We start from the raw sequence: 144,179 nt of genomic DNA, 5'->3' as shown, positions 1-144,179 counted from the left end.
CCTTTTTATTTCAAACATTCAATATTAAAGGTAAGAATATAGAGCATTCCGTTCTCATAAATTATTATACTAAAATATTAGACTCTTGCATCTGTAATAATTAATTTTTAAGATGAACTATTTCGTATATAACGATATTTCTATTATTTTTGAAATAATTATTTCAATTTTTCGAGTTATACAATTAATATAAATAAGTGTATATTCAAATGTGTATAAATTAAAATTTTAATATGTTCCATCTCTACATTCTTGAGTAATTATATAAATTATATATCCACATTTAATACGATTCGTTTGAGATAATTTTATAATTATTTATAAATTACAATAATACAACAATTAATTTTCAATAAATATTCATATAATAAAATTATGAGGCTTTTCATTAAATCATATAGAAATATTTTTTTTTTTTTTATAAATTAGATAATTACGATTAAATTTCAAAAAGAAAGGGTCTTATCATCAATATTCTTTTTTCTATTTAATGATTTATATTCAATTACATATCAAATTTAATATATTCTATGTTATAATTTTTAATAATAAACTTTAACGATATTTAATGTTAAAATAAAAAAAATAATAATAAATGTCTACGGCACTGAATTGAATCTTTCGATTTTTACAATCGGGGCTTCTTTAAATGGATAAAAATAATTCGATTATAAATTGAGAGTATTTGTAATTCCATCGTTTACACCCCTCTTCATATTAAACTGCATTTTAAACAAAGATTTTTATACATAGAGATACCATTATTACATAGCCAATATCAAATGTCAATTAATAATTAATAATTGAACATGATAGATGTCGTAATGAATGTATTATGACTTTTGCTACACACAAGCAATTCATCTCTTTATAGGTTAAGTAATTGAAAACTAATCAATTGAATTTTTTCTAGGTTTTTAATAAAAAAAATTATTTAAGGGTAGAAAATTAATGTCTTGGATCATCACTGTAACAGATATTTAATTTTATAGTTTTTAAGAAGCTGTTTTAAAAGAAACAATGGAAGCAAGAGAGATTGATATAAAACGTTTCATAATTGTTATTAGTTTTGTGTAAATTTTTAAATTTTTAATGAAAGAAATTTTTTATTTTATTATAATTCACTTTCAAGGATATTAATATAGGAAAAATTGTCTTATAGATGTAAGTAACAATTTGAAATATCATTATAACATATAAATATTATTGTTAGTTTATTAAATATAAAATATTTTGCAAATATAACTTTATCGTATTAGATGTTTAGATAATAATAAGCAAATATACATAATACGAGAAATATTGTATTGTAATCTTCAAAATAAAAATGAATTCTATTATTTGCGTAAGTAATTTATGTAGGTAATCATGCTGTACGCGAATGAAATATGAATATTTTCTTCACAAGTCTAATTTTGTCGTGAATTTTTTTCTTTTATTCAAAGAATTTTTATTATAAAAGATAATTTATAAATTAATATAAGCATACAGTGTAGACTTACGTTATTATATAAAAACTTGTTGAGTACTCGAATTACTAATATCGAAGTCTTCTAAACTCAATAGCATACTGGCTGAATTAATTGCATTAGTTTCATCGATATTGGGTACATATAAATTGTTAGCATTATGGTTTCCCATGGCACTAGACGCTGCACTGCTATAAGCACTAGATGTATTTTGTACGGATACAACATCAATAGTTTTTTGAAGCCATTTGGAGGACATAACTCCGGTCTCTGTCTCCGAAGATACATTAAATCTTATATTTCTATAATTCAATATAATTCTTAAATAAATCTTTATTGGTAAAAAGTTGCTTTTGTCGCAAAGTCCAAAATTATAATGAACAATTACCGAGACAGTAAGCGTTTGTAAAATGTTTCTGTCAAAATGTAAGCAAAATGTACACATTTAAAATAAGATACTCACTGCAAGTAGCTATTCTCGCTAGCCTCTTCGACTCGATTGTCACAATTATTTATTAGCACTATTTGTGATAATACAAGTTCAACTGTTTCCGATGAACTTTGTAGCATTTTTAAGGCATCTTCGTATCGAAAGTTAAGTAAACTTTGCCCATTGATAGCTACAATCCTGTCACCTACAAAGAAAGCATACATATATACATAAGATATGGCATTCGCCATTAATCATCATCATAAAACGTATGGATACTCTACAAAATCTTTATAACAATTTCTTAATATTCATTCGTGCATAGCCAGCCATCCTACTGCCCAACGTTATTCGAAAAACTTGATAAGAAATTCACAGCCAACATTCTCGTTCCGTCTATTCTCACATCCTCATCACATGGTTAAGTAGCGATGCTTTTTACCGACAGTATTAAACTAACCTTTGTTTACGTTGCCAGCCATATCGGCGGAGCCCCCGACTGATACTGCCTGAACATAAACGCCACCGTCGTTACCTTCTGTCACTTGCAAGCCTATACTACCTCCTTGTCCTCTTTCCAACTTGATCGTTCGCAACATTCGCTCTTCGTCGAACGACAGCTCATCCAGCCTTGCCATCAGTGACGTCGACATTGTCTCATCCGGTATTCGGAAGGTCTCTTCGCATGTTCGAATGTCTGCGTCTGATTGGTTTTTTAATTTTATAAATAAGGGGTGAAAAATTATGAAAGCAATGTGTCATAATGGTGTGATGATACCATAACTGACTAAATGCTATCGATTAAGCAAAAGGTTGTTAGGTTTAAAAATTATACTTTTTAGGTGTATTTTGCGCGGGTAATACTTACTAAGTACATAAGCTTCGGGTATCGGAGATTCAGTTGATTTTGCCGATGCCGAATGTATCGATTCCGTTTCCAAAGCATCGGCAGGATTAGTGTCCTTTTCTGTAAGGGTTGAATACGTCGTTTTACTGTCCACTTTAACATCCAAGTTGCACGGCTTATTCGAAGAATCATGATTTTCATTCTGTCGAATGGGATCGTAATTCGGTAAATTTGACGTTTTCACCTGAAATAAGTAACTTTATATAATTTTATATGCTTTCAATTGCGCTAATTATACTTGGTCATTAAAATTCTATAAGGTGAGATATTTTATAAATATTTTAAACAATAAAAATAAGTGTTAATAAGCTTCTCATTTGTAAATAGTATTAAAATAAAGTAGTTCAATACGTTTCGTTTTATATGATAATACATATTTAAAATACAATGAATAAAATCTAAAATAAAATACATACATGAACGAGAGTATATTTCCAACACGAACAAACTATTTCTTCTATGTTAAATATTATTATTGTTATTATTATCATTATCATTATTATTATTGTTATTATTATTGTTATTATTATTATTATCATTATCATTATCATCATCATCATCATTATTATTATTATTATTAAATTATTATTATTACATCATATACATAAAAACATATGCGAAAAATTATTTATTTACATAGATATGTACGTAGAGATATTTTATTTATTTTTCCTGTTGGTTGTGATGAGTCGAAGTATCATTACCAATTTTCTTTCAATTCATCTTTTCACTTTCATCGATACTCTTACATCCGTTCATATTTTAGAACAATACTAACGCGATTTGACGATACCGTGAATTCGTGACTTACGACAAGAACATCGCCAATATTTCCTTATGGCTTTCGAGAAAAATCAAACGATAAAAATTAACGAATTAGATGGCTTTTATTTATTGTGCACCCGTCAAATTATTACTAATATTTCTGTTTAGCAAGCGCGGTCGCCGTCTTCACCGTGTTCAATTTCACCGTTGACACAGCTCTTTTGGCAACAATCGAATTCGCAAATTCGATCTCGTAAAGCCGCCAAAGTATTTCAAATTTGTTAAGAAAATTGATCGAAGTCCACATTGTGTCCACATTGTAATGTAATTGTTTGTTTTTTTTTTTTTTTTTTTTTTTTTATAATATCCGAAATAATCTACTACCATATTTAATGGTCATATGATGGTAAAAAAAATCTTAGCTCTCGATCGATTCGTTCGATAAATTTAATTCAAATTTACAAACGCGCCATCGTGAATAGCGAAAATAACGTACAGCATTATTTATAATTATAATTATAAACTTTGTAATCGATGAGCTCTTGTAAGCATTCATATTCGTACGAAAAACTTGTTTAACTACTTCAACACTTATATTTAAACACTTACTTAACACTAATACATAAAATAATAAGCAATTGCCGAAATAAATTTTGTCGCATTTCTTTCTTCATAAAATGATAAAAATTAAATTTTATTATCGTGTTAAACAATTCATATGGGGGATATACATATATAAAGGATCGTCAACAATAATTTACTTTAACATGTATCTAACTGTGGAAATTGATTTCCTTTTGTTCGATTAAATCTTTCAAATGAGACAATTTAGACAATGTTTTAGACGTGAAATTCCAGTACATTCAATTAGCAAAGAAAATGCGTACTTTAATGGTCTAGAATAAGGATTTTATTTAGTTTAGAATGAAGGGGTTACAATATACGCTTGAGATGATTTGTTTTTATAATTAATCGTGCAAAATTCTGGTAATTTATTGACGTCACAGCATCACTATAAACAATACCTTGTTGCCATAAACATAATACAAATAAAATTCGATAGCCTCAATTATAAATAATTGGGCTGAAAAGCAATGACCTGTGCAATAAAACTTGCCGTTGATTGCCTGTCGATCATGTAATAATGGACATTAGGCATAGATATTTTATTTTTACGTCAACGACAATTCATCCCTGTAAAAAATATAATGAGAATGTCAAAAGAAAAAGGAAAAAAAACCAAAACAAAAAAAAAAAAAAAAACTATTTTTGCGCTAACGAGGGATCGGGGCAATCTATTTTTCTATTTGCGCAACGCGTGTCGACGTCTCCGTGTACACGCGAATGACTAAGTTTTTATAATCGAATACGCGTTCCATATTACTTCAACGACTAGTAACGCAAGAAAAATAATAAATACGAAAATAATGTACGGATTGCACTTATTAATATTTATAAAGCCACGTTTATTCGTATGCATTAAGGTACCGAATTAATATATATGAAATAGTTATTATGGATTTTTGCTGCAATTTTACCAACTTAAATATATTTCATTTAATTTTAATTAATCTTGCGCATTGAATATATCAAATAGTTTATTTTTAGTTTTAATTAAAATTAATATTATATCTATAAATAATAGATATATTATGTGGGTACGTATTTATAAGAGAGAACAATAATAATTTTATGATGTTGGATTAGGAGGATATCGATGTCCTTAAACCGACCGTCGTTAATTAACTCACCCACCATTTGTTTTGAATATTATATTGCAATGACTATAAAGTAAATAGAATTTTCGTATTTATCACATTCAAGAGTTATTTAAAATTAATGAAAATCAATGAAAAAATCACTTTTTAAACAATGCTTCTTTCGTCCTTTCCATTTGATCGGGCAAAAGTAAAAAAAAAAAAAAACATAACTATAAATAATAAACATTTGATAATTTTGCTTTACCAACCTTATTCAATGTCTTCTGAATTTCAATTTCCTTCCATTCCTCGGCAACATGTCCTGGCAATTTCGTTTTCTTCGGAAAGCTCGACTTATTAATAGCAGTATACAAATCCTCTGGATTTTCCATCTTTTCATTGAGCCGATCAATGTCATTCGTAGAATAGGGTTTGGGAATGGTATAAACATACTCCTCCTTCTCGCTTCCATAAGGAACACCGATATTTGCGTAATTGTACAGTCTGTCGTTCTTCGTATGCTCGTATGCATGAAAGGCATTAGTGCTAGGCGAGCCTAAGATTTTTCCGTTTATAATCAAAGCACGATCGGCCTCATCCTCGGTGTCACGTGACTCGCCTTCGGGCTCGAGTCGCGCGTTCACTTGTGCGTATAGCGCATTACTTTCATCCGCGTTGATCGATGAATCGATCGCTTTGCCGTTCGCGGACTTGTGACTCTCGGAAACTTTTAGGGGATTTTCATTCTCCTTGTTTTGCTCCTCCTCGAGACGCGTTCGATACTTTGATTTATATTCCTGATGCTTTTTCACGGAATCGGCTATAGATATTTTGGTTTTGGCACTTTCGGCTTTAGTTTTTAGTGGCGGTAGGTTTGGCTCTGCTGTCAGTGCTACACCGAAGTCTAAGAGAATAACAATATGTTACGTATTGTTACTTAATGGTCAAAATTAAGCTATTTAATTTCCATTTGTGACGATATTCATAATTTAAGTAATTTCGTACCCTTTACTAAGCCTTGGAGTGATGTCAGTTCTGAGCGAAGCTTCAGAAAAAATTGATGATGCAAAGATGTTAACTTAAAAGCGTAGTAGCTCCTACAATATAAATAAATTAGTATATCTTAGTGTATTATTATTATTATTATTATTATTTAATTAATTCATTATTATAAGATTATTTTGAAATATGAGAAACTTATGTATTGTTAAATTGATAATTTGATCAATTTTATTCAATAGAGAAAGATTATTTAAAGAAAAAAAGAAAAAAAGAAAAAAACAAAAAACACAAAAGCTCAATAAAACTCGAATGAATCTCATAGTATGTTGTTAAAATAACTTCGAACTTGCTCATAAAATCATAAAATTTCCAAGATTTTTATTAATATATCTAAGTAAAAAAAAAAAAAAAAAAAAAAAAAAAAAAAAAAAACAGAAATCAACGAATAACATTAAAATTTTAAACATTTAATTGATTTAGCAAATATACAAAATTTCGAGCAGTTATTATTCCTTTCGATATTTATCCATCTAATATTAATATATAATAATTATCTATCTAAATAAAAATGGTTTAATAATTACGTCATAATTCGCAACAATTATTTTTAAAATAAAACTAATGATAATTTTGCATTACAATCTTGTATATTACTGATTTTCATTACAATTTTTCTGATCAATTTGATCAATTTTCAATTATAATAATGTAAATTATGCATTTTCGGCTTTAATGAAATTAAAGAATAAATTGCTCGAATAAAGATTCAATCAAGTCCAATGCCATTAAATAAATAAATCTTAAGCAACCCAACAACAACGTACTTTCGGTGGTCCATTTTAAGTTTGAATTTGCATCGTTTGCCGCTGATCCGCGAATAAATCACCAAACAGTTCTTGCCGTAACTCAAAGTTTGAATGTCCTTCCACTGGAATTTCGCGAGCTCGAGCCTCTCCCGTAATCTGGCACCGCGCTCGAAGACCTTTAGTCCTTGCGAATGAATGGCCAGCCATACGTCACTCTCGTTCTTTTTGAATTTGCTCGTTTTACTCGGGCTTCTATTGTTATTGTTATTATTATTTTGAATCTCGATGCTTTTCCTCGGCGTGGAGCAGCTTTCGTGAGTGACGTTTGTTGGGCTCTTGGATAGCATTATCTTCTGCTCGTCGGTATAAGGACTGCGTTGGAGATTTTGCTCGTGGATGTTTGTTGAGGTATGAAAGTCGATCTTACCATAAATTGGATAATCGGAGAACTTGTCGATATCGTAGATATTCTCCGATTCGGCATAAAAAATCTGCTGACACGGCTGCTGCTCATTCTGAAAAATAATGCGCAAGTGTCAATGCGCAAGTGTCTGATGATACTCGAGTATAATTTCGTTCGAGATACCTTTCATTATGCTAATCAACATTTTACAAGAGATTGTTTATTATTACACGTTTTTTTTTAATGACTATCGAGCAAAAATAATTTCTCTGATAATCGATAATCAATGATGTTGTTTATCCGGATAGATAAGAAAGTGATGTATGTGTATTGTTAAAGCTTGAAGAAGATTACGGAGAGACGCTGTCAAATTAAGTTTTACCAACAGGACGATAACAATGTCATTTGTAAATTACAACCTTTTGCAGCAATCTTGCCGCTTTATAGGATCAATTAACGAGATTGTTTGATTGTTTTGATATTTAAGATCAATCAATAACGAGATTGTATCGAAGTATTAATACTCATTTAAGCGATACCGAGTAATACCGGCTAATAATGGGGGTGGTTGTAGGTAGAATGGAGCGATTGGGGAGGGGGATGGGGGTTGGGGGTTGAGGGGTGGGGGTTGGGGGGTGGGGGTTGGGGGGGGGTTTTAGGATAGTCGTACAAGGTAATTAAGTTTGCTCACCTGCAGATTTTGATCGGCGCACTTTTTTTGCCGGGCAACAAGCTTGCCGAGCTCCTTTGTGTCCACCGTGGCAATGTAATAGTGAGCCCCGTAATCGGTTAACGACTGGGCATGCACGACGAACATCTCCTCGGCTTTATTGGCGTCCAAGCCCCTGCGCTCGCGATGCGCTTGCTGCAGTCGTTTACGCAGCGCCTCGCCGCTGTCCGGCAACTGCGGATGTCGGTACTGTTGCTCCTCTGAATTCAGGATGAGAGACTCGGGAACGTAGTGCTCCAGCAGGAAGTAGTCGCCGCAGCCGTGCTCCTGTTTACCAGCGAAGTTAACAAAAAGTTGAAATACCACATAATTAGTCGACTCGACGAGGGCTCGCTGACGCATTGAGATATTGACATTCGTCATAACGTTATTGTCGCAAAGTCATACATTGACTTTCAATTTTTCATTAACATAAAAGTATGTAAGTGTAGCATTAAATTTCAGTGCGAGTTTCTATAAAAATAAATTTGAACGGTAACATACGAAGCCTTTTGAGTTACTCGATATTATTGCACTGATGGAATTGCAATTATTAAGTATACCGAGCATGTATCTTTAAAAAATGTGTGGCCATACTCTTAACTTATTACAATAAATATTATAACTGTAAGTAAAATTGCTATTGTTGTTGTTATTGCTGTCATATTGTGCCGTTAGCATTCTAATTAATATTATTCTTCAAAATATATATAAGATAATGGAAAATTATTTTAGTTTTATTGCTAATTATTTTGCCCTATATTTATTATAAATTGAACGAAAGTTAACTTGGAAATTAAATTAAAAATAAATAATCGCTAATTTAGAGGATAATTTGATCGTTTATCCTAAAAATATTAATAATAATTATGTAAATTGTTTTTTCGTCTTTCGAGCATCGAAAAATCTATTTGGCTTACATTATAAAATATCAATTGCTTTTAATAACTTACGATACGATATTTAATATTATAATATTCAGATATAATATTGTATTTGAAATAATTTTCCACGTTTATTTTTGCAATTCGCGTTATAGCAAATAATAAAATTTTTATTACAAACTTAGGATTAGTTCTAAGCTATGATAAAACTTTGTTCCTATCTATAGTAAATTCAATTGAACTCAGAATTTGATGTATTTGCGAAATAATTTTTATGGCTTGAATAATTTGAATTATTGATAAGAATACTTGGCACATTGCATTAAAATTACTTTTAATTAATGGTCAGTTAGATAATACATTTTCATTTCTTAAAATTTAATATTATTTTTAAAAGAAATTGCATATGCAATTATGCCTGTGCATTAAAATAAAAAATTATTTTATATATATATATATATATATATATATATATATATATTATAATTTATAAATTATCCCGTATATATAAATAACAGACATATCCGGTATGGTCTAGTGGCTAGGATACCTGGCTCTCACCCAGGAGGCTCGGGTTCGATTCCCGGTATCGGAAGTTTTTTTTAACCCACTTTATTTACTTTATGCATATTTGTATACATTATTTATACACACACATGCAAATATAATATTGGTTGGGGGGGGGGGTAGTAAAACAATAAAATAATGAATTATTTATTATTTTTACACTACATTCGATACTATTATGATAAATTATGATTTGTATGCTGCGTGGGGGTAGTGGAAGGGGAAGGGGTGTGTAATGTATTATTCAACGATATAAACTTTTTCTCTTTAGTTAGCATGAAAAGAGCAGCGAGCGTTTGCGCGCAATTAAGATTAATTTCTTATTCGTATTATGTATTTATTGTTATTATTATTTTTATTTTATTATTCTTATTCTTATTCTTATTCTTATTCTTATGTATTATTAAATAATTTTATGTTAAATCTAAAAAGCTGTAAAGTAAGGATGTAAAAATTCGTGGCTAACGATACCTCATCTAAGCAGCTATAATGGATGTCGTCGTCATTACTTACGTTGGCACTGTAATTGCCAAATTCGGCCTGGAGAGCGAGTCCAGTGAGATTAATCAGCTGCGTTAGAGGACAGATCAATTGCTGTTCTAATATGCAACGTCGAATTTGCAAATATAACAGATGCTTTGGAATCCAGCCTCTGTGTGAATAAATATATTTATTATTCTCAGTATTGATTAGCTCTGTAATATAGCTACTAATAAATTATTGTTGTTATCATTGGTTTTTTACATTGGTGTTGTAGGTAGCGGTGCAACACGAGCGAATAATTTCCGTGAAAATAGTCCATTATAAAGACATTTGTTCGCAAATATTTGTCATTTAAATTTTTTATTTCTATTTTACTTTATAGCTACAGAGTTAAGTATTATTAGAGAAACGATTAATTAGCAAACTACGTTGATTTATAATAAATATTGATGAATTAATATAGGATGGTACCTTATTCCTCGAAGGGACGGTAAGAAAAACCGGAGCCTCAGGTATAGCATAAAGCTCGTTGGAAGACCTAATAAACCTTTGTTCTTGCCACTATTTAGCCAACCGGCGGGTGCGACTTTATTTAATTTTGTATCGGAAGGAAGTATTGCAAAATCTCCAGCTAGCAAAGCTGCCAACCCTAGCGTGAAATTTTCTTCAATAACTTCCATTTGTACAATTGCCTGTAAATTTAATTTTTCGTTTTATTTATGATAATTCAATAAGATACTATTATATTGTTTAATTAGCCATGATATAAAGTTTTAAATGTCAAGTGCTTCTTATTAATTAAGATAAAATCGAAGTCACATTATTAACAGCAATTATTTCATATAAATCATTTAAACATTTTTTGCAATTCAATTTTATAAATGATAATATTTATGCCGATATCATCACACATATGTTGGTAAATTAAAATCTAATGATCAAATATAAAACTGTGGCATATAATGTTAATCATAATATCTGAATTATTTATTATTAATTTTGATATAATCGATAGCACGTCGGATATGAATATTTTTGTCAAAATAATTTTTAATTACTTCTTACCGCATTTATGATATAATAATCAAGCGAATAACATACTGATATCTACAAATTATTTTCTATATACTTATTTCGCCAAAAAGATGTTAAATTCAATTTCACGTACTTTAAATAAAATATATGTCTTTACTTGAAAAATTATTCCTTTTCTATTCGTAATTATATTTTTATTTTTTTTTTTTTTTTTTTTTTTTTTTTTTTTTTTTTAATAAAAATTATTATTGATTTAGTATTTATATTTTATAATTCAAAATTTTAGAGAAAATTTTTTTACTTTCTCCATCATTACCGTAAACTGTATGTACAAAGCGTAAGTATTTAGAGACGAATTTTAGTAATAAGATTAAGCTATTATAATTATGTCATTAATAGTCATGCTATTATTGATAAAAAAATTTTAAAACAATAAATAAAATTATCGTAGTAATGCTTACAATTTAATTTATTTAATTTATCGAACTGCCAATGTCGGAAATTAATTTGAAGAAAAAAGAAAAAAGAAAATAAAATAAAAAAATAAAAAAATAAATAAATAAAAGAAATCAAATAATTCGATGTGTAAAATACCATTTCAACTCAATCTAAATTCAATATTATGTAAGAAAATTACGTAAATGGTCAATCAATTTTCGTCAAAGGATATTAACTGTTCATTTTAAATATAAAAATTGAATCAAACTTTCATTTCTCTCTATTCAAGTTGAAAAAAATTAATCGTCTCCTATTATATTTATTAATGATAATGCTGCTTAATCGTCTTTATGCCCGTTGCGTGAGCTATCGTTGTGAAGTGCACTTACTTAATATAACTAAATTTTTATATATTGCATTGTCTAATGAATAATCACTTCACTTATTTTGTTTAATCAATACATATTGATATATATATATAGAAGTTATTATTAAACAGCGTTAAAGTAATTATTATTAATAATGACCACGAAATTGAGCAAAGGATTCAATATTTTCCCTAAACATTATAATATGAAAGCTGTCGCATTAAATCATTATCGCAACATGAATATAATAAACTTACGTGAAAGAGTTCACCAGCGGTAATCTTTTGCGGATCGCAGGTGACTTCGAGCCGCTGACCAGTCAGAAGAATTACTGTTAACCGGCCAATGTTGTTCACCTACGACAATTATTAATTTATTCATTTAAAATAATCTATTATGTCGTTATCGTATCAATATAAGTAGCTATGTGATAACAATAATTTGGATATTTTTCTTACGAATCAATAATTTTTATATACAATATCATATAATTTAATTGCGATAATTCTTTCTACAAATGCTCTCAGTAGAGTAGGATAGTATTGAAAAAAAAAAAAAAAAAAAAAAAAAAAAAAAAATAAAAATATAATTACGAATAGAAAATAGAAAATTATGGTGAGTTAAGTTTTTAATGTATATTAAATTTAAATAAAAGTGCATAAATATATATATATATATATATATATATATATATATATATATATGTGTGTACACACACATATGTATATACATATAATATAAAAATAATAAAAAATATATGCTTTCCTTTATTGTCTCGGTTATTGTGACATGAATTTATTTTGAAATATTTAAATAAAGCTTCATTTAATCTTCATATATTTTTATTATAAAAATATGAAAAAAGAAAAATTTGTTTTATTAACTAAGAATATTACATTATCTCTTATATTACTTTTGATAGCTGTGGTTAAGCTGTGGATAAGATGGTTTGTTTAAAAATAATGTAAAGCTCAATATTAAATAATAACGCAAAAACTAATGGATTCGATATATTTATGCACTTACTAAGTTATTTAAAATCATTTAGATAAATTGGTTTCTTGTTTAATATTGTTTAAAAATTTTCTAATTTCAAATTATAATAGTTAAGGAATGCATAAAATTTTGTAAATATTATTATAAGGTCTAATAATATTAAACAATTGTATAATTTATTGTAATGTACATATAAAAATAGATATCAAATGAGGTAATTCAATTGCTACTTAATCAGTATAATTTATATATACATTTTATAAATATTTGCTTATGATTTAAAAAAATACAAAAGTTATTTTATGCAATTTTCAGAGTAAATGACTAGGTTAAGAGTCTCCGAAAACATTATATTACAAGAATCCGGTATGGTCTAGTGGCTAGGATATCTGGCTTTCACCCAGAAGGCTCGGGTTCGATTCCCGGTACCGGAAGATTTTTTTTCCCCCCCCCGCCCCTCCATTTATCATTACTTTTTAGTTTATAGTTTCATTCAATTCAATGATTATAATTATTTTTAAAATATAATTTTTTTGTTTATTGAATTATTTTACTTTATAGCTTGATTTAACAAGGATTAGGTATTTTTATTTTATTTAGATTAATTTTTCAAAATATTTCTTAAAGATATTTTGTAAATATAATTAATAATTTGACCTTATAGTTAGTTTATTAAACAAGTAGTTATTATTTATTAATTTATTTATTTATTATTTTTTTTACATATATTTTTCTATTTTTTAAAATACATTTCAAATATAATTTTTAAAATATATGTCTTGAAAAACACAATTAGGCCGGCGTAATATATCGTAATTAAAAAATATCTTTAGAGTTAAAATTTGCATCATCAGGTCAATCGACACAATGTCGAAAATGTACTTAAATAATATATTGAGTATTGAATAAGGTAAATAGATATTAAAATAGATATTAATTTTTTTATACATTTATGGATTATTCTGGAAGATTGGTTAATTGTTGCATGTGGGTTGTATAGATAGATTACAGTCAGCATTGCTCAAGCCAGGCATTTTCACGGATATCGTAATTTTCATACGAGCTTGTAAAAAGAATATTTTATTGTTTAAGGATTTGTACGATGAATCGGTTTGATTGGCGATGCACGTGGGGCAGAACATAAGCGCCGGGGTGGCCATAAGGACCATTAGCCCTAACCATTAACCATTGGTATATTAGCATTGAATATCATAGCGCCTTACCTTGAAGTCGCCCACGGTCAATAGTTTTGCCGGCTGGTTGGCCCGCACGACGAATTCCGGTCCCACGCATTGCGTCTTATTGAAGGACTGAGCCGAGCCATTTACCGTTCGGTAAAGACGCGACGGAGCTCTCTGAACCGCCCGACCTCGTCGAGCTCTCGGTCCATTTTTCAAGTCCCTTCGAAGATGAAGAAGAGAAGAGGCGGAAGAAAGCCTTATTAATAATCGATTTTATGAATATAGTTAATCTATATAGCTAATCGAGTATAATGGTGGAGACGTATAGCGGGTAACCTCGTGGCTGTAATAACGTCTCTTGGAATCATTGGAATTGACATATATCTTGGGTCACGGGGACGAGGATGGGGATGATATTCGGTATTAAACATCGCAGTTCTAATTGTTGCGTATAAATTATATGTCGTACATGTTAGAGATCGCGTGGCATTAGCGTAATTACTTTCGGATAGCGTTTTATTTTTGGCGAATGCGCGTGTGGAATTAATATAGATGCAAATTATGCTGTATAAAGCGTACTTTGAACTTTTTTTTAACTACTTGTTTTATTATTTGTATTTTTACGTCATCCTTTGGTTGAAGAGTGTTAAACTTTTCTCGTAATTTTTCCAAAAAAAAAAGAAGTTAAACTTTTCTCGTAATTTTTCCAAAAAAAAAAGAAAAAAAAAAAAAAAAAAAAAAAAAAAAAAAAAAAAAAAAAAAGAAATACGGGGATAAAAAGGGAAAAAAGGGAAAAAAGGGAAAAAAGAAAAGTGTAATTCTAAAACTAGTTAAATGCCGCAAACGCCAATTGCGCATGAAATATTACGCCGTAACATTAACTAACTGCTAGGAGTTTAATTAAACCTTTCTCCTCGCTACGCGAACGTTCGTCTTTTTAAGGTTTTGCTTTTGTCACACATTTTCTGCGTTAAAATTCCGGGCAATTTTCCGTTTTTTATTTTTTTTTTTTTTTTTTTTTTATTTTTTTTTTTATGATTCTTACAGCTGCCAAATACAGAAAATGTAAGCTCGTCTCTACAACCCTTTTCTTTTTTTTTCTTTTCTTCGTTTTCCTTTTAAATATTTGTCGAAGAAAATTGACTTTACGCGAGCGGTTGTCAAGGTGTTATATATCGCATAAAGTGATGTATTTTGTTTTCAGAAACTTTCTTCGTTATCCTAAGTGATGTTTTATGAAAATTGAGAATCTCCGCGTCCTCTTAATGACGTTTAAACTCAAAATTAATATTTGCTACAATTATTGAAGATTTTTGTTTTGTTAAAATGGGAACAAAATTTTTGTCTCGTAGAAGTGGTTTTATTAGAATATACTTTAATAGTACACAGGAGCAAGTACATTTTAAGTCAAACGTGCAATGTAGATTGGATTAAATATATAAAATGTATAAATTTCCTATTATTCGGAGTTTATGCTATGTCGTGATGAAATATTCGTGTGAAATGAAATATCAATATATTTTTTAAATGAATATTAATTAAAACTTTTATTCGTATTATTATTTCTAATATTCAACATTGTTTCGATTCATAATGTAGTCATAAGAATTATAGTTATTATGATTATGAATAAAGGAGCAAAAGGAAAAAGTTTTTTTTTTTTAATGATTATTAAAATGATAGAAATTTTATATTTTTATTATAATTATTTTAAAGCCATGTAAAATGGATTTCTGCGTTTTTCTATAATTAGATTTTCATTTGTGATTCGATAATTTATTATTAAAACGAAAGAATTAGGTTTTTAATTATTTTGATTAAATATTACGACATTTTATCGCACATTATCGATGAATGTTTAATAACTTTGTAAAATAATTTATTACGCAAGACTAGTTATGACTTTTATTACGACCAAACAAATTATATTTTAAACAACATTTATTTTATAAAAGTTGGATAAAATTCAAATAAGCCATATATAGAGTCATATAGTGAGTAAATGCAAAAACCGTAGTAATTTAATAGTTTCTTTTTTTAAAAAGATTATTCATATAAAACAGTCGAATATCATTTCTGATAATTTTTAAAGATCCATATGCTATATAATATAGTTAATTTGTACCCTTATTGTGCGATTATCAATATTTTGGATAAAAATTTTGAAGTAGAAAGTTACTCTGTCATAACATTAATCATCGACTTATATATATATATATATATATATGCACACACGCACACACGCACACACACACACACACACACACACACACTTGTATGCATAAAATTTTGAGAAAATCAATAAATGTAATTTAAAATAAATATTACCTTCCAACTCTGCTGAAATATAAATCGACTATTTGTGGCTGTGGTATGGCAAAGTGTATTTTTTAATTTATACATTTATTATTATTATTATTATTATTATTATTATTGTAAATGGTCTTTTAATTTTCATGCTTTCTTATTTCAAATGAGACATTTTATATATTAATATTTATAGGCGGACTAACGAGATGCCGCGATGAAGAGAAATACATGAATTATTTAGTTCGATAAAACTACGATACTACGATTAGAAAAGTTTAATTATTTTATTTGTTTGTAAAGGTTTCGTGTCAGAGTCATGTATTGTAAACTTTGGTTGGCCGTGCACGCATGACTAGATATGTGCTAGAAATGACCATTTTTATTGTATAAATTGCGCCACTGCTTAATGCATTATAACATTATTAATGAAAACGAAAAATTCTAACACAATACCTAATATTACTAAGAAAATTCGTTATTTCTTCAAAGAAAAAATCCTGCTTTTTTAATTTTCTCTTAGGAATTTGTATATAATAAGTTTTAGAATACAAGGCTCATCTCAATGTCTTGGCGTTATTGGCTATTTTATAAATAAGTAAGTGAGAAAGAAGAGCCAGCGAACCTTAACAAATAACGGCAGGTTTGCCCTCCATTACTACTCCATTCGCATAACGATCACTACCGAATAATCGATAATTATCACACGTAGCAATACCCTACCTCTTTCCTCTTTATCAAACTTACCTCTTTCGTAAAAATAGTACTTTGATATCTCACCTTTGGGGCTTGACGTTAGCCCTGACTTGTGCGTCCAAGGCCGCCTGGGCTGCCGCCGCCTTTTTCAAGCTCGTTATTATACGTGGGGGCTTGGGGGGTGGTGGACCCCTTGGCACGTACGGAATCCTTCCCTCGGAATTCGCTTTTTGCTCCAATTGCTTTAACTTCTGTTGATTTTGCTCCCGTTGCCGGGTATCAATGTTAGCGTCTGCAGCAGCATTGTGCGCACGAGGCACAACGTTGTTACCGCATGTGTCCGGAAGCGGATTCGCAAAATCCCAAAGTTTTTGTTCCTGGCTGCAATGAGTCGAGGAAAATTGCGGACTCGAGTGCTGACGCTGCAGGGTAACGGGCCCGAGGTTGTTCTTCGTCGAGCTTCCATAGACGTTTTCCTAATTTGACAAACGCCGTTGCCAAAGAGAGCAAGAGCACAACATTTAATTTTCATGTCGAACGTATAACTCGAATTAAAGCACGAGTTTGCACTTTAGTGGCCAAGCTGTTTTTTTTTTTTTTTTTTTAAATTTTCGAATAATCTTGTTGACATTTAATAATCTCGAGAGCGTTAAACTTAAGTTGATAGCGGACGTGTCACTTGAGACATTCTGTTTTTCTAACGGATAAATCTAAATACACGAATCCTTAATAGGTGAGCTTTCAATTAACGTATTAATAAATAATCCACGATACCAATTATTTAAATATTGAATAATTAGCGCATTAATGTCGATATTATAAGATTTATAAAAATTTTTACATTGTTCAGAATAAGATGTATTTTGTATTATTAAACCGTGGCTCCGAGATTTGCTATTCCGACGTTATTGAAGATATTATTTTTCAACGAGAGCGTTGAAGGATGAACTCCGAAAAGTGATAAATAGCTTTTGAGCCTATTAAATTATTTTTACTCTCTTTATTTATAAAATACATTTCATCAAAATTTATCATTTTATCTCACTTTATAGAAATGATTATAGCAAAGATTAGAGAGAGAGAGAGAGAGAGAGAGAGAGAGAGAGAGAGAGAGAGAGTAAAGCCATCGATATTCAACGACGATTTCATGGAATATTTTGTATAAATTTACATTAAAATTCTAAATTATATGGATATTTGCATGTATGACGAGCTTATTAGCGTCGTGATATGTCAACATACACGCAAAGATTAGAGGATAATTGGCAAAGGATTAATTTGCAATGGCATGAAATGAAAATGTCAAAGAGCCATCCACTAAATGATTTCTCACCTGCATCTTGGCCATTGGTGTCTGTCCCGGACAAAGGTCACTGTCCAGGCGCGGGAGGCTCGACTGCGCCTCGGCTTTTCCGCAACGATTGCGCGCAATGGCCGCCGCTTGGTGAGCCACACGAGCTTCCGTTCGCTGGAATTGCCTCGTGGCCGCGTTAGCTTTGCTCACATCCTGAGAACTAAGGAACGGCTTCACTGGCATCGCGTAAATCGGCTCCCCGTAAAACGGATTCTTGGCGTTCCGTGCATCGGCTGCCGACACCGCAGCACTCATCGCTGCCAGATTGCTGCTGCTCCTCACCTGCGGTATCGTCGTGCCCGCACCTGCGAGATTAGCCATTTTTTTTATTTTTTATTTTTTATTTTACATCCTCTTGCCTTTTCTTATATCGGGCATTGCGCATGAGGGGGATACGAGGCGACTCGGGGGGGGGGGTTACTCGTTGTGCGGAGGCAGCGCCGGGCACTTTATTCGACGAATGGTACTGATTAGTCGCATCAAGGAAATATCTAGCAAAGCTCCTTTGGAAAATATATAAGTATGTTCCCTGTAGATTTATGCATCGCGTACTCGCGACGAACATTATCGGTACAGCATGGCGTTTACAATGACAGCAGCCATAATTGCAAAAAAACAAAAAAAACGATATACGCGTTTCATTGGCATTTGTTGTAATAAATTTGTAAATTTTGTACACTTATGACGAGCAATTTTGCAAACCTTATACATTGTATATTAAACATTAAACATAGCAAATACAAGTTCATTTTAATTATAATTACATGTAAATATTTACCTAGGCGTATTATTATAATTATGGAGAAAATTATAACGTAGATGAATGACAACGGTCTATATATATATATATATATATATACATGTCTAGGTACACGCGTACTTACGTACCTGTGATTATAGATAAATATTTTTATTGATCATAAAATGCCAATCTTTAATAAATGTGAGCGAATGAATATTATTTTCGTATTACACAGGGCATTATACAGTGTAATTATATACGTATTTACTCGTTTCATTATATTAAGTAATAATATATGCGTGAGAATAACACGACGTAAGTAAGACCGAAAATATGTAATATTTTACGTTAATATTAAAAGGAAATTGTAAAATTTCTTTATTTTAATGGGTTCGCAAATAATTAATCTTATAGTTTTAGTGCTCTCATAAGATTAAAATACCAGAGAAAATTGTATTCCGACTAGATTAAGTGGATGGAATGTTAATAATTTCAAGGACATTAAATTATTGTGTTAAATAATGTTTAAAGAGAAAAAAACGTTAATGTATTTTTCATATGCTGAATTTATTATAAACATATTACATTTGACATCTATCGCTTTTTTGCTACGTATTTGCTACGTATTTAATGCATTTTTCACGATTATTTGATTAGTATGAAATTTAAAAATTTTTCTCCATTCATCTTATGATAATATCGAACGTTGCTTGTTCAATAACAACGTTGAATAACAACAATTTATTTATTTTTATTTATTCGAATTATATCGATGTATTCATTCGGCTATTAAACGTCAACAAGAAACGAGCGATAGGAGGAAACGTAATAATTTCAGGTAAATAGCGAAAAGTTGCTGTGAAACTAAAACGAAACTGTTCATTATTGAAAAACCTTTTCATTTAATAATTCGTCGATTTTTTATTATGTAGCGTTTGACCATTTTTTTCCCCCTTGATATACGATAGTAAATTTTGTGTACTTGAAAAGCGTTAAATCTTGATCGAACTGCTAGTTTCTGGTTACCAGTCTACGCCATTCTTTCCAAAAGCATTATTTACAATTAATACGAACTCATCAATGATAAATTAATTACATGAATCCATCATGATTTATAAGCAAAGAATAAACTATTATTTAAAAATTGTAAATACATATTAAAAGTTAGTTATGAATGTGAGGAATATTGAGAAAAGAAATTATGTAATTAATTTACGTTCCTTTATAAGTCATAATTTTTACAAAAATTGAATTAAAATATTGTTTTTAAAAGGATGAACAATGACGTTTTTTTTTTTTTTTGATTTTTTTTTGTTTTTTGTTTTTTTTGTTTCGATTTTTAATAAAATGATTATCCAACGCGAACGCAATAATCGGCTGTTTGTCATAGAGTGCAATTACTTGTTACGAAAATGTCATAAAATGATCCGTTTCATTATAAAAAATAATATTATATAAAATTATATATAATATTAATAAAATATTAATTATTTTCAAAAATGGCATGCAATGATTTTTCATATTCTCGTGTTATTAACTATGTGTAATAAGAATGTATTGAGCTTGGAATTATGACGTAATAATAGAAGAAGAATACGAAATTATGGAGTAGGATAATTTTATATTATTTTCTTTTATTCATCGTTGATTTTAATTTTGTATTTTGGCTTTTTTTTTTGGTTTGTGTTTTTTTCTTCAAATATCAGATAATACGTCAATGCTAAAAGTCCAAGCACTTAATATCGACGTAAATATGAAAAAAAAAGCGTCCTATTACTCCTTACATCTAAAACATAAAATAATTCGCTAAGTAATACCTGTAATCCTCTTTAAAATTTTCTCCTCCTTTTCCCCTACATTGTTCGTCATTTTTGGTCGTTCTCTCTCGCTTTCCCTCATCATACATTCTCGCAAAAATGACGGGTGCGTCGGGATCGCGCATCGCACCGACACTGATAAGAGAAAACATCGCAAATATTCGAGACTCGGCATACCTCGTTCCATACAGCACTCGGGTTGGGAATTGGTGCGCACGTGCTGATGACGGGGATGAGGGTCTACGATGTAGCCGTAGCTGCCGTCGTCGACGTTTGTCCTAGAGCCATGTCTGCCATCTGAATTAGACATGCTGAGGAGGTTTGGCTGGGATCTCGAATTCCTCGATTGCACCCGAAAAACCATCCCCTTGCCTCGGTGCCTCGGCTGTTGCTGCTGTTGTGGCAGTTGCTGATGTTGAATCATCTGCTGCATAAACGGCGGCGGATTCTGCCGCGTCGGGACGGCATTCATTGCCACGGAATGTTGTTGCTGTTGTTGCTGTTGCTGCTGTTGCTGCTGTTGCTGCTGTTTCTGCTGTTGCTGCTGTTGCTGCTGATGCTGCTGAATTGGTATGGGTGGTAGTATTTTCGTCGGTTGAAGCACAGCGCGTTTTCTCGCTGCGTACTGGGTTGATCGAACTACCTCACGATACATGTCCATGACGATGTGCGTGAAGGGGCGTGACTGTAGCCTAGTTCTGCAGTACTCGGAAATTACCTGTAGGCACGGTTTGCGAGTGCGAACATTAATTATTAGGATTATTGAGCCAAAGTAGCGTAGTAAGTTTTACGTTTTTCAAATTAGTACAAAATCAAATGCACCATTATCGTTATCGTTTCATTTGATATACGTGTTTGCTTGTGTGTGCGCGCGTGTGCCTTCATGATGCTAATCGTATAGAAAAATTGATGCAAACATTTTTAATATTATGCCATATTTAATCGTGATACTTTCATGTTACTTTTATAAATTTTCTATCAATGCATATAAAGATTTCTATAAACGTAGGTAAAATTGATCGTGTCCCGGTTGGCACGTAATTTATTGAATATAGACAAATATAATAAAACGTCATTATTATATTATATCATGTACAATTTAATATATCGCTTATATGCCTGTTTGAATGTAAAAGTCGAAATATTCTATAACTTAATTATATCAATTATAGTATATATTGCAAATTAAGTGCTTTGATTAAATAATGTTTGCTTTAATTAAAAAAATTATATCGTTTTATAGGCTGTATGTGTACCAACGGGTACACATACGCATAAAAGTCGATCTGACAAATACAGCATTGGTGGAGGGGGAGGGGGTTTGTTTGTGAATAGACTTAAAATCACAATCATAATAATTATGTCATAATAATAATTTTACACCTTACCTTCATTATAACAAACAGAAAAATATTAATAAAATAACGATATTCGTTTTATTGTTAAGTGATAAATTAAGTCATTAATATAAAAGGTTAGCCCAAAGTTCTCACTAGATGTATAAAAATAATAATTAAATATGTATATCAGTGTCCATAAATGTTACCGTTACATTTCCCGTCCCATCTTTCGAGAACATTATATGAGATTATTTACACAATATAGTCGATGATAATACTAATACTGTGATTATTATTATTATTTAGTTTCTTCTTATATTCTGATTCTTCATCTTTAAAGAAACTCACTACTTTTATTTCACTAAAAACAATTAATAAAATGTCTTATATGTAGAATATGTGATTATAATTCTTTATATTGTATCAGGTATAGTTTGTTAATTAATTTTTAAGATTTCTTAAATACGATATATATATATATATATGTGGAAAAACTACTTGTAACTTTTAACATGGTTTTATCATACCTATATATATTCTTGGTCTATTTTGAAAATAATATTTACATATAGTTGGAGAAAAATATATATTTTGTATTTTATATAATATACGTTTATAGATGTATGTAGGTACAAAATATATTTATTATTTAATATGTTTAATTTATTTACTGTATTTAAAAGGTATTTCATTTATGGCTTTATTTAGCTGAGTAATTTAATTAGATTTCCTATTTTCAATAAAACTCTAATGTAAATAATTGTTTCATTTGATTTTAGAACATAATTATCAATTTGTACTATTTGTTTTCTAGGAATGTATTCAAATTTAAATTTAAAAGGTAATACAAATTAATTTGCTTAATTTTAATTTAAAGATAATCAGATCGATTAGAAATTTAATTTTCTTTCCTTTTATTCCCAGCGCGGCACTAGAATTTTCCATTTGATGTTAATAATATTTATGTGCTTTTAATCTGAAGTTAAAAAGTTTTTTAAAAACTTACTTTAGTAATGTTTATTGAATAACTATATGCAGCTCAGTTATATTATTTAGTTTATGATACCAATAACATATTTATATGTATTATTTATTTAATGACACATTATTATTTTAGCGATGATTACATGGTTAATATTTTTAAAGCATTAATAACGATGAGAGCATAAAAAAGTATAAAAACACAACCAGAATGGAAAGTAAAATAGAATGAATCAAACAAAGAACAATCTCACAGAGAAATAAATAATTCAAAAGATAAAATGTGAAAGTAGACTGAGAAAATTTTCAAAATAATGATAGATAGAGATAGGCTATGTAAATAAAGAAGGAAAGCGTGTAACCCTTAAATTCAATAGCTTATTGTTTCTTCAAATTGAACAGAAAATGTCACAACATATTATACAAAACGGGAATGAATGACCTTCTTTACCATAATTTTAGCCAAGATAATATATTATTTTATCTATCAGATTCTTGATTTCTTGCAATTAGTTATGCAATTGTAAAATTTACATAACAAAATTAACGAATTTATCTTAACTTTTATATGCACATGCTATTTCTGAAAAAATTAATAAAAATATTTGAATCATTAATATTAAATGAATACGTTCTGTCAGAGTTTCATTGATTACTAAAAAATTGTGAAAAGTAACATAGGATTTTAAAAAAATAACCGCAATTAAAATACATTCCATATAAACTAGAACTTAATGTTCGCTTAATTGGAAATTTACAATTTATTCGAACAAAGAGACTTTTAAAATGGATGGTCTTTTTTGAGGAAAATTATTAATTATAGGAGTAATTAAATAATGTATATGATAATGATTCTATGAAATTTTTAAAATTCAGAATAAAATTATAAAAAGCAATCACGAAAGAATAATGCTAAGTTATATTTAAAGAATGTAGAGTACAAACAAATGTTTTTGTTAAATTTTGAACTGCTAGATTTATTAAACAATTCAATCTTATAATTAAATATAAATCAAATCTTAAATTTCAATTTGAATATTAATGATCTTACTTAATATATTTTAAATAAATTGAATAATATGAATTAATTAATATTATGAAAAGTGATCAATTTTTGTAATTTAATTAAATGCCATAAACTTTTTTATAATATTTATTAAGGATATTTACAGTTTAACAAGGTTATATAAATATTTCTACTTTTAATCAACTTATTATTAACTTTTTCTTCACGAGTATTAAAAACGAATAAGTGAATATATAATTATTATATAATTATGATATATATTAAACAATCTGTGTAAAATATTGACAAGTGAAAAATAAATAAAAGTATTGTTTGTAACGAAATATTCAATAAGATCGATGTATATGCAATTTTTTTCTAATTTTTATTAATTTTGAGCGAGTCACAGCCAGAAAGTATTATAATTTATAATGTTGCGTACAATAAAAAATATCACATTTTCATCTTAGGTTAGAAGAATTATAATTTAAAATCTAATTCCATCTAATTTATTTATATCCATGGAATATTTGTTGAGAATGGTTTTGAGTGTTTACCACACTATTGCAAGTTCATACATCACCAAACATTTTACATATAAGCTATATTTAATGATATATAAAAAAACCTAACAAAAAAAAAAAAAAAAAAAAAAAAAAAAAAAAAAAAAAAAAAGATAGCGTATGCAATATTTTTAAAAATCATAATAACTATAGATAACGTACTTTAGAATTATGAAGTAGAAATAATGTTGTATTGACAAATTCAGTAAAATCTTCTATATTATATAAAAACTGTCTTTAAATGCTTTTTATATCGAGTTTTATCTCATTATTAAATCAATGCGCCTTTATTTGTAAATGGAAATTTATCAGCTTTATAATTTATGCATTATAAATGATTACTTATACTGCTTATAAAATAATATAATAATATATAATAATTAGTTTTTCTTTTTTCACAATAGAAACAACTGTGATACTAAAGCTTATGCCACATTATATTCTTATATATAATTTTAATGAAAAAAATCACAATAAATATTGTGTGAAAATATTAAAGAAGTCAGTTGCAGAAGACAACTATTGACAATTGTAAGTTACAACTGTTATTGAATAAAGGAATATTGAATGCATAGGCAATCATATGAATTTATTTTACAAGCTCTTTATTTCAGAATCAGTAACAATAACGATTAAATTTGATAAAAATGATCTTTTATTGATTAATTACATCATTCCAAAATCCTTGTCATGTAAAAATTTATTAGACTATTCAATGCTATATAATACCATTTTCATTTTCATTTCCTGAATATTGATTATAGATCCCATTATCATTTAAATATTTCATCCAATTTCTTTTACAACTTCTTGGTAAATTATTTCATTCATAATAAAAATCTAAAGAAATAGTTTTTTTTTTTCGACCTACGTCAATATAGCAGAAATAATTAGAATTCTTTATAACTTTTGTGAATCAGTATTGTAGTAGTACGTTGACACATACTCAAGTATTCGAGTTGCTATTTTAAAAAGAATTATTACAAAGATCATTGAGAGTGAAAAATAAACCAATTAGAACTTTCTTCAATCAGTAAGTACTATTTAGTTATAAATAAATATATTATTTATGCATTATAAATTTATATACTTTTGGCAATTTTATAATTGGAATACTATAGATGATCTTGTATTTATCAATATCTAATCGCAACAATAAATGTTTATGTAATTTATATTATAAAAAAGTTTTCAAAATATGGTCTTTACAATTAATTAAAGGAACATACTTATGAAAGTGTTAAGTCAGTAAATTAAATACCAATGGTACTGATAATATTTTGATGAGCTTTTATGTCTACTTGATTAAATCTTGCGTCTATTTAATTTAATCTTATGGGAATTAACTTGCACATCAATTACCACAGCACTTATTTAATAACTTTCGTTTTACGATAAGTCTTAACTATTTTATTATATGTAAAATTTCTGCATAAAGGCTTATAAAATATGGAAAATTAATCATAAAAAATTTCACTAATATATTTTCTTTGAGAAAATTTTTTTTCTTTCAAGCGGTTGAAAGTGATATTGTTAAAACAATTGGGTAAAGACGAAATCTTATTAGAAATTAATCTATCAATATATCAATATTTACACGTGAATTCAATTTTACAAAAATTAAAAAAAAAAAATTATATAAATTATGAAATAATCTACAGAAATTTATTGAATTCTTATATATATATATATATATATATATATATATATATATATATTTTTTTTTTTTTTCTTTTCTAGATTATTTACAAATATTTATAATACATAAAGATAAATATTTAAAAATTATTGAAAAACACTTTCGTGTAAATCGACTTTAAGAGAAATATCATGTATTTTACAAATTGTTTAAATATTCATCCGAATTTTTTGTATTCATAATATTTAGTGTGAAATCATTTAGCCGAATGAAAAAGTACCGCCGAAAATATAATTGTTGCAGAGAAGGAATTAAGTTAGTGGTACCTACAGGTTGTTAATAATTAAAAATTAGAATAGACATGACGAACGGCGTAAAATGAGAAAAAAGTGCTGGATCGACGTCTACCTACAGTAAACGAGATTATGTTTTCTTATTATTTGAAATAAAAAATAGGGATGTTATGTTTGCAATATGCTACAAGGCCAACGGAACGTGACACGTTGAACTGGGTATATCCAATGGCAGGTTATTTCATGATACCGAAAAAGATTAATGCTTCCTTCTTTTTCTACGATAAGCTTCTTATTCATGAATTCTCTTGGGCATAAGTATATGATTCTTTTTAAATAATTGACTTTTATTGGCTTTACTTCTTATGCTTTTTCTAACAAGTTTAGCTATTTTTTTTTTTTTTTTATTATTATATTGAAAGGCTTTATTTTGCTTTTACGATAATTGAAATTATTACTCAAACGGTCGAATGCATATTTTAAAAAGCAAATACTTTTCTACTTTCTGATATTACTAACGTATTTAACGGGAATAAACAAAAAAAAAAAAAAAAACAAAAACAAAAAAAAAACTATGTATAATATCAATTACTTACTTCATTATTAATTGTATAATAAGCAGCATAAATGTAATGTAACAGCAATCCTTTATTATGAATGTATTATAATTTTAAAACCGAAGAATGAATATTGAATTTTAAATCATTTGACTTTCAAATTTAAGCGTTAAAAGTAAATTGTGTATTTACTTTTAAAATTAAATTTTCATTTTTTCGTAAATGCTTATAAAGCAGAAAATTTAATTACATAAATGAACATTATTATCTTTTAGAATAAAATATAAAATTTTGAAACAAATGGAAGAAAAGTAAAATAATTTCACATAAGAAGTAGCATTTAATTAAATGTACTTGTGTTTTGTTAGAGACCCTTGTATATTCGCATATGACTAATCCGTAGATGTAATTAAATATATATATATATATATATATATATATATATATATATATATATATATATGTATGTATGTATATAATGCATTTAAAGATGCTACTGAGGTATCCAATAATTAAGTTTATTTAAAAAAAAAAAAAAAAATTTGAACATATATAACGAAATCGTAGCAAAGTTTTATAATTAATGTATATATACATAGGATGGCAAGTAAGGCTGGAGGAACATAGAACTAAAATTAAACAACTAAATGATCAGAATTTTACTCTTTATATTATAGTTGTATTTGTCTCTTTAGCGATCTGTCGAAGAGAGTTAATTAGTTATAAGAACGATGTTTTTGTATTTTACTATATAATCTATAAAATAATTAATATTGTTCATACGTCTATGCGATGTCTATGCGAGCGAAATGAAACTTGTAGAGTTGCGTCCAATGTCAATTCTCAATTATCTTTCACTCTACATCTACTCTACATATCCAGATTAAATGTATGATTATAATTATATAAATTTCAAATTTTAATGTATGCCATAATTGTTAAATAGATTTTTGTAATTTTAAATTTATTTTAAACATGGAACTAACAATTTTTTAAATTTATTATATTGTATATATTTTAATTTTGAAAAATAATTACTTATTCAATTATGTAAATTCATTTATAAATTGTTTTATAGATCTATTCTTGAGATACATAAATATGCGTATGTAGGTTTTTCTTCTTTGAAATAAATGCAAAATTGTTAGATAAAAATGTAAATAATTACTAATCGTCGAAAATATAAAATTTACAATTTTAAAATTTATATTATTATATATTTACCAAACTTTATCATTACAGAACTATTGAATTTTATAAATAATTTTTTAACGAATAAGTTTTTTTTAATTACTAAACGTCGAAAATATAAAATTTACAATTTTAAAATATATATTATTATATAAGCTAATAGAAAAAAATTACTATATTAATTGGTCAATCATATAAACAAAAAATTTCTAAAAATACTGTTATATTTGAGACTGAAATACAGAGAGAGAGAGAGAGAGAGAGAGAGAGAGAGAGAGAGTCTTGAAATCGTTATTTTATGACATTTGTATTTATCTATCAACCAAAATGGAGAATTTGTTACAGGATTAACAATATGCTTATGGATTAACAAAACTACACATGTGTTCTAAATTTTTCATGAAGATTGAGCTATTTATATGGTAGCGTATAACATGTTTGATATGACTATATTATTATTTATATGACACTGTAAGCACATTTACAAAAAGAAATTATTTAATTCAAGTAAACAAATTTTATAAAAATATATATATATATATATATATATATATATATATATATATATATATATATATATATATAGAGAGAGAGAGAGAGAGAGAGAGAAAGATTATACGAATTATTCGTTTTGTTTTATATTGAGATGCTTTATACGATGAGCAATATTACAATAATATTATAAAAATAAAATAACAATTTTTCTTGCATATTCTGACTTTAGAAATAATGGACTTATAATCATTCGCGTTTCATTCGTTTGATTTTATAATATAATTATAATATAATATTTCTATGGTACTTTAAATATTTAATTATTGGGTTTTGTACAGTTTATTTTTTATATATTTGATGAAAAGACAATTAAATATAATACCTATGCAAATGACAATTTATTAATTTATAAGTAATATTGATGGCTGCAAATCAATACGTAAATGTTATGAAATGAAGCGTTAATTTATTAAATAAATTAATAGGTAAATTAAACATATGCATCTTTAAGTATAATTGAACTACCATAAACAACGAAAGAAACGCTAAAACATCATCTACTTACATTAATATAAATGTGTTGGACCAATTTAATGAGAACCAGAAGAAAAGCAATTACATTATTATGCGCATTTGGATAACAAATATTCGCAATTGTTATCAATTAATAAATGAAAAGTTAAATAAATTTACAAATAATTTAATTATTTGTCTTAATGTTGTTTTGTAAATGAACATATGCAATGATACGTTTATTCTAAAGATATATATTAATATAAAATAATTTTTATTAAAAAAAAAAAAATTTATTTTATTAATATTATATTAGTACATTAGATAATTATATAGTTTATATATTAATATATATATTAATATACATTGAGATATATAAGAGTATGAACGATATTCAAAATATTATAAATTAAAAAGATTATATATTAAAGAGACGAATGTCTTTTCACTTCTCGAAATAATAAATATTTTAATGGGACTTGTGCACGAGGATGTTACCCTCCTTCTTCTTCGATTCTATGGTACTCTTTCTTATACCTTTTTACTTTCATTCGTTTACTCTCCTTCTCTTATTCTCGTTCAAACACTAACTTAATCGCTATTTTTTCTTTTCTGTCATAAAACTCATTCTCATTTTCTCTTTATCACTGGTATATTTTCAAAAATTTCCAATAATATTTGGACTTTTCGTTAATTACATATTAAATTACGCTTTTTAATGTCAATATACATATAAGTACATAATATATTTGTAGGTATTTGAAGGTATTCTTAGTTTATTTATAAGTTACAACATTACCAATTGATTATTTGCATTAATCATTTAATTAATCTAATTGCAAATACCGAAAGTGTCTCATTATGCAGGCTAACAGCGTTCGATAATTGAAGCGATTCTAATTTATTGAAAAGTAAGTTATATCATTGTGAAAGTATATAGACATGCAAATTGTCAAACTTTAATAATAGTTGGAAATGAAATTTTATTAAAATCAGTATATATCTGTCTATTAAATTTTATTCCACCTTAGAAGCTATTTTAAAACGTGGACATAATAATTTTATTGGCTATGGCTCCATATATATATTTTATATATATTTTTTTTTCTGACTATCGATATAGCGTCATTTATAATATATTATGATTAAAAGTACAAAGAAAGTTCGTAAAATTTTAAAAAAAAAAAAAAAAAAAAAATATAAATATGCCCTTTTTGAGGTGCAATATCTAAAAGCATTAAAACATTTTAACAAAATATTATAAAATAATATATATTATGAATAAAATTATCTACTTTCAAATACTTTATCATTACAGAACTATTGAATTTTATAAATAATTTTTTAACGAATAAGTTTTTTTTTAACTTCTATACTATAAAAACTTCATTTCCACTTATAAAATGAAAAGAGATTTACATTAATTTCAATAATTATAAAAATATTTCTATAAAAAGTAGATCGTAACATATTTCTAATAAAGTTAAAACTTGTGATAACATTAATAATACTAGGGGAGATTGATATCGAATAAACGTTTGCCACAATACATCGCGATTTAAAAGCTTCCAGTAGTAATTAAGAATTTTTAATTTGATATTAACTGTTTTAATAGATATAATATCTCGTGTTTTTTTTTTTCTTCTTTTCTTCTTTTCTAATTGAAAAACTGTACAAATATGAATCAATATATTAAAATTAATTTTTTTTTTTTTTTACGATGAGTCTCATTACATGTACAAGTACGTTAGTAGCCGTGTGTAGTTTAGGTCGAATTCCTTTATTATTTATATCCTATTTGTGAATGCTTAATAGATGTTTTTACAAAGGTTCGAATCGATAATCACGTTAATTCATTTGGTTTCTTATATTATATTCATGGATTGCTATCGCTTATGTTTTCTGCCCTCGAGGAAACAATTCACACACAATTCACAAGAAAATCACTTGCTTTGCACTGTCCTTGTGCGGTCAAAATTACAAAAACGAAATCACGTTCAATAATCAGATATAACAATTACAACAACTAATATTATGTATTTTTTACAAAATATATTTCAAGACGGAGATAATAAACAATGGATACAAAACAGATGGACAGAGATAATATAACAAAAGGCAGATAAATAGAAGCGCCAGTATTAAAAAAGAAATTAAATTAAGCTCAGTAGTAGTAGTAACAGAAATAACCGAATGCAACTGCTTATAGAAAAAGTTGGAAAACTGCACTTTTTCTCTATATTACAAAACTTTGCCAACGTAATGTTCACTTTTTACACTCAAGATTTTAATTTTACAAGCCTGCAATGCTTAGATTAAAGAGTTCGTTATTAATGCAGGACTTTTTGGCATTATTACTACGGGAGTGAGAAAAACATGAAAAATAGAGGAATATTTTCTTTAAAAAAAAAAAAAAAAAAAAAAAAAAAAAAAAAAAAAAAAAAAAAAAAAAAAAAAAAAAAAAAAAAAAAAAAACTTGGAAGTTTTCTCAGAAATATCTCCATCCTATTTAAGTTGGTGTCAAAGCTATAATTTTGATTTCTATTTTCTTGCTGTCTTACGCAATTTACGTCTCTCCTTACTCTTTGTGTGCCTTTCATTTGGTTATGTTATTTCTCACTTATTATACTTGTCTCTCGTCTCTCGTCTCTCGTCTCTCGTCTCTCGTCACTCGTCTCTCGTCTCTCGTATCTCGTCCCACACGCGCGCGCGCACTCTGTATGCGTAGAAAAGTTAAGAAAGCAGAAGTTTCAGTGAACATTTAATTAACGAACGTAGAAATTATTATTGGAATTAAATTATAGTGCAAACGGATAGCAAATAAAAGATGAATAAATGAACGATAAATGCCATATGGCTCGGAACGCTTGCAAATGAAAATTGCCAATTAATAAACAATAGTAATAAGTATTTGTTGGAACTTATCGCTCGAATAAAACGATCGCGCAATATCATAAAGTAAAATTTTCCTCCAAAATGGAAGGAATTAACGCCATGGAGAATTGCTCGGCAGATCGCCGCAACTTACAAAGGGTAGGAAGAGAGAAATGGTAGGAGCACGAGTCTAATTGGAAATGGCTGCCCCGAGGTCTGAAATTACGAGATACCGAATATGCTTGTGTATGCACGTATGTATACTCACGTCGAGGAGGTTCATAAGAGAGGCACGTCGACGTGGGTCGGGCTCGGTCATGGCTGCGAGGACCGACTGGAGGGCGGAAGACGGGGACACGGATACGGTGCCCGTCAGCGCTGTTACCCGGGGTGTCGTGTCCAGTAAAGCCCTCCCGAGCGAATACATCCACATCTGGAAAGCAAAGAAGGGAGAACGACGTTTAATTACCTTAACGCCGACGCTATTAAAATGCTCTTATTCTAATTTGCATGCCACCGCCAACTGGAGAAATTTATATTTCAACTGCCTCGACGTTGTTGTTCCAAATTCATTTTTACGCCACAGCTGCTTGCTCAGTCGAAATGTTTCTCCTCTCGATTTCTTTATTTATTTATTGTCGTGCACGTAGCACTTGACTTTTACAGACTTACACCCTATCCCGTAAAATCCTGAGTCGATATTATTTATTAGCGCACTCAATAGCGGCAACGTAGCTTTTGCATTTACTTCTTCCTTCATCGCTCTTTATCTATATCGTTACGTTTCATTTCTTAATATGAGTATAACACTCACACCGTGAAATGTATATCACATGCAGTAATCTATCGATCTTTTCCGATCTACGCTATTGTTTATATATGTCGCTGTAATTATTAAGAACGTAATTTCAAGAAGTGACTTTAGTAGGAGGAAAAGATATTCATTCCATTATTAAATTATAACTTTAACATATATTCCCATTATATTTATATTCATAATAAAGATGCGAAGTGAACTAAGTCATCGATCTTTTGGAACCTTAAATATTATAATTCAACTGTTTAATAAAACATCATACTTGTTTTATTCATCCGATGTATTTTGTTTTTGTTTTTGTTTTTGTTTCTTCAAGTATAAGTAACAATTTATCTAAATTAACAAAATTAAATTCTCTTCTCAAAGAAGGTTATAAATATTATTAAAAGCTTGATTGCTTTCCACATTCGGTTAGATAAATGATACCGCAAAATGTCTATTGTACTGATAACGTTATGGATTAGCTCCAACATTTGCCATAGAGGTTTAATTAGTCTTTAGTAGAAAATTAATAGATACAGTTTGCCTATACATTTATAATGATTATATGTTTAAATAACCAATAAATATTATATTCGATCTCTGTCACGCGCACACACACACGCGCGCGCGCGCGCGCGCGCAAACATTAAAATCATTTAACAAATTTTAACTTAAACATTTTGTGTTTTACCATTAAAGCATATTTTATCGTAAATATCAATATCTAAATTATAAAAATCTGCCTAAACTTGATACTATCTGTAATTAAAGTTTATATAAATCTAAGTTAGTAGTTAATCTAAGTTATCAGATAAGTAGGGTACCACCCCCTTAATTATATGATCGACTAATCAATGTGAAATTTTTATTACAGACTGCGATAACTTTCTACGTAGGCATTCTTTGAGGTATATTGAATAATTCAAAGGTTTTATACATCTATTGAATTTATGAAAAATATTTTGCAATAATTTTATGAATATTAAATTTTAAGTTTCTTTATAATGTTTCTCATGCAATTAAGTTTTGCGATGATTTGAAGGATCGTTTGTCGCTCAAGAGTGTTTGACATTTTACGATAAAGAATTCAAATAAATTTGTATTATACTTTAAATTTGATAGGATTAAGTAGAAAAATAATCAATATAACAATAAATGCTACATTTATGAATTCATTTAAAAAAAAAAAAAACATGTAATACGTAATTACTGTAAAGTCTTTTCAGCACAGAATCGTAAAAAAATGACCCAAAACAATTTAAAAATACTATCTCGTTAGGATTTAGTTGTAAAATTCTCAAAAAGATAAAATAAAAAATAATGAAAAAAAGGTTAAGTATTCATTGAAGAGGCAACTGTCATTCTCGGCAATAATTGCCAACGGATAATAAAAGTAAATGGGACAGTATAAGTTTGTAGATAGCTCTGGCTATAATCGATAATGGAATAAGTCATGCGTGACCGGATATCCGAGCAACTAACTGCTGCATCAAAGTGAGAACTCGTAGGTTCTGTCGCTAAACCTGCAGTTCTATTTTATCATACTAGTCAAGTCTTCGACTTCGACAAAGTTCTCCAAAGTCGTTCGTATCAATGCCAGTATTCCATCTCTATTTAGTCGATGATTGAATCCTCGCGAAAGAGGACAGAGGGGGAGCATGAAAAAGTTGATGTATGGATAAGAGTGGAAGGTAGGAAACCTTGTGAATTGGAAAATTTGAATTTAATAATCACATTTCTCGATTATTTTTTTCTCTCGTATTTTATCAATTATTTTTTAGCAAGTTTTTCTAGTGTTTTTTTTTTTATTTTTTTTATTTTTTATTCCTTTTTTTTATAGTCTCTTTGAATTAAGATTGTAAAAAATTTGAACATTATACGTTTAGATGTATTAGATTATTTATGAATTATATTTTTAATAAGTTTTTATACTTTATATATGGAAAAATGATATAATCATCATTTGACAAAGTAAGTAAAATTAGAAAATTAACGTCGCGTTATATCATTTAATCAAAGTATTATTGAAATTGTTGTTTTATAAATTTTATAAATTAATGATGAATTTGAAAATTTATTAAAGAAACTAAACGAACGAAATAAGCTTTCACAAAATATAATTGATAATATTTTTTTTTTATAATAAATTAATGATAAGATCAAATAACCTGTTAAAAATATACGAATAATACAGAAAAAAAGGATAAAAAAACTTTATTCAATAATTATGTAAATAAATTTTTCTAATTATGCATGATTAACGAAAATATATTAATTAAAATTGATTGTCTATGTATGTGAAAGGTAAAACTGAGAAATACATAAATATCATTTGATGATTACTCATGAACATTTGAACTTAGATGCCAAGTTAAAGTTAAAGCTTAGACGTGCAAAATTTTAAAGAAGAAGAAAAAAAATTCATCACTTCAACATATTATCGAAATTACACTAAAAATTAAATATGTACATTATTATTAAATATGTACAATTAAACGTAAATTATTATACCAAACGCGCTTGTACATTTCAATTTTTGTATGAATATTGTATACTAGAATATTATCAATTAACAATACACAAAAATTCTAAATATACTTAGATAAATGATCATAAATTCAACGATAAATGCTAATTAACGAGTATCGCTATTATAATTAAAGGTAATCGATAACGGATGTTTATAATTTAACGATAACAATTAACTTGTAAATAAAATAATCAAATATTTCTTTTGTTGGGTTACTATCATTGCATTAGCAGTCCAGTCTGTTATCGTAACTTTCGACTAAGGATTTCCCGCAGGCGTTACACGAAACGTGATTTCAGATTTATCGACGACGCGACTGAATGAGAGAAAGAGAGAATGAGAGAATGAGAGACAGAGTGGATAAGTGATGTATATATGAGGTAGGGGTAAAGGATGGGAGAAAGGTGGGAGAGATATGAACAAAGAAAGCTCAAATCGGTTGTGTTAAAGCTAGGCTCTAGAGATTTCAGTAGCACGTGAATATCAGTCGCTTGAGCGGGTACGTCGAACCTCCAGATGGATAGATAGATCTTTCGCTTTGCTTTTTTCGTCAGAGGACTCGTGACCCTATTTTCGTTTTTTTTTTCTTTTTTCTTTTCTTTTTTTTTTAATGCCTCACCTAGGTGTACGTGTGTCTCCGATGGATCTGCGATCCAATGGAAAACTGCCAGTCCGCCAGACGTGTGAATACCGAGATTATTCAAGCGAATTGTGATTTATATACCGTTTACTTTTCCCAACTAAAACCAAAAGGCAGTATTTTTTCATCCTTTCTTATTTGACACTCCGGTCTTAAGAGACGGATAAAATATGCATTTACAATAATCTTTATAAAGAAACTCCAATAATATCAATTTTAGATGATATAAATTTAAGGAGGGAGGGTGTGATATTGTGCATGCAGTAGTGAAAAGTTAAGGTTAGTTTAAATGTAAATTAATTTTTATACAAAGAACGTTAGGCATTAGTAATTCGTCAAATTACATGTATAATTTATGAATTAAAAAGAAAAAAAAGAAGTTTTAATACGTAAAGTCAATTTTAATTAATACTCTTAAAATACCACAGCGTACACGCGCGCACACGTACATATTATAAGTAATTCAGGGGCACATCTCACAAATAATTAAAAAATTAATATTTGTCACACAGTGCAATACTTGATTTATTTTCATAACATTGAAAGCTGTAATTTATCCTTACGCCAATAATTTATTCTTTAATATAAAATAAGAAAATATATATATATATATATATATATATATTAGATAATTGAAACCCCCTTGAGTGGAGCATTATAGAATCTGCTAACAACAACATAATTAACCATCAACATCAACATTGAATATATTAAATTTATCAACAACGATAATACAATGTCGATAATAACTTAATAATAGAATTTAACAATGCAAAAACGTAAGCTCGTCTTAAAATTAATACGTTGAGGTCTCAGTAGCCGCAGCAGAAAAGAAATTACGAATCCACCTAATGCCTCATCCCCTATTAGCCTGTCAACCCTTTCACTTTGTGTTCAAGTTAATATTTGTTCGTGTAGACGATGTACTACGACCAAAATTGCTTGCTTTTGTACAATATTTGCTTGTTAACAATATCTCATGAGTATAAATATTACGTTCATACTGAAATCAGTAATCAAGAATGCATTAAGTGCCAACGCAGCACATATTATAAATATAAGTGAAATTTCTTTGTTTTTTATTCTTATTACAAAAAAATTAAACAAATATATTTCTTTAACAAGATTATGTAAAGAGTATAAGTTATTTTTTAAATTGTCCATGTAATAAGTTGTATAAATTTTTATTAAAAAATTAAGACGAATATTGTCATCAATGTATCAATGATTAATTCGACTGTTTAATATAAAATCTATTTATAACAATGAATAAAATTAACTCTCTGCTCATCTTATAATTTTCATAACATAAATATCTCATGCTATTTTCACATTTTCCTCCTATTTATGTTTCCTTCGCATTATCGACTGTTTCTCAAAGCATGTATTTATAAGTTAAAAGAACGTAGGAAATAAGATTTTATAGATACGGATGGTTTTGAACTCATTATCGAATATAATGTCAAGCTGTTATGAGCTTCACCCAACACCATGTGGATTTTCCCTTTAATAAATGCGTTTACTATACAATAAATGATAACGAATTAGTACTTAACAACTGGAGCTCCAATAATCTAACTAAATTCTATCATATCTATTTAGTACCGTAGTAATGTTATTACATCGATTATATAAGATTCCCAATTTTCATGTCAACGCAAAAATAATTAAAATATTCTTTTAACATCTTTTATTTTTCATTTCATCTTTTATTCTTTAACAATCAATATATTACACGGATTTTTTTTTTTTTTTTTTTTTTTTTATTTTTTTACCTCAATCTATGCATTTTTATAACATTCTTAATACAAAATACCAAAATACAAAAGTCATTTACTGCCTTGTAAATAGGATTCATGGAAGACTGAATGTGGCTCAAGTGTAGCTACGAGTATTTGAAATTCCACTCTTGCTATTATTTTATTTTACATATTCTAAACGCCTTCCAATGGTTATAGCATTTAATCGAGCTCGCTACTTGCAAACCCCGCCTCTTTCTTTGGTTGAACTATTCCTTTGCCTAATTTGTCTCCACTTAAAACAAAAAAAAAAAAAAAAAAAAAAAAAAAAAAAATAAGAAAAACAAAAACAAAAAATAAGAAAAACAAAAAAAAAAAATCTAGGAATCTTATTCCATTTAGTCCTCTCAACTCATTGTCTATCGCGTCCATTTGCATTTATCGGCTATAAGCTATGCGACATTTTTCGTATCCTTATAACGAAATTTCTCTCTAAATTAAGTTGACTCGAATTCGATTTTAAGTCTGACGTACGTTGGTAGCAACAGCGTCTTATCCTCCTTCGAACGGCAAACCCTATTATTATTATTATTATTATTATTATTATTATTATTATTATTATTATTATTATTATTATTATTATTATTATTATTATCATTATCATTATTATTATTATTACAACTATTTTATGATAATAATTATATTGTTACTTTTGACAGTTATATAATGAATGTAATAATGCTAAGACTTACCGATAAATACATATTATTGGGAACTCTATTATATTCAATTTTCCAAACATGTATTTTTCTCATGCTTTGGTAACCTCATTTTATAATTCTATAATGTTTTTATTTTCCAAGTAATTTAAAAAGTCTTAGCTATTTCCCTTATTTTATTTTTGCTTTTCATTTTTCTACACAGCTGGAATTTTCGAGTTATAAGATATTAGGTCTCTACGGAATGTCCCTTTTTTCTTATTTCTAAGAATGATAAATAAAACTCTAGCCAACATTATATATGGATATTTAAGAAACACAAAGTGAAGGAATTTTATATTATAATTTAATAGATTGATTAACAAATATGAATATATTGAATTCTATTTAGACTATCTACAATCTGCATCTTATGAAAAATTAGTATATGATCTTTATTAAAATAATATCTTCATTTGAATTAATCAAAAATTTACTCAATGGCATTGTAATATATAATTATATTTAATTAATTACCTAAGATCAATAATAATTGTGTTCCAAAATATTGAGAAGGGCTTAATAGGCCAACCGACAAAACGAATAACAAAAGTCATAAAATGACCAAGTGGATTGTATAAAAGGGCTCTTTCTTTGGTCAATAACGAATTGTTTGAATGAAGTTGATCCTAAAATTTATTACTCACTCGGTATTACAAAATAACATTGGTTACATAAACAAAATCATGTAATTGTAATTCAAGCTACTCAAGAAACTTCAAAAGAGCTCGAGAGAAATATCATCTTGTAATGATATTTTATCAATTCAATATTATTATAACATATTATTACAAATAATATTTGTTAATTGTTCAATTCTGAATTACCGAATGCAATAGATTACGTAAATTATTTAATTACAAAATCATTATCATCAATGTGCGTGCTTATATTACCTAGGCATTACAAAAGTACGAAGATATGTTTAACGAGTTTAACCGAATGATATTTTCTTTATTTATCTTAATTTATTATCAGGTATTATAAATTTATTATTATTTAATGTGAATATTTTCCTTTGTAAATCAATAATCCGGGAATATGAATTAATAAATTATAAAATGAAGCATACGACACAATATATTTTAATGTAATTAAGATAATTCAATCACTTATATAAAAACGGAATAAATATTAATTAATCCCAATGAATTAATGATATTTTAATACAGATTTAATTTTTAATCTTGTTTAAAGCATTAATAATAAATAACTATTAAATTTAATATTTTCATTATGTTTATTTTATGCAATATCAACAACGAAGATTTGTATCTCTTCGTCGACTACAAGTATTAAAATTCCAATTTTAAATGGATTTTGATTCCACTGAAAGGAAGGAACATCACACTTTAATATGATTATTTTCAATTCAATAATTCAGTAAACAAAGTATAATAAATAATATAAAAAAATCATCTTTAATTGTACTTAAATAATTAACTTTTTTCACCAATTAATTACAAACTTAACCAATTATGAATTGTTGCATTATATGTAATTATATTTATATTTAAATTTATGAAGAAAAAAAGAAACATAAAATGATATTCATGCTAATTTAATAATTGAAATCTTTTTTGGTAAGACTGGTAAGATTTTTTTTTCATTATAAACCCTATTCAAAATGCGATGTTATTTCATAGAATTCAAGTAACTAATATTGCTCATATAAAACTAATAAATAGCTTAGAATGTTTATAATAAAAACATCGTAATATTGATAGAAGATAAATCTACTTATATAGAGATTATCTACAGATATCTTTCAGTTATTATATTTATTATAATTTTTCATGAGATTATTATCAAATAAAGAAATACTCATTGTACTACAAAAATATTAATATTTTATTTAAATATTTTGTTGTTTTTATCGATGAACAAATTAAAATTAAAGCATAAACATTTGGTTCGAGAGCTTTTGCAAATGCAAATTTGATTGTACATTAAGATAATATTTTTATATTATTTGTAATGACATAAAATAATTAAATAGAAGCAGTATTCGTGTTTTATAAATATTCAATAATTACGCAAATCGAAAGGTCTTGATTAATATAAATTTCTATGAATATTTTTTTTATTTATAAATTTTATTTACAGAATATATATGAATATTCTATTTACATGAATAGACTAATTCATTTTCAATGTATCGTATGTATAATTTAATGCAGAAATAAACGCGCGTAATTTTTCTTTGATTTTTAATAAATGAGTTCTTATAAAAGTACATTAATTCTCGTCAAACAAAACAATATGTTTATATGTTTATATGTTTTCCAAGAAATGTTGTGTTGCTAAAGCTCTATTTAACTCTTATTAGTGCAATGATCCCCCTTTTCAGTATTGAAAGCTAAATGAAAGCTGTCGAATAACCGTTTCTTCTTCTTATTGATCCATATCGTAATTAATCATTACATATCTTAGATAATTTTTCAAAAGATTGGCCTAATATCAATATTTCAATAATTCAATATTCCATTTGCCTAATATTAAAGGGGAATCAAAAATGTTCAAACATAACGTACGGTATTTATATAATACGAGGCTCACTTGCTCCATAACAAAACTTTTATGACATTATCAATTGTCGAATCAGCATTAGCTTTACAAAAATTAATAAACGTCCATTGGTTTTCGCCATAACTAAAAGTTAAACAATTTGTATACCCTTACCTTTTCCGAATCTGTGTCTGAATATACACGCCCAGGACGGTATTCAGGCGGTAGGTAGGCTCTGGCAGTATCCGGCGGCGCCTGCAGCAGCATCACCCGACCTCGTGGCGTCAGCTCAAGGGTGTGAGGTGTTACAACGGGCCCCGATCTCGAACCACCTACAACCCCTCCATCTGCAAATAGTCGAATAACAATGGTAAGCCAACCATTTCATAGATGGTCGTTGAGTTATTTGAAGCGTTCTCGATGCTCAGATACTTGCAAAGATTACGACTTAATGATAATGGGACGTCATTTGTTACTCCAATTATAATGATACGGCTATTAACATTAACATGGAATATCATACTCACTCTCTCTCTCTCTCTCTCTCTCTCTCTCTCTCTCTCTCTCTCTCTCTTGCACTATATATGTAGCTGTCTGTCTATCTATCTACCTATCCGTCTGCCCATCATTGCACGTATACAATAAATTAATTTAAAATTGATTACATTACCTGTATTCAATACTGAATGTATTCAATTAGTTAAACGTGTTCAGAAATCATCTGATAAGTTAGATAGACGGTGACGCAATTAAATTAATAAATAGAAAATATGGTCAAATTTATTGTTTATTAGTAGTTATATTTTTTTTAGCCTATAACTATCATATATCGTAATTCTAAATCATTACGTGATAGAATAAAATTTTTCGTCATATTTTTATACATTAAATTGAAATTAATCCTTACGATAGATTAAAATTACAAATTTTTTTTTTTTTTTTGTTTTTTTTTTAATGTTTTTTTTTTTTTTTGTTTTGTTTAATGAAAAATCTATGAACGTACGTTGTCTTACAGTATTCTGGTAAAAGTGAATAAACGGAGGTAAAATGGTTATAAATTTTTCTTCAAACATTTTCCTTCTATCAACGTGACAATTTTAAATTAACAATTGGGCCATTATTTTCCATTTAGAAATTTGCAAGCCAAAAGTAGAAAGTTTAATTTAAACGGCTGGTTGATTTTTCATTTGTCTCTCTTGTTTCGACTTTTCCGTACCATAAATGTAAGCTCGTGTGTTGAAGCGATAGTAACGTAATGGATGGACATTTATTTGTTAAATTTTCAACGAGGTTCGACGCACGGCTACCCTGTTTGAACTGTCCTGCTAACGGATACAAGAACCACTGAAAGTAATTATACTACGATGACGTGCCTGGCTTGATAAAATAAACGATTGGCTCTTATATCAGGACGAGCTTCGCGCGAGCAATCGAACCAATGCAAGAATCTAAATATTATTTTCCTCAACTTTTGTTAGTGCTTTCATTTGATTTTCGAACGTATTTTCACCACTACGAGCGCATATTCTCAATTAATATAGACTGCTCTACAACTCTACAACTGAACCTAATTAATTTAATTAACAATATAATGAAAATATTATTATAAACTAGATAACTGATATTAATCAATGTACATCTATTTATGCAAAACAATAATGAGGATTATTTTTTGCAAATCATATTGCAAATATGAAAAATGCACTCCTTATTACATAAGATTTGACTGCGAAAGTACAGCGATGAATACGTTATTATACTTGTTCGAAATACGGGATGTAAATTTTTAAATTTCATTTAATAATACAAAGATCAGCATAGAAAATCAATTTAGATAGTTTTATTGTCAATAGATAAATATTCCTTATCAAATATTAGTACATTGAAATATGGATAAAATAACGTAATCTACGTTATGATTAAACGATTAAATATTATGATTAAAAAAGGAATCGGTAATTAAAATTTAAATATCTAATGATTAGATTAAAGTAGCAATTATCACACACCAAGAATACTAGAGAGAGAAAAAAATTAATTATACCACACAAACAAGCTTTTTGCAAGAATATTTAATGTTTCAATAGTTTAGTAAAATGAAACATTTGATTTAAGGTTAACAGTTCTATATAATACAAAATTCTACTTTTATATTAATATTATAAATATTTTTATTTGACATTGCAAACAACGTATGCAGTATGCGTTGATTAAAAATGATTGATGTTATAAAAAATATAACTCCGAATATTTTGGTATAACTTCGTCTACGTATCAATATTACATTAATTAATAATGTAATTAATGTGTACAAAGTACACACAATTTCCTGTATAACAAACATTATGCACAAGATTTTTATGTTAATCAGGTATTAAATATCAAGTGATTATGTCAGATCGTAAATAATCTCATTAGAAAGTTTTACAGTCTTTTCTCAACAATAGTGAAAACATAAATTTTTTATATTACGTTCAATGAAATGCCGATTTCTATCATATTTTTTATTTTATAGAATTTTTTAATATCTTTATGTACATTGAAATATAGATAGATAATTATATAAATTTCCAAGTGAGACAGAAAATTTCTTTTAATTTTGTTAAAAACTTGATGAAATTTTAATTAATTGCACAAAATTTCAATAAATAATTTGTAATAAATGTACAAAATTACAAATTTTCTCTATGCTTTCAAAAGTTCTTTATATTTCATAATTAATAAAGCACAATATTTTAATCATCTACATATCTTAATTAGATATTAGATATTAGATATCTTAATTAGATATAATACTATATTGAAGTAAAATATTGCTCTCAAAATAAATCATTTGTTAAAAAAAAACGAAGCATATTTGTATTTAGATTGAAAATACGACAAATGTTCAAAATTACATTGCTTTATAATTCTCTATAAGCAAAGCATATTTATTTTTTTTTGTCTGAATATGTATATATATAATTAAACATAATTTAGACTACAATGTAATATATTTATTACTTCACTTGTTCTTATCGTAATCAGCTAATGAGATTTTATACATATTACGTGAAATTAATGACTTAGCATACATGTAAAAAAACTTAATTAAACTCATAAATTACACATTAGAGTTCAATAAAGAACATATTAAATATAACAAAAATTTTTTGAATTTATAACAATATTATTGAATGATATTTATAATGTTATAATGTTAGTTGTGTTTAATTTTGACTTTATTTACTGGAAACATTAAATAATATTAATTTAATTTCAATGAACAATATGACAATAATTTTCATAAAATATCAAAGCATATTAATAATCAAGTTCGAAAAATATTCACATTAAATTCACATTAAAATTAATATTTGTCAATTATAGTTTCAATAAATAATCAAACGTTATTACTATTTATCGAATAAATCAATTGAAATCTTCGACTTGTTTGATCACAGTATCACACTGTCAAAGCAAATTTTCATTCCGATGAAATTCCATATCATCGAGAAACTGATTGCCAGTGTAAAGTTTGTCGTCTCCGTAACTAAATCGTAAAATGACGTAAATTCAGCGAAGAGCTTGAATTTACATAACTTCTCGTCTGCCCTAAGCTGAAAGCCTCGTTTCACACTTCAGATAAAGGAGGAGAAATGGGGAACGCATTTCATTGTTCAGACCAATGGTAATCTCAAAATAATGAAACTCATAGACTATTTTTACACTCTCTTTCGTTTTTATTTATTTTTTTCTTTCTTTATTTTTTTCTTTCCTTTGTTCAGGTACAATTCGTCCTCGAGTTAATTCGACTTCTGTATTCTCTAGAGTAACATTTTCTCTATTATATACTTGTTTTCATTTTTCACGTTGAACTATTGAATTGTGAAGAGAATCGAGATGTAATTCGCATGCGAGAGCAATAAAAAATTATATACAATCAAACATTTTTATTGGCATTAAGATGGAAGCTATAAGAATCAAAATCTATGAAACAAAATCAACGGTACTACAATTCCTTATTTTTTGTTGCAATATGTGCTTGCGTGTACTACGTATCTTAGAGAGAAAAAAAAAAAACTACTGAAAAAGATCAATCAAAGAAATGAAGTTTTTCTCTTTATTTTCACTTATTATCTTTTTTCAAATTATTTCTAATTGCTAATAAATGAAAAGCACAATAAATGATTATACTATTTAGCGAATTTTATGTATCTGATGGAATTCATGCAAAGTATAATACTAAAATATCTAGAATTAGTAATCGAATGAATTTAAAAGTTTGCATTTTACGTAAATATATGTTAAGTATGAAATTGCGCAGTTTCTTTCATATCGTTTATTTCATATTTCGCATTTAAATTCTCCATAAGTTGCATTACTTAAAATTACTTATCTAATAATTAAATATTCACATACGTAGCATATATATAATAAAAAATTTATTATCAAACTAATTCTTAATTAACGAATTAATTTCTATTATTTCTTTAATATACTGATTTGAGCATAAATACACACGTTACAAGAAACTATGAAAATAAAGAAGTTTATAAGATAAATTTTTGTGGAAATATTTTTTTTTATTACAACGAAATTAAAATTAGCATTTCAATTAGTTTAATGTAATAACAACTTAAATCTCATTTTCAAGGTAGAATTTGATTATTATTTATTTATTTAATACATACTGTAAGTTCATAATTTTTTTTATTAATGTTGATATTCTATTGATAATTTATTGATTTTCTATCAAACAATTATAAATTTTAATTATCTTCATATTTTGCGCTAAATCGATTAATTTCTAATTTTAATAATTAATCACACAAATAATGATATTTTTTTTTAACTATTTTTAAATATTCCTACACCAATGAATAAATAAGGATGGATGCCTTTATATTTCACATATGTAAAGTAAAGATATACATACAGTAAAATATTTAATATTTTTTAAAGATCTCGTTGACTAATCGCAGCACTTGATGCGTGAAAATATAATGAATCTAGCCAATAAGAATTCTAATGAGAAATGTAATGGAAATGTAATATATGAAAGATTACCAGGAGGAAGGTGGGGGGCATGATTTATGCAGACAATAGCAGACTCGAAGAAGCGTCCGTGTGACTTAATAGGAGAAGTATGATGGAACACGCCAGGATTGCACGTACTTAGAATCTATATTCATTCGCGCATTTGGTTCTCCAAATTCTTTACTTTTACGAGATTGTCTATTTGCAGAGATATTCGCTACTCCTACTCGGATATTCCGACGAATTGCCCGGATGAAGATCTGTGCAGCTGGAATTCGAGGTCGAACGTTTGGCAGCTTTTACTTTGTATTACTGCGTTTTATCACTCACCCGTTTGTTCAAGTTTTTTTTTTCCAACTATATACGTTAGAAATTAAGACGTTAACGTTAAAACAAATATAATCAAGTATAAAAAACAGAGCTGTATATGTAAATATGGAACTCAATTCATTCCGACTTCACAATTTTATCGGTGATTCGATTTTTCCTCTACTTTAGCAATACAATTTTATATAATCGATTACATTTGTTTGTTGTTACTCCTTAATAGTTAGTTTAATAATTGATTCTCAACAATTTTCTATACATATAAAATGTATTAAAATAAGAACTAAATAGGATTATTATCGATTATATAATCAAAAATAATGATTGCGTGTTTTTTTACAATTACATTTATTTTTTCGTTTTATATAATTTTTTCAACCACGAGATTAGTATAATATGATGATTATGAGAAAAAATAACAATGGATGTAAATGTAACTGATTAGATTAATATGAGAATAAAAATTATAATAAATATATCACAGAATTTTAAGTAACGTTATAATGATAATATAAATACTAATAATATTTCAAATAACATAAAAGATTTAAAAATAAAAATATTCGGTAGAAATTATAATTGAAATATATTGTTAGTATCATTTTCCTTGTACTACGTTATATCGCATTTGATTTTTAAAGTAATCAAATATAAATACTGTTAGCTTTGAATAACAAATCAAGCATGTTGTTTTTTGTTGTATCATTAAACAGTAGGCGAAAATGTAATATTAATTTTATGTTAATGCATAGATATGTAATTGTTAAAATCAACACAATACACATTAAGAATTGCATAATATTCTAAATAGTAATATGTCTAAAAATTTTGAAAAAAAAACAAAAAAAAAATGTAATTTCTTCTTTTAGTTAATATTTACGTAAGAGAAATATTAATAATATTAGAGCACATATTGGAAGAATTATATCGCGATTAAGCCTATCACTATTGATTTTATGATAAACGATGTAATTAATGAAAATATGAGAAAGTAAGTTTAAATAGACATTAGGTATATTTGGTCTAAAAATTTTGAACTATAGTATTATTATTATTAGAACTACTATTAACAATGAATCTCCTTCAAGTTATTACATCTAATGTCGCAAATTCGCTGTACACTTCCGAAATTAATATCATTTATTTTTTTTTAATTTTTTGAATTTTTTTGTTATATGTGAGATTTAAAAATAATAAAAAAAATCGATAAATGTAATTATACTTATAAAATAAATACTTATGACTCTATTTTTCTTTTATATAATATTTATCACTTTATATTTTCTTAATATGACTTTCCAATCTAAATTTAATATCGAAAATATAATTATTTTTAATTTAATACTTCGATTGAATTCAAGATTTATTCTTAGAACACCTTAATCGACTTTATGGAATCCTGATAAATCTTAAATGTATCATTAGTAGAGTATCTGGACGAAAAGCAATGATCACCAATAAATAAAAAAACTTTCGCCTTAACATCTATTTTGCAAGAGAAATATAACAATTACATTTTTAATTCATCATTTTACAATAATAAACTCTTTACGCAACTTAAATATTCATTAGAAATTGGTAGTTCTGTTTTAAACAAACTAATATAAAGTTGTAAAGAGTATGTAAAAATATAAAAGTAGATTAATTGTATACGTTTACAAAATATGTTTGTGACAATGTATATAAACTGAAGGGATTGTATGAATAACTGAGTGGAAGCACTGTGCATTTACTCTGCGATGTATGTATTTTTAACAATTAATGGCAAGTCAACGGAGATCGACTAGTTGGTATTTAATATGCTTATAATTATTATTTATACTCATATTTCTATTGTACATCAATTCATATAATAAAGTAACTTTTTAATTCTTGAAAATTGAAATATTAGATTTGATATTAGGAGTATAAAGAAATTGTAGTTCGACAAAGACATTTAACGACTTGTTGCTAATAATATATCTACATAAACGGTTAAAAATCAATAGTTGAAATTAAAAAATTTAAACGATATATATATATATATATATATATATATATATATATATATATCTACACACACATGTACAAGTGATGCATCTTTAAATACTAAACCACTGTAAGTGAAATGTTAACACTCTTAGGACGCGCCGGAATAATTATTTGTAATCTTCCACAATATTTGAATTAATTTTTTTAATTAAAAAAATTCATTGAAGCGTATAGAAATAGAAGAAAAGTAGATTTTCAAGTTAGAACAAGGTACGCCAACTAAGAATAAAAGAATGAAATTTTCAATGAATAACATGAAAATTTTTGTAATTTCTATATTTTTTATCAATTATATATCAAGAGTAGTCATTTTTAAATATAAATAATATAATTTTTATAATTCACAAGAATGTATTAATTTATGATGAGTACGATTTTTAAAGATAAAAAAAAAAGTAATTAAATTATACTTTAGCGATTTTATTTTTTATAATACTCTGGAAATATAAATAGCAGTTCATTTTTTAATTATCTATATTATATTTTTTACTATCAAATATTTTGAATGTAGGTAAATAAATATAGCACATAAAAGTGTAAATGTGTTTGAATATTTCGAAAAATATGTAATTCGAATTTCTATTATCCTTTACAATATCTACAATTAAATTGTTTTATATTTCTTCATCATATTTAAATGCAATTATAATAATAACAATTATAACATTATTATATAAGAAATAATAAAATTAATGAAAATGGAACAAGGCTAGATAACATGAAAGGGATTAGTTTATGTTAAGATAATTAATAAAAGAAAACTTGAAATATAAATTTATTCCGACTGTCTGAATTTTAAAAAATAAATAACATAAATATTGTTCAGCTCTCTATGTGTAAGTGCAAGTGTATATACATATATATACGTGCGATTTGCGTGGAGTTTTGTATTCTACTAAGCCAAAGTTGAGAAAAATATTGAAATCGACATGATATTGGAAATTAAATTGCTACGTCGTTAGTTCAGCTTTTTATTCTATAGAATCATCGAAATTCACATTTATAATTAATTATATTACTGTATCAATCTTGTTGTACACTACGGCGATTTATAATGAAGAAATATTCTTAAGGAAGAAAGATTCTTATGATAACATATTATAGCATATTAATTGAAAATTATGGAAATAAATGTCAGAACAAAAAGTATCATAGTATTAGTATATTATGTATTTAAAATACATATATAAAAAATAAAAAAAAAAAACATCACCGGATAAACGATGTTAGGAAATTATATCTAAACAGAAATTATTATTTCCAGAACTATTGTAGAATATTAGGCTGAATAGGTATATACCTAAAAGATAAATAATATTTATTATAATAATGTACACCCTGTATCTCTGTTGAAATACTACGATTTATGCAATTTAAGTCCCACGCTTTATAAAATCCTACGCTTTACTTCATCTCTCACCTTTATCTCAGCATTTTTTTCTTATTCTCTCTTTCTCTCTATTAAAAATATACATGTACTGCTTAATTTCAGGCTTATTTCTATTCTTTTCTTTTTTTTCTTTTTATTTTTTTATATGTTTTTTATTTTTTACATGATTACTTAATAATTATTTTATAGATTTTGTTTAAATTATTTTAATATCATAAAATAATTTTTATCACAAGCATGTTGATGATAAATTTATGCATTATTTAGGATTGGTATTAATCAAGTAATAATGAAATATTAAATTTCCTTCTATCTTAACGCACACAATACAAAACGTATGTTAAAAAACTGTGTCAAAGCAATGAAATTATATTGTAAACGATTATATAAGATGTTCACTATAAAATATTTTAAACATATAATTATTGAAAGTAAAGAGTAGTTACAAAATAATGCAAGGAAAAATAAATGTAATACAGGTAAATATTTATGCAATTAAAATCAATATTTGTCAAAATTTATTGAACAGTGCGGAATAACACAAATAAATTTAAAAAAAAAATAAAAGTTTCCAGTCATATTCAAACAATTTTTGTACAATATTTATATTGATATGTATGCAAATAATGTTTTGCCAACATACATATTATTGAAAAAAATTGAATAATACAAAGCTAACAGACATTTATGTAGCTAAATGGAATTACAGAAAATTCTCCGTACTCTACTTCTCGTGTACTCTCTAATATCACAATACATCTTACATATTAAAAACACAATTTTCGTTAAGTTTATTAATTTTTACGTAAGTAAGCTTTATATTACATTAACTAAATATTTATTATTTTATAATTGCACATTTTAAAGAAATCTTTACACTTTTTTTTTTTATTTTCGATCTCCAATTTAAATTTATTGATAAAAATATATTTCTTATAAAATTTTTTCACTATTATTAGCAATACGCAATTCATTTTTTTCTAATTGGAACGTATAATTAGCCCTAAAATACGCATAAATTATGTATATATAAAATAAATATAAAAATAAATACATATACGTCTTGGAAAATTGCTTAGATTTTTTTAAATAAATATGATATTTAGAGATTTACACTGTTGTATATTTATATTGTAATGTTTTAAGTTCTTTGTCTACACGAGAAAAGATTTCATTGAATAAGATATCATCATATCCGGTATGGTCTAGTGGCTAGGATACCTGGCTTTCACCCAGGAGGCTCGGGTTCGATTCCCGGTACCGGAAATTTATTTTTTTTTTTTCTCCATTATTTTAAGCAAATGGATGGAAATGAAATATAAAAACAAATTTATCTTATTATTAAGATTATAAAACACTTAATCTTCAACTTGAATATTTAAAATTATATTTAAGAAAAATATCATCGCCTCAGATTAAGATAAAATAAATATTGTTATTGAAAAATAATTCATTTTATTGTTTTATTAACTTATTAAATAATTAATAAATACTATGTTACCTATTAATCACATAAATTGTCGAGAATTATATCCGAGTTTTCTTACTTGTATACTGAATTGAAAAAATATAATATTTGATTTTATTTACAAATTAGAAACGAAACTTTTCTATTTTTATGTATTTGGCATTGCAATTCAGAATCGAGTATAGAAATTAATGTATTGTATTTTAAAAATTTCAAAGCATTTTTTAATTTATTGTTATATTTTGTTACATGAGGTCATTACAAGACAAAAGTTTAGAGATTATGATACATTATAAATGCTAATTTGTTAGATTCATTATTATAAAATTTATATAGATTAAAAATATGAATATGTTAAATTGATAAAATATTATAATTAATGGATCTGCATAAATGAATTAGAATAAAATCAGAGAAATGCTATTTTTAGAAATTTAATAAACTATTTAATAATCTCGCCATAAGTTGATTATACAATTATTTCATGTAAACTAAATCTGAATAAAATGAATGTTTTCTATAGATACTGTAAATTTTAGAACAATTGCTAGTAATTGGCACTAAATGATATAAACAATATAAATATGATGAAAATGGCAACTAATTGGACGTAGTATTTAAAAATAATAGAATGTTAACAATAGTGTCAATAATTATTGTTAACATATTAAGTGCAATTTTTTTTTAAATAAAATTGATTTGAAAGTATCTGTGTCTTGATTGTAATTATTTTTTTTATTTAGAAATATTATATGTGTTCATGAATATTTCTTAAACATTTTTATAAATTTTAAAAGTCAATTAATTTTAATATGAAATTATATATATATATATATATATATATATATATATATATATGTGTGTGTGTGTGTATTTAAGGTTATTATTAATGGTAAATATAAATAACTTATGTATTTTTACAGTTTTACAAATAATATTTATTATTTCTATTGAATAGATGGAAATATTTTATGCTTGGGACGTGAAAGGACATTATTTCGTCTGTGGGTAAGTTAGTCATAAATTTGTATTAAATCTATAGCAGAATATAGCCTGATGACCTCTTGGGTTTTTTTTCCACATTTTTTTTATTTATTTATTTTTTTTTTTTATTTCAAATTAATGCTTTTATGACGCTTTTCATAAATATAAAGCACCATATATCGATACATTAGTACACATATCTGTCTTTTATGGTTATCTGATTCTGTGGAACTTATACGAAAATATGAAAGATTCATTTATATTTGGAATGAAATACTAATTCATTGTTATTATTAAAATTCAGAGAGTATTTTATGTATGTCGAAGTGAGTTTCCAGTAAACAGCAGAAGGGTTGCTCCATAAAAGTAATAATGCATGACACTGTTAATGTGCTATTTCGCTTCAAGTTTTCAAATTAAAAACAACAGTGGATGATTGTGATTTATTAAATTTACAAGATGACATTTACTTTACTGAATTTCGTATACGAATTAAGTATGATTTAAAATATAAAGCTGCATAAACTCAAATGAAAAGCCAATTTACATATGTAGATGTATATAAATTATTTATATATATATTTTTTTTAAATATATTCAAAAAATAGTTATGAAAAATTATTTATCTGTATTGAATACTTAATTAAAAAAAAAAAAAAAAAAAAAAAAAAAAAAAAAAAAACAATAATATCATTCAAAGAATTAAATATCCATTTACTTCTAAGTATATTATTACTCTTATCTATTTTCATTCGTTTAAAAGATTTTTTACATTTGAAATTATAATTTGTGCAAGAATTTGAAATTTTTCGTTTTAATAAAAATGTACTTAAAGTTGGTAATAATATAAATTATATAGGGACATTAGAGAGTAATACGATTAAGTTTTATTCATTATAATTTTACAAATTTTTAATTTTATTCATAAGAAATATAAATATAAATACATTCTTATCATTGAAATGCAAATAATAAAGTGGTTTTGATTTTTTAACTGCAACTGAACTAAAAATAGAATAAGCTATATAATAAAAATATGAAATGTGCATATTAAATAGAAATTTCATAAAAATTTGTAAAATTATACATTCTATAGCTGAAAAGGCCCAATAAGTTTCACTTAAACTGTCCTATAATTTGCCTTTAAAATATACTGAGTAATACCAAGCTGCATTACATTGATGTTATAAAATCCTTATATTATATTAATACACATAATGTAACCAATATGTTTCAATTGTACTTAATTATGTGTTAAAAATTTATTGTTATTTACATGAATGTTGCATTATCAAGGTAAGTAACTATACCTTATATATATATATATATATATATATATATATATATATATATATAAGTAAGAATACGAACTAATGTTCCTCATACTTTAATTAAAATATCACTCTAGTATACAATGACTTAATCAGTCAACGGGTACGTCAGGTGTGTTTTGTTACCAGAAATATCAGCCATTTAGGTAAATGACAACTAACGTACATGTTTATGTAATTCTAATTTTTACTTTAATAATAATTTAATATTTTTCATCCTATTTAGGAAAAAAGTAATTTTCTTATAAGATGGGCTATATGAAATACTCCACTCACAAATTAAGCGAATCAACGAAAAATAAATGAGTGCATTGATGTATTTTATTTTATTTAACAAATATTGTCTTGACAAAAAAAAAAAAAAAAAAAAAACAACAACAACAACAACAACAACAAAACTCAAATTATTTTATTTGATAGAATTACAAAATCACGTTTCATAAAATTATTATTTTATTCCGATCAAGTTGTAATACCACGTTTATTATTTTCCAATGTACAAACACGCAGTCTTCCTTTGATTATAATAAATAAAGAGCCGGAACAAAAATATTATGTTATATTAATATTAAGAGAAATACGTCCTGTCACGTACATCGGCTTTATATCAATTCCATACTCACGGTGAATTTGGATTTTCGGATAACTGCAGCAGCGTCGACTGCGTCACACTATCAATATTTACCATATACGTACTGCCATAGAGAATAAAGGTTTGCCTTGTACATCGGAGGCGTGAAAGGCCAATATATCAATATCATGCGCCTTTTCTATCCACTACCCTTGTGTTACTTCATGAATGCCCGCATACGTGCATGCGAGTCTATGTGCGAAATCAATTATCTGGTTAACTGGCAAAAGTTCTGCCAATGGTCAAATAAATTTTTTCGTTAATTTGACGCCACGTGCGAGGGGGAGGGGGGGGAATGGTTGATGAAATTAATCGGTCAATTTGGTTGAGAGCCTTTGGCTTTATACGACTAAATGTCCACCAACGCACCATCCTATCTCTAAATATCCGCCCGTGTATCCGCCTCGCCATATATGTGTGAGCTCGCGCGCGCGCGCGTCTGGTGTGTATTGACGCGCATAAATAACAAGGATAATAATAAGTACGAAGGGTGTGGAGTATTAATTATCCAAGAGTCTCGATTCTTCGGCCGTTCGCATTAATGAGTTTTGTTCAAGTAGCTCGATATATATATATATATATAAGTCCACTGCACAGATGTAGGAACGGCAATGCTTTAAAGCTTGACGTCACTCTAACCAAGCTGTCTCTTCAAGTTGCAGGCTGCACTCTAGTTGGAAAGTAACGACCTATTAAAACTTATCCCGCCTCTTTCACTGCAACTTAGCCACTTTCGATATGCCTGAATACTCTTATTCTAAAATCCTCATTTTTATTCTCTTAATCTCTTTTTAATGGATACTATTCTACTCGAATTGACTTTGGCCGATTTTACCTCGTACGCAAGGTAATTTACGATGATATCACCGCTATACCACTATACCACTATACTACTATATCTATACTTTCTTCCATTGGATTTTTATGATTTATGGTGTTGTTTGAAAATATAAATAATGGAAGAATCTCAAAACTTTTTAATTTATCAATTCATATGTCAATTTAAAGTGGGGAGGAGGAGGAGGAGGAGGAGGACGAGGAGGGGCGGGCGGATGAAAAGAAGAGAGAGATAATAAAGTCTTGTGTATTTTTATACTTTTTGAATTCAATCTTCCATTTGAAAAGTTTGTTTCTTAACTTTATATTATTAACATAAAGCTAGGAAAATTTAAACCCATATTTAAAACATCATTTTTTCAACTTTTAATTTTAATATAAAGATACGGGACTAAGTACATTTTTCTTCCAATAAGCAATAAATAAGTAACAAACTATGCTTTTCAATTATCCGAATTTATTAAATATATATGTCAGAAAAGTAAACATCGATAAATAAAAAAAAAGAAAAAAAGAGAGAGATATTTTACATAATCTTTATCAAACATATAAAAATGTTATTGGATACTATACAAACATTATTAGAGTCGTAATTCAATTATTATAAATATCGCAATTTTATGAAAAATGATGACAGAAACTAGAAAGCTAAAATAGTTGCATTTTCAACGTAGATCGAAGTATATAAAACTTCAACCAAATATTACAAATTACACACAAAAAATTTAATTCTATTATTATTCACATAAGTCATTCGTTATTGGCTCTTTTTTTTCTTTTTTTTTTGCCATTTTCTGTTTATGGATCTAAAAGAGGAGCGAGGGATTCAATATAATTGTAAGATTTAATCTTTTTTCAAACATAATCGTTTAAATCATATTAAACGATGGTAGATTGAGGTATGCTGTAGAACAAATAAATAAATTTTCAATTATTCATTATAATATCAATTTCATTATTTAATAATAGTAAATGTTTAACCTCGTTAACTATAAATATTGACGAATTTCACATAGAATTTTTACTTTATCGATAAATTACATATATATTAATAGAGATTATTCGTATAAAATTGAAAATATTGCCCAATTATTTGCTCGCTTATGTTGTTTGGTTATTTTATTTTATTTCAAGTTCCTGTGACATTTAAAATATTGTAAGATGAATGTACATTTTAATACTAGATGTTTATTATTGTTCGTAATTATGATTTCTACAGTATAATACTGCATTTAAACATGTATACCCATAAAATTCTAATCCCATATTGTTTATATAATTCGACAACATAAATAATTATAAATAAACTGCTAATAACTTACTTGATAAAAAGAGATCTTGGAGGGCCTGGGCAGCCTGGCATAAAAGAGCCCAAGTTTCTGGTGCTGCTAGTCCTGTTCCCCTTAGTGCAAGGACATCGCCCGCAACGACCCCTAAACCGGCGCCGCCAACGGTCTTCATTGGCATTCTGCAAGTATTTGAAATCCACCATTATAGATAAATGTTTTAATGGGAGATATATGGGATGAGATTCAGAATGAGCAATATTCATCATAAGATTACAGCATTTCTGGATTACCGAGTAATAATCCGTTGTTTCGTATTACTTTCCATGCTATTATACACGAGCGAGACAATAATTTAATAGAAATTTCGTATTTATTGAAAGACGTGGTTGAAAAATATCTAGGGTTTCGGATGATTTAGTCGGTTGAAATGAAAATTTAATTTTGTCGATAATGCTAGGTTATTACGAATAAAGTCAAATTTATTACGTAAATGTGTTGTTATAATCTATCTACTTGCAATTATCGAATTATTAAATTTAATTACAAATCACCTGCCAACAATGAATATGTAGATTTTATCCGTTTATTTATTATAAAGACTTTTATTCGATATTGTAATTTATTCTTATTTTTTGTACGACGCCTGTTGAGATATTTAACGCCAAAACAAGCTTAAACGGACAAGCAAGCAAACAGACAAACATACAAACATACAAAGAAACATACAAACAAACAAAAAAACAATACAAAACAAAATGTAGCTCTTTAAAATAATTTTATTCTCTTTCATTATAATAATAAAAAAAATCAAAAAAAAAAATCAAAAAAAAAAAATCACTCCTGCACCTTCATCCTCGTCGTGCATAATTATTGCATTCGATGCTAATGAAACAGGTAAAATGTTATGAGTTGGGTAGCCTCTCCTCCACAGTGTGGTTGCGCGCGCGCGCCCAATATGCATGCAATGTACACATTTCGTAAATGGAATGCAAGTGAACCGCATGCGTGCATGTGAAAAGCAGCGAATGTAGCAGCATGACACTCGCGAAAAGGAAACAATTCTAATTAAAGAGATATCGACACTCCGCTGGGGTAGAGGCAATGCGGACATAAAGACGCCGAAACAAAAAAAGCCGAGCAGCAGCTCCATAGTCTCGACGTCTGCCATGCGATGCGTTGAATATCATCGTCGCGCAGGAGACAGAAGAGCTAGGAGCATCGGCTCCACGGAACAATAAAGCTTTAGCCGTAGCAGTACAATAGACGTCAAGCCGCGCCCTCAACCCCCTCACCCCGTTCAAACCATCACTATCGCTCTCTATTTCTCTCTCTCTCCGTCTCTCTCTCCGTCTCTCTCTCCGTCTCTCCACGATGTCTGTCCGCGCCACGTGTCGAAATATACCTGTCTGTTATTTTCTCTGCATGCGTGTGCGTTGATAAATAGCGCGACGGGCGTAACACGTAAGGCCAAGTCATCTTTTATGATATTTTTATCTTGGGATTTCGTATGGAGATTCCCAACTACATTCGCATAGATGCGACCGCCATTTTTTTTTTTTTTTTTTTTTTTTTTTTTTTTTATTTTATTTAATCAATTCTCGACGTAGTCGAAAGCCTCATCTTAATATACAGAGGTTAGCGATCTAAATTATATCTTAAATGTTGAATTTGGATTTGATGAGAACGTTTTCTTGGCACTGTGCCGTCACTTCAAGCCAATGCATACATTAGCCATATCGTATACTCTTTGCTAATTCTACTAATTCTAATATTCAATTGCTAATTTTTCATAGTTTCGCATTGAAACTTTATTTCAATTAGTTTACATTATTTTCAGGCATAGGACGCTCTCTACTACTGACTAAATTTCGAATTATTAATGCGGCACATGGCAATTCGAATAGCATTATTTATCTCATAATATTATGTCTCGAAATAGCATTATAACACTCAATTTTACATAAGCTTCCTATTTACCTAATATTATCCAAGGTTTAATTATTACTTAATTAGTTATGCGTCTGTCTGGTTGTTATGATTATTAAACATCCAGTTGAGAAATAGAGCCGTTATGATTTGCATCGTTAAAGGTATAAAAGTATTTCAAATATTTTTATCATGCCACGACTATTTATTAAATAAATACTTTAGTTTCGTCCAACAAATGTTATTTAATAAATAGTATGGTAAATAATAATGGTCATACGGCTAATTCTTACATACCCCCCCCCCCCACACACACATTTATATATTTTACGTCACTTTACTATAAATAAATCCATTATTTTAATGGTACTGTAAATAAATGATATTTTATCATTGAGATTAACGAATGTAAATGCATTATGAGAGTATTTTGTTCGCGCAATTTATAGCGTAACGAGATTAATTCACGAGCATTTAACAATAATGAAATGAGTTTAATGCATAAGACATTAGTGGACTTAACCGATGCTTGATAATAACATATTTCATTTAACTATCAATTCGCTCTGTCTAGTGAGGATTCTGATACAATTATTGCGTAACTACTTTGAAATTTAATGTCATTTTCAGGATTAATCCCATCAAATTTAAAGATTTAACCAGCTCCCGTGTAATCTCACGAACATATAGATTTAACTTTGTTAAAATCTTTTCCACGCGTAATACTTGCATTGCACTAATACCTTTTATTCAATTTCTAATGCATAAAACTTGCTGTATCGAATTATTTTTAAACACTGTTTATCTTGCACATGCAACTTACAACGCGTGACATTAAAAATTACAACAAATATCATATTATGCGCTAATAAAATATTTTGCCTTGTATTGCATAATCTAAAGCATATCGATAATTTGCAATAGTTTCCGTCCTATTTTACCATAATTCCACATGTTTACCGTAACCAATGAAACGAAATCTTTTCAGCTTACATGGAAATAATAGCTTGACCAGCAAAATCAAAACTTCATTCCTCGAGTTCGAGCATCTACCACATCACGAATATTCGCATAACCTCGATTTCAACTCTAATTAAACAATCATGAAATAATATCGCATATTATATTTATCTCATTCGCGGATAATCGACCGTCGGCATTGCCGTCGTTCATTGAATAACCACGGCAATGACAAGCTTAATTCACGAATTTGACGATGTTTTTTTCTTCTTTTTGTTCCCCAAGTTCCGTTTGCTTCTATTGGAAATTCTATTGGAAAATTTTCAATTATTACGAATTACCGGTAAATATTTATTTATATGAATTATGTTATTATTAAGCACAAATCTGTTTCAGTTCTAAATTTTATTCCCCTTTACTCATTAGTATCTATTTTGTAGAGATTGTATATATTCTGTCACAACCTGCTGTCAAAATTGTAAGCCTCGTTGCAAGACGAATCCACACGAGTATTACTATTGTCGATTACTCGTAATCGATGCTTTTGTTAGGCGTCTAATATATAATTAAGATAGAATATAAAAATAGGAAATATTGATACAATTTATACTTTAGCAAATATATGACAATGAAATTTTTTTCAATTTCTATAATTTCTACTCATATATATTTTACCTTATTTCGTTAGGTCGAAAGCTTTCTTAATTAATGTTGAACGATTAGTGTCTAGCCAGAAGATGATTTTATTACTTAACTTTACAATTATATAGAAATGTAGAGTAACTGAAATTATTCAGCCTTGTAAATCGTACATTCGTTTCCATAAAAATAACTCAAACGGATATCAATACTTAATTCATTCGTATACAATGATTTTGATAATATAAAGTAATCAAATTGTCGTTGTACCCGTTTTGCTCAATTTCTATATACAATGGCATTGTAAAGCGTAAATTATGCAGAGATCTGAAAATGACAGAAATTTGGACAAAGTAGCAATCTCGCATAGGCAGGAGGGTAATATGGAGCAAGAAAGAAAGAAAAAAGAAAGAAAAGTAGATAAAATTTTTGTCTTCGAAACATCTCTATAGCTCCGTAATATCTGTTCACGGGACTCGGTTTCGATAAGTCAAACTTCATCGAAAACTTTTGCAAGTAAGTTCGCCTGTTTCTGTCCAACAACTTGCAGCTGATACGGAAGAAAGAATCTCTGCGTGACGCTGTCTCGAAGTTGACTTCTTATATTTCAGAAAAGATCTAGAGAGACAAGTTGATAATGCTGTGAGTTCGACATCAATGTACAGCTGAAGGATGGAGTATAGCGACACAAAGTTCTTTTCATGCTTTGAATCACACTGTCCGTGCATATTAAATAAACTTGAATTCATGACCTAATAATACCCGAAAATTCTTATACAGACTTTCATTAACGATACTATTATAAACTGAAAATTATTCATTGTCAGAGTATATTCATATTTTATTATACTTGGCATTATTTAATAAAGCGAATTCTTTGATAATCTGTTATTTTCCCAATGTACATACTTAGCGCACAGCTTTCTTAATTAACTCAATTTAATGGTCCGCATATTAAAAGACAAACAGCGCATATGTTGTGCATTATATATAGAGTAAATATGTGGGAAAAACTTGCCTTATAAAAAAAAAAAAATTATGTATTTAGATTGAAAAACTTTATCTGCAAGCTGTAGAATATTTTTTTTTTTTTATACACTTTATAATTCAAGATTAGACTCTATTTTATTTAATACAGAAATATTAATAACAAATAGTATGATTTACTAAGGTATGTCAAATTATGATGAAATTATGTGAAACTAAATTAATTTTCTCAAATCACAGTTTAAGAGAAAAAACTTACATGTATTATGATGTATGATAAATTGTTACTTACACATACTTTCCTTTCGAATAAAACATAATAATGTAATAAATGAAAAGTGGTTTGTAGTATTAAGGAATGATATAATTTCCCAAAAATTCTAAATAATTCTAAAAAATTCCTATTTTAAATTATTCCCTGTAAATTGTCACTTGTTGATGTAATTAAATTTTGCAAAACTCAAATGAAACTAACAAGAAGATATATAAATAACAAAAAATTTCTTTAAATAAATTCAAAATACGAACTCTTGTTTTTTTGTTGGAGCAACGATTACTTGATCGATTATTTATTAAAACATATTGAACATATTGAAATAATATAATAATACAATATATGCAGTATAAAACAAAAACGAAAAAATTAAAATGTCATATTATCTTTTATCTTATCATATATATATATATATATAATTATTTGTATTTATATTAGAATCAATATCAATTAAGCATATTGATAGGAGCACTTTGTTTGTCGATATTTTACTTATATTTGTAAAAAAAAAAGTAGGGAAAAATATATTTTTAATTTATTCCAGAATAATATACGATATCGTAATAAGACCACTACCTCGTGTTTGTTACATCAATTAAAAAAAAAATTCGGCGAATGAAGTTTAGTAATTACGCAACAAGTTTTAGAATCGTAATGAAATCTCATCACCAATTGCATTACTGTTTATTCCATTATCAGAAAAATCCGGCAAAATATTGAAATACAGAATGCGCTTATTGATGTGGCAACGGTGCGCATTTCTTTGAATACTTTTGAATTCCGAACACTCTTTGCCTTCCTATCCTCGCGCTTCGAGATAAACGTTATTACAATTTGCACCAGCTACGTGCGAACGTGCGAACCACCCCCGAATCCAATCGATACATACCTGCGACGTATTCGCGCATTGTTAAGTCTCACATTTGGCTTCACTCGCATGCAAAGAGGTCTAACACTGCTCATCACTTTAACAACGATGCATTCAAACAAAGCTCTGTAGTATTTGCCACGCACACCGAATGCGCTTGGCTTATTCAATAATTCAAAAGTGGATCAAGCGCGCCTGGAAACTTGGACACTAGGCGATGAAAATTCAACTGCCATGGATAGGCGACAGAAGCGTCAATCTTCAATTTTATCGAGAATAGGCAAATTTCAGAATAATCTCGTGGAATTACTGACTCTCGAGTACTCCCTAGATTTTTAAGGACCGAAACTTCCTTCGATCATGATCATTAAAAAATTTGCCTCTCCCCTCCCCCTCCCACCATTCATAAGATTACTTTGATCATTAATTTTAGTTGCAAATTGACAGGATGCAATTGCTTATGCTGTAATACATTACATAGTGAAAAGTGTAAACAAAATTGATGTATTGATATAGATGATATAGAAGATGCCTTATGAATTTGATCTATATTATTGCTATTTATATGTTCTATATGAAAATATAATGTAAATACTTGTAATGCAAATAGTATTCGTGTTACATAAGAAAGGCGTCGACTAAATGAACGGAAAATTTTCAACGACATCGCTATTCGAAAGAATTGTATGAATTTTGAACTTCGTTACAATGACTATTCGTAAAAAGAAATAATTTTGATAAATTATACATACCTTAAATGATTAAGTCAAACTATAAATTTTATTTATATTGTTAAAGTAAACTTTTTTTTTTTTTTTTTTTTTTTCCATGACGAAATATATTTCTCATAACAATGTATTTTACAACAGGTGTGGAAGCAATTTTTATATAAATAATATAAAAAAATGTAATTAAATGCATTAGAATTTTTCTATAAATATGCAAAATTTCGTATTAAAAATTTTTACTTTACACGAAAGATGATAGTACACTTTACCTTAAAAGCATAATTTGAAAATTATTTAATTACATACATTTTTTAAGTATGTAATAGATACACAGTAACGCTTTATTATAATCTAATGGACTATGTATTTTAAATGCAGCTGTATATTAATAAAATTTATTAAAACTATCATATAGAGAATGGGCGGCGATGAAAAAGGAAAAAAATCAAACTGAAAACGAAAGTAAACGAAAGTAAAGTAGAGCAACAAAAAAACAATATTTTGTAAGGCTGAAGAAAAATTAAAGTTTTGATAAAATTTTATTGCCTTTTTATTTATTTTTATTTACTAATTTATTTTTAATATTATTATATAATATTATTATAATATTTTTAGTATTAATTTGAATTAAACAATAAATACAATAAGTCTACTTGTTATAAATTATGAAAATATAACAAAATCTTCCCAGATTTTCTATCAGCTCTTATGGTTTGAAAGTAAAAAAAAACAATATAATATTTAAAATTTCACATATCTCATATATATTTTTCACAACTTCGTATTATGTGTGGTTAAAAATTGTTCAATATTATAAAATTGTGTATAAATTTCGTTTTGCACATATGATAAAAATACGTTTCACATTTTAAACAAACGGGATGTAGATTATTAGCAAGCCTTTATCTTCTATTAAAAACTATAATATGTCTATTGTTCAACGTAACAATGTAAATAATGACATAATAATTGAAATGCACCTTAAATTATAAAAACTATACTACACTTCTACTATAATGTTACGAGACAAAAAGCTTCGTTACGTGTGCGTGTGTGCATATGTGGATGCGTATGCATATATCGAACATGCATTACGAGGACAACATAATTTACATTATCCGGGGATAGAGTGCAGACACGGAGTTACACGACCTCTCCTCTGTTCTCGTAGATTTCCATTTTAGAAAGCATTCCAGATGTATATTTGCACATCCGTCACATAACAACATATACCCGCGAAAATAAATCTTAATCCAATGCAACTATAATGTCTTAGAAAATATAATTTCTGAGTGAAATGCTACGTGAAAGAAAAAGAAAAAGAAAAAGAAAAAGAAAAAACAAAAACAAAAACAGAGAAACACCAAAAAAAAAAAAAAAAAATAAATAAATAAATAAAAACTGATGCGCAAACAAATCTTTGTGCGTTAATACTTAGTAAGGATAAAAATAAGGAAAAAATTTATTTAATAATTATACTTAATAATAAATCGATGTATTGAAATGTATTTAAACAATTTTTACGGCTTTACAATTTATAAGATTAACGATAATACAATGATAAGAAAATATATTATTTATAATGCAAATTGAGCTATTACGTACAATTAATAACAATTTTCATATCCATTAATTCATTCATTTATTCATATCGCACAATTATTATTAGAATTATGCTTATTATAAATATAATTTATATTTAAATATAGTGCACATATAAGGCAAGTTATATTAATTGATTTATACATAAGCTCACATACAAATAAAAATAACATACTCCTATCAAACATGATTACAATATTAATAAAAACCTATTAACGGCTGTAGTAATTATCTAATAATTACGTTACAATTGATATAAAAGCCATTAAACCGATATAGAAAGAAATTTTTTCTACTTTCATTTGAATAGACTTCAATAACGGATTTAAGTAAATAAATAAAATAATATCGCGTTATATATTGTCAAAATTCGTGCTCTCAATTACATCTATAAGAATTACATGCTATAGAAGAAGTTTTAATGCCGAGAGCCAGTGGTACATATAAATTAAATGCTCCTTTAATTATATGTCATGTTAATTAATTTATGATTTAAATGTACATAACACGTGCAGATATATGGTGCAATAGCCCACCTTAAACATCATCGATGGGTGCTTTAGCTCTTGGGGATGGATTAACTTTAATGACCTCGTGAGAGGCGATTGCACGTAGCCGGGATCCGGGGATATAATAAGCCAGGCAAGAGACACCAACGAGGAAAAGAAAGAACAGGAAAACCAAGTCGAACATCAAAAGTGAGTTCAAGGTCAGTAGCTGCATCGTGCAGCCTCCTTCACCATATCATGCCACGACGACTTTACTAATCTATGAATCCTCTTCTGTGTATATTCTTGGTCTTAGGATCAGCCAGTAAATCTTGAACTACACCATTTGCAATTGATTATAACGATGTTTTTAGATTTTTGGCATTACAAAACACTAACATACACTGCTCCTCACTTTTATTTTACGTCACTGATAAAATGCTGCATTTTCACGAACAATTACTTTAAAATTATAGTTGACTTTTTCTTCAAAAATTGATTGGTGCCTCGAGAACCTCTTGCTTTAATTACACATATTACATATAATTAAATATGTTTATCTTTTAACATGTATTTTCCTTCACTACAACGTTTGAAATAAAGGAATTAAATACTTATCAACTTTCTTCAACAAATGCAATAGTCTTATATTTTATTTTTTTGTTCACATCAATTTTAAATGCTCATTTGAATAATGAGGCAATATTATATTAATTCACGAAATTCAAGCAATTTTTATATCTCGTAATATTAATATTTAATTTATATGAAATTGTAACATTACAAGCGAATGGTTCATTTTAATAATTAAATTCTATAATCATATTAGTATCTAGAATTAATCAAAATATATTAGAAATATTTCATTTAAAATGGTAAAATTTTGCAATAATGAATTTCTTACCAGCATATTAATTAGAGTTATGAAGTTAAGCAAATTTTTATCAAAAAGCAATATAAATATACGTTTGTAAAACAGTGAATTTTTTAAATTTACAAAAATTATAATTCTATTATTTCAGTAAACGAAAGTATAATAAATCCTGAAATTTTATTCATTTATAGGACAATGATTCTATTATAATTATTCATAAATCTCCACTTAATTATTCTAATTCTAAGTCATTTACAAAATTTTAAGGATCAAAATTAAAAGGACATTCAAAGAGTACATATTAATTGCATTTAAATCGCAATTCTTTAAATGATTAACAGAATATTCTCTTAAGATAATATTGAATACTAAAAAATCAAATTCGTTTATTATTATACCTCGGTGTTTATTCTACATGTCGAATTGAAATAATATTAATATTAAAATTGCATTTTTCAATATTTAAAAATTAAATGTTAAAGTAGATAAAATATATGTCCCTAAAATAAATATTCTAGTATTATATTCGTGAAAAGTAAATGAAACTATTCTTTATTAGTGCATTTAAAATAATATTTTCACAATGCTTTTTAATTCGGCAAATGGACTTAAAATCATTGAAATTATAGTTGCAAATATTTTCTGCAATAAAGATTGTGGGAGATTATCGTAATATTGTAAAACTATTTTAATATTTTTTCTTTTCATTTTAGGGTAAATGCCTATGATCGATAGATAATGATTTTTATATTTGTACTACACATTTGTAATTTACAAAATATCTTGTTGATTTGTGACAAACCTAAGAAACAACAAAAAAAAAATGTTTTTTCCCCCCCCCCCCCCCCCACCTCCACCACGACCCCCCCGACCGCAAAATAATTATTGGACGAGACAATATAAAATCAAATAATTATACAAATTTATATAATTATAAGAATAAATCTAAAAATTGTATACAAATTTTAATTGAGTAATTGAGAATATATTTTTATTCACAATCCAATCGATATTTAAATTTATATATGCAATACCGTTAAAATCATTCTACATGAAGAATTTTAATACGGCTTTAAATTTATCAACTATTAGCTCTTTCATGTCTTATAAATAATTGAATACTTAATAGTTGCCATAAAAGACCTACAATTTTCAAATATAGTGCTTCCATGTAATAAGACTGAAGTTTTGGTAGCTTTCCGTCTTAGATACCCGAGTGACGTATATCTTAACTATTTTACTTCCGTAGAAGGCTATGTAATTTATAATCTTTCGAATTTATTAAAAAAATTTAATAACTTGGAAAAATAATGCAATATCCATTGGTAGATGATAAGAGGAAAGAGTATTCACATTATCTTCTGTACTATGAATAGCGTTTGCTTGGATTTGATTTATTCGGCTCTGTAAAGTGTATAATTAATTAAATAGAGAAAAATTATTCATGATTCCTGAAACATTTTTCCACGTATTAGAATGGAAATAAATTTTTTTTTTTTTTTTTTTCATGCAAGTAGCGAATGTCAGTTGTTAATCGTTTGCCACTCAGCAAATTTCAAACCACTTCACTTCGAATGACAATCAAATGTCCCATAAAGAAAAAAGAGAGATCGAGCGACAAAGAGTTCATAAATTTGCGTTCCATAAATTGCATTGGTAGATCAATGCTTAATCGTAATGCGTAAATTCATGGGACAAACTACCGAAACTTACTATTTGTCGTAAAAGAATTTATGTCGACGGCAAAATGAGAAACATATCGCGCCCATAACTTTTTCTTCACAGAGGAATAATATTGCGAGGCGTATCCTATGCATCGATTGTTGTCGCTGTATGTGTCAAAATTGTGTCCAAAAAAAAAAAAAAATTCCACGTTACATACTTCATCTAAATAATGTTGCATATTCAAAAAGTTAATTCTATCAATGTCTTTTAAATTCCATGAATTTATGTTATGAATGAGAGGTGAAAATTTTGCTGGACAATCAATTATTAAGTTGAATTATAAATATATCATTGTATATGTAGCTTAGTTCATTTGTAGTTTTTAGTCATAGATTTTGTTTTAGAGATTATCAAACAATTAAATAGTGGCTAATGATCGCTGTTGCAATACAACAATACAAAATAATACAAAATTCTAATATTTCATTATCAATGCTATATATATATATATAAAAAAAAATAAATATTTACTTTAAATGCGTAAAGATAAAATAAATTTAATGACATTACTTTTTTTCTAGAATACGTATCAAAGATCTATAATTCTATACCACTTTACTTTAATAAGAATAAGTTGTCAAACTTTTAAAGTTAATATGTTATGTACACTGGCTAAGGCTATAAGTGAGAAAATAAAGTTTGCTTCACAAAATTTATGCCAGACACACGTGAATCAGATAAACGTGTGCAGGTCTTTTCATCTATTCCATTAAAAGGGATGGATGGTGGATTAAACTCAGAAAGTGTTTTAAATTGTCACTTCCCCGACTCCATTAGCACCTGCGGTTACAATACTAAATATATAGCTTATTTGAAGTTGATGGGATTAAATTAATTATTTCTTACTTTTGTTGACGGATTTTTCTTATATTTTTTTTTCCTAATGTAGGTATTATTATATTTCGGTCATCTATTACAAGTCTATTTCAATTAGCCCCCTTGGATTTTATTGGTGAAACGAACCTTTCAAAATCAGCTTTATTAAACTTTTTGTATTTTTATAAATAATATTACAACAAAGTTTAAAAAATTTTATTATATTTGCAGCTATTTGAACAAATTTTGTAACTCATTGTACAGGATACTATTAGCCACATATGTTTATTTGGTTATTATTAAGAAATTTTTTACATATTGTCGATAGATGAATTTTAAAACGCATTGATAAAGACTCTGGTAATAATGTTTTAATATAACCGTAAAAATATTTTGTAAAAATAAAATTAATTTACAGTAAGTATAAACTACACATTTTATAATTATTAATAATACATTTAATATGTGCGTCATTGTATGTAATTACAGGAGATTGGATGCGTTCAAAATATAAACCTCAAGCTATTGAAACACATTAATTAACAAGCCCGATAAGGTTTTCTTATTAATATTTAACAGAATATATTTTATAAATTAATACATATTAAATATCAATTGGTTTAATTCTAGAAAATAATTATATTGGTGGATTATAGCCATACAAGTTAATAAATTTTATGTTAAAATGAAAATTCACAAAGACAAATATTACATTGTTAGTAATATATCTTAATTATAAATAATTTAATAGTTCAAAAAATTATTATATAAAAAATGTTTTTCTAGAGCCATATTTTTCATTTAAATATATATATATAAACAAAAACATCGAATGGGTATACTGAAAACATAATATTATGCTGTACACCATATTATACTTTCAATTCTAAGTATAATAATAATAAAAGCAGCCGTCACAATTACTGAAAAAGCAAATAGTATTATTATTAATATTTGCCTACGATTTTATTTACAATATGAAAATTAAATAATATACTATACAGATTCTTTAATATCGTCTCCTTTGTATTAATTAAAAAATGTAATAAGCATATAATTAAGTTGAATGGGAACTAACTAAACCTAATAATAGTAAATAATAGTAAATAAAGTTAGAATTTGAAAAATTATATTTACTTCAAACGAGAGATCAGTAAAACAAAACAATAAATATGTCAAATATGTTGAGAAAACTTAATAAAATATCGAAATAACTTCGATCGATAATACCCGCTAATCAGTCAGTGTATATATAATTTTTGTTACATAAATATAATGATTTATGCTTACTTTGTACTTTAAATTCAGTTCTACTTACTTAGATTAATGTAATGAAATATCACTATGTAAATTTGGCAAATTTAAACCTATAATTTTAGAAAAGATTTTTATACTTAACATTTAATAATTGGTCATCAAAATCTCGCTGCCTAACATAATACCGACCACAATAAATTCTACTACCTGAAGAAATTCTCTTCTTGCAAGTAAAAATGTATAAAATTATGAGAAATTATAGCTCAATGCTGTTTATTATTCAATAAATTTGCCTACAACCATTTCTTTCTATTAGAAAATTTAATATTATTAATTAAAAGTCGAGATAAATTTTCCATAAAATCTTAAAGGAACTTACTTCGTTGAAAAAAAAAAAGTAAATATATAAATTATCTACTTTAAAATATGCTTTTGTTGAAACAATTGTAATAGATACTACTAGTTTCTACGTTAGTAAGACATTATTAGTATTAATGAGTCTTTCTAACTTCAGAAAGATTCGCAATAATGTTGCACGCAGATTGTATGGTTTGAATTTTTTCATATTCAATGATATTCTTAGATTTACAGGATAGTAATCGAAATATATATATCAGTTGGCATTTAAATTAATTTACTACACAGGACGAAATACAAGCATTTTCTTTGTGAATTGTAATTTCCAACATGGATTTCTATGTGCATGTGTGCGTGCTTGTATGTTTATTTATTAGTTATTTTAAATTTCAGGACTTCAAGTTATAATCATAATTACTCTCTTCACTCATGCCTTTTTAAAATAATTTTAAATCTAAAAATATTTATTAACTTTTTTATTTACTCATTTAATATTTAATTAAAGAAGATGAATGAGTTCTTACAATGATACCAGTTAAAAATTCGAGATTTACAAAATTATATTTTTTAAGTCTTTTATAGTATTTCGATGACATAGGAGAAATTTGGAGGACTTTTAATAATTGCTTGGAAATATAATAATTGAAAGTATAGAAAATTATTTAGAAAAGTGTAAAATTTATTTAATTCATAATTAGAAGTACGTATTGAAAAAAAAAAACAAAAAAAAACAAGCGTTTAAATAAATTTTACATTTTTCAATTTAAAGATTTAACTCGTATATTCTAATAATTAAAACTTTGTATTTTTCATGAATTAAATAAATATAAAAGATTAAAATAGAATCTTGTCTAAATCTTTTTAATCGTGAAAGTTTATTTATATATGTTGTTTTCTAATGAGAAAATAAAAAAAAAAAATAAATAACGTTGAGATTGTAAAAAAAACATTCAACAAGTTCAATTGCAACATACAGTAGCGTTGTAATGTCTATTTGATGATTATATAATAATTACATATTAATTATTTAGCACTTAGTATTACATCTATTGCAAATAATATATCATTTATTATTATTGTGCATTAAGCACTGTGTAAGTAATTATGTGTTAACTTAATATAATCGAATATTAAAGATAGTTATTCTTTAAAAGCTTATATTGCATAAAATGTACATAAATATGTAATAAGTGAGGTAAGTCATGTTACTTAATTTAATATCGATTAATGAAATTATTTTCATATTATATAATAATTAGTTTTAATATGTTTTAATAAGAAGTTATCATTTTTTTTTTTAATTAAAAATCAATAAAATTAAAATGCTTTATATAAAAATCTCTTTTATTATACATTAATACGTACAAACAGATACGTATTAAATAAGATTATGCATGAATTTCAACACGAATTGCTTATTTAGAGCATAAAGCATGGATCTTATAAACTATCATTAATATGAATGTTCAATATCTAAATTAAAACTTACTTTATAAACAAGCATTTAATAGAAATAATACAAGTATTTAAAAAGAAATAAGTACGTGCATTAGCATAGTAATGTAAAAAAATATTTATATAATAATTTCTCATTGCTTTTGTCCACGGATTTTATAAACTTTGAGTACCATTTTTATAGCTCGAAAGCTTTTAGGTATTCAATTTTAATAAAAATAAAGATGTATAAAAACCCGTATTATTTAGTATAATTATATAAGATTTTAGGTTAGATATAAAACAAATAGACTGAACAGTATTCGCAAAGGCAGTTCTGTAGTTTGCTATTCTGCCTCAATAGCAAACTACAGAAATATGATGAATGTGCTTTGTTCAGGAGATATATAGATATATAGACATATAGATTATATGAGTATGTGAAACCGCTAAAGTTAATCGCAACACTACTCGCCTAATTCTCGGCTATTTTGAAAAATCATTCTTAATGGATTCTGGCTATTATTCAATTTTCCCTTTTCTCAGTCTATCGTTGAATATTTCTTTTCGATAATTAATGAATTTTATATGCGAATTTTTTTAAATATAATTTTTCTTCAGCTGCTTAAATTTTCTACTTTACAATAAAGAGATTTAAAATAATTTTTTTAAATATCTTAGAATATTAATACTTTATGCTTTTATTTTATTAAATTAAATAAATTTTTATTTATCAATCGTATGTTACATTTTGCACGATAATTTATTTTGATTCATAAAGTAAATAATTATAAATCAAATTATTCGTAATATTATAGAAATAAAATCTGCTATAATATAAATGGAGTAATAAAAAATATAATAGAATTTACAAGATTTATACTTAATTTAACATTTATACTTAAAAATTATTGGATAATAGAACTATTTGACATTTTTATTTACAAGGACACGTCTTTCTATCTTAATATTATTCATTTATACTAAATTCTAATTCACCTAAAATATTATTTTCACATAACTTTATGAAATTTTTAAACCGAAAAATCGTTGCACTAAATGAAAAATTAAAAGCTTATATTTATAAGAAAAAATAAAAAGCAAATATAAATAAATACAATACATTTCTTTCATTAATTGAAAAATTATTAAACTATTTAAATTATTATAAATTATAAACAAACAATGTTCATACGTTTTCAAATTCATTATGTTAAAAAATTTGATAATATGCATTGAATGTACACGTTGAACGTTTGGAATTATTGAGCGATGAAATTATAAAGACTCTTATTATAATTCTACTCGATTTATATAATTTTACTAAATTTCTAATAATAACTCGTACACAGTTGCTCAATTGTATTAATATATTGTACTTTATTTTTAATAAATAATAGAAATAGATTGGTTTGTACCTTCCAGTCGAAACTAAAATGACTAACTCTATATTATTGCAGTTGAATATTAATATCTCGAAATATTAATTTCGCGAATTGAAAATTTTACTTTAACTCGTTTTTATCAATGGAAAATCAGTTATCTTGTATTAATTAATGTAAAATAGTAAATAATATATATTTAATGAAATGAATAATAAAAGTAATTTAATGAAACTAATCAATTAATGAAATATAATGAATTTAATTAGCGAGGTTAAAAAGAAGAAAGATAAAGGAACGTAAATAAATACATAAATACCAAATATCGTAGATTACATATATCACAAAATGTAAGCTCTTATTCAATTGATGAGTATCATAGTTATTATTGTTGACTTTAAGGTTTCTGATACTCTTTCATTTTAATGAATATGAATGTTTAATCATTTTTCTGCATTTTTGCATCACTCGACAAGCTGTACTCGTTAGTCGTCAAAGTAACCCAGTAAATGGTAAATGTAAAAAAGAAACCAAAAAATTAAATCTTGGCAGTGCTCGATTAAAATAACTAGGTAAAAGAGAATAAAAAAAAAAAAAAAAAAAAACAAGTAAGAGAAATGAGAAGGATTAGTCATCTCTGCCTGTGCGTGCTTAGTTCTAAACTTTAACGGTTGCAAAAAGGAAAAAGACGAAACAGGAGATGAAATCGTGTTAAGTAAAAAGGCAACAAGAAGTGGAAAAATGATGGAGAGTGTTTTGCTAACTCTATTACGTAATAAGCTTTAAAGTTCTATGAGAGTATTTAAAAGTTTAAAGTTACTTGCCTACATGTACTTTTACATGAAAAAATCTTTAATTCAAGTCTATCACATTTAGGATAAGGGCAAACTGTAAGATTCTGATTAGTTTTTTTTATTTCTATTGTTGCAACGTATTGATTACATACCTTTTTTTATCGTATTGTTCTTTTATATATTGTATGTTATAACAATTGGTCTAATTGGTAAAATATCAGAGAATGAGGATTTATTTGTCAGAAACAGATGAAATAAATTAGTGAATGTTTTAAAATAGCATAAAAATTTTGTAATATGCATAGTTATATATTTTGTCTTTAATGAATTTTACATTTAATTAATAATTTTACAATTTGTACTTTTATTTTAAAAATTGTTTTATAAATAAATTTATAATTTTTTTTATTTGTCCAATTATATTAAATATCTTTTGATTATAAATATAACGATTTGTCATTTACTCATTCATATTTAAACGTTACGACGGAAATTTTATTTTTGTAATTAATAACTATATCCAGCTATTTCTTTTACCATTTTAATAGAATAATTACAAACATAGACATTAAATAATAGACAACTGTTCGGAAATAATGATTTTTTACTTTATTATATCATCAATTTCTTATTAAATTTTAGTAATTTTAGCAATTAAATTTGCAACAATAACTTAAATATATTGAATATACTTTTTAGTCATTTTTAACGAATTATTTCCAGAATATAAAATTTAATAAATAATGATTAATATATAATTATTTAATACAAAACGATTATGATTAAAGAATATTTATAAGTTCGATTACATTCAACGATGATAGAAAATCATCAAACAATTTTTTATATTAAAAAATATTGATAATTCATTAATTCATCATGTACAAGTTATATACGTTTTCTATCAGTCGGTTAGGTTATATTGTTTTGTATTAAACGCAAATTTCTCTACAACAATAATATTGACAATTATCGAGTGGGTTGTATTCTAATGAATACAATTCAGATTTTATTATTGATAGACAGCTAAGATGAATGGAACACTAGTTTGTTATAATTCTATTATTTTTATTAATAGTGTAATTTATTTTACAATTTTATAATAGACAATTCATTTATATTTAATTGAAGTAATAAATAACGTATTGTATAAAAAAAAGTTATGAAACTATTATGATGCGATGATAAGTGTGTGTATTAATAAACAGCACATAAACCTATATAATTCATAATGTTTCAACATTGCCTTAAACATCCGTAAGTTTCATGTTCTTTAATCTATTGAATTAGTTCATTTAAAATAATTTCTTACTTACATATAATATTTTTAATTATATATAATTAACTTTTAATTTGCATTTTTTAATCTCTTTTTACACATAATGCAACTAGTAAATAAATAAATATTAATTATAATGTTTTATTTTAACTTGCTATCCTTTCCAAAATCAGAAATACACACACACACACGCACGCACGCACGCACACACACACACACACACTTGTAAAACGTAAAACAAAATAATTAAAAAAAGAATTTGTTATGTTAATTTAATACAATTAGTGAATGTTTTTTTTTTGTATTTAAATATTACTCAAATTATAATGTTATAAAATAACACAATAAGAATAATTATTTTAAATAAATATTGTTTTGAGAAAAAACCATTTTATGGATTTCAGTCTTGGATATAAATCGATTGTATAAATTCACATAATTTATTTATTTAATAGCAATATTTATAGTAGGCAAAACTTTATTTTTTGTTTTCTATATTTTGTGACACACACACACACATACACACGCACACACATATATGCATTTATTATTCTTTTTTTTACAAATTCAATAGCTAATTGCACATAATTAAAAAATTTGTAATTATATCACCATAGTATTATAATATTATATCTTGTTGCGTTACGTTTGATTTTAGTTACTTAACTACATTCGCTCTTCATGGTAAAAACGCCGATATTGGTAGCTTTAAATATACAAATGATGCAAATAATTTAACCATGATAAATATGACTTCATAACTAAATTCTTAATTGTATGGATAAAAATTTGAAAATAGAAATTGAAAACTTTATTATTCAAATTTATAAATTTCTTTTCTAAATTTATATGTTAATATTAAGTTTTTTTTTAGTTTTTAATATGTCATTAATGCAAAGATTTTAATAACATACTGCATCTTCTTAAAAATTGAATCGAAATAATTACATCTAAGGCCCTTTAATTGACATAAATATCATATATAAAATCATAAATTCAGTAAATTTGAATGATTGAAGAAAACTTAATATATATGAATTTTTTATAAACGAGCACTATCTTTATCTAATAGAATATACCGAATAAAGGTTCCGCAATATAAAAAGTATTGTGATAAAAAAACTTGTGTATAACAACATAACTTTAAACTTTTCTTTATAAGAACTTTATTCACCAAGGAAATACCGTGAATAATTAGGAAGAAATTAATTTGATCTAATACAAACGTAAAAAAACATTCCAAAGATATAAAAATTTAACATACAATTACTTTCTTTTGTCCCTTATTTTAATTATCAATCGAAATAACATAATTACGCGAGGACTTTTTTCAAATCTTGTAATATAAAAAGAAAATTATTTCTTAAAATAAAATTTTAATTCTATTATAATAGCTAGTTAGCATTTTTTTTTCTTCATAAAATATGCTATTTTATAATATTGAATCTATAATGTTGAACAACGTAAATTGAAAAATTACAAAAAAAGAAAATGATTCGTAATTGAATACCATCCTTTTTTTTTATCGATAAAAAACAAAGGAATATAATTACGCTTCGCTGACTTCACATGAATGTTGTAATGAATTAAACGGCTTTCAAACATGTGATCACTTTAATTAAAACAGTTGTCCAAAATGCGTATAAGCATTGGGTGGAGGGTGGAGGGTGGAGGGTGGATGGTGGAGGGTGGGGGGGGGGGCATACCTGTATTAACACGTGTTTACCAAATCGTCGTAAATAAATAAATAATAGAGGAGGCAGCGATAAGTGCGAACGCTGCCCGCATTAAATGTAGTATGAAACGACACGGTAAGGACGAGCAAAATAATTCGCAAAGGGCGCGCGTCGTATAAATGAGCACTTTGTCGAATGAACTCCGTGTCAGTCTTTTCCTCCCTTGTTGCCGCTCGCGCGTGAACAATATCAAGCAAGCAGGTTTTCTCGCACGACATTAGCTGTATTGAGTGTAAGGAGGAGAGATAGGATAATGAATTAACGCGTTGGAAATGGAAAACATTAAGCGAGGCGGCCGTTGGAAAAGAAAAAAAAATTAAGCGAATGTTGTATTCCGTTTGGCTACACCAATGATTTTCTTACTCGGAAGCTCGACCGCGAGTCCCAATTAGCCAATGAATTTTCGATTGGCAATTGCAGTGATTGACAAACGAAGCTTGAAATTTTTCTCTACCAACGTCAATTTTCAAGGATTCATGTAAGAAATTAGTAGTGGATAATTTTATCATCGTCCTTAATTTATTAAGGTAAAATTGTCCGCCACGCGTTTGCATAATGTTTCTAAAAATTAAATGGCTCTTCTTTCATTCGTATCTTGTATTTATATTTTTAAAAAATGTTCGTTTGTTATGTTTAAATTATTGCTTGCCAGTCGTAAATAAAAGACTAACCTATGCCTTTAGAATTAATATGGTTTTATAAGTCTCTTCGATAATTGTAAAAAAGCATGGCTCGTGAATAATTGTCAAAACTTTAGAAAATACATCTATCCGACAATAATGTAAATTGTATTTGTAAATAATACAATGACATGTTTAAACATAACATTAACAAAAGCACGGGAAAAAATTACACTTGATAAAATCTGAAGATGAAACTCTGCACATTAATGTTGGGGTGGCCGTCACTACCATACTTCCTAATAAAGTTATTTACACCTTTTCATCAATCAGCCATGGTATCGATGTATCGGCATAAGCTGCACTCACATATTGAAAAATTGCCGATCCTGCATCAATAAGTGCAGACTTTACGCGCACCCTCGTTAATGATTATAAACATAATTATTGCGTAATACCCAAGCGCATTGATCTTAAAATAGGTATGTAATGATGGTTAGTACAAAGTTTGTACTAATTTTCAATTAACCTTTCTCTCCTCAGTTTGTAAAATCGGTTTTTCCATTTGTTTAAGCCAAGCATATAATTTATCGCACGCTTATGCAAAACGATTCCCGAAATTTCCTTTCGGTAATATAACGCTTGTGCATGCACGTATTAAGAAAAGGCTGGGCTTTCTGAATTGAATTAATCAAAATTGCGCGGTCCATCTATCCTAGTGGCAAGAAATGTTGGGAACCCTGATATTTATGGTTCTTCTAAATTGAACGATCACAAAGCAGCATCAACAAGGCAATTTGTATTCAGTAAGCCCCACCAGAGCGTGGGCTTTATGAGGGCAGAGAGCAAAAAAAAAAAAAAAAAAAAAAAAAAAAAAAAAGAAAAAGAAAAGAGAAAAAAGAAGGAAGCCCCCCGGCCATTTTCTTTAACACAACCCCACCTTTTTACAGTCAACGGGGTATTTCGCATACGCCTGACCGCCCTGTAATAAATTCTTTACATTAATTACATGTCCAATATGCATTCCTCTGTATGAGGTGCTGCTACCGCCACGGAATATTAATAGTCTACGTCTTTTTATATCTATGGATTACAACTAACCAGTTCGCGGATAGTTTTCCACTACTTACTAACCAACCACTCTAATTAAAAACCCTCTCCCGTTTTATTGCTCCATCCCTCTCACTCGAGATCATTCCATCTTCTCTCTCTCTCTCTCTCTCTCTCTCTCTCTCTCTCTCTCTCTCTCTCTGAGTTATATCTACTCGATTCTATGACTAATTCATCAAACATTTTCAATCAAAGTAAAATCAAGGTGAGTAAGAAGGAAAAATTACCAGGCCATTTTAACTACTATTTTTACGTTTACGATCGACAAAGTTAAACTACTGATAATATATAGATAATATAAATAATTTTTAATTGTCTAATTTTCATTTGTAGATAATAAATTGGCTACTATTTTTAAATGTAACAATGCTCCAATTATATCGATTTATCATCGTTTCCCTCGAGCTCGTAGTACAAAATTATTTTACTAATCTTGCTGGATGTTTTTTTGTTCATTCAATATGAAATTTAATAATATTAAATACATGAGAAATGTTTTATTACGGCGTTTTTATTGAAAATCGTATTTATGCTATAAAAAAAAAAAAAAAATTTCAAAACTACCTTGCTTCTTTTTTCCAGTACTAAAGCATATTAATATAAGGTATAAGTGAATAATAAACAGCGCGCGTTATTTCTATATTCTTATTTATAAATTGTTATTTACATTACATTCTTCGTAATTACAAATTTCTATGTTATACATGTAGAATTTTCAAATTCAGAGAATTCACACGATAATATTATTGTATAGATCTTTCTATGTCTTTTTTTTTTTTTTTTAACGTCATTAATATATATTAAATAAATTAAATAAAAAATATTCCCTATCAATAATTTTATATTATTGCAATAAAATTCCACCATTTGTATTTATTACTTTTAAGATTCTTATTGCAATAAGACTATTTCCTAAATGAAGTACCACAACATTGTTGTGTATATAAGAATTTAGACAAACACTAATGCCATTCCAAGTAAATTATATCTCCAGCTTTAAAGTTTGCAAATATATCCCAGAAACCGTGTATTTAATGTAAAAAATCTATCTATTAAACAGTTTCAATATATTATGACATTTACAAGTAACATTTGCTCTCTATATTTATGAAATATAGGTTACTTCCGTTAACAAGGCGTCTTCGACAGGCGATGTTTACATCCGGATTGCTGTAGACTGCAGGTAAATTTATATCGCGTTGCCGGTTATAAATCTTCCTAATGGATTTTCTTCGAAAAAGGAAACTGAAATACGCTTCATTCTGTTCGTTCGACTTCCTATCACGAAGGAAATAAGAAATCACTAACTCACTTCTTGTACTACCGGGATTTCAAGTAATTGCAGGCTACGTTCGAATGCCGATAAACACACGAAGGGTCAAAATGACAAGTTAAGGGCATACGATGTGAAAGCATAGATGTGTTCAAAAAAAAAAAAAAATAAATAAATAAATTAATTAAAACAATACTTTTAGGAATCTAAACAATAATTACAGCGGCAGTAATTACTTCAATTATATAACACGTCAATAATGCTTATTTCCAAATATAGTAAATTAATGTTCCAAGTTCCAAGCTTTCTATGAATAAAAAATATTTTGCTTTCTAACATATAATCATTGATTTATCAACGCCAAGAGACCGAAAATTTTCCTTCAAATTTTATCTATGGCAATTAATTTTGTCAATCACAGTACTAATATTTAATTCAGCACGTCTTACTATATTTTCACAGATAGAATATAGGGGAAAAAATAAGCTATTTAACGTTGTAAAAATTGTCATATTTATTTTTTTTTTTCTATACATACGCGCGCATATATGCTCTATGCTGGATAAAAATTCAATTTCCTTCCTTATAATTAATAATTGTTATCTAATTAGAATTAATTTCCACATCATTAATAACGTTATATAATTACTTGAATATGAACTTGATTAAAGTATGGGGGAGCATAAACTTTGCCTTGAATATGCGAAGAAACCATATCTATAGCAAGCATTTACCATAATTAATAATATTCAATTACGAGCGTAATTTAAATTTCAATTATTAAACGCCATATGATTTTCAAGTATTCCTCGCTAATTATATAGTGAAATTCAAATGATATAATACTTACGCACATGTTCATTACAATAAGCATATGATATGTACAAGCAAAATTGTGTAGCTAGTAAGAAAGGCAAGAGTGACACAACTATTGCAATAAAAGGCCCTTAATTACACTATATATATATATATATATATATATATATAGTTGAATTTAATTAGGCTTCGATGGAAAAGAAATGAGGGAGACTATTAACGCTTGGCGCATAAATGCTCTCCCCCAAAATTTCGCGAACTCGTCGTCACATTTTTCGACTATTCGCCAATGCGAATCGAGAATGAGAAATGCGCTCTAAGCTTCCGCGACACTTGTCTCTCGCCCGATTTCAGCTCCGGCTACCCCAGGATCTCCCGCGAGCTTCCCCGCGAGTTCGACCGCGTGCACGTGAACTACGTCGCGGTTCTTACTGGTGATGCGCGTAATGACCGAACGGAGGATCGGAATCGCCGGCTTAGTACTACTGCTGCTGCTGCTGCTGCTGCTGCTGCTGCTGCTGCTGCTACTGCTGGAGCGGCGACTCGCGGCGCGGTCATGGCACTGGCGATCGGCCCCGGTCGGCGCCGTCGCCTTCGACGCCTTTCCGACCCTTCCTTTGGTTTCTCGTCCCGAGCCGCCGTCACCGCCGTCACCGCCGTCACCGCCGTTGCCGACGCGCATCGTAATCACGCAACTGTTGCGTTCTCAGCCTCATTTGCGTGCGCGCCTTTGACCGAGACGTTCGTGTTCTTTACCACTAGGAATCCACGGCTTTTGAAGCGAGAGCGTCAACTCGAGTGTCGAGAGGGAGATTCGCGCACTGACACTTGGTCGGGACAAATTCTATCCTCCTTTAATCACAAAAAAGGAGAATAGCGAGTGAGGCAAGTGTCCCGCTCACTCGCGAGGAAATAATTTCAGAAGCTTAAACAAACCCCTGAGAGCCTCTTTGCTCTCTGCAAAATTTAAGTCCATCTGAAAAAGCTTTTTTCCTATTCCAAAACACTTATAAGCCGCTGTACTAATAGTCCTTATTTTGGTAAAAAACAAAATCTTTCAAGGTTTGTTATCGCATCCACATAAAACTTTTATATTTTGCTCCTACGTTTCTTGAATTTCGCTTAAAATAATGCTCCTCCTCCTCCTCCTCCTCCTCCTTCGCCTCAAAAAAACAAAATCTTATTTTCGAACAAGAACTTATTGGTATGTTTTTCAATTGTTCCAATATGTCTACCTATAAATATGTAAATAAACTTTTCAATCCTCTAAGAAAACTACTTCGTTTTATTTATAATTCAGTGTTCCAGGATAATAGGGTGTTGAAGAGAAATGTTTCCGAAATAAAAATTACTTCCATTTAAAATACGAATTTTCTTTTAATTCCAAATTTTGTTATTAAACGACACATTTTCAATCAAGATTTTATTTACTTTGTAAGAATAATTTTGTTGATAAAGAAAATTCTACATAATACTTATTAAACATAAAAACTTTTATGTCTCCTATTATAATTTGAAGTATATTCTATAATTTTTAGTAATTTTATTTATTTTACGTATACGTAAAATTGGCATTATATTTAATTATTCAATACCCATTAATGCGCATATGATAATTTATATAGATTTCTCTACCTCTAAAATCGCTAGTAATTTTTTATTGTAAGTGTAATTTCTTTTTCGTCTATTTTTTAAAAATTGAAAAATTTTTCACGCCCGACTATAATAACAGTGAACTTTTAAGAAATCCACCAATTTCACTAAGTACAAGCATTATTAATATAGATATACGAGTGTTAAAAAATTTTCATTAAATTAAAATAATAATAATAATAGTAACTCAGCTACCGAATGGAATGAATTTCATATTTAATATGATGAAATAATTTATAATTACTATGTATAGTGAGGAGAATTTTAAATATTATATCCAACATTTATAAATCTGTATAATAGTATAAAATATAATTTTAGTATACTATAGCGTAGTAAATTTATTATAATAAAGAAAATTATGTATTGTATTTTGCTATATTAAGCACTGATAGGAATAAATGTTAAATGAACGAATATCGTCGTCCTTAAAGTACAACCTACAATAAAATAATAAATTGAAAAGGAGAAACTAAGTAGCAGCTACTCATCATATTTATTTATTTATTTATTTAATATTAAATATATCATTGATTTTTGTTCCATATCACCATACAATGTTACATCGGATTGGTTATTTATTTTCTTAGAATTCAATCAAAAATATATTGACAATATATTGACGTATATTTGACGCTAAGTGGACATTTGAAAAATTGGCCTCGTTCTATCTCTCAGTCTGTATCTCTTGAGACATATTTTGAAATAATCATCATTAGATAAAGCAATATGAAAAAGTTATTTTTATATATAAAAAAAAAAAAAAAAAAACATTTATTTGTTGTAGCAGATATTGAATATTGTTAAAGCTTATAAATTCAAATAAATAAGAAAAAAGTACGTAGGTTATATAAATTTTACACATTGTTTGGGGCATAAAAGTTCCGTTGGGATATTTTAAATCTAATATCTTTAATTTTCTATCTTAAATTTTAATTTGAAATTTTATACTTTTATACTTGATACATTATTTTTCATATATATTATATATTTTTTTTTATAAATTTCGAAATTTTATTCCAATATTCTTATTCTTTATTCTTTTAAGTATGACAGTTTTAAAATGGAATTATATATTAATAAATGTCTGACTTGAAGTTTAAAAGAAAACAGGAAAATAATACAACAATATTTTTTAATTCCACGTAAGATATAAAGCTATTTTAATCAAATTATATTTTAGGTTAAACATATTTGAATATGTTAATTAGTGCTGTAAGATTTATTTTCACTTATTTTTATTAAAATCAATGCCCAAAGCATATGTTGCATAATATTTGTCGAGCCAAACGTTGTCATCATACACAACGTATTTAACAATATATAATATTTATATATATATATATATATATTATCCTATTAAATTTTTGTTATACTGTAAAGTGACAATTAAGTAATAAATTACTTAATTACCTGATATTATATTGTGTATTATAGGTTAAGATAATAATCCGTTTATTGAGGGGGAAAAAAAAAAAAAAAAAAAAAAAGTTTTTCTCAAATGTAACCTTAAATTTTATTTCAATCGTTATATAAGAAAATTTTAATCTTTACAACCAAGTGTATTTGTGATTTGTTATCATATTAAGTACCCATATACGCATTAAGTACCCATATTATAAATTCTCTTAATCCTACATACAAATGCGCACATTTTACACTATCACCAATTAAATACAAGTGATGCAATTTAATTTCAACACTGACTATATATCGTACATACTTCGGTTAGCTTAATTTTCACGGAGATTGTAAAACTTGAGAATATAATACGTATCATTTTAATATAATATAATGCGAATGCACAAACAATATTTAAATTCGATTTGCCACAAATTTACAAATTCAATTCTGTAATACAGAACTTCAATTAATTTATCTTTAATGTCGTTAAACGCAAATCAGTATTAAAAGGTTCGTAAGAAAAAAAAAAAAAAAAGGGAAAAAAAGAAATTGATTTTAAAGAGATTAAAAGTTTTGACGTAAAGATGAAAAAAAGTAAATAAACTGAATAATTCCACAAAACTCGTTAAAGCAACTTCATATTCTTAAAAGGTACATATTCAAATACCAATACAAGTGAAGATGTGCTCGTGAGGAATAAGAGGAGAACTCTAACGCCTACATTAAACTTCTGCCAAGCGAAGGCGTATAAATTGCCGATCTAATCAATCTTGCCGCTTAACGATGAACTTTGCAGTTCTCCCTTTTTCAACTATACGTAGTCTCCTTCACGAGAGATACAAAAGCCAAAAACGAGGCCAGCCTTAAGCGTACAATTTCTGTGCTATGAAACGAAAAAGAAAAAGTACACGGACGGTTAACATGAAGGAAAAGACGGATATAGGGAAGACTCGAAAGATATAAAGTCAAAGTGGGCAGCAGCTTTTTCGCATCCTTGTCGCCCGACCAGCTCGCTAAGTTCGCGCGCTCACACATTTGCACCATGTAGTAGCTTAGACAGGGGTGTAGCCCTGGTGTAGTCCCTAGGGCTATGGGATCCAAGTATGAACGAGAGCGGCAAAAAAGGCCTCTACACGCCCTTAGGCCAGCAATTCTTTTCTCGCTTCGACGCATTCACTTGTCTACTATTCGACATCGACGATCAGCCCGCGGGCGGGCCCTTTTCCCCGGCGTATCCGAATAAAATGACAAGAGTTGGGATTTAAGTAACGAAGCAATGCTCGCCCTAGTAGCCAGAATTCCTGTCACGGCTCGAGTCGAGCATTTTTTTTTTTGTTTTTTTTTGTTTTTTTTTTTGTTTGTTTTTTTGCTCTTTTTCGCTCGAGCGAGCAAAATCTTGAAATCTTGGCTGGGAGGAAAATTTTTGCTATGCCTGCAGGAAGCGAATTTACCTCGAGCGCTATAACGGTGGTGCCTCGATGCTCTGGATAATGGATTTTGCATTTTATATGTGTAATGTAAGTGAATTCTCGAGATGAGTAGCGAGTGAATTGCCCGGGTAACACTATTGTCTTGGCTCTTGGTGTTGATATACCAGGGGGATATCTTATTTGAATGTACATGTCTTTCTTTCCTCGGGTCTCAATAGACCTCCTTTCTATGCGTTTTTTTCTCTTCTTTTTTCTTCCTCTTTTCTTCTTTTATTATTATTAGTCTTTGTTTTTTTTTTTATTAAGACAGTAAGATCATCGCTCACATTATCTTTATATTTAAGAACCATGACTGTACTAAAGAAGCTATTAACATAAAGGACTTTTTAAATACAAACCGTGCTGTTTTTACATCAATAAATAGCTTCTTCTCTTTTAATGGAAAGATCTAAGATTAATTACAAAGATAAAATTTGTCTTTTTTAAACAAAACTATAGAGCTGTTTTTATAGATAATATTTACATTAGAATTATATACAGGCTGATAATTAATATTTTTCATTGATTAAATGATGCGATATAATTAAAGTTAAGAAGTCAAAAATTTGAATGAAAATTCTTATTAGTCGTAAGATGGATATAATTAAAAAAAAAAAAAAAAAAAAAATCTTTACAAAACGACAATCGAGATTACTCTTATTAAATTATATTTTCATTTTTTTTTTCATTAAAATTTTTCTATTGATGTAAAAGATAATAAAAGCACATCCGCAAAAATAATGATAAATTTAATAAGAAAAAGCATAAGTATTATTAAATAAGATTTAAATAAAATAGTTAGCTTATTAAATAATGATGTGTATTATATAATATTATATGGATTATGTTAATAATTTTAGTAACTCACCTACACAATATCAATCAGGTTATTGTATTTAAGCGACGACATACCTGAAAAGCAAAAAGTAATAGTTAGATATTTATATTTACAAGATTAAAGAAAATTAATTTATAAAATGTATTTGGTATTAGTATTAAATAACATGTACTAAGTTCATTTATGGTTATTTGTATGATTGTTCGACACGCAAATTATATTGTATTGATATATTAATATATTGATTTTAGAATTTATGCATCTGTATAATTTATATAATAATTTATATAAAGATTAATAAATGAGAAAATGACAGAGAGAATTAACAGTTTAACATTAAAAAATTCAAAATTTAAAAATATGTAAAAATAGTTATTTATTATTACTATGTTATTTATCATATTATGTAGAAAGTAATTTAAGGGAGAAAATGTGTATATATCGTTTAAATATGTAACAATTAATTCTTTTATATTAAAAATTAAGTTTATATGCGGTATATTAGAAATTTTTAGTACATTTATAAGAACCAAAGTAAATTATCAAAAACGTATAAGTGGTAACTTACTTCAAAATATATTTTTCATGATAAAAAAGCTTTGAGGAGTGACCTACTAGTTTTCAGTGTATTTGAAATCATTAGTTTTAAAGTCAGTGTCACCTCCACTTTAGGTTGCAATATGTAGTCGTCACATCGTACGATACGTAAAAAAAAAAAAAGTCCGATAGGCCAAACAGTATCCGGATTTCTTTTGTCTCGCTTTATTTCTTGCTCTCTCTCTCTCTCTCTCTCTCCTATTTCATTTCACAGAAGGTTTTCAATGGTGCTGGTGTATTCCAGACGCGCACTGCGATAGGGGCGCGTTCGCGACAATCCGAAACGCAAGCAGATAAGCCAGTGTATAAAGTCTGTGAGTGCGAGTACTCGCCAAGTTATTGCGGCTTTCTGTTTCCTCAATAAACGTGGATATAATGTTTTCCTACGAGGCAGCTATTTTTGGAGGCCTACTCTACTCGCTCGTCCTTACTGCCCATACGAATGCCTTTGACGTCACTGATAAGAGGGTGGAGCACATAACTCTCACCGATAAGGACATTGTATCGAAGGAACAATTGGTAATTGCTTTACGATACATCGATTATTTTTCGCTCTGTCATTATTCGAGAATGTGAATTTTTACGTTTTCGGGGTCAGCGTCTTGAAAATCTTTCCCCAAAATATATTTAACAAACAATCTTATTCCTCAATAATATCCTATGCTTTTCTCAAGATTTGATTAGATAATTCGAAAAAGTTTATATAGAAGTAAAACTTTATATGAAAGATTATGTCTTTTTAAATGTAGATGAATTTTATCTTATTATTATAAAACCATTACACCTACTAATGATTCGCAAATAAAATCTTTATTTAAGTCGCTAATATACTTTAAAATTAAGAAGCTTAAATTGATTATTAATTTTCCTTTCCACATAAAAATTCTCCTATTATATTTATATATATATATATATATATATATATATATATAAATTAATAAATAAGAAATTCCAAAATTATATGATGTTCGAAATAAATTTTAATTATTATTATGATGCATTAAAAATTCTTTACGATACAATTATAATTACATATTTGTCAGAATAAATTAAATATTCTATATAAACAGTTGGACTATTACTTTACTTTAAATCGTCATTATATCAATTGATAATGGAAGTAAAAAAGCATTATTATTTTGATTTAACGTTGCAATGGCGGAATAATAAAGCTTAGACTTAGTAGTTAACATTTTTTTAATATTTGAAAAATTTTATAAACTATTAATATTAGTTTTCAATATTGAAAAAATAAATAGTATGGATTTATTTTGTAAATTAAAATTTGTTTAAAATTAATATTATTAATCGATAATATGTATCAAAGACTGTAATGTAAAAATTGTTTTTAAATTACTGTTTTTAAATTAAATTATTAGTAAATATAAGAAATGTGCAACTTTCTTAGTCGATGAAAAATGAAATATTTTAAACATTAAATATAATTGAATACTATACGTATTGGCGTATATAAATTACTGATAACCATATATATATGCAATATACCGTGATTTATACTGAAATTACTCAACAAAAATGTTATTTTATATAGACTGTGCTAATATATAATAAAATAAACAAGTAACCTTCAAATATAATAATTATTTAGACAGGTAGTAAAGTAATTTTTTAATGGATTTACGTGTGTCCATACAAAATTTGTACGTGTTTTCAGAAAGTACAGTAAAATAGTCTTATTTACTTATCTTTTCATTCCTTTAATTTCTACAATTTCGTTTTTATTACTTCCAGGAAAATATAAAATTTTTTATATTTTGTTAAATATTTATTTAACGTATTATCAAACATTTATATGATTAATGAAAGGGCGTGTTTATTGTTATCTTTATATTTTGTAATAAAAAATATTTCTGTCTATAGATGAAAACATATAATTTTATGGATTCGAAGAGTGCCATAACACTAAGTAATCTTCCAAAATTTAAATAGGATTACTTTGGACTGTATTTTCTTTTTCTTCACACACTAGGATATATCAGTTTTTCTTCGTCATTCTTTTATCTTTATCCGTTTACTATTGGCGAATCATTAGCCGAAAACTAAAAAAAAAAAAAATTTATATATATATATATATATATATATATGTTCTTTACTTATACTATATTTTATCCAATTATAATTGTACATGTTGTTTTATATTTTTACAATTTTTATTTGAATATTTTTATTTATCCAATTAAATATATTTAATACTTGGTATGCAATTTTGAATTTAATTTTTCTAATTATTTAAAAATATGCAAAAAAATTGTTAAATTCAAAGCATCGTTTATTATCGTTACTATCCATGATTTAATCAACACTCAAGACAATGTTTAACGCACATATTGTTATATTACGAGTAAATTCATATTTAAACATTTTTCTCAACATTTTTCTATTATAATCTTTTTTAAGGACTTAAAATTAAAAAACGGCAAAAGAGACTACAAATTTATTGGTGATTTGGAAATTGGCGATCGCCATGCAGATGAAACAGTTTTCCGACGATCGGTTGAAATATCCAATCCCACCGACGAAGTCTACAATACTGCAATAACGCTGAATGTCGAAAGAGGTAAGTTTAAAATAAAATTCTGCTGAAAGTTAAATTTTATACGAAAATTCTTTTCAATAATTACCTTGGAATATTTATTCATTTATTTCTAACAGCGTTTTCTTCGAAATTTAACATTCATATTATATTGAATTTTAAAACTGTAAGAATTTCTTCTCCGCGTGTATATAGGTAAAACATGTTAATATACCACCAACATAGAGTATTATTATAGAGTATTAGGAAATTTAAAATCGAAAAGACTTTTCTTTGTAATTTCCAATAGATTTAATTCAATCTATCAAATACAACAACATACAAATTTGTTAACTATTAGTTTATTCTGTTACTTTACAAATATAAAATACATAATTATATATACTATATGCGATAGTTTGTATTATTGAAACGAGGTATAAATTTTCCAATACGTGGATAAAAAGCTTTTAAAAGTAGGTTAAAAGTTTTACAGAATTTTCAGAGCTGTGGACAATATTTTTACGACAAACTGACGAAATATTTTGCATCAACTTGACCTAATTTCTATTAATTCAATTAAGTTTTCTACAACTAATTTTATTAGGAAAATGTAGTTTTAGCACATCATTCTTTTTAATTAATTTTATTATTAAAATATTAAATTACTAAATTAAAGTATATATTAATAAAATATTACATTTATAAACAGTAGAGTAATAATATGTAATTATGGTGAATATAAAAATTATTTATTTTTTTTTAATGAGTACCGATAAACCATGAGAAATACTTTTATGAATTTTGAGAATGAATCATGCATTATTAATACATAATTTTTACCTTTTTAATTAAAGTTTATGTATTAAAATATTAACAGTTGATCTAACATATCTTCGCAAATTATATTCCGAAAGCAATATACCTACTACAAATCTTGAATTAAAAGTATATTGTACTTTTGTATACGTGCGTCTATTTAAAATGAAGTATTTAAATGTATGCATTTTTCCAAATACATATATATATATATATAAGTTTCCATTCATTAATATGAAAATAAATTTCAAATATGAATATAAGTTTAATTTATTCTAATCTACCGGTACACATATTTATAATTGCTATTTTTATTATAATTTAAATTCATATATTATAATACAAATTTGACAGATCGTTAAGCAAACGCAATATTATTTATAACTTGAGATGAAATTGAATTTGTCAATATTTTTTCTTAAGTTTCATCTATTGCATTAGTTTGATTTTTATAGGTTCTCATCTCAGCGTAGTTTCCAATCAATTTTACACCGAAGATTATACAATCACATTAACCGAAGTTCAACTTTGAAAACTAATTATGAATTTGAAAAGACAAATTTTTCAGATTAAATGTTATAATAATAATATAAGTGTATATGGAAATGATTATGCGAATGCTATTTGAAATGCTTTCGTGAATTCTGCTAGAATAGTATTTTATGTATCGACTACTTTTATTTAAATATAAAAAAAAAATTATCAAATTTTTTAAATAAAATGCAATTTGTTTAAGATTTCTTCAAGCTTTTACCTAGATATTAAAATTTTCTCTAATAATCTTGCAAAATGGTCAATAATTTGCAATATTATTAATATAAACGAACAATTATTGTGAATGTTGTTAAAACTTTAACAATGCTAAATTGTTCTCATAAATTCCATAATCTTACATAATGTTTGTAATATTTGCAGGAACAATTCACTATTTGAGCGTATCGAATGAAAGGAACAGCTATGCCGTAGCATGCGATGAGCCCTACAGTCTGGGAACATCAAGAACCAGCTTCAATGTTCGAGTTCCACCAAACACTCAATCGCAACTTTGGCTTCTCGTAGCTGCGCATTGATCATTTGATTATTGTGATGTGTACGCACGTGCAATATCAACGATATAACGCGACATTAAATAACAATAATGTAAAGACAATTATTTTCTCTAAATTAATTGAGTTATCAGGCACCATGCACAAATATAAATTATTAGAGAATAAATAGTAATACAATTAAGATTCATAATATGCCCTTTTAGTCTTATTAATCCTTTTGTTTATCATTATTTCACTTTCTTAATATTCCAAAACTATCCGAAACAATAGCGTTTCTATTGTTCTGTAAACATCTATGTTATTTAATATTATAAAGATGAATGAAATTATGAATAAATTCATGTAAATCCGAAGAAAATGACCGAATATTTATATTTAAAAAAAAAAAAAAAAAAAAAAAAAATTCATACCTTTCTTCTTACCGTCTTTTATCTTATTTTTTTAGTCAAATCGATCCGCGATACTTCTCATACCCTACTTATTTTATGCCCATTTTAATATTATCTTCGCATCTTCGGTTTATTGAATTTAATAGTCTTTTATTTTTCATTTTTTCTATAATAAAACCTTGTATATTACTTTTTTATTTTCTATTCTGTCTATGTGCACAACCTATTTTTAATATACGTCGCTTAATTCTCCTTGCAATATTAGCTCCAGTGTAGTTTACCGATTTTAACTTCTATAAATTTAGTTTATATTATCTCCATCTTAAGTACTTTTGTCTTTTATACCAAAATTTTATTTCCAAAGTATTTTGGAAATAATTTAATTTCGATCATTATTATTTCATCTCGTGTTTTAATTATGTGAAATTAATTAGGAATCAATCCATAATATTCGTTTCTTACTGATTTTAACGTTAATATTATAAAGCTTACATATCTTAGAAAATTTAAGATTTCTCAAGATACAAAGTTAAAGAGGCAATTTCTTAACCATATAATTTGTATTGAAAATAATTTCATGAAATAAATGCAAATATTCTATCAGCTAAGATAATTACATAAGATGAATAAAGAAAAAGTGTGAATAAAATAAAAGTGACAATATATTATGTACATGTTTTTTTTTATCATATTTTTTTTTAATAACATGCGTATTATAAGGTTAAAGGTTAGAAGTAATAGAGAAAGACTCTATATGATACCTCTTTATAAACCTTGAGATCAACTCCCTAAGATAAAAGTAAAAGACATATAGAAAAAAGAAAACAAAAAGAAGAAAAAAAGATACAGATATACGTAACATAACGTACAAGTATCAGAAACTGCTACTCTTAGTGTTTATTCTTTCTTCTCAAAATCTTTTTACTGTAAAATTATATACATATAAATACAATACAATAAATATAAAATAATATACAATATTTCATCATATTCTATGCTTAATTATAAAATAAATTAATAATAGGTTACAAAAATGTATCTGATTTTTCACTGATATTTATTATTTCCCTTTAGATAGAAACAAGTTCCCTAAAAATCATTATTTTAAAATTCATTATGTAAAAAACTATATTGCATACGAGTTCAAAGTCGCATGAATACTGAAATTTTTGAGCTATTAAATAAGAGTTAATTTGGTTTAATGCTCTTATATAAATTATGTATTAAATGTATATTAAATAGTTCCCTTGCATCAATTAGCAAGTCAGCCGGTGGTAATTTGTTCTTAACAAATATCATCATTATTTATTGAATTTACATATATTGCCGAATAATTTATAATAGTTATTGACAAGATTGATATCGCTATATAAACTATCAATTACTCACTTAAGTTATACATAATACTTTGTTTATTTTAATGAAAATAACAATGAACAGAAATTCTGTAATCCTAATGTTACATAATTACCTAATGCCACCAATAAATTTATGCAAATAATAATAAAACTACCTAAAATACTAATAAATAATTTTTAATAACAATAATATATAGATTTTCTAATTATATCATTTCTGTTATCTACATCTTCCTTATTGGTTATCATTGAAATAAAGCACATGTTTCGTCGATAATATATTAAAATGAATTATATTATTTTATTAAATTGATCATCTTAGTTCAGCAACGGTAGAAGGATAGTTTTTCAAATCAATTTTACAAGAGTAAATATGATGTATCTGCAGCTGCAATTATAATTGAAATTTACGTCAATCTGATATGTTTTTTTTTTGTTTTGTTTTGTTTTTGTTTTTAACATATACGAACTGAATAAACTCCGTGCTTATATACTAATTTAAAGGATAAATAATAATATTTGCATTTCCCATGTTCTAAGTAGTTTTCTTAAGTACGCCTATATAACTTAGAAACTTTACTTGAATTTTGAAAGGTAGTATCTGATTAGGAAGAGATCGATACACATTGTTACACATATATTTTTCAATCAACGTATAATATTAATTTAAATAATAAAATGTTCTAAATAAAATATTGAAAATAATGCATATAAATTAATTCGATTACAAGAAATATCTAAAATATATATCTTTTCTATTTCTTATACTTATATATCATACTCATGAATATTTTAATAATTATATTAGATACTTCTAAAATATCGTATGTGTTAAAAAAAAAAAACAATTTAATATTTTAGGGAAATATTTATATTAATTTAATGACGAAAGCCTTTCTATCTATTTTATTAATTGTATCATAAGAATATTTGTCATTAAAATTCTGTTTCTCCCCATAAATTTTTAAGCGGAATTTATTTTAATTGATATTTTAACTATCCAAGCAAATACATATTTATATTAAATATTTTAATTTTACATAAATTTAATATCAATTACATCTTTTTATGCGTTCTTTTTTATAATATAAATAATATTAAATATTTTATAATACATATAATATTAAATTCTGCTTAAATCAGGAAACATTTTTGTAATGTGTTTTCATAAGTTGTAATATTTGTTTATATTACTTTTGGTTTATTGACATAATATAGATTGCTTTTTTTATGTTTCGACACTGTTAGATGCTCTAAATTGATATTTTAATACTTCCTTAAGTAAATCTGTGTTACTTATCTACTAAGATAATCTTGTTCTTATTATCTCTTCTAAATCACACTTTTATTAGAATCATCGCTAAAAATGATGAAGTCACTATATATACTAAAAGACGTTTCCCACAAACATTTATTAAAGAATTTAACTTGCAGAATATTTCTGTGCCATCTGTTATCTATTAATGTTTTCTAAATATGCAAAAATTATCTTTCATATATTTTATTATTTAGATGAATACATTTAAAAATCAAATATCTATAGATAGCAATTTTATTACTCTACGTTATATTATTGGTATTGTCATATTCACTTTTTTTTTTTATATTAAAAATAAAAACGTTTACACTGTGTTTATTCTATTTTTAAATGTAAACTATACTATTTGATATTTGTCATATAATCATTATCTTGTATAAGCAATTGATATTAATAAGTTTATAAAAGAAAACATATTTATTAATGAAATTAATATTGTAGCCCTCACAGAATAATTAGTAATATGTATATAAATGGCAATTTATATTGATTCCATTTCTGATATTTTTCTATGTTTATCTCGAATTAATAAGAAAAATTTTAATGATCTGAATTTTGCACTTGAATTTATTACATTTGGCGATTTAAAATTATTGAATATTTGTCTAGTAATGGTTTATTCTCCAATTCGAATTTGTGGAATATATTCATAAACTTTGCTAATTTTTATATATCAAATGTAGATAACATTTACTATTTCAATTAAATCTTTAATAGATATAATAAATTCTATATTACATATGTGTAAGAAGCATAATTAATCATTAGTTGATTAAAAATAGTTTTATGTATAGATAAGTTTGTTATTTTCAAATTTTTTGCAAAGCTTAAAAGAAAGTTTGATTTTATCTATTTTAAAATCAAACTTAGTCACTTTTACAGTTCCTACTCCTTTTTGAGTTTTCTGAGTATACAAAAGTTTTTTCGCAGTCACGGAAATACCGCGACTCCCGAGTTAAATTCTTAACCTTTGAAAAATCATGAAAGCGCGCGCGCGAGCGTGTGGGACATGGGACACACACAGAGTTCGTCACTCGCAGGCTCTTAATCGCATCCGTCTGTATCAGTATATCAAGAAATGATGTTTCACAGGAGATCAAAATGGAAAGAGGAAGGACGCCGAGATTCGTAGTTGCATCTTCCGCACGAAGTTAAAGTCTCCAGCGTATAGTATCCCTTTGTATCTCGAGGGGATACGCGTTTCTATTCTATTTTCGATCCTTTGGCCAAAATTGACAAAAGCCTCGGCCCAGATTAAATGATCAAGATAAGCAGTAACTGTAACAATACTGTATTGAGAGCAAAGGAAAATAAAAAAATTAAGAATCGGAAATGCTGTCTATTGATGAAGAAAGAATTTTATTTGAATAAAGATGAAAGTATTTTTTCGATGTATATAGCTAGACGCCCGTTGTATACCGAGTAACAAATCTGGATCGAATATACCAGATATCAAATGGAATTGGCGCTCCCAAGCGTATAATTGGCGGTAAAAGAGTTTGAAACGAGTCGAATTCTTCAAAGTTTTTATCAAGAGATTTTATAGTTAAAATTAGTTGCCTCATTTTTAAGAAACGGTTATACCATCATTATTTACTATCTTTAAACTATTTAAAGTTAAACAATGTGAATTTTTATTACCTTATTGTTATTGATCGAACTTTTGGGGCTGATATTAAAGCACTTATCATTTTTAAATAATGTTAAATAAATTAATGGATGTATCCTTCGCGGCTTCTCCTCCCCCCTCCCCCTCCCTAAAGATTATAAATAAGTTTAACAACAATTAAATTAAAAAAAATTTTGTTTATCAGTTAAAAACAATTATTCTTTAAATGTCTATTTAATTTTTTAATATTTTTTATAATATTTTTAACATAAAACAATTATATTTTAATAAAAATCTTATTTATAACACGATTAATATTATATATATAAATTGTCATATATATACGCGCAAATAAATTTTACTTTCATGCTAATTACAACACAGAGAACCGATTCGAATGCTTAAATTATTTGTGCAGAAAATAATATGATGATATTATTTCATTAGGTATTATATGAAATTCATATATTTTCAAAAATCATACAATTATAGTGATGTTCTTCTTATTCTTGTATAATAAAACAGAAATTATTAAGTACAAACAATATTTTAAAGATGAAGAATAGATGCTACAATCCATTTAAGCGAAATAATTAGCTGGGACATCCAAAGCAATCAATGCTTTTAATAACATTTGCGTGTTCATTTTCGCGTTAAAGCCAAATCAACAAAGAAGCTGTCTGCGAAAGAAAATGAAACACTAATACCAATGGTATTACAATGGAAAGGGTGTTACTAGTGATGGAATCGCTCAACGATCGACGACGACAGCGTCAGTAATTCCATTACAAATCAATCTAGTACTCCTTAAGCGAGCATCCTCGAGAACGCCAAAGTGGCCTCAGGCATGAATTGATGTAGAGCACCGACAGAACAGCCAACATTACTGTACCAGTGCACTTGGAATCGCATATCTTTATCAAAGAAGTACTTTGGTAAAGATTCAAATGCCGAGTGAGCGAGTGAGCTAGAGAGAAAGAACGCGACAGCAATAGTACGGTATGCGTCTGCGAGAGAGAGAGAGAGAGAGAGAGAGAGAGAGAAAGAGAAATACGTTTTAGAGAAATTTACAGATGTGGCAGTTTATACAACAATTGTTAATCGAAAACAGTAGTTTTTATGGGACATTCGAATCAAATTAAATAATACACTCTATTTATTATAATAATACACCCGATGCTAAATGATTTTACATAGATTTTTTTCTTTTTTAATTAATATTAAATTAATGATTAATAATATTCTTTAACTTTTTACTTTTTTATTGCACTGTTATGAAATATATAAATTTTCTCAAATCTATAAACTATCCATCTAAAAATGTGATGTCGATTACAATTTTTTTCATAATTAACTTAAGAGAATCGACATCACGAAATGAATTGCATTCCTACCTTCGTGTAATTAAAATACGAATTAGTTTGAATATGAACAGATCGCTTTCATAGATTTGAGAAAACATGAATAGCTTCCCCTATACTGAATACAGTTAGATGTACTAGCTCAGGCAACCATAATAATGAAAAGTTGTCAAATGTTGTATATATATATATATATATATTACGTTTGTAATTCCGCATAGAGTTTGGCTTTCCCTCACATTGTTCACAATAATCTTGGGTCACGCTCTTTCTACAGAAATCTCGCACAATATTTGGTATTATGCATCCGTAGAACTAAATTGACCGTTTATTTCAAATAAACTTGCCATAACTCTACTTTCTACTACAAGCTCCTAGAAACTTATTTCTTCTTTGCAATTCATATGTATTGTATACTCGTATATTTTCCATTTCGCAGCAGGATTTAAAAAGAGGTTTGTATTATATTAATACGATATATAAGAGTATATTATATAGTATTATATAATAAAAACAAATATATATATATATATATATATATATATATATATATATATATTTATACAAAAAGATAATTGTAATTAAGTTACAAATATAAAATAAAAATTAAAATAAAGGATAATCATACAATATATCTAATATTCCCATAATATAATTTCAAATAATTATTATAATTAAATTTGTATATAAAATATAGTAGCAGATAAAATATACAGGCAGTTTATTATAAACAATTTATTGAACTAAATAAAACTTATAAAAGGATTAAATTTAAATGAAATTAAATACACGAAAATGCAATGTTTTTATTAATAGACAGAAGTTGAATTATATAATAAGAATGGAATATTTGTAACGAGAAAATAGTTTTTAAAGATGTATATATTACGAAAGTAATTAACAATTAAAAAGTTTTGAATTTATTTTGAGAAAAGTGAACTATGACAAAAGTCCTTGCATTAATCGAATAGAAAATAAATACGCCTTGAAGCAACTTTTCTCTCTGTAAAATAGCTTTTCCGTGAGCTTTTAAATAAACGTTTACTCTTTACTTTCTTTGAATTAATATTCTGAGAGAAGTTTTGTTAGTTTCACTTCTAAAGAAATATAAAAGTTAAATTTTTTTACTATAATATTTATTACAAAAAAATTTACTAATAATAATACAAATGTAATACTAATATTCATCATATATATATATATTTAAATTCAATTGAAAGTAAGTAATATAACGAATCTAAATTTATTATATTTATATTCAATATTACATATTTGATGTCAATTTAAAAATTCTTACCATATTTACAAATCATAATTAAACGTCATTTATTGTTAATAAGTATTACTAATAATTCATACATTTCTTTTATAAATATATTTTTAATCTTTGATTGAAAAATATCTTTTCGATATGACTTTTTTAATAATATAATAAATATATAATATTTAATTTAATTAATAATATAATATTTAATAAATAATTTTTCATAACATTAAATTCCTTGTAAAATATTATATATATATATATATATATATATATATATATACAAATTCTAGTACAAATAGAATAACATCTAAACTTTAACATAAAGCATATCGGAACTTTGCAGATTCTTTTTATTCGTAAATAGAATCAAAACTTGAAAAGCTTTGAATTCATACAAGAATAAGATAGGATTTATCCAAGAAATCAAATCGGCTTATTGAAACAAACTGTTCGTACAATGCTTTGGTATATATATATATATATATAGAATATAAAAAATTAGAAAGCTTCTTAGCTTCCTAATGCTGATTAATATTCTGAAATCAATTTAATTTTTGATATAACAATCAGCTTCCGACACTACAATTTCTCCGTAAAATTTAAATTACGGTATTGTGCTGCTGGTTAGTACTTCATTATTTGTTTATGAATAAAAAACCTAATTTAGATGTAAATGAAGACAACAAAATTATAAAGGGAGAAAAATCCATAAGATTTTATATATTACCAAATATTACAGTAAATAATAACCATAGAAACCATAGATCGTATGAATAATGTTTATGGAAAAAATTTTTAACATTAAAAAAATTAATTATTTTTATGTATACGAAAAAGTTCTTGTTATTTATTATAATGTCACTTTTACTTTTATTTCACTGAGATTGGCATAAATTTTGGGCAGAAAAAAATTATAGGATGAGAAAAATCGATAGACTCGCTTTAAAATAGATAAAAATGTGCTGTCATGAAACTTTTTAATTAATTTAATATTTTTCAACGCTTACAAAATCCTCAAATTTATAGTTAATATTGAGTTACATTATTGTAAATTATTGAGTAATGATAATATATTGATACGCTTCAAAAAAAAAAAAAAAAAAAAAAAAAAAAAAAAATGAGAACCCTCTGCAGTTGTAAGGCATCTTTAACGCGATTATTACTAAATGAAATACATAATGAAGAAGTGAACAAGAAGTGAAACCTTACCTTAACGATTTTAACACTCGGACAATAAGTAACAAGCACCAAGTGTTCTAAGATGACCCTTTAGTCAACATGTTACGATTCACAGAGCAAGACTACGCAAAAACCCAGTTCTTGCCTAGATATAAGTGCGCGCAACAATATATGAGTAAACAAAAATATTTTATGTATTTTATGTAAATGAAAGCAAAAAAGAAAAAGAAATAGTGCAATACGGCAGAAAAACTAGTGAGAGAATAGTTTTTTTGTTTTTATAAATTATCACTGGAGACCCATCGACTTAAATACAAAAGCTTGGCCATACCTTGGCTCAGCCTCTGTGAATTTTCTTCACCTTTCGTCCTTATACATAAAGTGCCCCACCATTATCCCATAAATGCCGCATGCTCGAACCAAATACATTACATAAAGGATGCTATCCTCTTAACCAGGCGCGTGTAACGCATCATATTCGAAGCAATTCAATTTCCTGGTGGAGAGACAAGCTCGTTCGTATGGTGCATCATCAATATACGATCAGTACGAACGTTACAACTGTATGATACATTGACCATGTCAGCCATCAACAATATTAAATTAAACATTGTTCGTCCAAAGTAAGGGGTAAAAAGTTTTCAATACTCATTGGCTGAAGCTGGCCGAAGCCTATAAATCATAACTTTTAACGCAAATAGTTAAGTGGATTGATTAAGCAGCGATGTAAAAGTGAAAAATATTTTTCGCTTCTACTTTGTAGACTTTTTACCACATATTTGACAAAAATATTTCATTACGCGTGCATTTAACTTTGTAATGTATTTTTGGCAAATTTAATTTTTTCTAATTAGCGCTATGAAATGTTCCATATTAACGATAAAATAATATGAGAATATTATTACCTTCATTAATCAAATTAAACCAGTAATTTAAAAGGCAATATTCGGATTAAAAACATATTTTTACTCAAATTACTATGTAATAATATAAGAGACAAAATATTCAAATAATAGATTGAGGAAGAAAATGATATTTCTTTCCTTATATTATTGATTTTAATATTTTTATATTATACAATAATACACGGACCTTAAAATTTTATTACATTATGATAAATTAGACTTGCAATTTATTTGATTTTAATATTCAATAGAATTTGAATTTTATTAATACATTTCAATCTTTTAAAACAACATAAAACAAATAGTTTACGATCCTTCGAGTAACTACATTTTATAAATTCTTATAACAATACAATATTTTCTATAAAACGGGACTTTTTGAAATAATAAAAATTTATATTTCATGACTGAAATAAATATTTATATTATAGATATTTCGATTATTCGGAAAGTCATTTTTAAGATCGTCAAATTTTAAAATATGACATAATAAAATAGAATATTTTGAAGTCAAATACATATATATAATACGAACATTAATTGAAAATAATTTGTCCTTAATATTCGAATATATATATATATATATATATATATATATATATATTCAAGAGATACCCCCACTTTTGTGTTTTTATCGTACGAGTAATGTTAGTTAATTATTTTTAAATGCTATTACTATGATCTTTTCGACTAAAAAATAATTTCTTGAATGCTTCACTTTAGTTTAAATATCGAAGATCAAGTCGTATCTATTGACAATTAATAGTAGATATTCGAATTTATTTTCAACAGTTCGTACAAACTTTGTGCCATATTCATTGTTGGGACAAGTAGAAATATATTTATCTCCTCAATCCAATAGAAATATTCGAGGAGCAAACATTATTAATAATTCTAACATAATTCTTCATACTGTCTCTCTCTCTCTCTCTCTCCCTCGTTAAATAAAATTTGCTCGATTTTAAAGTTTCTTCAAATAAAGTGGAATAGGATATTAAATAATATTTTTCATAGTACTCTATTTTATAATACAAATTTCTCATCAGCTATAATTGTTGTATAAGTGTTAAATAATAAGTTTATAAATTGTTTCATAAGTAATTTTAAACTTAAATTTACACAAGGTAAAAAGCTATATTATTTTAATATTTTAATATTTGTTCATCTAATACAGCAAAAAAAAGAGAATAAAACTAAATAATTAATAAATGTTTGTATAAAAAATAAAAATAGTAAAACTGGTAGATAAAATAGGAATAGTAAAATAGTATAAAAAATAAATCAAAGAAATGTGAAAGCCATTGTATGAAAATAGGAATTTTTTCCATTTCAACATTGTATGATTACTTAAAATGCACAAATTAATATTTCTTAGGCGCAGGTCCGTATGATATATTAAAAAAACAGATGCGGTGATAGTGAATCAATAATTAAGTACAACATTTCACACTAAATTTAAAATAAATGCAGAAAATACGATTGAATTTACTTAATTAAATAAATGAATTGAAATAATATTGAATAATATGGATCCGATAAGTTGCATAAGATTATTAATTCGATATATGATAGTGTCATCGTCGTTATAAGTGTTATTGTTATTAATTTTTTGTTTGTTTTTTTAAATAAAAATAATACTTGCTAAATTGTATTGTTAAATAAAAATAACATGTACGATGCTAACGACTTCATCATACTTATACTTGAACTAGGTAAAAAAAAAGGCTTTGTGCTCCTCCATCCCCCACTCCCGCCAATCACATTGAGCATAAATATATGTTGTATTATGCTTTTCTATGGTCGGCATTTTTCAAATAAATTTCCATGTTGGTCATTTTAGGCGACGAAGAGAACTTTTTTTTATAAAATTTTCTTGACGAGTGTCGTTATCAGTACTCCTATTTCTTACGTCCAGCATTTACTATCTTTTTTTCAATAAATGCTCCCTCGCAAATTTCATTCCATGTATGTTTAAATATTTTTCTGCACTCGTTCTTCTGGTTTAAATTCTTTTAGTTTACGTGAAGCTAAATTCTAATTTCATTTATTTAATCGTGCTTATACTCTTTCCATTTTCGTCTTGTACCATATCTTCTCGAGGCTGAAACATTTACACGATGTTTTTCTCTCGTACAGTTCATCAATTAATATTTTATTCACAATTTTCTTAATAATCAGTAATTAATGGTACAAAGATAGTTGATTTTTTTTAAATCTTCCTTCTCAATCGGAGTCGATGTTTAAGAAATCGATTTTAAGCAATCTCTATAGTTCTAAACTCGAATGGATTATTCAACGTCGATTTCAGTTTTCTCTAATTGCATCATAGATTCTGTAATTAATAGGCAGGAAAATGAAAATGCGACGATAAATCATCTAAAGACAGCTGCCATTTATTGATCTAAATGTTAAGATGAACGGAATTTCGTGAAAGTGTTTGCGATAGTGGTGTAATTTATAGCCGGAAAGCAGAATGGAAAATCATCAATATATTGATAGTAGTTAATGCTAAGAATACTGTTAACATTAAAATTCTGTTGTAACTAAAGCAGAAATGATTTGGGCATATTATTTATTTATTATTCGCGAATATCATCAATAATATCCTATCGAAATTTTTGTAATAAATAATTTAAGATTTGATAAATATGTTTTAACAAATGTTATAATGTTATCTTAAACTTATGATTTGGAACATAATATGCAGCAAATTTCAAAAATGTCTTTTATTAGTAAACATCAATATTACTAAATGATTGATATCATTCTCTTTTTAATTAATAAGTATTTTAAGTTACCGAATATGCCATTCATATAGGAGACATATTTGACAATAGTATAAAGTAAATAAAACAAAAATTTTAAATGTTAATTTAAATGAAAATAAGAAAAGAGTAATTCAGAATTGTTACTGTGTACTATATGCTTGTGCCTGCTTTTTGCTGATAACATTATTAGCTCTCCTTCAATCTCACTCTCTCTCTCTCACACACACACTCTCTCTTTCTCTCTCTCTCTCTTTCTCTCTCTCTCTCTCTCTCACTCTCTCACTCTCTCACTCTCTCTCGCTCTCTCTATCATTAAAAATTCCTTACATAAATCGCATTATAGATATATCGCTTATTTTATGCAACATAAAAAATTGTTATGATTATACCATAATAATTCTAATATTATTGAATATTAAATTTTTAATGTAGTGGTGATAATTTAAAAATCTGAACTTATCGCAATTTAAATAATTTGCAAACTAATTTGCTGTAATACTACATTACAATTATAAATAAAGTGATAGACTTATTGTATTTCAAATAAAACTTGCTTTATAATTAACACGATCAAATGATTGAATTCATTATAATGTCATTATTATTGAATGAAATTGTTATTTTATGACAGTATTTTATCCATATATCATTATATATGTTATACATTGAAACATATATATGTAAACAAAACCAATGATGTATTGAAATCAAAGATAAACATGAAAGAATCAGTATTTGTATCAAGAAATATATATTATTTGTATTATATATAAATATAAGTGTAAAATATTTATACGAAGAAAACGAACGAAAAATACTTCCAAATTTAGAGGTCATAAAGAGTTGAGATTCCAATAAACCTGACAATGATATGATGTGTGTCTTAAGCGACCGAGTGACCGACAATTCCTTCAAAAAACTAAGAATCTCGCCTACCCGTCACAACAAACCATAACTCCACACGATTCGTAAACAATACGTCAAATTTTCAATTTTGCCTTCAGAAATAAATATATAATATAAGCATTTTCGTCAACATATTATTATCTTGTGTACTCATATCCGGGTTGATTAAAACGTTCAAAAAAGATATTCATATAATAAATAAACATTGTTGCCAAACCTATATAAATCATGCAGAATATTATTATGTTTATAAAATTTATATACATTTTCATTATAATTCTAATGATTTAAATCTACCGAATTTTGTATTAAATCGAGTACATTATACCATATATATATATATATACCGTATTTTAACTTTGTCAATAACCTGAAATTGTTTTACTATATTATTTACAAAATCCATTTTCTTTTATTAATAATGAATTTCGTATTCTGCATACGTGAACCGATTTCTTTATCAAGATTTACAAAAAAAAAAGTTAAAATATTCATGAAAAGATTATTTATAAATAAGTGTATATTTAAAAGTAACATTTAAACAATCTTATAAAAGTTGTATAAAGACATTTTTTATTTAACTTTTTTATTAAGTAAAATTTTGTAAATTTATTTGAAAGACTTCAATGTCAATAAAATTTGAGATTTATATGATGGAACAAAGAGCATGGACGAATAGATCCATCCAACAGACACTTTATAATTCCTGAAAACTTGTCTATATAATAGATATTGTAATATATAATAATAATTTGAAGAAAAAAAGAAAATTAATTGTAATTTGTATTATAAATTGTATTTTTATTATAAGTATTTTTAACAATTTATTATAACATGTTGGGTAAAATAGAAATTTTGGGCCGTAGAAAAAATTATTGATAAAACTTACACGATAAGTCGTTGTAAATGTTTAAATATCGATTAAATATTGAATTTTTATATTGCGTGGATCATAAATATTTTATGAATATTCATTATTTTATATATATTATGAAACAAAATTGAATAATTTTTTTATTTAATAAACAGAAAATTTTTACTTTATTTCATAAAATCTCAATAGTTCATAATTGATTCTTTTTAACGCAAATATTCTATTTGAAAATTAATAATCTGTAATAATAATAATAAGCTGTAGTATTAAACATGTCGCAAATTGTTTATAATATTAAATTATAATTCATATGAAATAATTGAAGACAAGTTTTTTGGCTCCGTCACGTAAAAATTCTATAAAATTAAATTTTAAAACATCATCTAACGTATGGGAATGAACGACATGTTTGTGTATTCTAGTAAAAATCTACTAGTTTACCAATCGGAACGATACAACTGAATTGAATTACAAAATATAATAGCGATTAAACTCGATTCATCATGAGCCATAAAAACAAACATCGATTTATAAATGAAATCTCATATTCTTTCGAAATTTTACATACTTAATGCACTGTGTACATAATAGAATCGTCGATTAAATTAACGAATGATGATTAATAGGACTGACTGCTCTTTTCGATTACAGACGAGATAGTCGACAAGGCCCAAAGAAGCGCGTCGCTTTCAAAAGCAAAGATAGCCTCTCCGAAGGTCAAAGGCAGCAGAAAAACGTCCCCAAGAATTGTAAGCTGGACTCTAGTGATGCCGAGGGGAAGCTGGTACAGGGATTGACGCCAGTGGACGAGGATGCCGAGAATCAAGGTTTCAGCGAATGGCTACATTCAGGCCATGGCATTGATACTATGCGACTCTTCGTAATCGCTAACTCGCTTCTCGTCTTCGTTACCGTTGCCTGGCCTCACATGCAGAAAACCTATGCGATTCTATACGAGTTTGTCTTCGGGGACGATGAAAATATTTTCCTTTTCATTCAATATGCTCCAATTGGGCTTCACGATACATACACACAACGAACAATGAGTCTATGTGCTATGTCCGTGCCAGCTAATTAACGTCCACATTACCTTCGTTTCTCCTTTGTATTGCATTTCAATTGCGAATTACTAACATCTTGATATTTGATAGCAATATAATAATAATAATATTCTTATTAACAATTACATTCGTTATTTTACTTGGTTGCTTTTTATTCTTATAATAAGAAAAGTTCAAGGTACAATTTTTTATGTAAAATATACTTATTCAAATAATATTATTTGTTTAAATTCAGCAGCTTTTTGTAACCATTTTTTTTTTTATTTTAAGTTCGTGATAATGACGTTCATTTATAAGAAATAAAACTTGATATGGGCAGTATAGTTATATCGTTATAGCGTTAGAAAAACGTTTTAAAATGGTATTTTAGTATTACAACAAAAACGACTCGGCATTACTAAATTAAATAAGTACAATAATAAAACTTCGCTGTACTTGTGAATTTTTTGCTGATTTGCTTGAGGATCACGACACTCGAACCGTTACAAAAAATACGTTGATTCAAATGCTTTTACTTGCTGGAATATATATAGTATATATATATATATATATATGTGTGTGTGTATGTAATGCAACTGCGATGTTTAATGACACTCGTCTATGACTTTCAGTCAATACTTTTCCTAATAATTAAGCGAAACGCAAAAGCAATGTTAGCTTACATATTTCGAGGATTTTTCCTCATAGGAATTTTGAGTTGGTACAGTATGAGTCTTTGGAAAATGATCGATAGCTACTTTAAGGATCAATTCCAGCGCTACCTTGACGAAGAGTACGTGAGGAACCCGAAAATGCGCGAAGATATCCATTTGCACACCGCAGTCGATAAGTTGGATAAACTGAGTACCGACGCCCCCCACGAGCAATGCAATCAGCTTTTGAATTGCACCGACGACGTCGGCTTAATCGGTCAAACAGAACGCGAATTGGGACCGCCAGACAACTCCAGCACAGAAGCAGGTGTTGATGAAGGAGACCAGGAGAAGAAAGAAGAGGATGAAAAGAGAGACGAGAGCCAGACGCCATACTGCATAAAGTGCGACGAAGACGACGACGCCGAGACTCCGAAGGAGCGAAACGAGCCGCCGCCAACGCCGCCAACGCCGCCATCCATCGCGAAAAAGTAACATCCAAGATTTTTCTTGCTTTTCGTTAATAGGCGTACTCGGATTTGGAAAATCATTCCTTATTCATTTTGAATTTTACTTAATTAAAACAATACATTGTCGAACTCGATCAATGAAAATAACTATTAACACATGCAGTCAATTGAAAATTCTTTTATAAACGTGTGGTCGGAAAGCAAATTTGATTGGAAATTTTGTTGCCACATAAGGATTTGCCGAGAGAATATATATATATTTTAAATTATATATAATTTTATTTTATTTATTATAATTTAATTATATATAAATATATATAATTTTTAATCAGTTATTGTGTAAATTATTATTTTTGTTCAAACTTTTATGACGATATAACGTAGATAATTTCATTGCAAAGCTCTTGTTTAATATTTAAGTAAATTGATTGGAAAATAACAATTGGAAAAATCTTCTTTTTAATGTGCAGAATAGAATTTTAAAAAGTAAGTTTCATTAAATGATTTTGAAACACTAGGATGTAAAAATTTTTTTTCTTTCATTTCTCTCTCTCTCTCTCTCTCTCTCTCTCTCTCTATATATATATATATATATATATATATATATATACAATTATCTTTATTCTTTATAAATGATAAGGATAATAGTAATCGTGGAAAATTGTGATGAACAAGAAAAACTTTATTGGTGAATTAAGATTGTAGTATTTGTGTAGCTGTAATTTAAATGGATTTCAAATTTGAGCTTTTAAAAGTAAAGAGGCGTCAATTATTAATTATAAAAATAATTTTGTAGTCTCCTATAATTATTTATTACTTTATTAGTTACTAAATTACAAATCGATTATCGGTTTACTCCAGCCACCCACCCACACACACACACACGCGCGCACGCACGCACGCACGCACACACACACAGACACAAAACAATTAATTATTACTTTGAAATATTATAAAATATAAGTTGACGATTTTTATAGATTTTTTTTAATAATGAGGAGTATTAAAAAAATATATATATATTATCAGTCCATATTTTATGTAGTGTAATAAGCATTTAAATGACAACTTACATAGAACAATTAAAAAATGTTTCTAATAATTAAAACTACAGGCACTGTATTTTTAATGATAAACAATTGAAGCGCAATACACAATTGCTCTTATTAATAATGCTATCATTATTATTCAAGCAAAATAATTATATTATATATAATATAATTAGGTAATATAATTATTTGTTCCAGGATTGATGATAAGGCGTTTGCAGCAGGTAGGGAAGAAACAGAGCAATTATCATTATTTGATAAAACCGAAGAAAGCAAAAGAAACCAAATGAATGAAAGGGATAAGGAAGAGCAAGAGCAGCATCAAAAGTCAACAAAACGAAGATGGAGCAATGGATTAGGCGTTGGCGCGAAGTCGGAGCGAACCACCAATAGTAATAAGAAACTCCGTCAAGGGATGCACGTGATAACCTTTAGGGACGATAAGTTTAAGTCGGTCACGCGGAAACGAAGAGTCACGAAGGATGAGGACGGCTGGGACTTTGCCGAGTTTCTCGACGAGGGCGACCGAGCGTTGCGGGACAAGGAGGAGGAGGAGGACGTAGATGCGGGCATTTCGCTGGCCGACTTGCCGTACAAACCACTGATCGACGTTTACGATTTACAGAGGTTCTCCCAGGAGGAATTTTGTCCACTTACACTTGAGGATGATACTTCGTGCGATGAGGCGCGATCCTGGCCTTAACCCTTCACATCCATAACGCCTATCGTTCGAACGATAATCAGTTTAGAGGAGCAAAATTGTAAAGCTGACGAGTCGTTTGGTAATAATAATAAACGAGGTTAGAATGTATTTAAAATAGGTAACTATCGTTGCTAATCAACCGATCACACCTCCCATAATTGTCGTTGGTGTACGTTATAAAAGCGGCGCTGCTCATTATTCAATAACGCAATAATGGCTTAGGATCGTTCATTTGGATCAAAGGATGAATTTAATATCTAATTTCATGAATTTATTTATACCAAGCATACTTGGCATAATGTTATTTCGTAGTTTAATAACAAATAAAATAAGCGCGTGCAATAACGATTTCTTCGATACGTCAGTCATAAATTTAGAATAACATGCACTTAGAATTTTTAAGAGACCATCAAAAATCATGTGTTTCAATACTCTGCAATTTTTCACCCACAATTTCTGCGAATTTACTTCGTAATATTCTTCTATTTATATAAATGAAATTTACAATAGGAACAGCAATAAAATCCGTTCACTTTTTATAGGTCAAGTGCAGTACAAAATTTCCACTTTCATGCGCAATGGGTAGAGATATAGCATGTGTGTAAAGTGAGGTTCGAGCTAAGAAGGGAAACGTGAGCACTTAATCTTTTATGCGGAAAAAAGGAAAAAAGGAAGACTACGAGCGCGTTGAGCTGTATACCGTTGCTACTACTCCAATTCGTGATTTTAGACTCGCGAGAACAGCGAAACGAATGAAGCAGCGAAGTATTCCGAGACTGATGCTTTATTACATATTCAAGCGTTCGTTAAAATTGAATAGGAGGATTAGCATACCAAAGGCTTATTTGCTTAAATAATTCATTTCTAGAATTTCATATTGTTCGACCGACATTCAACAATTAAACGCCTTGTTTTGAATTCCACGAATGATGCTTTAGCTTCTTGTTGAAATCTTGTTAATTACGAAAACAAAGCGTACTATTTGGTAAATCATAAATGGGAACATTTTTCATTGTTGATATGCCTTCATGTTTGATTTGAATTGTTGATATTTAGGGTAGTATCGATAAAAAAAATTTTATGTAACATCAAGTAATGTAAGCTGTTATTCAATTCAACAATGTAATCATTCATAATACTGTGCAATAGGACAATTAAATTAAAAACAAAGTGAATTATGATTTTATGATCAAATTATAATACTGTAAAATAAATTTCATCTTCATACTATCCTTTGTAAATTGTGGTACATTTTAAATATAACAACTTTAAATAAGCTAATGCCAAAATCACGCGGTTTCCTAATTATTTATGATGTTAGTAACGAATGTTTGCGAATATTTAAAAATCTGTTTCCATTACAAAATTAATTCAGTTATAATAAACTATATTTAAAAATCTTCGTAAATACCAACGAATGAATTGAAATTTATAATCCAATACATCAATATTCCTAAATGATAACATACGAAAATTATATTACGTTTCATTTATGATATAAGTTTAAATTATTCTAATCTTACATTTAACTTTTCAATAAAAAATTAATTTATTAAGTTAGTCCGTTTCTTTCTTTTACCTATTTATCATTGTTTTAATAATTATTTGACTAAATATAATTTTAATAATATTTTTTTAAAAACATTTTCTATATGAATTTAAAACATCTACACGTATTTAAAGAATTTTTAAATAATATAATTAAAATCAGCTTTGAATTTATGTCGTGCAAATTAAATAATAATCTAATGAATTATTATTTAGCAGTTATGTGCGATTATTAGATGGCGGTGAGAAATAAAATATATTTTTATCTACCAAATACCGAATTGAATAAGTGATCGAACACCAAATACAAATTAATTTAAGATAAATAAAGAGTTTCTTACAATCACGCAATAATTATCGAGGTAATTTAAATTTCAAAGGAAACTCTCCCATCTCGGTAGCAAGTTAATTAAAAGTGTTACACATGCTTCGACAAACGAGTATGCTGAAACTTATGGTTAACGAAGTTTTAGCAAAGAAAATGAAGCAGAAAAAGAGACGAAAAATCTAACGTGCATTCCACCATAGAGCGTTTGATATCTCCCAAAAAAAGAAGTAAGCGATATATATATACATACATACATATATATATATATACACATATACACATATACACATATACACGTATACGCATATACACATATACGCATATAGTAGTAGTGCGAGCTGAATTTACGTATCGCATAATTTACAACTACTCGTAAACGAAGCCCGGAAGCTTACCGGAAGCCGAAGTATATGCTTACTACGTTGGGAAGCTGCGCTCTGTGCCGTGAACAACCGGCGGCAACTGCGCGAAAGTCGACGACGTCTCCTTCCCTCAACCGTAAGCATCTAGATTTACGTGGGTAGGATAGTGCGTGGCCCGATTACCCGAGCAGACTAACCATAACGACTTTTCGATTCCGCCGATTAACCAACGAGCGAGCATCGCCAGAGAAATAGGTAGTCTGATAGAAGGAGGGAGAGAGAAGGACACACGGAGAGAAAGAGAAAAAGAAAGAGAAAGAGAAAGAGAGAGAGAGAGAGAGAGAGAGAGAGTGAGAGAGAGAAAACTGCAGAGAGGAGCCAAGGAAGAACAGAAGCTTCCGTTGCATTGGTCTGGGGATCAGCCTCAGCCACTGTGTATTCGCTTGAAGATGCCGATTGTGAATTTAAAAGCCGTAGATTTTTTACAGCCTATAAATTGCTTCTGGAATATTTTTACTCACATTCTTATATTTAGTGGGAGAACTCAATGAATAGCTTATTTTTATGTTCCGTAATTTTTATTCCTAAGATTTTTCCCGTTTCCCGATGGGATAAAACAGAGACAAGGGAGAATTTGTGTCATATATTTCAAGTTACCATTGATTTATTAACATTTCAACTTTGCATATGAAACTCAAGTAATGCTTTACTGGTTGACAATAGTCATATATAATCATCAAAGTTGACTCTTACTTATCATTTGAATGTAAATGAAATTACATTTGTGGATATAAATTATTTACCATAAATGTTCTGGTTTAAACACATATTTTATTAAGAAAGATATTTACTTATTTGTAGTTAACAAAAAAAAAAAAAAAAAAAAAAAAAAAAAAAGTAACGAAAACACGGTTTATAAAATAATTAACATCTCGTCTTCTGATAAATTTTTATACGTGCCAACAAATACGTTCATACGTTTTATAAATTAATAATTATTTTAAGCCAAAGAAGATAAATTATAAAATGTATTTATATGCTTTATGAATAATTTATTCGCTATTTGACTATTCAAAATTCTAAATTATACTAGCAAAAAAATTTTTAGTTATACACATTCGTAAAATAATATAAAAAATCATAATGTTTATTTTACTTTATAATTTAAATTATAATGCATATAATACCGAAGTTTCTAGAAGAATAATCTTATTTTACATGTTTGCATTCTAAATCAGCATTAATCCGTTACTTTCGAATGCTTGAAAGAAATACGTTTGCTTTTCATTTCCTATATTTTTTTCCCTTATATTATTATAATGGAGCTGAAAAGTTAACGGAATATTATATAAAAATAAGATCATATATTACTAGAACTGTTCAATATTTGAATATCATCAAAGAATAATTCCTACCTTTACAATAACATGTAAAATTATGATATTTAAAATTAAAATCATACCATTGTTATTTAATTTAATCGGTATTTAGGAAAAAAAATCTACTTAAAATTTTGAATTACATCTACATAAATATTGCAGATTATAAAACAGTAATAATAATTTTCAATCGCAATAGCATTAATTTTGTAATTTTTTCTAATAGACGTGAAAATAAAGAAAAAAATTTTTTTATATGGATGCAACGTAATTTTTTTAATAACTTTCATTGTGTTTATTTTGATATTGAAAAACAATTCATTGATATAGGACATTATTTTTCTTCTTATTAATTTACATATTAACAAAATATCTTGATATATCAAACTGTTGATAATTAGAAAGTCATAGTACACGATATTTTTCTTAATTTCATAGAGATAATACAATTAATTTCATATTTTTATAGAAAGAACGACTCATTTATGAAAATTATTTCGCTTCTTCCATGAAGTAAATAAAAATGTTTAAAGTCAGATTTTCTCGTTTTTTAGACTATTGCTTTCTCTACATTGCTAAAGTTTTACGTATTTTTAGATATTGCATAAAAAAAGAAAATGCAATATATTTTTTAATATTTGTATAAACCATACTATATTTTTATTATAGAAAGAAAATTTAAGTATATTGTTATAATTTCATTCTGTACACTAATTTTCGTAATATCTAATTCAAAAAAAAATTTATAAAATCATCTTTTAACACTTATTATTTTATTACTCATCAAAATTTTCTCATAAAATGAAAAATAAACGAGTTTGAAAAAAGTTTTTTTTTGTTTTTAATATTAGCATAAAATTCATAATAGAAATGAAAAATATTTTCACAATGACATTTCAATAATCTATTATTCGCTTTCGTACGTGTACATTGGAAATATAATACGTTTAGTAATAACGTATAATTTTTTACAAATAGGTATATTTCTTTTTTTACTAATTTTGTTACAAATAAACATTCTTTGATAGCTTTGTATCGACTCTTAAACAATACTTTAAACATCAGTTTATATAGCCAATTAAGCATGTTTGTGAAAGTAACAATGTCGTATAACAGTAGTATTTATTTGTTGACATTTATTAACTCGGCAGAAATATTATGTGCATTGAATTCAACTCATACTAAATTATATTTATTGCTCAAATTAATGTTTAAAAATGTATGAATTATATGTCCAAAACAATATGAGTATCTTTATTATTTTTATAACTCAAATATGATGAAAATTGGCGTTTAAGTAAACGTTTATGACTTCAATATTTACTTATGACATTTCAAAATTACATTTCTATATGACAATTTCACTCTTTCAAAGAAATTATTTTTGTAAATTAATCAAACATATTACAGCAACTAAGGGATAACATTTTTCTAAAGGCATTTAATAAATCACTTTTTATTCTGGCACTTTTTATCGTTATTCTGGAAAACGTAATAGCTTCATACATATATTGTTGGCTCCAATTACTACTATAATAAATTTATTTTGAATAGTATGCAGAAATTATTTTTAAATTTAAAAAATTATTGAAATGAAAAATCCCTCGGTTTATGTTTGTTGTCACATACATTTCCGATTTTAGCGTTTGCAAATGCTTTCAATTCCAACAAAAGTATATATATATATATATATATATATATATATAATCTATTAAGTTCGCACTTTTATAAACTGAAAATTTTATTTATTATATTACAAAAGAGTTCCGTAAAACTCTTTCTATATTGGTATTTTCAGTTCCTATAAACTAAAAAAATGTTTCTTCGCCTCCTTGATTATAATGTTTTATTTAAATATCAGAGTACGCATATTTTTCAAAATTTTATAATTTTATCACGCGATTATACATATAATATTTAGAAAAATTTAAGAATTTATTTATATCACTCAAAGCTCTTTAATATAACTTGATATATTTATTACACATTCTAATAATCATATTCAGAATTTCAATAAGTATAAAATTCAATTGATTATGCATCTTTTTCTATTAAGCTTATTATAGATATTGAATTTCTAGCTTAAAAGATTTAATAATTCGAATAAAAATAAATATATATTTATTAGTACTGAAGCACTGAATAACGAGTATTCATATTTAATTTAGTATATTCTTGCTATTCATAAATTGTAATTTAAAATATGAAAATTTATAGTTTTTAATTGATAAAATAGGTTTGCTTTTCCCAATTAAAAGCTATACGAGAGAAATTAACATGTACAATAGATAAAATACACATCTATTATATAATAATGTAATGGATAATTATATATTATATTATACTTTAAATCTTTATTCTATAAGGTACGAACATTTAAATTATTGATTAAGCTGTAAAATAATTGATAAAGCCATACTTCATTTTAAGAAATTTAAATTTTGTGAAAATAATATTAACGATAATCAATTTCACGATGCCCATATCGTTTTTTTTTTTTTCCCTAATAACATCTAATTTATATTATTTTGAAAAACCATGAAATAGAAATATTTTTTAGAACAATTTCATGCGAACCTCTATATTAAGGCAACATGTAAATTAATGCTGAAATTGAGAAAAATGTGAACTTAAAAAAAAATTGCGACTAACGTCTACATACGAAGATTTAATATTAATTTTTCTCTATTCAATCAATTGCCATTATCTTTAAAATTTCTACTTTGCATTTTAATTTATCTTATGAAATTAAATTGACAATACATTTAAAATTATTTAAAATCTAATCTAAGTTGTAGTTAATGAGATCAATTTATTGATTATAAGAATATCGTGTGCTTATTTCATATTAAATTATGATAATATTGCATTTAATCCTTCAATAATTTATTATTATTTTTATTATTTTATTTTATTAAAAAATAAATAGATAAAGTTGCTTTACTTTAAAGCACGAAGCTTGTAATTTCATACTCCAGTCTTATGATTTTCAGCTTTGTAATTCGAAAACGCTTAAGCTTATAATGATACTCTTGCATTTAATTGTTGTCATAACTGAGTTGCTGTGTTTAATTACAAGAAAGTCGGTGTGTCCACAACTGCTACTTTACAAATAACAATATGTAGGCTCACAAATATTTAGATACGTAAATTATGGTATTCAATGATTTTTATGGCATTGTACTGCCGATTTATAAAAATGACACGGCATGCCACTGACCGTAAGCAATGTTAGAGTCCGACATTAGATGTAAATAATTGGGGAGCTACGTCCGTGGTAATTGCTTAATTAGATGGCCCATCGTTTGCAATTTGCTAGGCCATCTGAAAATCGCGTAGCTTGAACAAAAAAAAAACAAAAAACAAAAAAAAAAGGCGCAGGAAGTTAAGCGCACCTGATTAAATTTAAAATGTAAAGCACTGAAAAACCTCCCCCTTTCGAGCCGCGTAACCTAGTTATCGTCGATAGCTCGCCGCGAGGCATTCCTCTCTCTCTCTCTCTCTCTCTCTCTCTCTCTCTCACACACACACACACACACACACACACACGCTCGCTTACTCACTCCCTCTGTTCCACCACGATTCCCCATGCCACCATTGCTCTTTACAACAAAAGTCGAGAAACGCCCGCGGCAAAAGTGGTGGCACAATGTGCGCCCGATGCTCATTTTCACACGTGTAGAGGAGGTTGTAAAAATACGCGGAGGCACTTTCTCGACGCAGGAGCTGCTTCCATATGCCGTGGGGTCCCCCTTACGCCCCCCCCCCCACCCAACCCCGTTGGCTTGTGGTGCTCCGACGTGGGCCTCAGCCGTGGGTCCCCATGAGGAATGCGGGATAGTAGGTCCCCGAGACCCGTGCGTATTGCTTCTGTACGTGACCTACGAAGGTGACGGTATTATTTTCGTGATCGCAGGAGTCTGAGCCGCTGCTGATTTCCCGTTTATAGTGAAAACGGTTATTTCAGAATACACGAGGATAGACTGATTCCCGCCGCTCGTTGTTCTGAAAATCTTTTCCCAATGACGCGATACGCGCTAAAACCATTAGGGCATTAAAAATCACGTACTTGGTCACGGTATCTTCTTAGAAATACAATTACTATAGAACACTGAGAGCATGTATATTTGAAAATTAAAATGTTATTAGGATTGTATAATTAATATTTATATATATATATATATATATTTTTTTTTATGTTGCGATTGAAGGGAAAGGGTAAGTATTATCCGACGAAAATTGGCGAATGGGCAATAATTTGTATTGTTGCTCGCTAAACATTATCTGGTAGTATTCAATTATTGGTGGAAATTCAAATTAAATCATTCGCGTACACTATTTGTTCTCTACATTTCCTCAGCGCACGTTTGTGTTACTCGTTCGTCTTTGTTTTCGCTTACGTAAACTTCTTTTACCCTCTTATTAACTCGATACTTTGCTCGTTTTATTTACCGTAATAATAATACCAACCGAAGCATAGAATATCATTTATTTATTATTTAATTCGTGCATTTCTTTACACTGTCCTTTGCACTGCCTAACACATTTATCCGGAATAATGACTAATATTATGTTTTTAGTAAATTTTTATCTTCAATTTACGAAGTGATGAGTAGAGTTTAACATTTTCAGTTCTGTCAGTTATAATTTGCTATTATTTACCTTATTATTAAGAGATGTTTTATTATCGAGGTAATCTGTCTTATTAAAGGTTATAATAAAGAAAATGTAAATCAGCGCGTTCACGATATAAGATCTTCAACTACTATTGCCTGTCGTATATAAAATTGTTTCATCGCCTATTAAGAAAAAATTCCATTACCCCTTACAATCCTTACCATTAATACATATTTTATACACTCGCTAACAATTTTGTTATCATATTTCTTGAATTTTAAATTCAATATAATAAAATTAAAACCATAATTACCAATGTATCAAAAGCTTTAAGAATGATTAAACCAAGAGAAAGAAAAACAAAGTATTGGACTAAAATTATAGAATCTATTTTATATTCAACTGCCGTGATTTATTGATTTCTTTTAGTTTTATCACTAACCGTTATTATTACAATCAACATATTATTCTTAATAATATGATAAATTAGAGCGGAATAACAGTTGCGATATGAATATACAATAATGTACCAATAAATATAAAAAAGTCTGTTAAATACGACTAGTAATGTTAATAACGGAATAATAGTTACTTTAATGAATGTTCCGACACCACAACTAACGGTTATTTTAAATGTTATTTTATATAACTGAAATATCACAAACTGATGCTTGCTAAATGATTTTTAATAAAAATTTAACTATCAATGGCAGTATATTTAATGAATAATGCAACTTTCGTCAATAATGTACAAATAAATAACAAATTTTCAATTATTCATTCTCATGTATACAACGATATTTGGCGATTTGTAGTGTCGATTAGTACATGTACACGAGGGTTTCAAGAGTCACATTTATTTCTTACTTCAAACACTTTTCACTTCTTTTTAATTTTTTTTTTTTTATATTTTTTTGTTTTTGTTTGCTTTGTCTCGTAATGTTAAAAATAAATATCTCACGCAATCACGTACATCTAAATAGAATGGTCGAGAGAATAAAGAGAATAAACTTTCAAATTATCGCTTCCTTCTTCTTATCAAGCATTTAAGTATAATTTTTAGTATTTTAGTCTTTGTTTTTTTAAATAAATTTTAATACGCAAAGTAAATAAGTGTAGTGGTCGCGTTATATTTTTCAAAGATATTTTCTACAAATAGAAGAAAATTCAACGAGGTAAAAATTCAACAAAATATTCCCATCTACGAACATTTTGATTTTATAAACATTTTGACTTTATAAAATATAAAATACTATCTAAAATACTATATGATGCATTATAAATTAATAAATTAATTGCACATTTCATCAAAATGTTCATCAATGCTTTTAATGACAAATACCACGGAGACCGCATATTAACCGGAATATTAAAAAAACATAGATAAATAAAATCATAATTATTTCATGTTTTTCCTAATTCTTTCCGATAAATATCCACCACCCATCAGGCAATGAAAATATTTTCTTGTTCTTCAAAAGGTCTTACGGAGCTTAACCACAACTATCATGAAGTAAACGCTCACGATTCTCTCTGCCCCCCCCCACCCCGCCCAACGCATTTCAAAACAAACATAAGGGGACGACGACTAGCCAAAGAGACTCGAAAAGTACATAAATTGTCGAATGATAGTAAGTTCTGGAAAGCCGGGATCCGCAGTCGTCTTGTAAGACGAAAGGACGGCCGTGAGGCTTGGGTCCCTAGTCCCGTGCAAGAGGACAGTATTGTTCGTGGCTCTTCGTCATTCCATCCTCTCCGTCTCGCTCCAGACGGTACATCCACCGGTAGGTGGTAGGAGCCAGACGGAGACGGGTGTATACACATATAATTCTGCGCGTCTCTGCTGCCGCGAGAGAAAACGATAAAGGCCAAGAGGACGAAGTGGGGACAAAAGCGCGTAAGATAGAGAGATAATAAAAGAGAGAGAACTAATACGACGACGAGGAGAAGTAAGAATGAGAGGAGGAAACGGTGAGGAAAGGAGCGTACACGTAATAAGGCTGATTGTAAGAAATAACCGTTTGGAAATGAAGGAAGCCGGCTTGGCCCGGGTAAACGAGAGAAGGAAAAGAAAGCGAGAGAAGTGGGATAAGTAAGGATGAAAGGAGAGAAGCAAACGGTTCGACCAGAAAGAAAGAATAGCGTGTTAAGGGGGAGTACGGTAGAAAGGACGAGAGAGAGAGAGAGAGAGAGAGAGAGAGAGAGGGAGTGAGATATAGAGAGTGAGAGAGTGAGTAAGTGAGTGAGCGAGCGAGCGAGTAGTGTATGTACGAGGGGGAGGAATGAAATATATATATATATATATTCAGGTACACGTTTGCCATACCGATCGTAGACGGTATAAATGTGTGTAAAGCACATTCAGAGGTTTACGTTCAACTTAACCTCGTACATGCCAGCGTGCGATCACAAATGAGAGAGAGAGAGAGAGAGAGAGAGAGAGAGAGAGAGAGAGAGAGAGAGAGGTATATGAAGAGCGCGAGGGATTTGATTTTTATTTTGAAAGCGAAGGTCAAAATAGTGGCCCAACGATCAAGAGCTCTGACTCACCTTCAGCGAACAACTGTCAGAGGAGCGAGAGATCGCCGCCAGCAAAGAATCGCTAAAGCCGACCGAGGCCGGAGGCTGCGCTCCTCACCACTGATCTCGGCTCCGACCAAAACTCTAAGCGTTCGAGGTGAAGGTTCCTCGGTAAGGCCCTCGTACCTCTTGCCATCCTAATCGCCAGCAGCCAGCACAACACACGCGCGTCGTCTTACACGGATTCTCGCGCGTTCTCCGAGGACCGGTAAGCGTAGCTTTGACGGATCAGCACGGGAGCTGCGGAACCAAGTGGGAACGCGCGCCCTTCACGAGAAGTGCGTCCTGCGAGTTTTGTGATGCGCGGGTCTAGCGCGTGCGCCTCTCGTTGCCACGGAACGCCAACCGATCTCGCAGCCTGGCGTTTTGACCTGCTGGCCTGCCGGCGTCGGCCAATCGCGTCGCCGGTCGCTTGGTGGGGCGTAGAACGTAGGTGAGGCACCACCGGATCGACCACCTGCCGCGCGACCTGCTGACGAGCGGTGCGAAACTCCGGCCGCGCGAAGTCGCCTCCTGCAACGCCGGTCAGCCTTCTTCCCTTCTTCCTCGGTAGATGTGGCGGTGCTGCGTGTCCTGTACCGATCCAAGCGAGAGAGAGAGAGAGAGTGAGAGAGAGAGAGAGAGAGAGAAAGAGAGACAGTGTTTTAACGACTCGACCGGCCAGTAAGGCAGTTTATGCGCGCGCGCGAGTCACAGCGACGGTCGTGTGCTGCTCCCTCTTTAGTCCAGGTGCTTTCGTCTCATACACCCTCCGCCCGTACACCAACCCCACAAGTCACCTGCTCCGGGGAACACCGACCGTTCAATTCCATCTTCATAAAGTAATAAAATTTATTTATTTTAAGTATGAAATTAACTGAAATATATATGTAGCTGATTGAAAAAAAAAGGATTAATATATATATATATATATATATATGACATTGTGAATAAATTACAATATTTACTTATTCACCTGTATAATTATAAACGCACACTCCTATTTCTTTTTCTTTTTTTTTCCAATAACAGCACAATTTATTATTAAAAATTAATTATTAAAAATCTATAATACATTCGTTGCGTACGATGCTCTGTTGACATTTGCTTTTACATTTTTCATGCATATGTTCATAATATGTTTTATATGTTTCGCATTTTGTAAAATCGCGATAAAGATTTGTTAGAACTTTTAATAGTTATTAATATTATTACGCGATGGCATTGTATAGGCAAAAAAATTAAATTATGAGGTATTTAATGATATTCCCAGCAAACAAAAAATAATTCAAATGAAGAGATACAGGTTTATTTGTGTAATAAAGTACATTATTTCTTTCTTTATTTAAACTGTTACACTATTTTTATGTATATATATATATCGTATAAATTAAATTTCAAAGACAACAATGTTAACTACAATTTGCAACTATAAAAAGACTACTTTTAGTAGCACTTATAATTTGAATTCAAAATATTATTTTAAATAATCTAAGATTTCAAATAAAATAAACTATTCAAGTTTACGTTTTATATTTTATATATTAATTTTTGCTTAGAAAATATCGAGTTATTATTCTATTTCCTTCAAAAATTTTCAAATTTCCTTAATGTTGTCTCAAGGACTTTGTCGGTAAAACAATTATCTACTGTAGCAACCGATGTTTAGAATTCGCATTAGACACTATATATATTTTTTTTAAAGTAAGGTTCTTTAATATATATATATATATATATATACACATAATTCTAAATTAATGTCTATCCGTATATTAACAGTATAACAAGATAATACTTTCTACATAATTATTAAAAAAAAATAGTAATAATAGATAAGATATTTTAATATTCGAGTAAACCTCTTATTTTAAAACAAAATCAAAACTAAAATGAATTAAGTAATAAGATATGTATAACACATAACATTGTATTAAAACCTTAAAATAGTATAATATTTAATTCAAGTTGGTAAATGAGTAATATTATATATTCTGAATTTAATTCTCTTTCAAAAAGAGGCTTCATAATTTATTATATTTAGGTCGATGAATATATCCGCCATTTAAATTTCATCGAATTATAAGAAAAGCACTAAATTAAAAATTGTATAATTAAATTTATTATACTAATACATATATTATGCAATATAACAAAGTATACATATCGAATAATTCAATAATAATAATAATGATATTTATATGTTTCAGAAATCATGGATCTGCTGTTAATATAAAAATTTCACTTCTAATATCAGTATTTATTGCATTTGTGAAATTGAAAATTATTCATTATGCGATTACAAGCAATCTATTTAATGAAAATTTACATTAGTAAAATCAAAAATTGAATAAAGATGATTTAAAAACATAATAAATTCCACAATGTTTGGAAAAAAACAGCTATCAATATTTCTCTATTGTATAATAATGAAGTTCATTAGTTAAATAAGTTTAAACATTATAGTTTACTCAAATAAGTTTTATTTAGACCTCATTTAGATTTATTCAATAGACAATATATACGAAAACGTTATAAGTTTATTATATTTGAATATAAATAAAAATTATCAATATTAATTATAATGTTGTATGCGCTGTATTTGAAATAATATTATTATAGATTTTCAATTATCTATACAATCCAGATATTACTTAATTATTAATGCATAAATCGTTTCATTTCAAATGTTTGAAAAGCAAATTCATTAAGCGATATTTTCCAGTTATCGTTACTGCATAAATATTTCAGATAAGGCCTCACTAATTATCTCATATAATCGTTTTTCTTAATTACTTTCACATTTACTATAAAGAATTTTTAAACGAATATATTAAATTTATATTAATTGGAAATTGAAAAAAAAGTTGTTTTTGCGTATACGTGAATTGTTAACTCAATGGATTGTAAATATTTTTTTTCTACATTACAGTAAACATCAATTTTCACGTTTCTTTCAATTTGTCCTTCTGTTTTAATATTGTTTTTATAAAATTTGCTTCTATTGTCTATGATGTAATTATCAGAAATTTACAAAACTCTTAAATACAAATATTCATCTCCAATCATAGGTAATTTACATTTTATTTATTTGCTATCTTATATTTAACAACGACCTATCTATATAAAATCTCTGGAAAAATTGATTTATTGTTGTTATTTTTAGTTGTTGTATTATATTCATTTATCATCCAAATGGATTGCATAATTTTTGTCATAGTTGCAGAATTTAATTAAGAAACCCAAAAAAATAATTTATGAATTATAAAAAACGTAAATTTATTAATGAGAATAAATGTTTTCTATATTTATGTGCAACAAAGTAAAAAATTAACGATTCATTATCGACATAATAATATCTGGTTCAAGAGTAAGATATATTATTTGAAATTTTCATTAATCATAATACGACAATACTGCCGCGAGTATAACCACTTGTAAAGTCCATTTACCTAATAGTGCAACAAGTCATTAATTAACTTCCTCATCATATACTACTTATATACTCTTCATCTTAATAATCGTATTATCAATATTTCACAAAAGTACAAAAGTAACATTGCTAAAAAAGTGCATATTCTAATAAGGTTGAGATTTAACACAGTAGTCTGCAATATTCAGTGCTCAAGGCTATCCGCAAGAGACTCATAGGTACTTATTGTATCAAGTCTCGTTAACGGAGACGTTCATTCGCTCACTTGCGCACATTCGATGATGATGACGATGTGACTGCAGTGAGCTATAGACAGATATATAAATAGCTAGATAGCGATAGGGAGATGGAGAGAGAGAGAGAGAGAGAGAGAGAGAGAGGGAGGCAAAGCTCGAATGACCAGCCGTCGACAGATTGCTCTAGTTTGTCACTGATGTTTCGTTCGTATAGATTGTGAACGATCGACAAGTGTGTATCGTATAGGTGTGGTGCAGTGGTGATTGGTACGATTGTTAATCATCGCAGAGAGTTCAGTGGCGGCGATGCCGCGCTGTCCACATCCATTTTCATGGCAATGCCTCCGTCAGTTAGCGAAAATCCAATTGGAGCAACTGTCAATCTTACAACTATGGCAGCACTCGTACGCCTCAAACGTGGAAGCGTGCAGCTGAGACATGCTGCTCGAGAAGTTCGAGGTACATTGTCGAGAAAACGTAATTATACGCGAAAGTAGTATTATTAGCACGGATGACGTTAATTTTACGACAAAATAGTAAAATATATTACTTAATGTAAACCAACCAACCATTATGAATATAACTATTTCTATTAAATCTATACTGTTATTAATAGGTTAATAATTATTAATTATTGTAATAATTATTAATAGATTAATAAACAGAATAATTGTATATTAATTATAAAATATAATAGCTATTTCTCTAGCTATTTCACAAAATATTTATTATAATAAATATTAATATTTTGTTTATACAATTTTAAAAACTAGCTTACATCAAATGATATTGTATAATTTTATCATTACTAATGATTAATGTACGTACTATGATTATAAATTGCTAATGAGACCATAAAATTATCTGGTATGATATTTAATATTCATACATATATAAATATTGACTGAAAAATAATTTTTATAAATAAAGTAAAAAATAAATAATAATTCTCATCAATTTTAAAGATAATCGAAAGTATTAAGGAAATCTATACATAAATATAAATTTTCTAATTTCTAATCGTAATATGCTATATCTCTTATTATTATAATCTGCTATTGTTAGATTGATATTATATTTTAATATGATATAATTTTATATAAGCAAATAATGTAAGAATTTTTATATAAAACAATTCGTAGTAAATGATAATTTTTCGTAATTTACAGTTGACAAAAATTTAGAGTAAAAAAAAATTGAACTTTTAATACAATTTTTGAACAGTATTATATACTTATACAATTATATATTATAACTTTTTTTTAAGCACTTTTAAGAGTTCTCGAAAATTGATTAGGCTAAACAACTTTTATTTTTAATATTAATTTTTTAAAATGCTTAATATTTCTTTTACAAAGTGTAGCGACTTGTCCCTTATTCTTCACAAAATATCTCATTTTAATAAAATATATGCAATAATCTTGTCGTTTGAATGTAATTATTAATCATGAATAGTATTAAATTGCAACTCCTTATTATATTCGAATAATTTTATTATAATAAGAAAAATATATAATAATAATTTTAAAATAAGCATTTTAAATTAATTGTATAAAAATATGTAAAATTTCATTACTACTTATTTAATTTGCATTTATAGAAATAAATTTCAAAATAATGCGTAAATTTTTTTCTTTAAAGTAATACATTTCGCGAGGAAAATATCCAATGTAAAAATGGTATGATCTTAGTTTTAAAATAAATTTGTACTCTTTAATTTTTTGCTTGCTACTCTCGTTCTACTTTGACTACTTCATTGAAGGGGAATCTTTATTGAAAATTACTATAGTTTTTCTAATCTCATGCATTGATATCTATTTTTAACAAAAATATTCTATTTTAATACAATGGTAAATGTTACAATATAGTTATATATACTAAATGTCATAAAAAATGAAAGGGCATATAAAGATTTATATAGAGATAAAACACACACACGCACGCACGCACGCACGCACGCACGCACCCACACACACACACACACATGTATATATATATATATATATATATATATATATATATATATATATATATATATATATATATATATATATATATATATATATATATATATATGTATAACCAATAATTACTGTTAGAAAAGAAAAAATTATTACAAAAATGATTAAAGAATTCAATTTTAAATTGAATGGAAATAGTTTTATATGTTTCATATATTTGTAATTATGTAAGAATATATTAACATGCAATAGCACACGTAGCACACATAATAAATTATAATAATTATTTTACGGTAAAGAGAAACATTTTTGTTTTAATTATTATTAGCAATTGTACGGAGATTACACTATTTTCTGATTATTCCATGCTGTCCAATCAATTATGATAATAATAAATTATTCATAATATTTATATTTCCAATCAATGAATATACAAGTTTAGAATTTTTTGTGAAATAACTATAAATTTTTAAGATAAGACTATTGTCAGCTACCTGTAATTGGGGCGCCCCCTACATTTACAAGTAATAAAAAAGAGTAATGGGTGAGACAGCAATAGTAATACCACAGATAATAAAATCCATGCGTCAATGATAAGGTGAAATAGACTTACTCATATGTATAGTCTAAAGACGTGATATCGTCGGATACAAAATATACAGGAGTAGACGATCGAGGGATATGAAGTAAAGTTTTCTCTTCGTATTACGCGGACATTTGAATTGTTGCCTGTTACTTTTTGTAGAATTTATCATTTCTTTATTCATATGGAAAGATGTGGGAAAACGATGAGATGCGGAAGCTCAAAGAAGCATCGAAAGGGCAAGCAGGTACTTTTCAATATTATAAATGAAATACACGATGAATTAGTTTAATATTGTTAGCCTTGATCATAGCCTCGTAAGTTATATTCTGTAGATCATTATAAAGTGTACATATTTGATAATAAACTTATGGGTATAGAAATTAAATTAAAATTTACGAAATTTCTGAGAGCCACATTAAATAGATTTAATTTATTTTACATAGAAAATTCAAGTCATTATTGTTTGCAACATTGTAAGAATGTAATCAATAAAATTAATTTTAAATGGCTGTTTTAATATCATATTATTTATAATTAAATTAAAAATACTGAAAAATGTCAAAATGCTTTACGAAACGTTTTCAATGATGAGAAAATGAAACAATAATTTACTGTTTGTTTTAATTTTAAAATGGGAAAACCAACACAATTTCTCTAAAGTTATTAATAATATAAATGAATTATTATTATTATTATTATTATTATTATTATTATTATTATTTATCTTGAATTATTATATTATTTTTAATAAGCGATGCAATTATAAAAATTCCAATTTTGCAAATTTCAAACTTATTTGTGAAACATTTGAGTTCTGATATAAAATGTAAAATTTCATAATAATGCATTTCTAAAGCTCTCATTGAAAATAATCAAATAATTTTACATATAATAAAATAATGTAAATATTAAAAAGAGAAGAATTTTAATGTTTATGATTAAAGAAAATATTTTAATAGTGATTTTGAAATAAATAGTCCTTTATAGTATCAAAAGAGTAGTTAATCATCTATTTCGATATAATTTATTAATCATACACAGTAATTGCCTTAAATATAAATATATCATAATTTTTATGTTCAAATCTATACAAATTGATACTTATATATCTCGTAGAGAACTGAATTTAATAATTTTAACAATATAATACATTTTTAATTTATAATTTTTCCTTTTATAAAATAATATTTTGTTATGTATGTCAAAGATTGTACAAGAGCCATTATTTGCTAAATAATAATCAACTACTCTAAGAATCTCCAATTATTGGTATATAATTATATTTAATTAATTAATTTAATTAAGAATTAATTCGGTATCGTTATTTTTTCAAAAGTCTTTGAAATAAAATTTGAATACAAAATGTAATACACATTAAATTATTTTAATTTAGTTGTACAAAATTTTAATTATATTTACTATGAAATTGTAGTTAAGCTGCACAGTTTTTATTTCTTTTGTAAATATGTACTTCAAAGTAAGACCGACATTTAAAAAATTCTTGTTTATTCCATGTAATTCGCATTTTCTAGGTATAATATTTGAGAAAATTCAAATCAAAGGAATAACTTTATTACGATTTAATGAATATAATGTAAAGTGTGCTTGATATAATATACATAATAATAATATAATTACAAGATAATTTGAATTTTATTATCGAGTGTTTATTTAAACATCACTAATTCAAATATAAAATATTAAAAAAAAACATAATTAATTTTTTTTAACATTGTTATACATAATATTTTGATGAGTACTTGCAGTTGCATAATGTGAATATTTTTTCTTATTTAAAGTCCCATAATTATTAACTGTCCGAGTATTTATATTATAATTGGTATAATTATAACTGTAAATGCATATGAGAAATGAAAAAATTATTATTTTTAAAAATTAGTTTGTTTATAAAATAAAATCAGGATAGAACCATAATTGTGGACGTTGGATGTTATCGAAACTATATTTTTAATCAGTAAAATAAAATTTTAATATATATATATATATATATATATATATTATATTTTACAATTTATATAATTTATAGATATACGTACTCTATCGATAATAAAATTATTCTTTTAAATTTTATCTCTCAAAATTTATGACAAAGCTTTAAAGTAGCCTTCCTTAGTTTTTAATGAATGTAAGTAAGTTTAAAAAATTAAATATTTAAGGATTTCTAACATTCCAATAAGTTTTTATAAACATATATATATAATTTGCGATTCTAAAAATTAACGTACAATTTATTTTTATATATAGACGTCAATTAAAGAAATTATTGTGAAATTAGTGTTAAAATTTGTATGATGAAATTAGATTACACATTATAATTTTGAATAAATATCTTGAATATATAAATATATAGATATAAATTGTTTGTGAAAATTTAAAATTATATGTATGCGTAAAAGTAGGTAAATCCACTCATATTTACAATATATAATACACCGTTATATACCATTTAGCGCACGTAATAAGTTAATAAATAATACTAATTTAAACACAAACGTATGTGCGTTCGCAACATACACACAAGTACACACAGTGAGTGTGTGTGTGTCTCTCTGTGTGTGTGTGTGTGTGTGTGTGTGTGTGAGAGAGAGAGAGAATTTAAAGTTGTTTTATGATTTTATGACAAAATTTAATCAATACATTTATTTAAATTATTGTCTTTAATTCAATTTTAATTCAATTGTTTGACAGTATTTAAATCAAAATTAACTAAAAAAGTTTTTATTGTTATTAATTGTATATAATGTGTATGAAGCGACTTTTTTTAAAATTATGAAAATTTATAAATAATTTATCCAATAATAATGTAGTACTTCATAAACGATTTAAAGGGGGAAAAAAAAGTATAAATTCACATGTAATAATTAATACCTCGATAACTCTCCAATAATCTTAAACACGATTTCTTATATAGAATACGAGATTCGAATGCTGCGCTTATGTAATTGTGCCCTGATTTAATCAATTTAGAAAATCATAAGGGAAAAATACGGACTTACAATTGTTGCTATGAATCCCCCGGTAAAGACGAAAATTTGGCCGTTTAATAATACTGGCATTTGAAGGAAAATACAGAGGCTCGCGCGACACGTGGCTTTGTAGGTGTGGTAAGTGTGCTTATTTGCGTTGGTTAATTGTATTTGTGGCAAAGTCGAGGTCGCACACACATATAAGTGGTACGGGCATCGCATGACTTATAATTAAGAGCGCCAGGCGAGCGAAAGAATAAAGAATTAAGGAAAAGCGATAGCGCCCGCGTCGATCAAATAATGAAGGTGAAACGCGACGCGAGCGACAGATAAGGTGTCAACTGCTGACGCGAAATGCGTATTTCGTAGAAGAGAGACCGCTTTTGCCGTAGGCGGAGCAGGAGAAATGGCAGAGCTCGTGAAGAGGGGCAGTGTCCAGCTAGTGAAGCGCAGCAGTGTTCAAATCAAGCAGGCGGCCAAGGAAGTGCGAGGTCAGTCGCAACGTTTCCGGATCCCTCGATCGACTGCCATTTTCGTGGATCACTCAGCCATTTAAGCGCACACGCGCGTGCATTTTCATCGCTTCGTTCATTGATCAGTTCGACACCGTATCGCAATCAGCTATTCCTTGATAACAGCTTACTCAACCATCCTATTTGATTGTTGATCGATGCACGTGTCATATGTCGACAAAGTATTTTGTTTTTATAGAGGAATTAAATGAGATGTGGTGGATTTGGATGTGTGTTTACGTGAAGTTCGTGGATTGGTTAGTATCATCGTACGTCATTTGTGAACGAGTAGTTTTTGATGCATTTTATACGATAATTTTAATTGCTTCTGAGTGAATTGTGTTTATTTTGATTAAGTTGGGCTTTATATTAGAGGGATTAGTGGACGGGAATTAGTATTTATTCGATAATATTGAATCAAATTGGCGTAATAGCGACTGTTTTAACGTCTAGTCGATGCGCCCATTCCCATTTCCCATTGCGATATGCAAAAGGGGCCATATTTAAATAGCTGGTATTGTACATTTACAACAGATAGTTGTAAATTTTAGTTTATGTCGATATTGCTTAATAATTATGTTAGTACAATGTAACCTTGGACCTTTGTTTTTAATAGTTTAATACAATTAATAGTTTAATACAATAGTTTGTTTTTAATAGTTTAAAATAAATATATCGTTTGCTGATTAGCAATGGAAACATTCGCAGTAATAATTAATTTATCGTTACCAGTTCAAAGTTTATTTATATTACGATAAGACGGATTCGCGGAAAGAAATTATGTTTTTATTGTAGGCAATTAGAAATGTTCGATAATTATTGGGATATGGAATAGCGTTATATCGTAGAACAATTTCGTAATCGGAAAAACAATTTTTTTTTGTTCCCCAAAAAATCTTTAATTTCTGCCAACAAATGTTCAACAATCTCTGCAATCCTAATTAATAAATAAAGTAAAAAAATTCCTAAAAAAAAAAAAAAAAAAAAAAAAAAAAAAAGTTTAAAGTTAATTAAAATTTGTTGTTATACCAAATACTTTAAGGCGCTGCAAATTAATAAGTAAACGTAATTTAAATGCTGTTCAAACGTCATTTAATAAATTGTATTTTCAAAATTCAAAGCTAAATGGAATATATTTTATATTATGCGTTTGTCATCATGAATTTCCCCCAAAATTAAATACCCACTCGTAATCGATATATCGAGATATTTTTGCCGATCCTATGTAATTGTTGCCATTGTTATTTCATCGAAAGTTTAAAAAAATTGAACATTTAATGCACGTAAGCGAAGCTTCTACTACCATCTACTTGACGATAAATAATCGTTCCTCGGAGGGAGGATCGAACTCGCAATTGACCAGCGTCATAATTACATCGAGCGATTTTATTTGCAGCGGCCGTACGAGCCAGGCACATAGTTGCCGCCCTCGTGGCCGTCGGCTTCGCCTTGTGCGGCGCCGTCGAGACGAGCTCTTCGGTCGCGCTCCTGGCCAATCAGGAGGACAACCACGCGATAATCGACACGTCCTGGCACTGCGACATGCTCGTGAACATTTCGAGTCGAAATCGCACCGAGGATGCAGAGGTGATCCTGATGGAGCTGCCTCAGGAGGAGCGGACGGAGTCGATAATGCGAGAGGCCTTCCTTTGGGGCCAGGTCGCGGGTCCGATTCTAGGCGGGTGCTTGGTATGGGGCAGGTCCGGACCCTCGATGGTCTTCGCCAGGGCTGTGCTCAGCGCGTGCCTGGCCTCGCTACTTGTCCCCGCTGCCTGGAGGGGACCCTCGCACGTGGCCTTAAGACTCTTTCAAGGCCTTTGCACGGTGAGACGCTGGCCTCTATGTTATTTTGAGAGAGATCATTGACTTATCGAGACTAAACAATTGTATATAGACTTTATTCATAAGAGATTCTCCAATTTCCTTCTTTTGTCCTTATTTTGGCACAGTGAGCCCCACGACTCGTAATAATCGATAACGAAACCAACGATTAACCTGTATTTTAATACCAAACTAAATACAACAAAACTTTTGCGGAGTTAAAGGCCCATCCGGAAAGTAACTTTAAAATGAATTCCGTTATAATTAGTATAACCCTAATGTCCTAGTATTGTTAATTTATTATCGTTCTTCAAATATTTATCAGTATAAATGCAGCCTTCTGAAAAATTGTGTACATTTTAAGGAATTTGTGAGGTACGTTTATGACTTTTATTTTAATTTAATAATCATATACATTATTATCTTAATTACCTCTTCATCTTTTTTCCATTCGTTCTGACATCATTTTACAAAGCCATTTACCAAAGATATATTTACTCTAAACAATTATTATCCGATTATTTTATATGCATTTGAAATATTATGAAATTGATCCTAATTCATAATTCGTTGGACATTCGAATTCCTTTGAATTGCTTTGCTTTAGGTTCGTACAATTATGAAAGCAAGGCTTTCTTTCGGTTTCTTTCGGTTGAACGAAAAGAAAGCTGCTTGGTGCAGATATTTGAAATTACATAATATGAAAAATATTTGATATTTGACCGATTGCATTCGCCTTACAAATATTAACAATATTTTTAATATACATGATATAATGAAAACGAGCCTGTCAACTGTTGGCATAAAATATCGCTATTACAGAATCCTAAATCCGTCAATTTTCAAGATCCATTTTTCATTCATTCTATTTGACATTTTCATGAATATTTATCACCGCTCATTACCATATTATATTAAAATACGTATGCAGTGGATACAATAATTAACATGTTTCTTTTAGGGAGCAACGATGCCCGCCGCTCATATGCTTGCCATGACCTGGTTCAAAAGTACTCATAGGAGTTGGTATTTTAGTTGTTACGCAGGTAACGGAACAATGGATTAATGTTTCCTTAATGTGAAACGAGTCGACCAATCTAATTAATTTTTATCCAACTGATTGTGAATTAATTTTTTAGCTGTAAGCGTAGGTTATTGTTTAACTGGTTGGATCGGTACGGCAGTGGTGAGGGCTTTTGGTAGAGATTCGCTTTGCTACGGATTAACCATACTAGCACTGTGTTGGTATTTCACATTCGGTCGCTTCGTTAAAGACAGTCCCAAGTCTTATCAGCATGATACTAATGTAAGGCAACACATACGAATTGTATAATATTACAATAAATAGTGAATGTTAATGTCGAATTTGGTCGGATTTGGCATTTAAGCATCTACCGATCATTTAACACTCTCAATTAAATTTATTATTAGATTATCTCAATTAGATTTAATATGTGTATATAAAGTTTTTTTTTTTTTTTTTTTTTTTTTTTTTTTTTTTTTTTTTAAGGGATAGAATATAAATGTATTTAATTATAATAATTTGCGCGCAAATTAATGCAATAGAATGTCTCTAATATTGTTAAAATGAAAGTAACACTTGCGTAAATGCAATGATAGCATAATAAAAACATCACAAATTTTAGTATTTATATAAATGATTGTGCTGCGTTTCACGCCCGCTATCGTTGTAAATACATAATTATACTGATAAGAACAGGCAGCAGTAATACCATGGGGAAAGTTACTGAGATCCGTTCCGGTCTGGGCGTCTGCAGTCGCGACAATGGGTAATCAATGGGGTGACGCCACACTTGCTCTCGGAATGACAAAGTACCTCAAGCTCATTTATGGATTCTCCACCGCTAATGTAATAATCTCTTGTATATTTTAAAATTTATGAATATGATTTTCAAGTGGTATTGCTGTTATAACGGTTAGTTAGTTAGTCGATAATAATAATGCGCGTAACTTGCTTTTCTCGGTCTATTATTACTTACATCGTAAGAACTTCATTGATGCGGCAACTCTAAAAAGTAGCAAGTAAATTTATATTTCATTTCAGTTATTCGAGTTTCTCTCTCTCTCTCTCTCTCTTTAATCAATGACAAATTCTCATAGACTTTGAATTAATATTATTATTGAATGCTTCGGTGATAAAGTAGATATCATTAAAATTGGTGATACCATTTATCGAAAAATTTGATGAATTATTATGATAAAAAGTATATTGATATACACGCGGTATTTTCATATAAGAACTTGGATGAATATTTTTATAACTCATTTAACGATTTGATTTTAAAATGATAATTTTATCTCGTGTCTTCAAATTGCTGTAACGAATACTTTGTCAACGTTTACGTTCGAAAGACCAGTTTTGCCGAATGCCTGGACGCGTCTTAAGCAGGTCACTCGAGTTTGATAAAATCATATAATTACTTAATTTTCTGTTTAATCTAGGATTCCGTACTGACAACTCTGCCGCACATTGGCCACTTCATGGCGGCACTCACTTGCGGTTTGCTCGTTGATCATGTGAGAGAATCTAAAATAGTATCTACGACAACGGCAAGAAAACTCGTTGTATACACCGGTAATTGAATTGCAACATTTTTATTTCAATATAATCCATATGGTCGATCGTTCAACAATGCCTTGCGATGCTTTTTTTCTCATTACTTTAACCATTCAAGTGAACATATTATAAATTAGGCCATAATTTTCACAATATTTCTAATATTTGCATTTTAATTTTAATTCTTTTAAATTGCCATAGATTGTTAAAGTAATTTTGCAAATTTCACTCTGAAAAGGAAACAAGCCTATAATGCTCAACACTTATTAAACATTATTATCTTAATTATAATATAAGCGAATGGATAAATTCATTATTCATCGTGTTAATATCTTGAACGAAATGAAAAATAAAGAGGTTGGCGTACAAAATTGTACGATAACTACAATCCTTAAGAGCACTTAAGATCTTCTCAAGTCCTATACAATTTAATAATCTTATCTTTGAGTATGTGGCACATAAATGCAAATAATGCTAATAAGTTTGACAGTATCATTATTATCGTTGATTATTTGTCTTATAATGAGACTCCTATATCGTCATTACTGTTAATTCTAATAATTATACCTTAATACATAAATTAAAATAATTATCAATTACTACATTGTAATTGTAATTTCTATATATCTGCTAATATATCCCTCTTTAATATAGTGAAACATTGCATTAACTACTTATCAGAAGCGAACATTTGTTACTGCTCATCGGTTGCAATATATATATATATATATATATATATATATATATATATTAAATAACAAGAGTCTCCCACAATTTTTAATTAAAACGCTACAAACGTGTGCGTCCACGATAAAATGATACAAAACTCTAATCCTCCTCTCGTATTTTGTAGCGCACTTTATTCCGGCGGCGCTTCTTTTCGTCGCCGGTTACGCCGGATGCCAGGCTCTAGGTGCCGCTTGGCTCGGCATTGCCGCGCTCTTGGTCAGCGGAACCGCACCCGCGGGCGCCCTCGCGGCCATCGCCGACCTCGCACCTGCCGAATCTCCAGCTTGCGCAGCAGCCGCCTGCGCCCTCTGCTCGACTCTCGGAGCCGCGGGTCTCCTCGCAGCCAATTACTTCGTCACCCAGGCGCTTCATGGTTCCGTGAGTCTCGACTCGTTTGTTATTCAAAATCAGCTGCGATCGAAGAGCTCGCGGCAGGTCCCCGACGATCCATGGGCTTTTCCCCTAATGAAGCGCTCGATCGGAGCGAATCGTCTCCATCCAGCTTTGGGCAATAATAATCCAATGTGCAATGTCTCGTTAAGATTTTATTGGGTCGGGGAGAAAATCTGACGGCATCGTAAATATTATTTCGCGCGACGTTTGCATCCCCTTGGTGATGAAATACCGAGAGCGGATGTTTAATGCACGAGCTAATTAGATGAATGGGCAAGTTATTAAATTGCGGCAAGAGTAATATTTATCAACGAATGATTTTATGGTATTTGCAAAAAAAGAAAAAAAAAGTCCGCTCATTAATGACACGATTCGTCAGTTTTGTAGAAAACTGAAAGACCTAAATGATATTGTTGATTTGGAGGATGAAGGTGGTCACTTTTTAAATGAAATTATAAACGTTACGTACAAGCAGTATTATATTATGGTATTATGGTATAGTGGTGAATAGTTATCATCCTCGGTGAACCTAATTAACTTTCAATATATATTTTCGATGTATAAGCAGTCGACGAACGATTATTAAAGAAATTTTGGTAATGCCAAAGGTCAAATTGAATTCAGATCGCAGGATCCTGGCGGCTCGTTTTCGGCGTTGCATCCATCGTTTTGCTGATCACGGCCGCCGTATTTCTGGCTCTGGGTAAAGGTGTACCACAACCCTGGATCCCATCAGTGGCCAGACCGCGAAGTCACGACGTCATCTACGAGCAAGATGTACTCGAGCTTGACTACGAGGATGTCGGTGTACAAACCGAGCCCTATAATCCTTACGGTCCCGAGGACGACGAGGAGGAGAACACGAGGGAGGAACAAAAGGAAGCAACGTCGGTGAGCTCGAAAATTTCAGTCATCAACGAGTAACCAGTGCGAGTAATTTAAGAGTTGCTTACTTTCACCGAACTGTGATTTTTAAGTTTTGCTATTATTAATCAGTTGGAAATAATTTAATTTCATATTAAAAAGCTTTCATACTGGTTGTTTAGATGAATTATTAGCGCATTATGTTATTAGAAACATTTAACGGCCTTAATGACTTTTGTTTTGTCTTTTAACTTCAAAAATGTTGTCAAGCTATGATACAATGTAAATACAGATAAAATCACAATTTTTCTCTATACAATTTATATTAACAAATAGATAAAAACAAACATTATTCTTGGATATGTTTTCATGGTGTATTCTATTATTTTAGGGACGACGAAATTTTTATTACAACAATATTTGAATACTATTAACATTTAAATAATTTAATCGAAAAATGTGCCATCGGAGATTATAGCCAACGAATTTTAAAATAACGACGAATACAAATTGTTAAATATTATTTATATGATCTAGCTATGTAAACAATATTTTTCTATATACGTAGAAACATATTGAATGTGTAAATATAGTTGAAAAATTTATTACTCGAATGAGTTGTTAAAAACTTATAAATTTAATATTCTATTATTATTACTATTACTATTATTATTATTAGTAGTAGTAGTAATAGTAGTAGTAGTAGTAGTAGTAGTTGTTGTTGTGTAGTAGCAGCAGTAGTAGTAGTATTAGTACTAGCGGTAGCAGCAGCAGCAGCAGCAGCAGCAGTAGCAGCAGCAGTAGTAGTAGTAGTAGTAGTTGTCGGATATTATTTAAATATTTCGGATCGCTATTAGTATATAAAATTAATGAATTTATTTATACTATTTTTCAAATATATGTTATTCCTTGGTAGAAATTCATTTGCTTATAAATTTTTATTTTGTTATTATGTTACTAAATTTATCGAATGAAATGTTTTAGAATATCAGCAAGTGAAGAATTTAGTTATAAAACCATATATTAAAAAGAAAAAAGAAACATGAAAAAGAAATGCATAATCATAATCGATCGTAATGAAAAATCCAGTCAAATTAACGCATAACCAGTAACCCATAAATAAGTTTATATGCATTATTAATTAAATTTCAGTATAACATATTTTTTTTATAATTCATAATATAATTTTAATATAATCATAACATTTATTAAATTTTTCACTTTTAAATTTCTTTGATATTCGAGTATTTTTATTTATTTGCTTTCAATATATATTTAATACATTTAATTTTAAGTGACTAAAGAAAAATCTTATGTTATTTAAGTAATTAAAATGCCGTTAATGATATAAATCACGAATAATTAAGAACAATTGAGAACGAATAATTTTTTGCGATTGAAAATTATTTAAACTAATATTAAAGAGTTCATTTACATTTTATAAATGTGTTGCATTTACTTAACAGACAATTCTCCGAAGTGCAATGTAAAATTATAATAATTACTATTTTTAAGAAGTTTAGATGTGTGCATTAGTTTTATTTGACCTTACTCCAAATCACTATTATAGCTGTCTAATTGTAGGTATCGAAATGAATTATCGGATTGCCGATCTTGAATTTTGCATTTTGACATTTATAGTTTTATAATGCATATTAAGCAAAGTGTGTTAAGAAAACTAAATTTGAAATTCGTTTAGCTTACGAGTATATCTAAAGAAATCGCCAATTAATTTTAATGGAAACAATCAGCACAAATATATGATATTGTTGCGAATAAGGCTAATAGAATATCCATTTGACAAGACTTCGTTGTACTAAAGTATTTGGATTGCAACAAAAAAAAAAAAAAAAAAAAAAAAAAAAAAAAAAAAAAAAAAAAAAAAAAAAACAAAAAAAAACCGAGATAATTAGCGTTCTTGGATTTTGTAATCGACATCGGCAATCTCACCGGCTTGTGGAAACATTGAATTGACTTCCACATTTCACTGTTTATCTCTTTGAGCGACGCAGGAGAGCGAATTACATATACTGCGATATACATTTGTAAAATGAGCCACACCACGAGGCCCCACACATCGAATCACGAAAAAATCTATCCATATAGCCTACTTACACGCGAGCGCCAGATTTCAATGCGTTGAACTTCACGTGAAAATCCCATGGAACTACGCCCTGCAGCTCAGTCCAACAGCTGCACGTGTTGCAACAATTTGGTGAGCAGCGATGCTAATTAGTACCGACACACCAAATAGTACGTCATTATATTTGCCTGTGTAGGAGGTGAGGTACTGTAGGCTTTTTTTTTTAGACTTACGAAATGAATTCTCACACTCTGTCTTATCCAATTAATCTTATTTTGTCTTTATTTTATTTTGACGACGAAGAGAAGGGAGGGGATAGCGAAAAACGCGCGGCCATATAAATCTATATTACATTACAGTTTACATCATTCTTCGTATTTACAACGATGTTTAGCGATCTTAAGATATCTTATAAATGAGCGTGTCCGCTTGAATGAAGGGATGCGTGTGCTTAGAGAATAATATTAGACTTAATATTAAGGTATGAAAGAGAAGTAATTGAATTTATGTTATGAGAAGCAATGGACAATATTGCATTGGATGAGACGCAGTCGCCAGTTTTTAAACGAACGTGTAAAACAAAATTTTTCTCAACTCTTGAATAGCAAAAAAATCTTAAAAAAATTATCGTTTTTTTTGTTGTTTTTTTTGTTGTTGTTTTTTTTGTTGTTTTTTTCTTGTTTTTTTTCTTGTTTTTTGTTGTTTTTTGTTGTTGTTTTTGGTGTTGTTTTTTTTGTTTTTTTTTTTTCGTTTTTTTTAAACGTATACGTAATAAGAATAGTGCATTATTGAGTTATAAGTATGATTATGTCGAAATAGCTTTTATGAATTTCAATAATAAATAAAACGGTGATATTTAAAATTAAATGAAAATTGAATACTTTGTCAAGTAATTGTAGATTTTTTCTTTTTTATTTTTTTTTTTTTTTTTTTTTTTTTTTTTTTTTTTTTTTTTTACAACAAATAAAAGACTTTCTAAATTTTCTTTCTCATTTTATTTTCATCCAAGTCCTCTCCTAAAATTTGCACGTTTCTCACTGGTCCCGATTTGCGATATCTAAGCGGCGACGGTAATGTCGTACTTGCTATGGTATTCGACATGGCAATGGGCCTCTCCGCGTTGATGGCTAATTGCAACATCCTCAGTAATAAGGCTTCTCTAATTTGCGGCGGTAAGATTTCCTCTGCCTCGTCCGGTACTTCCGCTGTATAAAACTTCTGCCTATACACACGTTTCTGAAATCGAGGCTCGGGATACTCTTCGTATTGGTTCTGCTGGTAGAGAGGATTAATAGCCCTGGAATACATGTGGGCTCTTCTTGAAGGGATTCGTTCTGGGTATGACGGCGGTGGGGGGACTGGCGCTACTGGAGCCACTGGTGCCGTGGGAGCTGCAGGCTCCGAAGGATAAGGGACTTCGGCTCTGGGAATCGGTGTTTGATAAGCGGGCTGGTAAGACGGATAAGGCTGCTGGTCGTACAATGCGTCTTCGAGATAAGTTTTTGGATAGCTAAGAGCTTGAATGCCATACTGGCTAACCAAAAGACGTCGCAACAGTATTTGGAAATCCCGACGACTTAGAGGCGGCGCAATGGGATTCGGCGGCTCGGGAGGCAGAACAAGTTGGCTCGACCTGTAGGGGTAGTCCGGTCCTATACTCTGATACTCTCGCTCATTCTGGGGCAATGGTTGAGGCAACGGTCGCAGAAGAGCTCGTCGAGGATCTACTATGCCTTCGGGATATGGTAGTTGACGCTGATAAGCAGCCCTCTGTCGGGCTAAATAAGCCGGATTTATCGGAATTCGTGGCGCTGCTTCCTCTTGCTCTTGAGCCGACGGCGGCGAATCCGTAATATAATGAACGTTAGCATCGGTTGCACCCGAGTACAAGGGTTGCTGATTTATCGGCAAAAGTCTATTGAATTCCGACCTCAGAAGTAGCCTACTCAAGGGTATTTGCCGATAAGTCGGATCTTCATCCAAATGATTACCTTGGGCTTGAACGAGAATCCCACCGCTCGGGATATCCCGTATATAGCCTTCGGGCTGTTGACGAAGATAAAGAGGTTCGGGACTCTGACGTATGTAATCTCTCGCCTCGGGAGTCGGAGGTCTCGTAGTTGTACGTATAAGTATTTGTTGCGCGGTGTTGCGATCCTCCTGCTGATGTTGCTTCGACTCTTGCTGTTCATAAACACGCTGATCCTCATCCAACTTTATCGGGCCGTTATCTTCATTAACATAAATGTGCTTTTGACGATCGTGTCTGAGTCCAGATACTCTTTGAACAACTCGCGGTGGTGTCGTCGTGGTAAATAGTGGTCGGGATGTGGATAAAGCTCCTCCGTAAATATCAGCTTGATCTTCCTCCTGTTCAACGACCGGCGCTGCTTTAGTAGTTTCCTCCTGAAGCTGTCTTCTCAATGAATTGCCCGTGGTAATTTTTATCTCCTCCTCTTTATCTTCGAACTCTTCGGTAATAGGACGTAAATTTTGATCTAGCGGCCGCTTCGTAAATATGACTCTTCGCATACTTGTATTCTTGTCACCAGCACTGGGTCGCGTAATTTGAGAATCTTCGTCGAGTACTTCATCCTCTTCGAGTACTAAGGGGCGCTGCTGACCATTGATTATGAAACGGTGTCTGCCCTTGGGTCGCATGTAGCTGGGCCTAGAAGAACCTTCCGTAGTCGTCGCTGTTGTGGTAGTAATGGTCGGTAAGGTCGTCGGTTTTCGTGTCCTCGGTATCGACTGGACCACCGTGGCTTTTGTATCCGGTTCTCTAGATGTCATATAGATATTAGGTTTCCTGGTGGTTGAAGTACGATTACGTGGTATACTCTGGACGACGGATATCTGTTCCTGTAATGGCGAGACGGTGGTTGATATAAAGCCTGTTCCATTGGAAGAGGAATACGAGACTCTCTTTATTTCGCCAGTGGCGTCGACGAAACCGAACGTACCCTTGATGTTGCCTAACACGTCGCGGCTCTCAACCTAGCAAATGTTACCATTCCATTTTGACACTTATGAAGTAATTTACAATGAATGTTTAATATTCAATTTTAACTTTGTACCAAGCACCTTAATTTTAATGCAAATGTACAAAATTTGCGTAAATTGAGTATTACAATGATCGTCAACCGATAAAATTCATTTAAAAAAAAAAAAAAAAAAAAAAAAAAAAAAAAAAGAAAAAGAAAAAAAAAGGTAAATTATATATATATATAATATAAAAAAAAACATTTAAAATTATACAAATGTATAATAATTAAATATTTAAAGAGATATATTCAAATTTACGAAAAATTTGGTATATAAAAAGTCACGTGTAATATTTGTTATATAAGGAGGACATTACGTACAAGTATTAAACAATTATAATATACACTTTTTTGAAAAGTCGAAGCTATGTTTTAAAGTAAAAAATATTTTTTTTTTTTCAATTCACCATTCATATATTTAAAGCTTCGTATGCATTTGAAAATAATGCACAATCAATTTCATTAATTACGTGCTCTATGTAATTACTCACTTTAAATGATCCGTCGCCAGCTTCGTATCCATACGTATATGAGCCATCTTCGTTGAGCTTTCGAATTTGTTTTAGAATAGCAACTTGCTGATCATGCTGACTTTCAGATGTCTGCTGATCTGTTATATTTGTGCAGGCAGCGCTTGCAAAGCAGAGAAACGCTAACAGCCATGTAGTCATCTTAAAAAAATTTGTTTTTCTTTTTGTTTTAAAACATATCAATAATAAAAAAATAATTATGAATACAAAATCGTATTCCAAACGATTATCATTATTATCTTTATGGATAATTAGATAAAACAAAAGATCTTTACGCGACTCTTAACATGAATATATTACGATACGCGGTAACGAGCTTTTTATCATTATTTAAGAAATCATCGAAATTACGCAAATTATAGTTGTTAAAATATATTCGATCGATATTTGTGCAAAGTAAAAATTTGCTAGAGATTTAGGCAATATTAACAAAGATTTCTTATATTTGATAATTCAAAAGAAAGTTAGTTCATAAGGTTATTTCTTAAGTAAGAAAACTAGTAGATGTAATTAAAATCTTTCAATCGCAATAATATTCAACGAAAACTATTGACATCCAAAATTATTATTCAACAAGTCAAAAATTTTAATTTGACAATCACATTTAATTCTGCTGCATTGTCAATGCAATTATTAAAATTGTTTCGGCAACTATTACACTGTGGCTATGAAAAATTATAAAAATAAAATGAAATAACAATTAAACGCGTGCTTATTTGTAACACTATTATTGCTTAGAGTCGTCGTCGTCGTCGTCGTCGTCGTCGTCTTCGTAGTCCTCATAGTCGTTGCTGTATTTAATTATTTACTCAATATTTATATCAACCGTACGACACGTTATTTATCTCGAGCACAAACGACGAAAAAATTTACACTGATCCACTGAAAGTAGAAATTATTTGTCAGAAATCAATGTTGTACCTTTGAGGTGTAAACCATGGTACCGCGTATGCGGTGAATGTTGACAATGATGTGAGCGGGGTGTTGCGTGCCGTTATATATAGAGTGACACAATACTTATTCACCACCCTCCCACGTTGCTGCCTCTTGCGCGCGCACCGCTCCATCTTTCTCGGCGCTTCCAACCTTGACGACCCCCCAAAATTATTCTGTCCCTTCCTAGACGAGAATGTCTTCGACACGACGTAGTGCTGATTAATGTAGAATGAGTTTGTGGAGGTGCTGGGACAATCGCATTGTCAGTTTTTTCATCTCTCTCGCATTTTCTTATTATTTGTTTTTCTTTTTCTTTTTCGTTTTTTTTTTATTTCACAAAAACCTTGTTTTCCTTTCGCAAGGGGACAGGAAGGTTTTGTAAACGTATTATATGCAAACCCCAGTTTACCCATTGCATTTTCATAATTAATGGGCATTTATTATAAAATTTAGAGGGACGGGTGAGGAACAAATCGAATAAATATACGAATTGTGATTATCAACATTTTTTTCTTCATTGCATATACGTGTACTGTAATTGCCTAATTTATTAAAAAAAAAAACAAAAACAAAAACAAAGAAAAAAGAACAAAAACAAAAAAAAACATAAAGAAATAGATATTCTAATAAACATTAATATTTTCATAAACAATTTTAAAATGAAAATATATGAACAACATATATAATGTAATGTTTTAAATATTAAATTGTTATTAATTAATTTAAAACGGTTTGACTATTACATTGTACTACATATTTTATTTTTAAATTGGAATTTCATCGCTTCATCGACAAAATACAATTTCTATTATTTTACATTAATAATAGAATTCATTAATAGAAAAAAAAAAAAAAGAAGATATTTTTTAATTTAAATTAAAATTGTTGTAGCATTTAAAAAAAAAAGAAGAAGAAAAAAGAAGAATAAAGCTTTTGACGATATTATTATTTTTAAATATAATTTGTTTAGATGTATATTTATTGTTAATAATTAGCTAATTGTATTTGTTTGACGAAAAAGTGAAAAAAAAGGGAAAAAAAAAAAAAAAAAAAAAAAAAAGAGAGATGAAAGAAAGAAGTTATATACAAATATCACTTTCACAAAGCCTATTTTTATTTCAAAAGGAATTCGAATGACTAAAGAGAATATTTCTAATTTCATTCGTATAAAGATTGAGATAAAACATTATTAAGGCACTCCACTGTAAAAAAAATTTCAAAGAACAGACTGACGCGCTTATAACGATTTTCGTCCCAAGAGAACAAGAGAAAAGGATTTTTATTTAACAATGTGTTATAATTTGAGTAATGGAAAGATAACAAGCCAGTGCATACACCCGGAGGGAGTATCGACATAAAATCACGCGTGCAATCACCAACGCACACGTTGACATACACGGAGGAAGTAAAAGGCGTAGTCCAAGAAGGCGGAGGCAAGCGCAAAATCTGTTACTATTACGGCGTGCGCGGGGACACAGAAAGACGCGGAGACGAGACTTTGAGATTCGCGGGGACAAGTGAAAGCCACGTGGGAGTTGAAGGGGGCATTTAAGAACAGAAGTAGTAAACTGTAAAATGTGTAACAATGGTCGCTCTTTCCCATACTATGCAGCAACACGGGGCTATTGTGGCACGTCAACCTCTCCACACTGCTTCTGAATATCTTGAGTCACTCCCACAGGACAATTATTACATCGCGCAATTTCCTACGGGGATATTTCGCATGTGCGCGCTGTTCCGATGTCCCC

At 28.1% G+C, this 144,179-nt stretch overlaps 6 protein-coding genes and 3 non-coding genes across 9 annotated transcripts in view; 7 read left to right on the top strand and 2 right to left on the bottom strand.

The window, feature by feature from the left end:
- LOC105363889 (uncharacterized) overlaps positions 1-65,593 on the bottom strand; it is a 66,337-nt gene extending 744 nt beyond the window's left edge. Inside the window, exons 1-20 of the mRNA XM_011501693.1 lie at positions 65,313-65,593; positions 56,826-56,971; positions 41,660-41,832; positions 32,780-32,944; positions 21,605-21,777; positions 21,060-21,553; positions 18,480-18,805; positions 17,231-17,622; positions 14,186-14,399; positions 12,224-12,322; positions 10,597-10,817; positions 10,156-10,294; positions 8,174-8,479; positions 7,098-7,594; positions 6,277-6,368; positions 5,541-6,175; positions 2,768-2,990; positions 2,360-2,596; positions 1,933-2,104; positions 1,503-1,771 (exon numbers count right to left, since the gene is read on the bottom strand). Coding sequence (XP_011499995.1) covers positions 1,507-1,771; positions 1,933-2,104; positions 2,360-2,596; positions 2,768-2,990; positions 5,541-6,175; positions 6,277-6,368; positions 7,098-7,594; positions 8,174-8,479; positions 10,156-10,294; positions 10,597-10,817; positions 12,224-12,322; positions 14,186-14,399; positions 17,231-17,622; positions 18,480-18,805; positions 21,060-21,553; positions 21,605-21,777; positions 32,780-32,944; positions 41,660-41,832; positions 56,826-56,970 — 4,968 coding nt within the window. The 5' untranslated portion in view covers position 56,971; positions 65,313-65,593 and the 3' untranslated portion in view covers positions 1,503-1,506. The remainder of the gene's footprint in view (positions 1-1,502; positions 1,772-1,932; positions 2,105-2,359; positions 2,597-2,767; positions 2,991-5,540; positions 6,176-6,276; positions 6,369-7,097; positions 7,595-8,173; positions 8,480-10,155; positions 10,295-10,596; positions 10,818-12,223; positions 12,323-14,185; positions 14,400-17,230; positions 17,623-18,479; positions 18,806-21,059; positions 21,554-21,604; positions 21,778-32,779; positions 32,945-41,659; positions 41,833-56,825; positions 56,972-65,312) is intronic.
- On the top strand, positions 9,599-9,670 carry TRNAE-CUC (transfer RNA glutamic acid (anticodon CUC)). Its single transcript has one exon. It is a non-coding gene; the product is annotated as a tRNA-Glu (tRNA).
- On the top strand, positions 13,325-13,396 carry TRNAE-UUC (transfer RNA glutamic acid (anticodon UUC)). The gene has a single exon. It is a non-coding gene; the product is annotated as a tRNA-Glu (tRNA).
- On the top strand, positions 51,447-51,518 carry TRNAE-UUC (transfer RNA glutamic acid (anticodon UUC)). The gene has a single exon. It is a non-coding gene; the product is annotated as a tRNA-Glu (tRNA).
- A 21,424-nt stretch (positions 65,594-87,017) lies between the features above and the next one.
- On the top strand, positions 87,018-91,312 carry LOC105363837 (uncharacterized). The gene is made up of 3 exons (XM_011501636.1): positions 87,018-87,217; positions 89,117-89,276; positions 90,966-91,312. The coding sequence occupies exons 1-3, from the start codon at positions 87,074-87,076 to the stop codon at positions 91,118-91,120; spliced, it is 459 nt and encodes a 152-aa protein (XP_011499938.1). The 5' UTR covers positions 87,018-87,073; the 3' UTR covers positions 91,121-91,312.
- Positions 91,313-105,429: 14,117 nt separating this feature from the next.
- On the top strand, positions 105,430-106,111 carry Xport-A (exit protein of rhodopsin and TRP A). The gene is made up of 2 exons (XM_011501692.1): positions 105,430-105,440; positions 105,685-106,111. Exons 1-2 carry the CDS (start codon positions 105,430-105,432, stop codon positions 106,109-106,111), a joined length of 438 nt encoding a protein of 145 aa, XP_011499994.1.
- A 606-nt stretch (positions 106,112-106,717) lies between these two features.
- On the top strand, positions 106,718-109,015 carry LOC105363887 (uncharacterized). The gene is made up of 2 exons (XM_011501691.1): positions 106,718-107,217; positions 108,444-109,015. Exons 1-2 carry the CDS (start codon positions 106,745-106,747, stop codon positions 108,946-108,948), a joined length of 978 nt encoding a protein of 325 aa, XP_011499993.1. The 5' UTR covers positions 106,718-106,744; the 3' UTR covers positions 108,949-109,015.
- A 20,319-nt stretch (positions 109,016-129,334) lies between these two features.
- On the top strand, positions 129,335-136,057 carry LOC105363836 (sialin). The gene is made up of 8 exons (XM_011501635.1): positions 129,335-129,432; positions 130,850-131,277; positions 132,236-132,320; positions 132,414-132,580; positions 132,995-133,144; positions 133,738-133,870; positions 134,706-134,959; positions 135,599-136,057. Exons 1-8 carry the CDS (start codon positions 129,348-129,350, stop codon positions 135,896-135,898), a joined length of 1,602 nt encoding a protein of 533 aa, XP_011499937.1. The 5' UTR covers positions 129,335-129,347; the 3' UTR covers positions 135,899-136,057.
- A 2,814-nt stretch (positions 136,058-138,871) lies between these two features.
- Positions 138,872-141,636, bottom strand: LOC105363835 (uncharacterized). The gene is made up of 2 exons (XM_011501634.1): positions 141,457-141,636; positions 138,872-140,783 (listed from the first exon to the last, which is right to left on the bottom strand). The coding sequence occupies exons 1-2, from the start codon at positions 141,634-141,636 to the stop codon at positions 138,897-138,899; spliced, it is 2,067 nt and encodes a 688-aa protein (XP_011499936.1). The 3' UTR covers positions 138,872-138,896.
- Positions 141,637-144,179: the final 2,543 nt, after the last annotated feature.

The sequence above is a fragment of the Ceratosolen solmsi genome, unplaced genomic scaffold, assembly GCF_000503995.2.
Source record: "Ceratosolen solmsi marchali unplaced genomic scaffold, CerSol_1.0 scaffold28, whole genome shotgun sequence".
Lineage (NCBI taxonomy): Eukaryota > Metazoa > Arthropoda > Insecta > Hymenoptera > Agaonidae > Ceratosolen > Ceratosolen solmsi.
Note: the sequence above shows the minus strand (reverse complement) of the source record. Positions and strands in the feature narration are given on the sequence as shown.

Excerpts from the sequence above, each read along its gene's own strand:
- LOC105363837 (XM_011501636.1), top strand. The coding sequence starts at position 87,074 with ATGTTTTCCTACGAGGCAGCTATTTTTGGAGGCCTACTCTACTCGCTC. Across the intron at positions 87,218-89,116 it reads TTGTATCGAAGGAACAATTG|GACTTAAAATTAAAAAACGG; the intron begins GTAATTGCTTTA and ends ATCTTTTTTAAG. Across the intron at positions 89,277-90,965 it reads AACGCTGAATGTCGAAAGAG|GAACAATTCACTATTTGAGC; the intron begins GTAAGTTTAAAA and ends TAATATTTGCAG.
- LOC105363887 (XM_011501691.1), top strand. The coding sequence starts at position 106,745 with ATGTTAGCTTACATATTTCGAGGATTTTTCCTCATAGGAATTTTGAGT. Across the intron at positions 107,218-108,443 it reads CCGCCATCCATCGCGAAAAA|GATTGATGATAAGGCGTTTG; the intron begins GTAACATCCAAG and ends TATTTGTTCCAG.
- LOC105363836 (XM_011501635.1), top strand. The coding sequence starts at position 129,348 with ATGGCAGAGCTCGTGAAGAGGGGCAGTGTCCAGCTAGTGAAGCGCAGC. Across the intron at positions 129,433-130,849 it reads GGCGGCCAAGGAAGTGCGAG|CGGCCGTACGAGCCAGGCAC; the intron begins GTCAGTCGCAAC and ends TTTTATTTGCAG. Across the intron at positions 133,871-134,705 it reads AAAACTCGTTGTATACACCG|CGCACTTTATTCCGGCGGCG; the intron begins GTAATTGAATTG and ends CGTATTTTGTAG.
- LOC105363835 (XM_011501634.1), bottom strand. The coding sequence starts at position 141,636 with ATGACTACATGGCTGTTAGCGTTTCTCTGCTTTGCAAGCGCTGCCTGC. Across the intron at positions 140,784-141,456 it reads CTGGCGACGGATCATTTAAA|GAACAGATATCCGTCGTCCA; the intron begins GTGAGTAATTAC and ends TCGCCATTACAG.